At 36.2% G+C, this 126653-nt stretch overlaps 5 protein-coding genes and 2 pseudogenes across 5 annotated transcripts; 3 read left to right on the forward strand and 4 right to left on the reverse strand.

The window, feature by feature from the left end:
* Positions 1-754: 754 nt before the first annotated feature.
* LOC128238697 (uncharacterized) lies at positions 755-21696 on the reverse strand. Its single transcript, XM_052954854.1, has 5 exons — positions 21605-21696; positions 5978-6096; positions 3949-4338; positions 1910-2577; positions 755-1252 (listed from the first exon to the last, which is right to left on the reverse strand). The coding sequence occupies exons 2-5, from the start codon at positions 6078-6080 to the stop codon at positions 1229-1231; spliced, it is 1185 nt and encodes a 394-aa protein (XP_052810814.1). The 5' UTR covers positions 6081-6096; positions 21605-21696; the 3' UTR covers positions 755-1228.
* A 7910-nt stretch (positions 21697-29606) lies between these two features.
* Positions 29607-46101, reverse strand: LOC128238974 (superoxide dismutase [Cu-Zn]-like). The gene is made up of 5 exons (XM_052955349.1): positions 45913-46101; positions 39596-39692; positions 35743-35812; positions 32756-32873; positions 29607-30577 (listed from the first exon to the last, which is right to left on the reverse strand). The coding sequence occupies exons 1-5, from the start codon at positions 45982-45984 to the stop codon at positions 30467-30469; spliced, it is 468 nt and encodes a 155-aa protein (XP_052811309.1). The 5' UTR covers positions 45985-46101; the 3' UTR covers positions 29607-30466.
* A 1249-nt stretch (positions 46102-47350) lies between these two features.
* Positions 47351-50402, reverse strand: LOC128237046 (uncharacterized; annotated as a pseudogene).
* A 2658-nt stretch (positions 50403-53060) lies between these two features.
* Positions 53061-60174, forward strand: LOC128236818 (probable 28S ribosomal protein S6, mitochondrial). Its single transcript, XM_052951933.1, has 3 exons — positions 53061-53158; positions 59000-59139; positions 59846-60174. Exons 1-3 carry the CDS (start codon positions 53111-53113, stop codon positions 60072-60074), a joined length of 417 nt encoding a protein of 138 aa, XP_052807893.1. The 5' UTR covers positions 53061-53110; the 3' UTR covers positions 60075-60174.
* Positions 60175-70129: 9955 nt separating this feature from the next.
* On the reverse strand, positions 70130-81303 carry LOC128238255 (heterogeneous nuclear ribonucleoprotein R-like). The gene is made up of 13 exons (XM_052953962.1): positions 81177-81303; positions 80358-80472; positions 79674-79897; positions 79358-79468; positions 78870-79046; positions 78416-78551; positions 77755-77963; positions 77431-77604; positions 74130-74230; positions 73453-73553; positions 73117-73238; positions 70808-72706; positions 70130-70273 (listed from the first exon to the last, which is right to left on the reverse strand). The coding sequence occupies exons 2-12, from the start codon at positions 80470-80472 to the stop codon at positions 72359-72361; spliced, it is 1818 nt and encodes a 605-aa protein (XP_052809922.1). The 5' UTR covers positions 81177-81303; the 3' UTR covers positions 70130-70273; positions 70808-72358.
* Positions 81304-93649: 12346 nt separating this feature from the next.
* On the forward strand, positions 93650-94634 carry LOC128237050 (uncharacterized; annotated as a pseudogene).
* A 10939-nt stretch (positions 94635-105573) lies between these two features.
* LOC128238587 (adhesion G protein-coupled receptor L3-like) lies at positions 105574-120550 on the forward strand (the record flags this gene model as incomplete). The annotated part of the gene is given in 16 exon segments (XM_052954658.1): positions 105574-105834; positions 108574-108660; positions 109677-109824; positions 109931-110103; positions 110496-110618; positions 114553-114711; positions 114835-114915; positions 115624-115704; positions 115886-115984; positions 116278-116366; positions 118217-118399; positions 118515-118586; positions 119225-119336; positions 119614-119706; positions 120131-120212; positions 120454-120550. Coding segments are annotated over 16 exon segments (1773 nt in total), but the record flags the coding sequence as incomplete, so codon positions are not given.
* Between the last annotated feature and the right edge of the window lie 6103 nt (positions 120551-126653).

Here is a 126653-nt window from a genome sequence, read left to right on the forward strand (position 1 = left end):
AGTAACTTTTTCTACACATTCCTTAAGAAGAGGAATGCCTACTTTGATTGTTGAGCTTGGTTTCAGAGCCTTAGCCTTCAGACATTACACACCTCACGCGGGATTGGCATTCAGATGCATATAAATCTTATTTGCAATACTCAATTAGTGATAAAGTAAAAGTCTCGAAGTTTATTGTACAGGAGTTGAAAAACTCAGAATTTACAGAGTTTAAAGTATGATTGGCGGATATGATTTTCTCTAAAAAAAAATTACTTTCAGGTACAAATTAACAGGCTCTCATTTAATTCAGTAGTGAAATAGTTTGATTGTGTTTGCAAAAGCTAAGCGTATAAAATTGTGTGGTATATTTGTGTTTTCTTTGTGTAAGCTTATATTTGTTTGATGTATTTGTATTGCTATGTTTGGGCGTTTTGTTGGATGTTTGCTTGTTTTTGTGGATCATGAATAGTCTACTTAAATTAATTGCTTGTTTGTTTATTTGTCGTTAATTTATTTGCAACTCGACTACGTTCAAAGTATCAATACATTATTAACTACGATCTTGTGTTTGTGTTGTCTGTTTAGTGTGTGTTTTTTTCTGGAATATTATATATAGGTTCAGAGTTATGGTCAACTGGTAACAAAGATTAAGTTTAATGAGCACGTTCTGGTAGCCACTTAATATCTCAGCTGAAAAAAACACACATCGGGGCAGGCAGATTAGTTCAAGTGATGAGACAGCTTTAACATTACAAATGTTCAAAACTAAACAAAACGGGGGAAACATTTTATTTTCATTCTGGATTTCAAGACGAGTACACACTACTCACAACGAAGGAATTCAGAGTTGTTTCACAAAACAGAACGATTCCTTGACAATTTGTGTAATACCGTGTCAACATTAAAGGACAATAAATAGTTTGTTAATTGAAAATATGAATGTCTTCACCTTACACACAAGGAACAAATAAATTATGTTTCGAAAACTTTTAAAAGTTTAAAATGTTAATTCCACTCAGAAGTTTGTCACAATTCGCTTCAAACTGCTTTATTCTGTGATAGTGTATACATTAAGTGATGTGATGCATTAAAAATAGCAAGATGAATAGGGAAAATATTTACCTCATATCACAATTCACAATATATATATTTGTGTATGTATCCACGTAATTGCAAGACAGTATCATGAAAACAAAAATAGCAATTTCTTGGTCTTGCCATGTTCCATAAGCGTCTTTCTTCGCCCTCATTTTCTGCGCCTTAAGAAATCCTGAAAATAAAGATGTACCTTGTTGAGTCTGAATTCTTAATTTTTAACGACACATAAACGCCCATATCGGAACGGTAACATGTAGTATGGACAAAACCGTTCTATAAATAGCATGCGGAGAAATTACAACTCAGGTCACTTATGCCGCTCGCTGTTTATTGGACGTTAGCTTTGAAAACATTGTACAAAACAGATACACCGTCCACAGCCCTCGTGACTCGAATAACATTTTTCTGGTCGTTTTATCAATGGGGTCATGGTCCTTCGAATTACGAAAAAACCGACACTAAATTTTATGTCCTTTTTAACAACAATTATTGAGTAATTGCTAGAAATATGACTTCTACAAAACCACATATAAAGTAAGGTATTGACCACACAATGGGGAAAATGATGGAAATTTCATGCTTTTCAGAATGGTGAATTTTGCTATTCTTTTAGTGAAAAAAAAACATGTTGTGAACTTTGCTAGATTTAAGACCCCTTTCAGATTGAGAAATATAATTATGACTATAATACTGCATTCTTTATACTAATTTAACTATTCCAAATATGCGGGGGACATTTAATAATATACCAATATATTAGATGTTTAAAGCAATCTTTGTTTTGCTTGAGAAATTTAACATTTATTTAGGTAAAAGGTCGACCACTTACTTCATAAGTGTACTCTTCTGGGTAGTAGCTTTTCTGACGACGAAGCGCAGCTGCTAGCTCCATGACTCGTTGATAGGCGTCACCATAGTCCTCCAATGCTCGTTTTTCAGGGATAAACGCCTGGTAGTGCGTCCAAGGCTCACGGAAACTTGGGTAAAAGTCCCGGCTACGCTTGATGCCAGGTACATAGGACGGGCCAACTTGGCGCTTCAATGGCGCGGTAAACCATGGTCCGTTCTCCACCTCTTGTTCGTATCCCTCGTATGGGCTCCCGTAGTACCCATCGTATGGGTTCACATAGTTTAACTTATCATCATCTTCCTCCTCATACAATCGTGGTCCTTCGAGAGATTCAATCATTTCATTAATATCATAATTATCGACGGGATAGTTCTTGTATGGAATATAGCTGTCTTCGTACGGGTAATATTCGTTAGATAAGGCATCCAATGGATAGTAAAGATCTCGTTTGGTTCGGTGACTACGTTTGAGGCTGTTTGTTCTCACTCCAGGAGCACCAATGAAGCGTCCTAGCTGGCTGCGACGGAAACGATAGTTTGGGTACGAATCATACAGGTCGCCGAATTTCTGGTACGGTGGATAAGGCTGCGGCTCAGACAACAGTTTGGAGAACATGTAGGCAGTGTTTGCGATTTTCATCTTATCGTCTGAAATTGAAGAAAAACCTTTTGCTATAATGTTTCATATGCTGTATTAACCCACATACGCTGGTCTTCTGAATAATTAATACGTCATGTTAACAGTTCTAAAACAAAAGCAGGGATCTATTTCAGTCTATACTCTGCTGTACGACAGAACAATAGATACCATTAAAATATCTGGTTTAAAACAAATTAGATCTTGTAAAAAACAAGGTGGCCTTTGTAGAAATAAACTTAAAACAGACGTGAAATGGCATCTGAACTATAACAAACAGAAATGGATTAGAAGAAAAAAACATGAGAAACTTAAATGGAATCTATTTTTGTACAACTGTTGTGTCTAAAAGAAGAGAACAATTAGAGAGAATTTGTGATCAATTTACAGAACTCCTGTTTTTATACTTTCATTTCATTTCGAAAAGACAACAACAATTAGTTATAGCTTGCTTGTTAAGTGATGTTGATGAATTCTATATTTGGTAACATTTAAAGTTCAAGGTACATATGACTACACATTTGTTTCTGTGAAGACAAATGTGCAAAAAACGATAATCACAAAAGAAATAAAACAGGTTGAAGGTATCGATTACATGTATCCATGGGAATTAGTACTTCATATCTCAAGCCAATATGCCGAGAGGTCATGCAATTTGGGGAATTTCTAATCAGGTTTATTTTTATTTCTATAGTAATAACCGTTTCAGCAACTTTCTCTGTAAATACAAATACCAAACATCCTGGCAAAACCCATCAACCCATGAGTGTTTTCGCCCCTAGATGTGTGTTGATTATAATTTAAATTATAAAGTATTGACTATTTAATTCACAAAATATTTACAGGAATTAAAACAAACAACAAAATCAGACTTTTTGACAAGAAGTGTCGGGTATCCTTAGATACAGGTATCGTTTTAGCCTTAATGAAAATGGCGGATGTTTGTTTTTTTTATTTACAGAGAAAGTTGCTAACGGTTATTCCTATAGAAGTAAAAAAAGACCCCCAAATCACGCAGTCGCGGTCCATAAAGAAACATTCCATTATGTATAAATACAGCTACTCACAAAATAATACAGCTACTCAGCAAATATATCTCCGATAAAAACCGAATTCCGAAGCCTTATGTGCTAAATTGCATTAGGATGCATTGCTAACCGAAATCGTTCTATTTATTCTTGTAAAGAATTAGTTGTATTTTAAAATAATATATATTAAGAATTTGTTGTTAGTAAATCACAAGAACAATACATTTCATAGTACCATAAAGGTTGCTCTGAAAAGCATTTTACAGAAACATTCCACATTTCTTACATTGCATCAGGAGTTGTTGTCTGTTATATGAGTTAACTTGTTGTCCATTAACTTCTAAATTGATTTACCATTGAAAAGGTCCTGGTAGTTTTGGTAGGCGTCCAGTCCATCCTCTTCGGACTCCTCTCCGACTGGTCCCAATGCAGTACTTTCCTCCTCCACACCATAGCGTCCATCGCCGCCCGCTTCATCTGGCCCTGGTAGATCCTCATTCATTTCACCGTTACCATTTTCTCCATCATCAGCAAACTCATCACCTATCGGTGCTTCATTGCTGAAACCTTCTTCGTTGCTTTCGATAGACTCTGCTTCCTGGTTCTCAATGTTTACAGGTGGCTTGGCATACACTTCGCCTTCGCTGTCAACAAGGTTGTCCATGGAAGGATCGACACGTTTTGCCATTTCTTTAGCACCATTCTGTTGGTTTCCAAACATCATCTCTTCTTTTGCACGCTTCACTGAAAATGGCAAATGTATGGCAGATTTGGATCCTGGTGTTTCCAAGGATCAAATACTACATAATTACGAAAAGATCATTCAAAACTAGCTACTACAACTATCAAAGCATGGCATTGACATGATCGCCAAAAGAAAGAGCACTATTGCTTTGCTGCATTATGATCCTTCAGCCATTTTGAATGGAGGCGTTATATTGACTTATATTGACTACTGGTTTGTCCATTATTAAAATAGTTAGACACATACATTAAAACTCATTTTATTGCACTCATTTCTAAACTGGCTTGCATGCAAACATTTATTTCGCTTGCATTGTTTGGTTTTCTGCAAGAAAAACATGAAAATGTTTTCTACAAATTGTTATTGATTGTATCAAAGACGAAAAATAATGAAATGTACACAACCGTTTAAGCTTGAGTAGGATGCATTAAGATCTTGAAATATCTTCCACGCATAAAACAACACGTATTTGGAATGTATATTTCATCCTTCCGTGCTCCATTTCCCCATCAATCTGTCTCTGTTAAAACCCCCACCCCATTCTTCAACAAATGTTTTTAAAAGACAAACTCACATTTCTTCCACAAGTAATTAAACGAGATTTCCCTAGTGCGTAATGTTGTTCAAGTAAATGGAAGTTTATCTTACCAGTCAATAAAGTTATTTTTAAAATTTACGACCATGAGGAAGACAAAGGAAATTGGAAGTCTGTCTGCTCTGATATAACGAGCAAAATCTCATTTGCAAAGAGAGCGTTGTATTTGTTATAAAGTATATGATGAGAATGGCTGGGTATCTGCAATTGTCATTACCAGTATGTATATATACCACCTGATAATTTTCGTCATAAATGCTACGTCGGAAGGCAACATTTTGCTCGAATAATGACTTAAAAAACAAAGATAACTTTTCTTTTTCTTCACCATGCCGCTTATGCAGCACCGCCTTCGTTTCATTACCGGAGTTTGTTTAGGTGATTAGTTTCCTTAAACACTTTCCAAAATAATTTTTGACAGTGCTCAATCAGGCGATGGTTTTGTGTAAAGGTTTTGTGAAGTGTTTTAAGAAACTAAACTCTCAATCAAACTCTAAAAAAAGACCGGATGCGAGACTACATAAGCGGCGTAGACTGCGCCATGTTTCATTTGATGTAAAGTTAACTTTGTTTAAAGTCTTCATTTGGCAATATGTTTCTTACCACAGTGATTTGGAAACATTTCAGTGTTATGTTTATTTAACAATTACTATCTTTTAAGCATGACTGAAGTCACGATTTAACATTATCAACACAATAAAGCTATCATTGTGTTAAAAAAGTGCAATCAAGACAGGTTTGTATAACCCCATATAATAAATAAGAAAAACGAACATTTCATTTGAAAAATAATTCATGGTTCTTTAGGGTAATGATGCGCTGGGGTTTCAAACCAGTTAAAAATATGAACCACCAATTGTAATACATGTACTTTTGATTTCAAAATCAATATCACAGTGTTTTTCCATAAAATGTTATAATAGCAAGTGTTGACAACGACGGACAATAAACGATCTTAGCAGCAGGACAAGTTTAGATCTTGTATAAATAAACGAAAATATAATCTACTTTCCTCGTGTATTATATTAACTTAATAAATATACCTCTGAGTTCATTTTCGCTCACGTCATCGACCGCGGCCTGCTGGTCGACAACAGGAGCACAGAAACCGACGGCTAGAAGCCCCAGGATTACTGCTACACGCATTACCCCGGCTGCTTTTCTGAAATAGAGTTACACATACATAATAAACCATTCTTTCATCACTGTTACACCCATTACCCCGGCTATTTGCATACTTTCATTAATGTTACCCGCATTACCCCGGCTGCTTTCTGAAATAGAGATACACATACATAATAAAGCATACTTTCATTACTGTTACACGCATTACCCCGGCTGCTTTTCTTAAATAAAGATACACATACATAATAAAGCATATTTTCATTACTGTTACACGCATTATCCCGGCTGCTTTTCTGAAATACAGATACACATACATAATAAAGCGTACTTTCATTACTGTTACACGCATTACCCCGGCTGCTTTTCTGAAATAAAGATACACATACATAATAAAGCGTATTTTCATTTCTGTTACACACATTACACCGGCTGCTTTTCTGAAATAGAGATACACATACATAATAAAGCCTATTTTCATTACCGTTACACGCATTACCCAGGCTGCCTTTCTAAAATAGAGATACACATACATAATAAAGCATACTTTCATTACTGTTACACGCATTACCCCGGCTGCTTTTCTGAAATACAGATACACATACATAATAAAGCATACTTTCATTAATGTTACCCGCATTACCCCGGCTGCTTTTCTGAAATAGAGATACACATACATAATAAAGCATACTTTCATTACTGTTACACGCATTACTCCCGCCTATTTTTCTGAAATGGAGTTACACATACATAATAAAGCATACTTTCATCACTGTTACACGCATTACTCCCGCCTATTTTTCTGAAATGGAGTTACACATACATAATAAAGCATACTTTCATCACTGTTACACGCATTACTCCCGCCTATTTTTCTGAAATGGAGTTACACATACATAATAAAGCATACTTTCATCACTGTTACACGCATTACCCCGGCTACTTTTCTGAAATAAATTAAAGCGCACGTTGACCCGATTTCCCGATGCATCTACCTTTAATGCAACACCTTTATCCATCTGATCTGATATTATCTCATAATTACTCTCTTGATTTATCCACCTCTAAAGCAAAGTGATCACAATGCATAACATAGCACACACATTTTCTAAACATATCATAATTATATCGCTGAAGTATATAGCTTTTGATGACCTTGTTTTCTATTTGGGTAAATTAAGGAAGAAGTACCCGTCAGACGCTCTTTAAGTTAAAAAGAAAAGAAACTAGTGTTATGTGTATTATATTTTAGAAAGATAAGAAACACGTATTTTTTTCTTAAAAAATATGCAACCATTATAATCCATTACCTTGTTTATAATTCTTTCAAGAAATACTGATGCACGTCTTTCTGCTCTCAACAGAAGATGCATAAAGCATTGCAGTTTAAGAGTGGCATATTACTCTTCAACCGCGAAGTGACTATCTTTTAGATGACACTCTTACCGCGACGTGACTATTTAGAATCAGGTCCTAGTTGCTTTTTCATATCGCACTGTCTGAGATATACTGCTTAGTGCCTTTATCATCAACCAAGGACAGACACCTCTGTCGTTTTAAGAAAATGACTAGTAAGACTTTAACGATGCTCTAAACAAAGTGGCATATACAAAGTGGGGTTAAAACAAAGTGATTTCCTTTTATTGCTGTATTTATTGTTTTATTTATCATATCCCACTCTTAAATTGCAATGTTAGCTTGTGTTACACCGTCTTCAAACTTGGAATGAATTTCTGGCGTTAAAAGTTTTTCTCGGCTCATTGAAATGCATGTCAACTTTCGGAGCTGAATATCTGTTAGCGAATTCCTAACCGAGAAAGAACAGAACAGAACAGAACAGAACATTCATTAACCTGAAGGTCATAGATACATATGGCCCGGTATTGTACAAATGGCGTCAAATACAAACAGTCATATATTTTTAAAATCGAAATCGCATACATAATATATACATTATGTTAATATAATGTAGAATAAATAAATGATCAATGACATTTTTTTAGTGACCCGTTGGTGTTATTACGTTAAGAAATTTATATACCGATATGTTTGAGTAAAACAATGCTATCAAGGGTATATTCAAATCAGAGGAAAACAAATGAATGAGTTATGTTCTGGAAATCAAAATTAGGAGCATAAGTTTTAAAACGTAAATATAATATTTAACAGCTGTTGTTTTTTTTACTAAACATACATTTTAAGAGGCCGAAATAAAGTATTTAAATTTATGTTGCTTCATCTATGTACATATAATTATTGAGTTGTCTGATTAATTAATTAAACGTGATAATTTGAAGTTTAGTCGTATTCGTTTACTTTTTTAAATGTCTACACACTTCACATATACTTGGAGTGTAACGAATATGTTTGGAACTGTAATTAAGTTTAGACATAGACATGCATGAGAGGTCAACCGAACGCATGAACTAAACAACAACATACAAAAAAAACCCCATTATATTAACCGTTCAATTTTAGTTCTGAAAGCAAAATGCCAAACATATTTACCATGCCTGCATTTCATTCGTGGACAAATTAAATATCAATCCTTTGACGTCAGGACAGATTATAGAATCTCCTTGAATGATTGTCAACTTATAGTGAGTTTTGAAGCATGACCTTTCCTTATCGCATTTTATTTAGAGGATCCAAACAGCCTTTATTTTTCACAGAGAGTCCGTTTTGGGAAAACCACTGTTAAGTGAAAGCTTCCTACGTCAACAGTCTGAGAGGTGTGTGTTAAATTAATGATAAAAACCGGTACTTCTTCAGATTTTTAGATTCGAAAAATGTTCAGATATTCAATTATTGGAACTTCCAGAGTCCCTTATGAAATTTATTCCTATGATCTTAAACTGGATCTTTTTTATATCTGTAAATCAAAGCATTTTCTATGGATATTTCTAATGAATGACATTTTCGAGTCGTAACTTACTTTCAAAATGAAATTTAGACAGTAAACATTTGTTGAGAAATGGTTCTTGGGGGAGTAAATGTCAAAGGACCTTTTAAGGCGGCAAATAAAACATTCATACATTTCTATAATCGAAATCACATACAAAATATACAAACTAAATAAGTAGACAATAATGTGTTCCATGTGTCCCTTAGGTATTGTTATGTTAAACACTAAAACATATCTTTTGAGTATATGCAATTGTAATAACTACGTTGGTACCTAGTCTTTTTTATAAAAGATGATTAAAAAAGTATGAGTTATGAAGTTAAACGTCAATAATTATAAAACGTTAATATGTATTACACTTAACAACAGTTTCAATTTACTGTTTGTTTTTCGGTGAACAATTTTTTTATTTAAATGTCTGATTATGTCATAAAATTGCATGTTAAAACAAGACAAAAACCGTTATATTAACCGTTTCGTATAAGTCCTTAATTATATTGCTAGACATATTTACTATACTGTGCATTTTATACGTGGACAAGATATGGATTTATTCTTCTTTCTACGTCTGAAAAGGACTCTATAAATTATCTCCTTGAAACATTCAATGCCATAAAAAGGGGGCGTTTGAAGCATGATCTGTCCTTATGGCATTTTATTTAGAGATCCAAATAATCACGACCAATCACAGAGAGCCCGTTTAGGGAATATCGCTGAACAGAAAATGCTTCCTACAGATTTTAGTCAGCGAGGTCTGTTAAAATAAAAAACCGATCCCACTTTAGATCTTTTAGAGTCGAACAATCTTGAGTTGTTTTTTTCTATTCATGTCGTTGCCAGACTCCCTAGTCAATTTAATTCTTAAGGTCTAAAATTGGTTCTATATTCGTATCAGGAACGCAATGCATTTTCTATAGATGTCCCAAGCGTATGACATTTTCGAGTCATAACTAATTCAAATTATAATTTAAATAGTAAACAAAAGTTTCTTGGGGGAGTGATTGTCAGAGGACCAAAGGTACTGGTAAGATGTTTGCACCACCCAATGTAAGGATCAGAGGACTAGAGGTACTGGTACGATAATGTTTACACTACGTAATATAAGGATTAGAGTACCAAAGGCACTGGTACGATAATGTTGCACTACGTAATGTAAGGATCAGAGGACCAAAGGTACTGGCACGATAATGTTTGCACTACGTAATTTACTGTTCAGATGACCAAAGGTACCGGTACGATAATGTTTGCACTACGTAATGTGAGGTTCAGAGGACCAAAGGTACTGGTATGATAATGTTTGCACTACGTAATATGAGGTTCAGAGGAACAAAGGTACTGGTACGGTAATGTTTGCACTACGTAATGTTATGGGCATGTTTGTACCTCGTAATGTTATGGCCAGAGGAACAAAGGCACTGGTACGATCATGTTTGCACTACGTAATGTTAGGGTCATGTTTGCACCACGTAATGTAAGAATCAGAGGACCAAAGGCACTGGTACGATAATGTTTGCACCATCCAATGTTAGAATCAGAGGAACAAAGGCACTGGTACGATAATGTTTGCACTACTGAATGTGAGGTTCAGAGTACCAAAGGCACTGGTAGGATAATGTTTGCACCATCCAATGTTAGAATCAGAGGAACAAAGGTACTGGTACGATAATGTTTGCACTACGTAATGTGAGGTTCAGAGTACCAAAGGTACTGGTATGATAATGTTTGCACTACGTAATGTGAGGTTCAGAGGAACAAAGGTACTGGTACGGTAATGTTTGCACTACGTAATGTTATGGGCATGTGTGAACCTCGTAATGTTATGGCCAGAGGAACAAAGGCACTGGTACTATCATGTTTGCACTACGTAATGTTAGGGTCATGTTTGCACCACGTAATGTAAGAATCAGAGGACCAAAGGCACTGGTACGATAATGTTTGCACCATCCAATGTTAGAATCAGAGGAACAAAGGCACTGGTACGATAATGTTTGTACTACTGAATGTGAGGTTCAGAGTACCAAAGGCACTGGTAGGATAATGTTTGCACCATCCAATGTTAGAATCAGAGGAACAAAGGTACTGGTACGATAATGTTTGCACTACGTAATGTGAGGTTCAGAGTATCAAAGGTACTGGTACGATAATGTTTGCACCACGTAATGTTATGGTCATGTTTGCACGACGTAATGTTATGGTCAGAGGAACAAAGGTACTGGTACGATAATGTTTGCACTACGTAATGTGAGGTTCAGAGTATCAAAGGTACTGGTACGATAATGTTTGCACCACGTAATGTTATGGTCATGTTTGCACGACGTAATGTTATGGTCAGAGGAACAAAGGCACTGGTACGATCATGTTTGCACTACGTAATGTTAAGGTCATGTTTGCACCACGTAATGTAAGAAACAGAGGACCAAAGGCACTGGTACGATAATGTTTGCACCACGTAATGTTATGGTCATGTTTGCACGACGTAATGTTATGGTCAGAGGAACAAAGGCACTGGTACGATCATGTTTGCACTACGTAATGTTAAGGTCATGTTTGCACCACCCAGTGTAAGAATCAGATGACCAAAGGTACTGGTACGATAATGTTTGCACCACCCAATGTAAGGATCAGATGACCTAAGGTGCTGGTACGATAATGTTTGCACCACCCAATGTAAGGATCAGATGACCTAAGGTGCTGGTACGATCATGTTTGCACTACGTAATGTTAAGGTGATGTTTGCACCACCCAGTGTAAGAATCAGATGACCAAAGGTACTGGTACGATAATGTTTGCACAACCCAATGTAAGGATCAGATGACCAAAGGTACTGGTACGATAATGTTTGCACAACCCAATGTAAGGATCAGATGACCAAAGGTACTGGTACGATAATGTTTGCACAACCCAATGTAAGGATCAGATGACCAAAGGTACTGGTACGATAATGTTTGCACAACCCAATGTAAGGATCAGATGACCAAAGGTACTGGTACGATAATGTTTGCACAACCCAATGTAAGGATCAGATGACCAAAGGTACTGGTACGATAATGTTTGCACAACCCAATGTAAGGATCAGATGACCAAAGGTACTGGTACGATAATGTTTGCACAACCCAATGTAAGGATCAGATGACCAAAGGTACTGGTACGATAATGTTTGCACAACCCAATGTAAGGATCAGATGACCAAAGGTACTGGTACGATAATGTTTGCACAACCCAATGTAAGGATCAGATGACCAAAGGTGCTGGTACGATCATGTTTGCACTACGTAATGTTAAGGTGATGTTTGCACCACCCAGTGTAAGAATCAGAGGACCAAAGGTACTGGTACGATAATGTTTGCACAACCCAATGTAAGGATCAGATGACCTAAGGTGCTGGTACGATAATGTTTGCACCACCCAATGTAAGGTTGAATGTGGAATAAATTTTAGAGCAAGTAATATAAAAACACACAACGCTGCCTGTTCTTTTAGTATTCGTAAACAACCAATGCAGTAAATGTTGCTGCTGATAACAATTATATTACATATACATGAATCTACCAGAGAATTTTATTTCTAGAATTGAACCATCCCATATCTGCCCCATTAAGATAGAAATACCTAAGTCACATTTCAATTATAATCTCAACTCATTTAACCACATAACATCAACAGTTATTAAAAATCTTATATGTTTGTTTCTCGTTTTAGAAGCGCATTAATTCACAGAATATGTTAATTTAAATCTTTGGTCATGAAAAAAAATAATGCAGCACAACGGAAGGTTTTTATCAACATAATTATTCGATAAGAAAATAGATTTTGAATTGTGGCTATCTAAGTTGAGATTGAGATTTGACTGGAACAATTTCGGCTAGTAGGGCCTTGTATGGTACATGTATATAAAGGACTAGACTGGTTATAAAGGACTAGACTGGTTATAAAGGACTGGACTGGTTATAAAGGACTAGACTGGTTGAAATGAATCACGAGAACCTCTTTACACATGGCAAGAATATGGGTTACAATCAAAGTTTTCTTACTTAACATATATGACTTTTGTGTTATATGTCAAACTGTATTTGTTATTCGTGAATGTATATGTATGCCTTAGCAGAAAGGGTTTTGAGAGTGTTAATCGTATCCTTAAATGTTTTAATATTACAGCCAAATTGAAAATAGCGCTTGAGTTAGAGTTGGAATACATAATCAAAGCACTGAAAGGACCCACTGAGGGGACAAAATATTCAAATACAATCCATTGAACGTTACCTCTTTGTTACAACTTTATTTAATACGGCAAGGCAACATAGGTTTATCTTTTATCGTCAATATAGTAATACTCCTACCAGTCAAGTGGTGATATTCCATCTCCAAACAACGTAATGCTTTTTATCACGATAATTGCGGAAGAAACGCCGGGCTAAAACATGAAAGTAAATGGACGACTGTACATATGAGTGGTGTTTATGTCTTACACTGGAGATCTAGATATCTCTCATTTCTCATTGTTAATTAAGCAGCCGTCATGAAGTTTGGTCAAACCTACATGTTTTTTCACGCTAAACGATAATCAACACTCTTCCCCCCCCCCCACCACCTCTTATATCAATGTTTAATTACATGTCTATAAGCAAGATTATGTGCATGTTAACAGGGAATGTTTTATCATTGTAGCCTTCGCGTCCATATGCATTGTATGTACTAAATGATACCGGTACTATAAACGTATTTCTTTATCATGCAGCGTCATATCAACATTTTTTTTAATAGAAGTGTCTAAGCAGTAAGTATAGAAGAGTCCAATAAGAGTGGTCAAGCTCGGGAGTGTTTACCATTAAACCAGCTCCAGCCATTACGTCGACTAGTCTAATTTAAGAGTGGTCAAGCTCGGGAGTGTTTACCATTAAACCAGCTCCAGCCATTACGTCCATTAGTCTAAATTAAGAGTGGTCAAGCTCGGGAGTGTTTACCATTAAACCAACTCAAGCCATTACGTCGACTAGTCTAATTTAAGAGTGGTCAAGCTCGGGAGTGTTTACCATTAAACCAGCTCCAGCCATTGCATCGACTAGTCTAATTTAAAGCTTTTGTTGAATGACCAAGTTACTGTCGATGATGTCTACAAATTATTTCGAAATACTAAAAGCATGGCCGCATTATGACGAATACTGATATGTCATGTAAAACACCCCCTCCTTTGAAACATCGGACAATTCCCTTTAAGCCAGGACAGTAAATCAAGGGTTATTTGTTTAATTCTCACTATCCGGCATCATTTAGTTGCAATTCAGTCATAAAATTGTTGGTTATGGGATGCGCTTCTACTGTCTGGCGTGAGAGGATGTTCAGTGATTGAAATAATTCCGGCCTCATTGTCCTGGTTAATGGGAATATAATTCCGGCCTTCTCATTGTCCTGGTAACCGGGAATAGAATTGCGGCGTCATTGTACTGGTAAACGGAAATAGAATTCCGGCCTCATTGTCCTGGTTAACGGGAATTGAATTCCGGCCTCATTGTCCTGTTAACGGGAATTGAATTCCGGCCTTATTGTCCTGGTTAACGGGAATAGAATTGCGGCGTCATTGTCTTGGTAAACGGGAATTTTATTCCCATGTTATTGCCCTGGTTAAACTGAATACAATCTCAGCTGCAATGCCCTTGTTAAAGGGATTAGGATTCCCGTTCATTACACGAATTAAACTAAATGGAATTCCTGATTCACTGCTTTGGTTAAAGGAAATATGATGCCCTCTTCATTGCCATGGTTAATGGGAATATAATTCCCTCTCTTGTCATTTCATTGGCCAGTTTAATTTAATGACTTTATTGAATGACTTGATACATCGATGTTCGATTGCTTCGAGCTGCATTCACTTGGTTCAAACACGCTTTGGTTACATTTCAATTGTCCCATCAATGGATCACAATTGATGCCATGTAAAACACACAATCCTTTGGAACATCGGTCGATATCATTTACTCCGAGCCCATAAATCATGGGTTATTTGTTTAATTCTCATTATCCTACAACATTTAAGTGCCATTCTGTCATGAAATTGTTGATTATACCATACATTAAATCCACAAGGAGCGCTGTAAATGTTCCGAATACAGAATGGGACGAGAGGATGAAGTGACTGAATTGCATAATGCAATGTTAATGGCAATTCTGATTTGATTTTATGACTTAATTAAAATTCCCTTGCTGTGTATGTACATGGAAGCGTTGTTTTTGAGCGATTACTACTCGAAAACAATCTCGGATGTATTTGGACGGTATACGTACTCAAAAAGTTGTACGTTTAAGTGCGCTGCATGTAGATTGCGTAGAAATTTTATTTCGCAGTTAAACTGTATGACTTAACTCTTGGAAATCTTTATTATGTTTGCAATAATACACATCAATGGCAAGCAATTTAAACTTAGATCAATAAATACAGCTCTAAAACATTACATTTAATTATTGATATAATTCAAAAATTATGAACTACTTCAACTGATGTACCGGCATATTTCTGTGGTTATTTTCGATAAAAATGTCGGAGGAGTTCCGAATGCGATCACTAGTCAAAATTAGTTTATTTTGTTGAAGTTTAGTCCAAGGTCCTGATTACGGAGCGCCGTTATGGCCATCGCCTACGAATGTGTTGCGATACTCGATGGTACGGTTTTGAAAACGCGTAATCACGAAACTACGATGGTGAAAACGCGACAGAACGATGATAAAACGCGACATTACGATAACGAAAACGCGATAATACGACAGTTCGATGATGTTAACTACTTACTAAATAATGCATTTATGGAAAATATGAATTACTGATAACAAGATTGTAAACGTATTTTAATAGCTGAAAACGCATGACATCAACTGATTGGTGAGTGCTTAAAGATTTACTGTGATTTAATATCGTCTGATCAGGTAGAAATACCGTGTTTTCTGCACCTTTCTTTCTCAGTATCCTAAGGAAGAACCATTGTTTTCAACATTTCTTCATACTTTTTTGTATATTAAAACAACTGAATTAATTGTATAAAATCTTATTTGGGAGTAAGAGTGCATCTTTAAAGACATACAGAGGAACGCCTGTAAAATAATACCAGTTAGACTCCACCTAAGAACTCTCACGCCACAATCGGGCAGACTGACTTCCTTCGTGCTCTTCCCCAGTAAAACTACTTAAGATAACTGAATAAAGAACCTAAGGAGAGTGTAATGCATCGTCATGTCATAATAAACCGTTTGCGTGCCGTATTGGAAAATCTTCTATTGGAAAAGGCTATCATGTATCATGTCGATCTTCTGGACAATCGATTTTAATTTAGATCAATAAATACAAGATGAAACTCTACATTTAATTAATGATAATGTAATTCAAAAATATACGAACTACCTCTACTGATGTACCGGCATACATCCGAGGTTGTTTTCGAGAAAAAATGGCCGAGCAGTTCCGAATGGTCGATCTTGCATGATAATTAGAATTATATTATACTATGTTTTAATAGAATTTAATGCTACGATGCAATCTTCAGACTGGAAACAAATGTCATTCCTAGCGAACACTACAACCATACATTTCCTTATAATACAGTCTGATGTCCCCATATTAATTTGGTATCTTTTGAAAAGCTGCAATGTGCAGATAATATAAATGTAGGCATTAAACAGATAATAAAATAACAAGCCAGATTTTTTTCATTGAAAGAAATGCAAAAACATTCACAAATGGTCATTTCACGCCCGATTTTAGTTGAAATTAAGAACAAAACTACAATAACTGTACATGTAATTCAACTTTAGTCGTTTATTTTACATATAAGTAATCAGTAAACAATACCCTTGCAGATAATACAAAAATTACATGAGGTCAGCAGGCATCAAAATTCAACATAAATGCTAATGGAGCGGTGTGCGAACTTATTTCATATTCATATAAGATCATATTCTTCCCACCTGAGAAAAAACCCCATCATATTCCTTACAGCTTTGAAAAATAGGATCTTATTTGTCACACATTTCGAACATACATGTCACTGCTCCTGGGAAATTTGTGATCGAAGCTGTTTTTTATGTACTATGAAATCACATTTCTCACAGGTCAAACAGTGCATATATTTTTACAACTGAGTCACATTTTTTTTACAAATTGATATTGTCAGTATATATTTTGTTGATATACATGTATGTGTTTTTATTTTTGTAATAAAGACTCTCGTGGATTATGTTTATGCTGTTTTCGTTGTTGTTGTTGTTGTTGCTGCTGCTGTTGCTGTTAGTTCTTGACTTGGCTGCAGTTGTAAGCGCAGTGACGGTTGTTATAGAGATAGTTGTTTTAATTTGTTCTTTGGTTTTTTTTTATGTGGTTGCTAAAAGGGTATTTTGGTAAAAGCGGGAATGGCATTTTTTCTTAGTGGCACCGTACTATTAGGTCTGTGCGTAGTGTTGGTAGATGGCGGTGTGGTTGTTGTTGAATGGTGGTTGATGCAGACGCAGACAAGTTAGTTGTTTGCTTGTTCGATTGTTATTTAAGGCGTTTTTGTGTGAAGTTTATAGTCTATACCATTTGAATTAGCTCACTTTCAAGAAAGCTGGCTTCTTTTATCACTCTCGAGCCTGCTTACTGGGTTAAAAAGACCCGTACTGAGTGCCGATGGGGAAGGTTCTACGAGAACGTTCACCGAGGATCGAACCCAGGACCTCTACCTCAGCGCGGCTGTTACTGTCTGAATAATTGCTGTTGATATTTTTTAGATGTGGTAAATGTATAAGTATGGTTGTTGTTGTTTTGTTGTTGGAGGTGATATGGGTTCTGATGTAGACGCTGTACTACGAGGTGGCACGAGTGGTTATTGTACGTGTAGGCGTAACAGTGATAGTTGTTGTTGTTGTTGTTGTTGTTGTTTGGTGTGTGACCACTAAATTGATTTCCGCTCACCTGAGCGGGAAATGCTCTAAGTGGAATATTGTGATGACCGTATGTCCGATGTGCAATGATAGTCTGGTTCTCAGGAGTGTGTAAAATCTGGCCACCACCACCGCCTGCTGCTGATCCTCCTCCTCGTACAACTAATACCACCATTTATTCCCATTGTTGCTCTTGTTGTTATTGTTATTATTAATTTGGGTATCCTCATATTTTTTTCTTTATTATTACATTTTTCTTATCAAATTTATCAAACAGCAATGCCATCGACAAATCTGTGAAGAATAGTTATGATTCTCTTGTTAACCACCACTTTGGTCGAGCATATGTGACCATTTAAAATTGAAGAATAGGATATTTTTTTCCTAGACCTGTGAAGAATATGGCCTGGAAATATTAAATAAGGTCTTTCACAGCTAATATATGTTTCAAGTTCCTTAAGGAATTCCATTTGACAGTCTGTGACAACGAGTTCATTTCAAAGCATTTTGTTCAATCAATTGTATCTTTGATTTCGATATGTCATCATAAAAGTGCTTTCGTTCTAGTAATGTTGCAAAGGTTTTGTAAATAGGCTTTTGATTGAAGGATTGTGACTATAAATTACTAGTACGTGCCATAGAAAAACACTTCCAGTCAAGATATTTTCCATTCAACATGGTCGATAAATCATTAAATATTTGCTGAAACATCAATTAAATGTCAATCCGGCATGATATGTTCCGATTACGCAGTGGAGTCGGTCCTCGGGGAGCGCTGCAAATGTTCCCAATAAAGATATGACATGAGAGTATGAAGTGATTTAATTGAACACTTTATTTGTAATGACAATCCTATAATGATGCCCCCTGATGTGTATTCACATCTAAGGCTCCTCGACTGAGCGATAATATTTCAGAATTTTGCGTGGGCCAAAATAATCTGCATTAATGGTTGTGCGTTTTTTTTTTCATCCCAAACCACGGGGATCTTCTTTATTTTGATTCAATTAGGTTTCATTATCCATTAAAAAAGCAAGGTATTTGTATTATACCGTTTTTAACGTATCTATTACCTCTATGATAAATCAAAGCACTGACAGTGCTAAATGGCTTGAGCGATGATTCCTTCTATGTGAAGATTCAACTAAACTTGTATACTAGTGTGTAATTCTATTATGCCTATCAACACTTTTAAGAGAATGTGACCACAACTGCAGTCTACAAAATACTCCTTCAATTCCGATTATTGCTTAATTAAAGAATACAAATATTTACAAACGTACATACTTAGACCAATTATCCGTAACAGTACTATATGGAAATAAGAATCATTACATAGTTCATAAGCAAATGACTAACATATGCAGGGTTTGGATTTTTTTAACTTGTGCATAAATGCATAGCCATACAGAGGAAAAAAATCCAGCTTACCAAGAAGTTGGATTATGAACGCTAAGACAAATTTGCAATCTCTGAGGTATATATTAATGGATAATGATAAAGGATATATGTTCTTCCATCTAACATACAATGCTACTTGGTATATTACGACCATTTAACGAATTTTACTGCTAGAGCAGTGTAGGCATAAGGGAGAAAAAACTCTCTGAATTAATCATTGTATATTTAAATTCCCTCCCATGAAGTATCTTATTCATAGAATTGTTATGCCATATTGTTCCAATGAGATCAAACTTAGTACTGCACGGAGTTTTCTAGTGTATAGGAGTTCTCCCTTTCATAGCCGTGTTTTATACGTGTTTTACTGCTAATATACGCATACACATACTCTTACATGAACTTATTTTGTAAAACATACATTATTCCACGTAGGTTTCAGAGACTGTATTTCATTGAAATTTGGTTATGATGTTGAACTCCACATGGACTCAGTTGATTTTTTCTGGTCTATTGAAAAAGTCACGAGGTAAAGCTCAAGCCTAATTTTTCATTATTCCATTGCTGTTTAGTATCAAACATATTAATTGTTATTGAAATTAAATCACATAGTGTATACAACTATATAAACAACGAAGAATGCATACATTGTTGTGATGCCAGCTTGAATGGTTAGGGGAAGTCATCATTTCAGGGTTAAATGTCAGTCTGTGATAATTTAACTGACTGTTTTAGGCCTGATAATTGCGTGAACAGAATGCTCATTCACACATTGTTAACGCTTAACATGCTGTTGCTGTGGAAACTCATCATCTAGATGACGTCGACATTGTACTTTAAAGCTTGATATTTAAATTAACTAGCCAAAAGAGTGTAAATAACGTGGGGTTCGTAAAAAGCTAGGCTTTTACTAGACCTTCACATCGAAACACAATGCATTGCATTTGGCCTTTTGTGGGAGATCTTCAATTAATAACCCTATAACCTTGTAGATGGCTGCTATTCTTGTTGCTGTTGCTGCTGTTGCTACGACTTCAACTATGACAACTAGGCTAATTCTTCTACTACCAGAAAAACAACAACACACATTTAAAACGGTAACAACTAATGAATTCGATGAAATATGATCATGTAATGGGTGGCTTGATAGTGACAACATAGAGATACTGGTGTCATAATTCATTTGAAAATTATGATATATATTGAAGCTAGCTATTATATTTTGGAGAAGTGCCCAAGTTGATATGTTTTATTTATGTTTTTCAGCTGAAATAATCGTACGTGATGGTCACTTTGTTTGAGATTGTAAAACTGTGGTTATATAACGGACATATACAAGATCTGATAATTGAGTGAAACCATGGTAATATTGACAAATTGGGTACGTTATTAGAATATATCGCCTAAGTGACGTCCACTGTGTACTTTAGATCTAATCAGACCAAATTGATTTCCACAAAAGGCACCAATAATGGACTGTGAGTGTGTGACAAGTGTAAGAATAACAAGAGGAGTGTCGTAAAGGGCAACGCTTTTAGTTGTCTAAAAGTTTAAAACATTGAGCACATGATGCATTACGATTTGTCTGTTGTGTCTTTAATTGTGTACGCTGTAAAATTGCCTATAACGGAATTTAAAGTAACATACATTAACTAAACCGTGGGAGGCCTTCAACGCCAAGCTTCTTCTTACGGCTTCCACTGTTCTGTTCTTACATTTTGTAAGTGAAATAAAAACATGATTAACAACATGTTATATCATCCTCATTTCTTCTAAACGATGATATATTTTGTTCGAAAATAAAATGATTATTTTCAACAGTAATGCTCACTTTTAACCCGAGTTGTTACTAAGGACCAAACATGAAATGACTGCGCCGTATATCACCCGCGCGCGTGTGTGGGTATGTGTGCGTGAGCGTGTGCGTTGTTTATTTTAAGCTATTTTCATTTAACAAATATTTCGGGAAAGAATCTGCTCTTATTATGAAGGGTATCATTTAAAAATTGATATTGATAATTAAAGTAGATTCTTTGACTAAAATTAGTGTATTTTAAAGCAAAGCTTGTTTCGTTTTTATGTAATATATCTGGCTAAAGTCGTTCTATATAATGTTTTCTTTTCAACATATCATCTGAAAGTAAGCCATACAAGTACATAGCGTTAGATACAAAAATATTGTGTTGTAACACGAAATAACATCACAATAGTTTCAGCTGCATTTCTGCTATCTACGGAAATCTGTGAAGTATTACATCGAACATATCATAATTTCACTAATATTGGGCACATTGGGACACATAATTCACCTAACAATATAACCGAAAATAGTAAAAATACATACCAGATGGCGATTTAAGTCCGAGTAAATATATGATTCGACGTCACAGTGATAGTCCAGTATTGAATCTCCCAGTCGCAAACCATAGCCCGTCGTTCTGGGAGACAGATCAATAACCAGGAAGGAGTAGCTCTCTGTGATGCTGCTGGCACTGATATCGGCTAAAGCCAAATCAATTAAAAACAATGAGAAGCAGAGAGAATCTGTCAACGTGTAATTGGAGATCGCGAATCTTATCACATGAGCATAATCAAAATTTGCATCTAAGCAGTAAGATAACAGCAAAAACGATGTTTCTTTGTTTTTTTTAATTAGCTCATAAAAATAGCAAACTAATTTTCTGAAATGTTTTGTTTGTTTCCAGCACTTGTGTACAAGGAAAGAGAAGTGATGCTGTATTTTTTCACAGTACTGGAACGTGAAGGGGAAAATATTCTTCACCATGATTTCAGTACATGAAATAACAGACCAAGATAAACGTTATTAGAACACAACCTATATTTACAGCAAACGAAATTGCAGATAGGCAATCATTAAATACTAGGCTTAATTATTAAGAATTTCAACTTTCACGGGAGTTTGAAGGTCCGTCTACTGCTACTCATCCGATAAACAATCCCTGTGTCAGATTTTGCACTGCTTAAAAAGATCAAATGGCAGTTTATAGGCTGTATACCGCCATGCCTGCAGATTTTTATAACCGTAAATCGTTTTTTTTCTACGGCTGCACAGGGTGTCCACCCACTCGGAGAGAATCATTTAGTAAGCGCTGGTATTTACAAGAAAATAATCACGCCTATAGCTCTTTATGGTTGTGATTTATGGTGCTGCGCATAACATGTATACTGTTGACACATTTCAGCACTTTATTGTTAAAAAATACAGGGTTTTCATATTTCGACAAGATCAGCTATGTGTGAAGCAATGGTTGGACTGCAAAAGCTTACCTGCGATGTGATTATTAGGAAACTTGTGTTATTACACAAGCTATTAAGCCTTGATTGTAAAAGTACATGTCGAAATATTTTTATACGCAGATACCTGTCATTCATATCTTGTACCAGTACCATTATGTACGATTTTATTCCATATATTTGTAACACGTGACACTGTAAATACGATCTTCATTCTGTTATTAACACTGTCTTAGTAGATCCGACAACATTGCCGAGTAAGTATGTATGGAAAAGAACTGTCAAGCAATTAGTATATACATGTACACTAGACAGAAATGTGGAGATACAGAATTATGACAGACTCTGACTTTGCTCGCTTCAGAATTTTACAACGAACTATCTCTCCGTCAATTGTGTACAGGACGTGTTGTCGTGATGCTCAGAGAAACATTATGCACGAGGTTGCAAAACTATGGTGTTGCAGCTGTCGACTTGACTCCTTTAACACTTTGTCAAAACTTTAATGTCCAACTAACGGACAAAATTGTTCACCTAGTCAGTGAATGTGCAGCAACAACTGAATTGCGGAGTAAATATGTGTGCGCTATTTCATGTTTCGGCATTGAGTTTGTATCAGAAGTACTTCAATTGGACGAATCCATATTTACTATGCAACTGATGGGTGCACCTTTAGCACCACTGTTTGACAATAATGACAATAAGGACTTTCTCCTGATATCGTTCTAATTTATAAGTGACTGTCTGTCATGTGTGTAAATTGTTACGAACATACTATACTGCTGTATGATGACTATGCACACTAATTGGGATTATGTATGGTCACACGTTATTTGTAAATTTTATTATAATTATTATTATTTATTTTTTTAAATTACAAATTGCTGACATGTTTCCTTGAAATGCTTAAGAAATTAGATATGTATATGTCTAGTCATCAATCAATCAATCAATCAATCAATCAATCAATCAATCAATCAATCAATCAAATCTTTATTTCCTCCTATACAGAAGATATGCAAATATATTTACAACGTGTAAGGTGCTCTAACATTGAGCAATATAAAACAAGTTAACACAATAAACAGGGAAAACGTATCTAACATAACTATATATAATATGTATACATTTAGTTACACATATGTACATTGGATGCTTTTGTTCTTAGGTGTTGTATTCTTTTTTTTTTTCATCTTATAACAGGTCCACATTGTTATTTGAGCTAGCGATTTAATTAGTGATTATAAACATAGCTGTGATGAGTATAATAACAGGTATGTATAAGAAAACGATGCGTGCATTGTATACAAGTATTGCTGTGTAATCACACTAACGAAACAGAACAAGAGGCTTTTACGGAACATGTTTCTATACTGTTCGGTTTAACTGTGTACGTAGATAAATTGAGGTAAAAGTGATTATGGTTATAATCGGTAGTTGATTAGCAACCAAGCTACGGTTATTATGATAAGCGCTATTAAATGTCGCTATAGCAAACTCTAGTCAAAGTATGCACGTATACACCGTAATGTATAATTGTATGAATATTGCAGAAGTAGAGCGTTGTTGTCTGTGCCTATAAAAGGTTCTAAAGGTGCTCCGAGAAGTCGCAGAGTCCATTGTATTTGTTCTAAGTTATTTAAGCTTTCATAGTCATGTCCATTCAAAATAGTATTCATTTGGGTAGTTGCCAATTGCCAATGTGTGGTAACACTCCTTAATATATGTACAAGCTCTTCCTGAAAGGTTAAGTTACACTTAGAACAACGTGTGTTTCGTAAAATCGAAGGTCTGCACCACAATTTTACTATAATCCTTGATGTGTGCCGAAAACTACCTTTTCTTGAAATAGTATACATAATAGCAGGTTGTAAACATGGATGAAGAATACGAAATTACATAAAATCGCAATCATTGGAAGTACGAATATCCCAGCATAACTTGCATTTAAGAATAACAGCATTGTTAACCATGCGTTTCCAAGTTTGTTTATCTGGGGTGGCTCTTTCTATGGAGAAGTAGCTATTTAGCACAAATTGCATGTTGTATTTGGTCAGCAGCTTACATATATCTGGTATAAATCCTCGTTTAATTGAGTTGTTATCAAGAATGTAAGAAATGTATTTTCTCACAAAAAATTGTTTACTTATACATTTGTTTGGAAGCATTAACAACTTGTGTAAGAACATCAGGCTTTTTTTTCGACGTAGGTATCTAACTTATTTAATCCTAGAATAGATTCCGGCATATCCGATCTGGTAGAGATAGGCAGTCCTGGTATCTTTTTGGCTACGAAGTGTTGGAGACTGTTGATGGTTAAAGTGTCAACGTTAGTCATTGAGTTCCAGAGTTCGGAGCCGTAGAGAGCAATGGGAATTACAAGTTTTGTAAAGACCTGTGGATACTAAGGGGTTCACGTCGAGAGGGTGGACACCCTGACCCACCATTGAAAAAAAAAGCATTTCTAGCTTTCTGTAAGCGTTCTGAAATGCGTGTACGTATTTTAAGGCTGCCCTCTTGGGAAATGCCAAGGTGCGTTATTGATGTAACCTGTTTTATTTCTTGGTCCCCATAGATGATGCATACTTGTGGGACTCGGCGGGCTTGAGTAAATACGACTACATTAGATTTATCGACATTGATATCAACGTGCCAACGTTTACAGTAACTATACACAATATCCACCATGCATACCTCCTTTTAGGAGGAAATAAAGATTTTGATTGATTGAGTATGTCGGTACTTCGATTCAGAGGTATTGTGTGCGAGTATCCTGTCATTGTAGAAAGAGACCTTTAACATAAACTTTATTAACATGTCCAATGCATGTTGTTGGAGACATTTGGTTTAGCGGACATACTCTGGTAGTAAATTAAATACCACTCGGTCATGTTTAAGTAGATTTTACTAACAAAAATGCCTAAATGCTTTATCTGTGGCAGTGCATTGTTTATGTTACAAACGTTCCAGATAATGTTTCGTATGCAATTGAATATTACTCCATACTTTTGTAATTATTTGGGTTTTCCATATAATTATTCCATGTGGCTGATGCTCCATGGTTTGGGTTTAATTGAGTATCAACATTAAAATCACGGAATTCATGAGCATGCATATGGTATCTATAGATGTTTATGTTAATTAGTTGAACAATTACCTGACTATACTCACAAAAAGTAACAGGCCGAAACCCTTTCAACGCTTTAAGCTCTATGATTAATATTATAGTTAGAAAATTGATGTTTTATGGCTAACAGCGTTACAGACGCTTTCAGAAAAAATGATTATTTCGGCAGTTGTCCAAACAATTGAGATCTGTGATATTGTGAGCTATCTTATATGATTGAATAGAAAGCATTGATGGGAAAATCAGCGGATTCTGAGACAAAAATGAGAAAAAGTTGTCAAATCGGTCAGTCTGAATACTACTATAATGCAAAAACAAGCGTAGGCTTAGTCGTGAGTTCCTTCCCCTAACGCTATCGTTCTGTATGGAATATTAGTAAGCAGGGAACCAGACAAGCGTGGGCTTAGTCGTGAGTTCCTTTCCCTTACGCTATCGTACTGTATGGAATATAAGTAAGCAGGGAGCCAGACAAGCGTGGGCTTAGTCGTGAGTTCCTTCCCCTTACGCTATCGTTCTGTATGGAATATTAGTAAGCAGGGAACCAGACAAGCGTGGGCTTAGTCGTGAGTTCCTTTCCCTTACGCTATCGTACTGTATGGAATATAAGTAAGCAGGGAGCCAGACAAGCGTGGGCTTAGTCGTGAGTTCCTTCCTCTTACGCTATCGTTCTGTATGGACTATTAGTAAGCAGGGAACCAGGGCGTTGGTAAAGACCTGTTGATGCTAAAAACAGATTTTTACAGTGGAGCGAAATACATATCGTGTGATAAAATTGATATTTCAACATGATGTTTGCTATAGTTTATGATATATTTGACATATAATTAAACATTTTTCTTACAAATCATACAGGGACGCAAATTAACGTACATTGAAAAACAACGGTAGTGCAATGTTAATACAGTCAAACCATTGGCTCGAACTCGCTTTGCTCAATCTCCTCGTTGGCTCGAACTAGATGTAAAGGACCGATATATAGTTCTGTTCTGCTTGGCTCGAATTTCCCGAGGCTCGAGGTATTTTCGCCGGTCCCTAGAAGTTCGAGCCAACGGGGTTCGACTGTAATTACATTATTATACAACTATAGGCCAACGGTGTTAATTGATATGTCATTCATGACTGCACCAAGGTCGCATACAAGACGAAACAAACACCACGCCGTTCCTTTCTTTTCCAGACTTCCATTCTTGGTGTCCATTTGGTGATCAAATTTCCTGACTCTTCGTTAAGAGAACAGCTATAACCGATGCTAGTGTAATAGTGGGCCTTGACGTCCTCATTGCTGTCAATGAAGTTTCAAGTCAAGCTAAAACTGCTGTTTTCGTACAATGAACAGTTTCAAGTCAAGCTGAAACCGCTGCTTTCGTACTACGAACAGTTTCAAGTCAAGCTGAAACTGCTGCTTTCGTACTATGAACAGTTTCAAGTCAAGCTGAAACTGCTGCTTTCGTACTATGAACAGTTTCAAGTCAAGCTGAAACTGCTGCTTTCGTACAATGAACAGTTTCAAGTCAAGCTGAAACTGCTGCTTTCGTACTACGAACAGTTTCAAGTCAAGCTGAGACTGCTCCTTAAATACCTTGGATGTATTTTGTGTTTCCAGATCTCTTTTTAGGAACATGTCGCTCCTGTTAACCATCTTTTTGAGAACATATCGATCCTTTTAAGACATGTCTCTGGCGTTTCAGGGGAGAAAATTAAGAATATTTGTGTTCGTCTCCACTATGGCCATGGATATTTAGTATGTAAATAACATAGTCAAGTGGCCAGAGGTTCTCTATCAATTAACTAGATTTGTCAAAGTTTTCGTCCTCTACTGCCAAGCAACAAAAGAAACACCGTTTGTTGGGAATTTGTCCCCCAAAAATGAAAATACTTGGCAATTGTAGGGTAGTAGTTCAAATTGGCTGTTTCAGAGCATATAGGATTGTTACCAGGATAAAGTGTTACGTAAACATGTACACAAATACACGCTTCACATGAATAGTGTTCTAGAAGAAAACCTTTAAGGTATTCGGCAACATTGGTCCCTAAAACTACCTGCTCCCATATGGAAATGTAACATTATAACAATATATGTAAACATGTCAACAAATAAAGATTGAGTTGCAACTTCACGTATTTCTTAATGAGGCTGAGCCTATTCGAGTGTTAATTAGTAACCTAATAATAGAAAAAACATAAAAAATAATTTGTTTAACGACAAATATCGCTTAGCCTAAAGTCAGCATACGCAAACGAAGGTAAAAAGTCGCCTAATAATTAATTTTATCACATGACATATATATATCCTGTTTCCAAATTAATGTAACCAACACGTATTTTTCTGTGTAAAACTAACGTCATTGTTTTTCAATTAATCAGGAAATGACGTCTTGAACATATTTAGTTTAAACGTAATATATAATACAATGATTGTGAAGAAAGTAATGATAACTTATCCTAAGTCACTCTCGTTGGCACGATGTTGCGCGAGAGTGTGGTCTTGTGTTGTTGGGGAAACCGGAGTACCCGAAGAAAACCCACTTGTCCGGTTTGGTAACCACTAACCAAACTCACTTGCAACCAGGCCGGGAATCGAGCCCGGGTCGCCTTGGTTTAAAGCGAGTGCGCATACCATTTCGCTAACCGGATAACCGTATATGCACATGCAACATACTCGTCCATGACATACGCAAGTGAGCTCGGGGGTTATGTCTTGGCAATTAATAAAGCTAAAGTTATAGGCACTGATGCGCATGTGTGTAGCGTCACTAATAACATATGTATATCGTTGCATGTGCATAAAAGGTTTCTTAAGGTATTTCCAAGGACAAATGTTTTTGCACTACGCCAACGACAAAAAAGCTACGACAGTTACTTGCCCCCCCCCCACCCCCCCTTAAAAATGGATATTCACGAATAAAATGTGTTACTAGTCAGCAGCGTCCAAAGTTGTAGAATTTAATACCCATTTTGACGACATTTACCGTTGACCTAAACAATTCAATAAAGGTCATACAAAGGTAAAGGTAAGCATTTCCGCTTGGATCGAATTACCGGAGGCTCGAGATATTTTCGCCAGTCTCTTGGACTTCGAGAAAACGGGGTTCACCCGTTCGTTTGAGAACCTTTGAATTAAGTATCTCGGACAATCTGACTAAAGTGCACGATCATTACCATATGATTTAAATCAGACAGGTGTTTTTGATACGTAGCTCGAAAACCGTCGTTATAGAAAAGGTCACCATGTCCTTTGACACCAAAAGCGATAAGATTCATATACCGACCAAGAAATATGTGAAGACTCAAAAGCATTTCATTCACAAGTTAGTGATCTACGTGATGCCATCTACTGACCATCACCAGTGTGCATACAAAGTTGGCGGACTCTACAGGAAGTAATTCACAAGCTATTAATCAGAAACTGTTATTTCCATTTAAGTTTACCATGACCTTGATCCCTAGTCTACTGAAACCAAAAACAATAAGGGTCATCTACTGACTATGACTTATGTGCACACAAGTTTTGAGGACTTTACAAAGTCTTTCACAAGTTATTGATGGAAACCGATTTTCTTATCGAGGCCAGCACATCATTAAACTTCAACCAACTGACCCACAAAATGAAATAAATAGGGGTCAACTACCGACCATGACCTATGTGCATATAAAGTCTGAAGACTTTACATCATGTCATTCACATGTTTCTGATCTGAAACATGATTTGTAAAGGTAACCGCAATCATGCCCTGCAATCATGCCCTTTGTCTGAATGTCCTCAACATTTTTAATAATGGCTGTAAACTACTAATTATGATTAATATGCAAACAAAGTTACTAAGTCCACTAAGTCATCAATATGCAATGGTCGGAAACAAAATGTGCGACACCGATGACGCCAGTCAAAATGTCTGAATTCACCAATGAAGGTTCTCAAGAATCTGAGAAATCAACCTTCCTGTGATAAGAAAATCAGCAATAATTCAGCTTATATATTTTATTTCACAAAAGTATCAATCTGACACAACAATTGTAACAATCTTAAATAAAGTCACAAGTTCTTTTTACAAGTTTTAGCACTTAAAGCCATAACAACAATCAGGATTTGTTTTTACATGATTTAGTTTTGTTTTCTATATTTTAACAACTTTACACATACATACTAAAACTGCATTGAAAGCATTGCTTGTATTGCATTGAAGCATTGCTAAGGTTGTAAACAATAAAGCAATCCTAAATTAAAAGTATATATGAATACCTGTAATTAATTATGGCAATATTGAGTCAGCAACAAACATACAATATAAAACAGTCATTATTTCACAGAAATCCTTTAAAAACCAATGATATCTGTGCTCTTTTTAAGTCCATCCCGAATAGTTTTCATCTTAATATTTGGCCATTCACTTACAAACTATAAATTAACTCAAATTATCATTCATACGAAATAAGAAACAAAGGTTGAGGAAAATAATTGATGAAACATTTAATTTCTACTTCAAAGTTTGTGTCATTAAGTCAAAAATGTCCATCCACATGGTGTATGTAAAATCTTATTAAACATAGGTGTTTATACTAATATATGAATAATAAAGGAATGTTTACACTGTGCAAATATAAACAAACTGCAGATTGCTAAATCTGTGAATTATCAAGGACAATTTTTTAAATTGAAATGTGCATATTAATTATAATATTCCCATTGTTGTTCTTTTTCTGAAATATATCTTACAACAACAAAATCAACCATCAAAACACCAGAAATAGAGAAAATAAGACCTGGAATAGAGAGATAACAACAAACATTCAATGCGACATTGTGGCAGGTTACTGCTATGGAGCCTATGATTTTGCGATGCCAATGACTCCGCATGCTTGGCGCCCACCAGCGTTGCCTGTTGTCTTGGAGAGTTCATGACCTCCTTTGCCAAGGTCATCAACATCAGCATGCACCTGGTCACAATGAGACTTATTATAGATATTCAATCCATCTACCATTGGCTTTAATCATGATAATATAAAAAAATATATGTAACTACAAATAGCTTCAATAGCTTTAACTTATGATAAAAACAAGCTCAGTGGAGCTAAAAACCTGAACATCAGTAAGATCTATCACAGTCATGTGACCAATGGTTAATTGGGCCTTGTAGATTCCAGCCATTATCAGAGCACAAGTGATGTTTGTTAAACATTTATGACCCCTGAGTGGTAGCCAAAATGTCATTCAACATTAAATGTTGATGAGATCATTTAAGGATTATTCCTACAAGTTTGGGGATAGTAGGGCCTAAAAAATAAAATTGTTTGGTTAGGGTTACATCCTTTTCAAAAATAGGTAGGGTAGGTAGGCTTTTAAAAAAAAAAAAAATTATTAGGCTTTATATAAGAATGTCATTTTCATCATTGGAGAACGGTGTTAAAGGTTTTAAACTCAATATCTAAAAACCAAAAAAATAAAAAATAAAAAATTTTTTTTTTTTTTTAAAGTTTTTTTTTTTTTTTTTTCAAACTGACTATAAAAACGGTAGGGTCGGCAGCTATTCCGTAGGTAGGGTCGGGTAACCCGAACCAAATGTATTTTTTTTTTAGGCCAAGGTATAGTTATTGACCAGTTCTAAATATCATTATAGGAGTTGATAGGTAACAGTTTAGAGAAAAACATATATATGTATATCCATACAACTGACAGCCGTGAAATGTACATTGTAAGTGGATAATATAAAGTTAAGAATATGAGCAATGCAAATTATACAGACATACATGTAGCTGCCTTAATGTCAAATGAAATGGTAACCAGTATGTTTTTAACAAGTTTGAGAACTGAAGGTCCAAGGGATCTTTATCTATTTATAATCAGACAAGTTTTGGGGTTAAATGTCATTGTGACCTTGCCCTCTTGACCTCAAAATCTATTGGGATCTCGAGCTGGTACTGACCAACATCCCTATGAAGTTTCAGCATTGTAAGCCCAAGCATATTCTAGTTATCAAGAATGTTTTTGTATTCACTGTTCAAGGTCACCATGACATTGACCTAATAACCTCAAGATCAGTAGATGTCATCTGCAGTCATGACCAATAATCTTACCAAGTTTAAATACCATAGGCTTAACCATACTCTAGTTATCTATCAAACAATTTCTTTGCATACAAGGTGACTATTGCGGTAACCTTTAACCTATTGACCTCATAATCTCAAAAGGGTCAGTCGCCGGTTATGAACAACCTCCCAGTGATGTTTGAGGATTGTAGGGCCAAATATTCTCCAGCTATTAATCGGGCAAGCTTTTTGTGTCTCAGGTAATTGCAACTGTGACCTTTGACATACTGTCCTCAAAATCAATAGGGGTCATCTGCTGTACATAACCAACCTTCCTACCTAGTTTGAGGACCGCTATCAATAAGTCAAGCTTTTTGTGTTCAAGGTCACAGTGATCCTGACATCAGGGGTCATACCCGGTATTTATATACCATCTCATTTCCTGACATGAGTCTTCCTAGTCACATTTAAATATTACATTTAAGTATGGTCTGTTTTTTAATTAAGTTGCTGGATATATTGTATTCCAGAAATTATTATGTTTTTAGTCATATGACCAATGAGATACTTAAACTAGGAAAGTGACCTAAGAGTCCTTATGAATACCTCATTGGAGCTCAAAATCAAGAGAGTCATGCTGGTTATGACCAACCTCATGACCAAGTTTAAAGACCTTATGCCCAAGCATACCATACAAAGCAGGACAAGAGTATTCTGACTATTTAGTTTGAATTACTGATGTCAAAATCAAAAGTGGTCTTCTGCTGGTCATAACCAACTTCCCTACCAGGTTTGAGTACCTTAGACCTAAGCATTCTCACGTTTTTGTAAATGGGCCAGGAACATCATTACATGTACCTTATAATGGTAAAAATAGTAATGGTGTTTGAATGTATCTGTATATAAAGTTGGAAGTCAATACCTCAATGACTTTAAAACTCCAGACAAATGCATATGGCCTTGCAGCAAAGGATAAAAATATCACTGCCAGCCTTTTATCTAAATTTATATGGGGAAATGCCTGCATCTCAATTTACATGGGGAAGCAAGTGCCTTCCACTATCTATATTAATATGTAGAAATGCATACCACAACTGTTCTGCCGATAATGGATTTGGGTCCGGTCAGGGATATTTGGCTGTCCTGAATATCCACCTTGGCCACATTATCGGCGCCTGCTTCAACATTGCCAAGGTCACCTGCATGTCTAAAATACAATAATAATACTCTAGTTTTACATCAATATCCATGCAACTTATTTGTTATAGTTTACCAGTAGCCATTACAACATTAGACTCAGTATTCAAATCATAAAATAGAATTCCTATAAAATTAATTGATCAGTCACAACGTCATAATTACCCTGATTCGTATAAGGCCAGCATCTTTACAAGAAAATTTACAGCCAAATATTTAACGTAAAAAGACAGACACCCCAGGCTAGCTACAGGGAAGGCTAAAGCCCAGACTAGCTACAGGGTAGGCTAAAGCCCAGACTAGCTACAGGGTAGGCTAAAGCCCAGACTAGCTACAGGGTAGGCTAAAGCCCAGACTAGCTACAGGGTAGGCTAAAGCCCAGACTAGCTACAGGGTAGGCTAAAGCCCAGACTAGCTACAGGGTAGGCTAAAGCCCAGGCTAGCTGCAGGGTAGGCTAAAGCCCAGGCTAGCTGCAGTGTAGACTACAGGTCAGGGCTTTTTCTGCCCATGAAAAAAAAAACCCGGACAAAGTGGGATCATTTGTGACATAAAATTTACAGATTTCAGGCCATTTTGTCAATTTGGGATAATACTTGCAAAAGTTGAGTCTTTTTAAGTTGTATAATACTTGGCAATACTGGGAATAAAATTATTCAAGAAAATCATTGTTATGGGCAATAGTTCACTGTGAAATTAGTGTATATAACTATAAATGTCACCCAAAACTGCTTTTAAATGCATTTGTTTTGAAAAAAAAATATTCCCACACTAAAAGCCTCGCCGAAGGGCAATTCCTGAAGGCAGGTTTTTCAATCTCTTTTTAGATTTCTTTCTTAAAAAAAATCGATATATTTGGCATTGGGAATGAATCAGATATTTTGACCTGTGGACAGAAAAAGGCCTGCAGGTTAGCCTAATGCCAAGGTTAGCTGCAGGGGAGACTAAAGCCCAGGCTAGCTGCAAGGTAGGCTACAGCACAGGTTAGCTGCAGGGAAGGCTAAAGCCAAGGTTAGCTGCAAGGTGGGGTAAAGCACAGGTGAGCTGCAGGGTGGGCTAAAGCCCAAGGTAGCTGCAGGGAAGGCTAAAGCCGAGGTTAGCTGCAGGGTATGCTAAAGCCCAGGTTTAGCTGCAGGGTAGGATAAAGCACAGGTTAGCTGCAGGGTGGGCTAAAGCCCAGGCCAGCTGTAAGGTAGGCTAGAACACAGGTTAGCTGCAGGGTATGCTAAAGCCCAGGTTTAGCTGCAGGGTAGGATAAAGCACAGGTTAGCTGCAGGGTAGGATAAAGCACAGGTTAGCTGCAGGGTAGGATAAAGCACAGGTTAGCTGCAGGGTAGGATAAAGCACAGGTTAGCTGCAGGGTAGGATAAAGCACAGGTTAGCTGCAGGGTAGGATAAAGCACAGGTTAGCTGCAGGGTAGGATAAAGCACAGGTTAGCTGCAGGGTAGGATAAAGCACAGGTGAGCTGCAGGGTAGGATAAAGCACAGGTTAGCTGCAGGGTAGGATAAAGCACAGGTTAGCTGCAGGGTAGGATAAAGCACAGGTTAGCTGCAGGGTAGGATAAAGCACAGGTTAGCTGCAGGGTAGGATAAAGCACAGGTTAGCTGCAGGGTAGGATAAAGCACAGGTTAGCTGCAGGGTAGGATAAAGCACAGGTGAGCTGCAGGGTAGGATAAAGCACAGGTTAGCTGCAGGGTAGGATAAAGCACAGGTTAGCTGCAGGGTAGGATAAAGCACAGGTTAGCTGCAGGGTAGGATAAAGCACAGGTGAGCTGCAGGGTAGGATAAAGCACAGGTTAGCTGCAGGGTAGGATAAAGCACAGGTGAACTGCAGGGTAGGCTAAAGCCCAGGCTAGCTGCAGGGTAGGCTAGAACACAGGTTAGCTGCAGGGAAGGCCAAATCCCAGGTAATCTGCAGGGTAGGCTAAAACCCAGGCCAGCTGCAGGCAAGGCTAAAACCCAGACTAGCTGCAGGGTAGGCTAAAACCCAGGCCAGCTGCAGGCAAGGCTTAAGCCCAACCTAGCTGCAGAGAAGGCTAAAACCCAGGCCAGCTGTAGGCAAGGCTAAAGCCCAGGTTAGCTGCAGAATATGCTAAAGCCCAGGTTGGCTGCAGGGAAGGCTAGAGCACAGGCTAGCTGCAAGGTAGGCTAAAGCACAGGCTAGCTGCAGAGGAGACTAAAGCCGTGGTTAGCTGCAGGGTAGGCTCAAGCCCAGGTCAGCTTTAGGGTAGGCTTAAGCCTTGTATAGCCTTAGGGTAGGCTAAAGCACAGGCTAGCCTTAGGGTAGGCTAAAGCACAGGCTAGCTGCAAGGAATGCTTAAATTAAGCCCAGGCTAGCTTTAATGTAGGCTTAAGCACAGGCTAGCTGCAGGGTAGGCCAAGACCAGGTTTCCTGCAGGGTAGGTTTAATCACAGGCTAGCTACAGGGAAGGCTAAAGCCCAGGCTAGCTGCAGGTTAGGCTAAAGCCAAGACTAGCTGCAGGGAAGGCTAAACCCCAGGCTAGCTGCAGGGAAGGCTAAAGCCTAGACAAGCAGCAGGGAAGGCTAAGGCCCTAAGGCTAGCTGCTGGGTAGGCTAAAGCACAGGCTAGCTGTAGGGTAGGCTAAATCACAGGTTAAATGCAGGGTAGGCTAAAACCGAGGCTAGCTGCATGGTAGGCTAAAGCCAAGACTAGCTGCAGGGTAGGCTAAAGCCCATGCTAGCTGCAGGGTAGGCTTAAGACCAGGCTAGCTGTTGGCTAAAAAATAGCTTTCCTGTTACCTTTATTATATAACTTCACATGCAAGGAGTCCTCATATTCACTTTGATTATTCCTTGTGCTTTATTACTTGGAAAATATCCTGTTATATTACTCTTAAAGTTTCATATGTATATATCACCTGATTGCGTCAGTTGGCCCACCATGATCCTTGTCATCAGGATTGAAGTGAGGTCCTGCACTAGTGCAGCCTGTTAAAAAATACAAAAATTATCTATTTTATACATGTAATGATGTATTAGTATCTTATCTGTATCACCTTATCGCCAGTGGTCAAAACTAGCACAAGCCCTACAAAGGTCAAATGCTTTTCGTGCAAGCTCAAAAAACTTCCAAACTAACACAAAGAAAACAATGTCAATTTATGAAAAATTCAGAGAGACACCTGACTCCATAAAGGGACACTATTTTATTAAAGTCTTGCTTTCAACTGCCCTTCTGGATTACCAACCTCTCCCCCGCACACACATTTTTTATGTCCAGTAATAGAGACCTTGACCAGTGGTCAACACAGGCACACTGTTGTACATGCAGATTACAGAGAGAGGAATCATGTGACTTCAAAGGAGTTCTTACATAGGTCACTAAGGAACACAACCAAGGATAGGAGCAGAAAAAAAGCATAGTCTTTAATAGGCTAAAGAATATTTCATATCTTTTCTTTGAAGTCATTTAGAAATTAACATCACTTATGCATGATCCATGGTGACACCCATGTGAGAATCCCTTTGATGTCACATGATTTCTCACCCTGAATATCTTTGTGAAGGTTTCTGACTTTCAAACCTAAATACTTATTTTGATATAAGTGTTACACTAAAAATCATGCTCTATATCCTTTAAGTCTGTCAAGGGCAATAAATTATGAACAATCCTCTAAAATCGCATGACTATGGGTGCTATCATATACTTACCAAGATAAACATGACTGCATGCTGTAAAGTCTATACATGTATTGCATATCTTCACAGAGCTAAGGCCCATGCACATACTGGGCATGGCACCATATATCACCAAACGTGTATAACTTGACATGCTGACATTTTGCCAGAAAAAGATAATTTTGAATAAACATACATATCATTCTGAACAAAATTAAGTGGAAAGTGGACTGTTATTGCATATATACACAATTACATTAAAGTAAGTATGAATTGGATTCTAGGGACTGCATATTGCATCAAGTTTTTTATCATATTTTCCTACATAAACATGACAACCTAAAGAGCAACTCAGCAACCAAGTTTTGGGAAAATATATACCTTAGGATGGGGAATGGAAATACCTTAGGATTGGGAATGGGACTGAATTTCCATAAAAAAACATATTGCGATATATATGTCTCATTATATGGGCTTCCTGTGGTTCAATATCTTCAGCAAGTTTACAGGTTTTTAGTATGTCCCAGCTCTAGTTCAAATGATTGTATGTTGACAGATTTTTTTTAGATTTTTGACATGGCAAATCCTTCACGTACAAATTGTTTAGTATCAAAAGTGGGTAGTTGTTCCGATCAGGATTCCGGGTTAAAGCATATAGTGTCTATAAAATATCATAAAAACAAGAATATTACCAGATAATGTTATTTTATATTAGTTCCGTACACAAAAAATAAATATCCAACTTATAATTATGAGTTTGACTTTTCTTCATTTCATTCTGTCAAAACATAACGATATATACATGAAGGGCACCTGCAAGACTTCAGGGCACAGTTTTAAAGCGCTCGGAACATTTCGACCATGGCCGAGTTGTTACGATTGTATAACGAGGTCTATATCTCGAAGCTTTGTCGGAGGAGGCCGAGCTATTACGATTGTATCGAGTTGTTCCCCTTCGCATAATTGTTGTCTATGTCAGTCAACTTTCGTTTTATTGGAAAGGTAAACAACTTGTTTTAATGCATTAAATGCTTGTTTAGTGCAAAATAGCATTTCACTAACATGGTAAAATATGAATATAACTCTTTATGATCAATTTCAGCCATAAAATACTTCACTTAATACAATTTCAATATTTTTAAAACACACCCGTTTTTTGCACATTCCCGTTTAGACGTTAGGGATTGGAAGAATCCCGTATAACACGTCTATTATTTTAGACTAGTCCCAGCCCTAACTGTCAACCTGTTTTAAGACTATCCTATCAAAGGGCGACTTGAACCAATTTCAATTCGGAAGTGACTACTCAGTGCAACATGCCTTATTTATAAACAAGAGCTGCCACAGAGACAGCGCGCTTGACTATTCCGTCGCTTTTTAGTGTAAGGATTGAAAAGTTTTGGCAAAACATGCATGGATCACTGTTAGAATAGATTTCAATGCAATACATTATGTGCTGAGATATTAGCATAAATGTATTTATATGGAACATTTTAAACAGATTTTTTTAGTCTAATTATAAAGGGCCATTATTGGCAAAATACAGTAATCTAACTTGGTTATTCAATTACATTGGGTGGTTGAATACCATTGTATAAAGTCTCAATGCAATACATCAAGTAATTGCTGAGATATTATCCTATGTGTGCTAACATGCAAGACCTTAACCAGAATTTAGTCGCATAATAAAGAGGCAAAAATTATATAATATGAAAGATAGAGTTATCTTACTTGATAAAAAGGGAGCATGTGTGTAAAGTTTCAATGCAATACATGATGTATTCGCTGAGGTATTGACTTAAAAGTGGTAACAAGCAAAACCTTAACCCGAATTTCTATGTCTAAAAAAGGGGCCATTTTTTTTAATATAATGCAAACTAGAGTTATCTAACTTGGTTAATTAAGTAGGTTGGATGGTTGAGTACCATTGTATAAAGTCTTAATGCATACCTCAAGTAGTTGTTGAGATATTAACCTTTGTGTGCTTGCACGCAAAACCTTAACCAGAATATCTTAGTTGAATAGTAAAGAGCAATTATTTACATTAAATGCAAACTAGAGTTATCTTACTTGGTTAATTAAGTAGGTTGGATGGTTGAGTACCATTGTATCAAGTTTCAATGCAATACCTCAAGAAGTTGCTGAGATATTAACCTAAGAGTGCTTGCACGCAAAACCTTAACCAGACTTTCTAAGTCGAATAATAAAGGCCTATTTTTTGCATTAAATGCAAACAAGAGTTATCTTACTTGTTTAATTAAGTAGGTTGGATGGTTGAGTGCCACTGTATAAAGTCTCAGTGCAATACCTCAAGTAGTTGCTGAGATATAAACCTATGTGTGCTTGCACGCAAAACCTTAACCAGGATTTCTAAGTTGAATAATAAAGGGCAATTATTTGCATTTAATGCAAACAAGAGTTATCTTACTTGGTTAATTAAGTAGGTTGGACGGTTGAGTACCACTGTATAAAGTCTCAATGCAATACCTCAAGTAGTTGCTGAGATATTAACCTATGTGTGCTTTCATGCAAAACCTTAACCAAGGTGTGACGCCAACGCCGACGGTGACGCCGACGCTTGGGTGAGTAGTATAGCTCTCCATATTCTTCGAATAGTCAAGCTAAAAATGAGGCCATCATATTCTTTGAAAGGTGTTGTGTCAATTTTAGCATGTATACTCTAGTATTCCATTTCAGCCCTCTTTTAAGCTGATAGTTTATCTTGAGTTAGACCTAAAATTTCATAGAATTACTTGAAATGAGAGAGTAGTTAGACAGAAACCAAATCACCAAATCTTGTTTCAAAAAATGGCAGCCTCCAAGGAAAAACGCAGTGAGTGTCTTTGAAATTTACTTTCTTATAAGAAACATAACTTGTTTCAAGCTAGCTGGCTGTATATATGTTTGGTGTTTCTGGCTGTTACAGTGTATATACATGCATGGTGTTGGAGAGCGTGAAACGCTAGAGATTGGAGTACTTGTTTCAGTTTGCAAACTTGATGTTCTTATTATAAAACAGATGGGGATTTTATTTAGTAGTGTTTAAGCTTAATAAAACATTTACTACATATTCTTAAATATCAGCAAGCTTACCACTTGTGTTGTCTCCAAATTGATGAATATGGAAGCCATGTTTGCCTGGAGCCAGTCCTCGCAGTTCCCCAGTCACAGTTACTGGCTTGCCCTCACCCTGTAATACATTTATTTTTTCATATATAATGTCGGATCAGTCTTTTGGAAAGTTCAACTACTGTTACAGAACAAAAGAGCCTTAAACGTTATTTTTGAATGCTGAAGTAACTCTGACTGATTCCATCAATTATATTTTGTTTTTAGAATAAAACATTTTGAGTTGAATACACCCTGACAATTAATACATGCAATATTACATAATATTTCAGGTCTTTTGAAAGGGAAAAGAAACAAATTCCAGACATCGTGAAAACCTTCGGTCCGACGGTCCTGACAAAATTGTGATGGGGTTGGTCCGTCTGACCAACAGTTTTAACGGCCAGATGCAAAAAATAATGAAGATTTAATCTTTATCAATTATCAAACACCACTTAAAAGTAAGAATAATTTATTTTGTTTTATCAGCACGTTTTTATCAATGATATTGTCAAATAACCATTTTTTTGCGAATCCGATGTCTTTTTCCGGTATTGTAGATGTCGGAATGCGTACCACACTAAGTCAAACAACATGCAGCATTTGCCTCCCTAAATGCAATACATTACCAAATAATGTTTACGCTGTGTATATATCGCGCAATGTTTTGAAACGCTAAAATGATAAACTTTTGTCATGAACATTGGAATGTTTTAAATGATAGTTCCAAACAATAATCTTATCCTTTGGAACATGTTATTCGATTACAAAACAGGTACCAGTACTGTCCGAAAAATACAAATTGCCAACAAATTGACCAATCAGAATTTTAATTAAGATTAAGTGCGAGTGTCAAAAAATGGTTACCTTAAAATTGGTTTAATAATATTTTGTCAAATAAAGCTCTGTGAACTGTATTTGTGTTCAAGTTTAACTGGTTTATATCTTAATATGTTTTTATTTCTTGTCAATGTAAAATTAGCAACAAAGGCGTATACCCATAAATTGCAGTTCACTAAAACTGACTCCCTTATAGTAATCGTATACCCATAAATTGCAGTTCACCAAAACTGACTCCCTTAAATAGTAATTGTATACCCATAAATTGCAGTTCACCAAAACTGACTCCCATATAGTAATTGTATACCCATAAATTGCAGTTCACCAAAACTGACTCCCATATAGTAATTGTATACCCATAAATTGCAGTTCACTAAAACTGACTCCCTTATAGTAATCGTATACCCATAAATTGCAGTTCACCAAAACTGACTCCCTTAAATAGTAATTGTATACCCATAAATTGCAGTTCACCAAAACTGACTCCCATATAGTAATTGTATACCCATAAATTGCAGTTCACCAAAACTGACTCCCATATAGTAATTGTATACCCATAAATTGCAGTTCACCAAAACTGACTCCCTTATAGTAATTGTATATCCATAAATTGCAGTTAACCAAAACTGACTCCCTTATTGTAATTGTATACCCATAAATTGCAGTTCACCAAAACTGACTCCCTTATAGTAATTGTATACCCATAAATTGCAGTTCACCAAAACTGACTCCCTTATTGTAATCGTATACCCATAAATTGCAGTTCACCAAAACTGACTCCCTTATAGTAATTGTATACCCATAAATTGCAGTTCACCAAAACTGACTCCCTTATAGTAATTGTATACCCATAAATTGCAGTTCACCAAAACTGACTCCCTTATAGTAATTGTATACCCATAAATTGCAGTTCACCAAAACTGACTCCCTTATAGTAATTGTATACCCATAAATTGCACTTAACCAAAACTGACTCCCATATAGTAATTGTATACCCATAAATTGCAGTTAACCAAAACTGACTCCCTTATAGTAATTGTATACCCATAAATTGCAGTTCACCAAAACTGACTCCCATATAGTAATTGTATACCCATAAATTGCAGTTCACCAAAACTGACTCCCTTATAGTAATTGTATACCCATAAATTGCAGTTCACCAAAACTGACTCCCTTATAGTAATTGTATACCCATAAATTGCAGTTAACCAAAACTGACTCCCTTATAGTAATTGTATACCCATAAATTGCAGTTCACCAAAACTGACTCCCTTATAGTAATTGTATACCCATAAATTGCAGTTCACCAAAACTGACTCCCATATAGTAATTGTATACCCATAAATTGCAGTTCACCAAAACTGACTCCCATATAGTAATTGTATACCCATAAATTGCAGTTCACCAAAACTGACTCCCTTATAGTAATTGTATACCCATAAATTGCACTTAACCAAAACTGACTCCCTTATAGTAATTGTATACCCATAAATTGCAGTTAACCAAAACTGACTCCCTTAAATAGTAATTGTATACCCATAAATTGCAGTTAACCAAAACTGACTCCCTTATAGTAATTGTATACCCATAAATTGCAGTTCACCAAAACTGACTCCCTTATAGTAATTGTATACCCATAAATTGCAGTTCACCAAAACTGACTCCCTTATAGTAATTGTATACCCATAAATTGCAGTTAACCAAAACTGACTCCCTTATAGTAATTGTATACCCATAAATTGCAGTTCACCAAAACTGACTCCCATATAGTAATTGTATACCCATAAATTGCAGTTCACCAAAACTGACTCCCATATAGTAATTGTATACCCATAAATTGCAGTTCACCAAAACTGACTCCCATATAGTAATTGTATACCCATAAATTGCAGTTCACCAAAACTGACTCCCATATAGTAATTGTATACCCATAAATTGCAGTTAACCAAAACTGACTCCTATATAGTAATTGTATACCCATAAATTGCAGTTTACCAAAACTGACTCCCTTATAGTAATTGTATACCCATAAATTGCAGTTTACCAAAACTGACTCCCATATAGTAATTGTATACCCATAAATTGCAGTTAACCAAAACTGACTCCTATATAGTAATTGTATACCCATAAATTGCAGTTAACCAAAACTGACTCCCATATAGTAATTGTATACCCATAAATTGCAGTTAACCAAAACTGACTCCCATATAGTAATTGTATACCCATAAATTGCAGTTAACCAAAACTGACTCCCATATAGTAATTGTATACCCATAAATTGCAGTTAACCAAAACTGACTCCTATATAGTAATTGTACACCCATAAATTGCAGTTAACCAAAACTGACTCCTATATAGTAATTGTATACCCATAAATTGCAGTTAACCAAAACTGACTCCTATATAGTAATTGTATACCCATAAATTGCAGTTCACCAAAACTGACTCCCATATAGTAATTGTATACCCATAAATTGCAGTTCACCAAAACTGACTCCCTTATAGTAATTGTATACCCATAAATTACAGTTAACCAAAACTGACTCCCTTATAGTAATTGTATACCCATAAATTGCACTTAACCAAAACTGACTCCCATATAGTAATTGTATACCCATAAATTGCACTTAACCAAAACTGACTCCCATATAGTAATTGTATACCCATAAATTGCAGTTCACCAAAACTGACTCCCTTATAGTAATTGTATATCCATAAATTGCAGTTAACCAAAACTGACTCCCTTATAGTAATTGTATACCCATAAATTGCAGTTCACCAAAACTGACTCCCATATAGTAATTGTATACCCATAAATTGCAGTTAACCAAAACTGACTCCCATATAGGCAGCTGATTCAGCTGTTCATTCTAAGGTGTTTTCAATGCCTAGCCTACAGTTAAGATGCCAAAACTTGATCCCATATAGTAATTGTATACCCATAAATTGCAGTTCACCAAAACTGACTCCCTTATAGTAATTGTATACCCATAAATTGCAGTTCACCAAAACTGACTCCCTTATAGTAATTGTATACCCATAAATTGCAGTTAACCAAAACTGACTCCCATATAGGCAGCTGATTCAGCTGTTCATTCTAAGGTGTTTTCAATGCCTAGCCTACAGTTAAGATGCCAAAACTTGATCCCATATAGTAATTGTATACCCATAAATTGCATTTAACAAACACTGAATCCTTTTAATCGACTGTCTTATGTTATATGATTATATATTCGTTTGAGTTACCAAAACAGGATCCCATATAGTAAGGATTTTCTTTTTTACCAAAACTGACTCCCATATAGTCCAAATAATTGTACGTTGACGGCTTTTTTTTTAGATTTTTGATATGGCAAATCCTTCACGTACAAATTGTTTAGTATCAAAAGTGGGTAGTTGTTCCGATCAGGATTCAGGGTTAAAGCATATAGCGTCTATAAAATATCATAAAAACAAGAAATATTACCAGATAACAGGGCTCTCGCGAGGGGGCGACTTGGGCGAAGTGGTCGCCTAAAATTCCCAGACTTCGCTCATTTGTATCATCAAAGCGACATTGATTTCGCCGAAAAAATTAGCACATTGTAAATCTGTCAATCAGCGAGTATTTGGCCACTGTCCCATTAGTCAAAACACCGCAATTAGCCATTCATAAAATTAGGTAATCTCATAATCCGATAATTGTGCCGTGTCATCCAATTACCAAAACATCGCCAGTAGGCGGAGCTATTGATGGTCAACCAATCAGAATGTACATTGAGAAGTCCCTGATCAAATGATATAAGTTCGTTTTAATCAGATTGAAAAGGCGACATAATTATGAAAAATCTTGTCAAGCATTAAAGAAGTTAAAAAGTAATTGATATATGTATTGAACAAACAATGCAAGACATTTTAAACATTGTTGCTTTTGAAGCAGACGGTCATAGCCATCTCGGGCCATCGGCAAGGTGGCGCTAAGAAAATCAATAACATGACGTATCGACGAATATTTGATTGGTTTTAGTGACATGTTAAAATGAAATGATAAAAAATGATTTGTAAACACAAAAATATCTTCTTTTTATTTATGTTAGTGTTTACTTACAGTATTTTTCTCCTGTTTATGACTTTAAAAAATCGGCGAGATCGCCATTTTGTCAGAACAATTTTCCGAGTTAATTTCTCAACCTCCCATTATGTATTGGTGAAATTTTCATCAAGAACAGTGATTTAAATGTCATTTTATTCTTAAATGTCAGCATATTGAATATAATTTAGCCAGAGACAAATATATAACAGCATAGCTGAATGTGACATTCGTACCCATCCCGAACGTACCAAAATAAGATTCGTCCCCCTACTATATTGACATTTCATTTTTAAGGTCATTTTGATTGTTTCAAATCCTTAGCTGTCTTGGATTTTGATTCATTTTAGATGCTATTTGGAGATAAACTATGTGACAGTGACAAATACACTTTTGCTGAGCCAAAAATTATACATTATTTGTGAACATTTTAGATAGTTATAGCAATTAATTTGAATGTGAATATAAACTTAGGTGTGTGTTATGGCATAGTTTTTGTATCAAGTGTTACGAAAAGTATCACTTCCCCCTAAAGTCTCCCCACTTCTCCCTAAATTGACTGAAGGGAGAAGTCACTTCTCCCAAAAATTTCAGCCTAGTGAGAGCCCTGGATAATGTTATTTTATATTAGTTCCGTACACAAAAAAAATAAATATCCAACTTATAATTATGAGTTTGACGGCTTTTCTTCATTTCATTCTGTCAAAACATAACTAAATATATACATGAAGGGCACCTGCAAGGCTTTAGGGCACAGTTTTAAAGCGCTCGGAACATTTCGGCCATGGCCGAGTTGTTACGATTGTATAACGAGGTCTATCTCGAAGCTTTGTCGGAGGAGGCCGAGCTATTACGATTGTATCGAGTTGTTCCCCTTCGCATAATTGTTGTCTGTGTCAGTCAACTTTTGTTTTATTGGAAAGGTAAACAACTTGTTTTAATGCATTATATGCTTGTTTAGTGCAAAATTACATTTCACTTACCTGGTAAAATATGAATATAACTCTTTATGATCAATTTCAACCATAAAATACTTCACTTAAAACAATTTCAATATTTTTAAAAAAAACCCGTTTTTTGCACATTCCCGTTTAGACGTTAGGGATTGGAAGAATCCCGTATAACACGTCTATTATTTTAGACTAACTCCCATTTAGTCAACACTTCGTTTCAATATAGTAATCATATTAGTAATCACGGCCAAGATATATCAAAACTGCTTCCCATATAGTTATCTTATACCCATAGACAGCTTTGAACCATTATGTAGCAAATAAGTCATTTTACGACATTATCCATTTTTGAATCCCGTCTATCATTGAATAATGAGAAAACGTCTCCCATAACCTCCACCACCAATCCCAATTAGGCCAATGTCAAGAACAAATATTACCTCTTGCGAAAAAATAACAGTTCCGGTCACATCGCTGTCGCCTTTAAGTACACAAACTGCCTTGATAGACATATTTAATAATTGTTTAGTAATGACAGTATATAAATTACGATATTTTGCTATTACAAAACCCGGTGTTCGTTGAGAAGGTACGAATATTTTGCACACGGTACACAGCAATGTGGAGCAGTCAACAATTATTGACGCATGTGTCTCAAGCGGTAGCACTCGTTACATGTAACGGGTAATTCTATATTTTAAGTGATTTTCTCAAATTTTATTTACAAATTTAAAGAAATAAAATTCCACACTAAAAGAAAGAAAGTTTGCTTCCATTAACTATTCTGAATATTGAAGTATTTGTTGCAGAGCACACTTTTGACCATTAGTGCTAAAATGGAGGTGGAAAATATATGACGACCGGACAAAATGTCATTACCGCAACATATTTCAAAGTACGAAATATTCCCAGATTTTGAAATAAAATGTCCATTTTTTCTTATTGTTATGAAGCTAATGAGCGTGATTTGTTGTACCCAATGACGAATATGTCCAATAGTGACATAAACATGCTTTGATAATTAACTCAGTTGCGATTATTCATAAACAAACAAATTTGATGTATGAAAGTAGTCGATATTAATGATTTGCTGAACATATGTCATTTGATCGTTCAGTTATAATCGTCTTTTCATATGAATAACGTGTTTGCTAATATAATAAGTTTAAAACAGTTTTCATTTTGAAGGTAAATAATAAAAAACACACTGTTTCGGTAATGACTCAATGTTGCGGTAATGACGTCACTAGTTGCGGTAATGACAAACTAGATTTGTATACAACTCATTTTATTAGAATGACGTATTCTTTGATAATAATGCATTATAAGGACGTCCATATTCATGTTATAAGTTTATACATTTCTTATCTATATAAACAATCCCATAAAGGTTGGTTTTGATACCAATCAACACGCACACACATAACTCGTAAATGGTACATCTAACAATATTTCATTAACAAGAGCGCCGCAAAACGCCAACGCCTGTCCATTTATTTAAGTCGAAACAGACATAACTAAATCATTTTTAAAGTCTTAGTTACGCCTTTGCTGAACACATGCAAATTGTCTCCTACAACATGTATTCCAAGTTCCATTTTGATATCGTAATTGTATTAATTATGGCTGTCGGTTTAAGATTTTGCATGAGGACGAGCTACCGCCGCCGAGAGTATCAAAATTCCTCGAAAAAAAAAACAGATGGGGAAAATCAGTTAAATCACCTATAACAATAACGATTTGCCCCTCTAGCTCTACATGCAGTATATACAATAAAGTAAGTCATTGTGTGACAAATATTGCATTAAAACAATTATAAAGCATGAATAGAACAGCAAATTAATAACTAGTTTACAGTTCAACCAATGGGATAACACGTTATAAAGCCTTCATTCCCGCTTCATCAAGCCCCATTTTCTCGAGGATGCGTTTCCACATACAAGAGTCAATGTGGCGGTGTCGCTTTGTGACCAATGCCGTTTTCTCTTCAAGTAGGGTTATAAGCTTTTCCTTGCCGTACCACAGGCGGTCTTCGACGAGTGGCCAAAAGAAACGATTAGGACCTATTCTACACATGGCCGTGACCTCTACTGTGTCTTCGTCGACATCCATAATGAGGCCTGGATATGGAAGCCCCTCATAATCAACCACACAGTAGGAACCAATCAACGAATCACTTAATACTAGTGGCCGGAACGGATCGTTCGTACTCTATAATGAATTTGATATACATGATATACATTTTCAAGCCATACAAGAAAACGATAGCCATATAAATCACCGTTAGGATATCATTGTTTGCCTGTAATGGTTTTACACATTGAAACTGCCAGATGAAACAGCATCAACATTGCGAGAATAATTCGTTCAAAATCGTAAAATAGTCAGAACTGTTAAGACAGGAACTTTACATGTATGCATATTATGATAAATTATTTTGCTGCGTTAAAATATACATTCGTTTAGCCGATGTAAAGCGTTGATATATTAAGCTACACTACAAATTATAATCAAACCTGGTTGAAATCGTCGGCAACAACATCGGCAGAACTGCCACCGCTGGAGCCCCCAGGATTCTCCTGAAATTGATATTCACTAAATTATTACTTGATTATTTCTTTCATTTTATATATATCGTAACAAACTTTAGGGTAAAACGTGTGACACTTACATGAGACACGTTCTTGCTCATACAAGTCAGAACTGGCGAGTAGCATACGCAGTTTTTGAAGCAGAAGCAGCTCAGCGGTCTGGAACTAATCAGCCCTCTATTGACAACCGTAGCCTGTGGAAAGTAATGTGCAGCATAGTAATGACAGTATATTTTTGCCAATTTAAGTCGATTTATTACTTAATGTATCCGACGCGCAAATTACGTTGTTCTTTTGTTTGGCCATTGTCCGTAATGTTAAATTTTGATGCATGGTGATCCCATATCATTATTTATGTATACATGTAGATAAACCTTTATCATTTTATGTACCTGGTGCATTTTCATAGTTTCAGGCACTGCTGGTATTGTCACATTGGCGATTTGCCTTTCGTAGTTTGCCACTGCCTCTTCCTTTATCTCGAACATTAGTATCGATGTAATATCTTTCAGGCCATCCATAAGGTCCGCAGCGCACATGACGTCCATTCCTTTACTATTGACGAGCTGGTCAGCATGGCGTTTAATTGTTGCCCCTACGCCGTCAGGGGCCCCCTTACCGTGACCGGCTTCTAGAAAGTTCCACGTGCTATATTTAAATCCCAGGTCGATTATTTCAGTCGAAAAAAGAAAGAAGCTCGACCTAGATCAATACTGAGTGGTTGGGCCATCGCTTACGAAATGCACAGAGTCAACTGGCGATTTTGTTTTCATGTGTTGTAACACTGGATTTAAATGTGCCCATATGGCAGGCGGGGAATGTTTCAGGCAGTCTGATATAGTACTAAAGGCTGTTGCAGTCCCTTGCAAATATGCGACGCCTGTATGGATCGATATCTGGCGCTGTGACGCTCCAAAATGCATTGACTGTATTTCTTTCCCATATTTGCAATTGAAATTCTCCGAAAAATCTACGTGTATTATCATGCTTTTTTCATTTAATGTTTGCCGTAGCTGTCTAATTTCTCTGTACTGGTGCGTTATATTAAAGATATGACGGGTTATTCCATTCAAATCTTTCGTAAATTCCTGTACTAACGTTTCGATTGTCCCTTGTTGATTGGATTTCACTGTAACAGATTGTTTTTTTCACTTCAATATTACCCGCTTCTCTGACCTTTTCCTTTTGTATGGTAACATTTCTCCATTCTTTCCAACTAACTTGCCTTCCACTTTCCAAATTGGTTGCAACCGTTCTTTCTTTGCATGCCTGACATTCTCTATACATGCATTCTTTTATGCCCTTGTTGCAAACAATTTCTAAAATCAGTTCGTCAACACATCGACTTTTAATGATTTTTTTGAGAATAATCTATTTATTTTGTAATTTGTGTTTTCGTGTATTTTGCATAGACAAGTTTCTCTATCCTTCTCTGTTGCTTTAAGCACCCAGAATGGTTTCAGTTTACAGAATAGGCTATAGGAAACCTTGCTTTTTTGTTCGCATAGAAATTTTGAATGGAGATTTTTAAGGTATCATTTAAAAGTCGTATTTGTTTCTTATCGCCCGACCGACTGATTGTAGACTTTTTCCCGCCTTAACTCGCGAATTGTCGTCTCTGTCTAAGAAATTTACAACAATGATTTTCAAAAGAGACGGTCGTTTCTTGGTTTTTGTTTTGCTATTAGAGGATATACCAAATATGTGCTTCGCATACTTGTTTAGTCTGTACTTTTTCAAAATAGACTTTTTCAGAGCGGCTCTCCTTATTTGTCTTTTCTCCTGCTTAGTTTTGGCGTCTTTATATGATTCCTGAATGTTTCTTACCGTGAAGTGTTAAATGTTTTCTCAACTCTTTACTTTCCATTGTTATTTTAACCCTTCTTTCAAATTCTGTTTCATTTGTTTGTTTTAAGCGATAGGCTCGTTTACGGTACTTTTCTTTTAGCCGTCTTTCATGGTCTAAATCTACTTTCAACCTAAATATCTCCCTATATGCTCTAGCCCTATCCCGCCTAGTTACCTTTCTACCTTTCTGTTTTCTTGTAATTTGGTCGGCGTCGTTGACTATTTGTTTTGGCTCAGGAGTTTGAGGGGGGCTCAGGGTATTTTCAATGTTTCCTAAAATCATTTGGTTTATTTTTGGTGTTTTTCTTCCAGTTGCGCCTAGTTTTCCTTTTCTCCCTCGCATTCATATCTTTTACAGATTTAATATGGCCGTTTTCTTTTCTTTTTAAGTAGCGCTCTTTTTCTTTTTCTTTATATTGTTGATGTAAGTTAGGATTTTCCCGTTGTCTCTTCCTCCAGAGCGCAGACCTTTCTCCGCATGTCATACCCATGATTTAATTGAAGCAGGTATAACCTTCTTTCGTCTTTTAAATTTGAAATGGAGTCGCGCAAATCACAGATACAGTATGTTGCGAATAAATGATGAATTCCTCGTTGTGTTTTGTTTTCAACAAATGGTACAGAATGCGCTCAATTTACCAATATTGATGTCTAAAGCATTGAGTTTTATCTTTAAACCTACAAATAAAATAATATCATTATAGATCTACATGCTTATGCAATTTTTATTCATCAGTTTTGTTTATATTACAAAACAATGTACTAAACTCAAATTATACGCTGCGTGTTGACAAAGTTTAAATCGTTTTCGATTTTATCGAATGCAAAATTAAGTAACACATTTAAAGAAGATATCGCGTGGTCTATTTATTATATCACAATGTTTGACTATAATCGACGAGAAAAAACATTATTAAATGGCTTGGTCTACCAATATTGTCATTACCGAAACATCTGTGTCATTACCGAAACAAAATATAAAGTGCTAGTTAAACGTAATGTCATAAACCAATGTATTCGGTAATGACAGACAAAAAATGTACGTTTTAACTGAGTATCGACATCGGCCATATCGATCCGGTTTAAATTTTCGCGCCTTACAAACTATCTGATGACGTAAGCGCGTTACTGCTACGAAGCGTCATATATCGACTAATTGGATTATAATAAGCCTGTTGCGGTAATGACAAATGTTTGGGACAACCCTTTTAATTTATTTTTTATCATAGAAAACAGTGTTATTGAGTTAATTAAGCATGTCTTGATTTAAATATAAGGTATTTTTAATTAATCAGATAAAAAATGATTTAGTTCAGGAACATCTTTGGTCTTTTTTTCAAATTCAAACATTACGCTAAACAATGGGACATACATTTTCTTATGATTTTCCTGAAGGTGGCAAGTGAAAATAAATTTTTATGAGGCCTAAGCCAAATATAAGAGACGTACATATAGATTGATTGTATTTTATAATGGCTCAAATTTTACAGAAGGTCAGAAAATAGTAAAACAAATGTAAAAACGCCGTATCATTTAGAAGAAAATTTTATGGGACATGAAAATCTCTTAAAATATAGAATTGTATTCGTACATGTATTGTTAATATTTTCCGCCACTGGTCACTTAATTGTTTTTTGAAGCAATAGTTCAATTAGAACAGTAATCACCGTCTACTAGATACTGTGTACAAGTATAGACACTTGACGAGACATATGACAATAGCCACATATGAGTTTTTGATTATATCTGGGAGTAAGATTACATTATTGGTCCAAGGTTATATAATATTAATTTTGTTATCAAAAAGTTGAAGAACGGTTTAGTGGAAATCCCGCTTATATATGCCCACCGTCAATACATATACAGCATATGTTAATTTTCGTTATATATAATACGTTTAGGCGTTCACTTTAATAGGGAATCTCCTAACCATATAAAAATGCCTCACTCATGCAGCTATAGTTTGGTGTTAGACGTGCTTTTTAAATTAAGATTGCGTTTGGATGTTAAATGATATTGCACAAGTAATTCGACATCCATCAATGAGTCAAACAACTGTTGTAACTGACCACAACCAGACAAGCGGCCAGTAAACGGTCATAGCTAGATTAATATTGATTATTTAACCGAAGTCATTGGAGTTCCGTGACCTCCGGGACCTGTACATAATGCATACAATTGAATAGACATGTGTGGTCAGATTGACAATGGTATATCAGAGGTAATGAATAATGATGACCGTCTGGAGTTACAGCTTATAAATTTAGCATTCGGATTTTTGTTGTTTATATCAAGGTGAATTCAATGAATACAAAACTTAAAAAATCATTATTGAACCATAACTGGAAAAACAAAACATGTTGTCAATTGCAATATAGTTGAAATACGTACATTGTGATTGCCTGCAGTGTCGTTATTTCAACGAAAACCTGCTTGAACAGATAAGACGTACTGAGATGGGGGGGGGGGATTTAAGTAGCACAGCAATAGACAACGATTGCCAATTTTTCTGGTTAAATCCAACCTCTGGAGCAGGGAAATTTGTAACTTTGTCAAAATCCTTGTGATACTTACACACCAAGCATTCTTTGGGAAAATAAATCCTGCGCAATATCATTTTCTTGGATGGCAGTCTCTTCGGACATGATGTCAAAGGAATCATAATCCTATTCTCAACACTTAAACATTTTAGATGCAAAAGTTATTTGACACATTGATTTTGTGCTGTAAAATGAATTTAGTATGAACAAGATACGAGATACAAGAATCTTTATTTAAAGTCGGGTGCTAACAAGAACCATTAGTTCAATGAGCTATTTTCCGACATGAATAAAATACATCCATAACATATCAAATGAAAATAACAATGAGTTACAACAATGAGTAACAATGAAACACAACAACGTTTATTGTATTTATATAGATCTAAAACATGTCTATAAATATGACATTTATTTCAATGGGAAAAATCATATTTAATGATCTCGAATAAGGCAGATTATGAACTGGTTTCTATATTATCGACGGTAATATGGACCCCCCCCCCCACAAATTTATGACAATTTTTGATTTCAATCATTAAATTATGGTATTAATTTTCTTCCTCTTTAACACATCAGCTGTGTGTAATTCACATTCTTTTTTGTTGGCTGCTACCCATTTTAGTTAACATAGGGTTCCAAAACAAATAAACAACAGAATGCCTCCATATGAAATGGCTTTAGTTTTAAGAAATGCAGCTAATATGGTATTTAAATGAAGATGATATGTTCTTCTTTGAATAAATTATATATATTCTATATATCGTTATAACTACGTGTCGTTTATAGCTTTGTTAAAATAAGAAATAAACATATGTAATACATTTTCGCGATATTGACATTGAAGGTTACGCATAACTATTCAAAAACAATTTGTATAGTCAAATCATATGCTAAAACAGCGATATGGCCAGACACAAACGAAATTACACAAATAGGATTATTACATTATGTACCAGTCAATTGTAACCACGGCCCCCCCCCCCCCAACAGGTCCGGGGGTATACCTGGGAAAAGGGCCGTGTTTTTACTTTCCAGGTGGCCCCTCAGGGCCGGGTGACCGCGGTGGTTTTGTCTTAGCGCCAAATTTAGTGGAGATTGGGCCTTATATAGAGTCTCTGGGGGGCGGGGGCATTTGACCAGGATTTTACAATCAGTTCGTCCCCGCAGGGCGCAGATTTTACCAGGGGTTGGCTGGAACGAAAGTCAAAGTCCCCACTATTCCCCTGACCTGGAGGGGCCGTGGTTACAATTGACTGTTGCTTTAACAATAAAATAAAGATAAAGATAGAAGGTATAGGTAAAACTAGTCTGATATAATGGCTACCAGACAAATCGGCCCCTTACCAAATCGGCCCCTAGCTCAAACGGTTACCTTTTCGGCCCCTTACCAAATCGTCCCCATCCCGTAGACGTTTCGGCCCCTGATTACCGAGACATTTCGGCCCTTATTTTTATTTTATTTTTTATATCTAAATACATTGTTTAAGTAAAAAACATGTAATTTCATTTTATTTTTTTTAATAGACAAAGCTTTATGCATACAAAGGTATAGATAAAAATAGATTTAAAGAAAATATCTGTACACTTGAAAACATATTTTTATTTTATTTCTAAATATAAGTAAAAAACATGTAATTTCATTTTTTTTTATTTTAAGAGACAAAGCTATATACATGCATACAAAGATATAGATAAAAATAGATTTAAAGAAAATATCTGTACACTTGAAAACATGTAAAGATTTATTCACGAGATATTTTTATAAGACGAAATAGAGTTGAAGAAGAAATTTTTAAACTTAATTTTTTTTTTAAATAATCTTTAAATATTATACATGACTATGTTGCTAATATTATGTATAATGACATGTCCATTGTCTAACATCAGTCTTGACCAAACACCTATCGCCCGCCGTAGATGGCACCAACATTTTTCAGGAACTCCTCGCAGGTGACCTTATGCGAATTGTATGAGTCCCACTCATCCATGATCCTGGCGTTGATGTCCCTGTAACGCTCTCGATATAAGTTATAAATTTTATGAAATTCAGTTATTTATATTCAAATCAGGTATATATAAGGATGAAAAAAAACTATCCGTGTTTAAATATCACCAACTATTAAACTCTGTTAATAGATTTGAGCTTATTAAGCTCTGTAAATACGTTAAGGAATCACTATGTATCCGTAACTCTATTCTAAACAATGATACATAATTCTGTTCATCCTCTTTTATAGCCTATTTATGAAGCTGTTATACTACTGCGTTTACATATTTATACCTTATAGTAGTTAATAATAATTGCATAACGCTCCTGTAACACAAATATTTGTTCAACTATTAAACTTACCTTGTACAAACACATGACATATTTAAGTGAATTATTATATGTGATGAGACAATGTACGTTAGTATAAGTCTTAATAAAATGTCTGTTCTGTTCTGTTCTATAAATACGTCTACAAGGTTTGTTCCGACTTTCCCAACCGCTAATTCTCACACTTAAAGATTAATACCAATTATCTCTTCGCACCTCAAACAGAATATTATTTCACTTTTTTATTACGTATATATTGTTTTACTCTTGTTAAAATGCATTTGAACTATCAAGTTGTATCTTGTTTGCAATTCATATCAATAAAACAAACATTATTTCCTAATCATGTTTAGATAAAACACTAATTGTCAAAAATAATAATTAATAATTATTCTGGAGCAATAGTATACCACATAGATAACAAATTAATGGTTGAAATGTAAAGGCATTTTTAAAAAACGCAACACGTTTAAAACAAATGGTACCCACTTTTAGAAACGATTTAATATATATAATTACGTTGTTTATATTACTCAAATCTTCTTCAATCAACTCTAAATAACATTAACAAATTAAAGACAATTATTCATTCACACGTCTTTGAATGTCTTTTTCACACCCACAACACTCACAGTTTGCCTTGCAAAAAAGAACGCATGGTTTAAAGACAAATTTTCTTTGAAGTCTTTAATGATCAATTAATAATTAACAGTTATTACAAATAAAATTTCTTAGATTTTCTAGCATTTTATATTAAAAATCAGGGTTAATAGTTATTTAGATTTTAATCATATTTTTATATCAGTCATATCAATGTTTTTCATGCATATCTGTCTATTTTTAAATTTAAAGATTTTATTTACAACTTGTTTACAGATCTCATTGACATTTATAAGACGACCTACAATGTTTTTCTTTATACTCTAGATAAAAAATAAAATAAAATTAAGGGGCCGAAATGTCTCTATTGAAAATCACTAAGGGGCCGAAACGTCTTGAGTCATTTTAATTAAGGGGACGAAATGGCAGGGCCGAAACGTCTTAGGGGCCGATTTGGTAGTAGGCCGATTTGGTAAGGGGCCGATTTGTCTTGCTCCCGATATAATAGACGTGTTATACGGGATTCTTCTAATCCCTAACATCTCTCCCTTGCAGATGCCCTTCATGTATATATCGATATGTTTTTACAGAATGAAATTGGGAAAACCCCATCAAACTCATAATTATTCGTTGGATATTTACATGTACGGAACTAATATAAGATAACATTACCGTAATTCACCTAAGAGTTTGGACACTCTATATATTTGGATACCCATTATTATTTTCCTAAATAATTGATTTTGCGTACCTAATTTTCGGACACCAAAAGGACATCAATCATAACTTTCACAGTTACCAAGTTTCACAGACGAAGATTATTAATTTTTATCTTAACAATGCCTGGCTAGATTACCTAACTGTATGTATACACCTCTGTGACAAGTTAATTAGTTACTACCAAACAAACAACAAGGGCAATCAAGGGATTAAGAAAATGTTTGTAAAACAATCTGCCAATAAACTTTCAAACTTGTACCACACTTATAGACTGTATGAAGCAATAATCGTACAGTTATACATTAATAATGCATAGCAATGTCCATGCTCTCCACGAGATCCTTGTGGGTATAACTGTAAGTTATGTGACGTCACACAGTGTGACTCTTTGATCTGAAGCCGATATAATGTGTTTATTAAGTTCAATGCATGTATAAAATGGTGTTTTAATTAACTTGATGAAGGATTTACACTTATAGGCGTAATGAATAAGTTTCTGACCATTGATTACTACAGATAAATTAATAAGTGGTAAAATACAAACATGAAGAAAAAAGGCAGGTTAAACAAACATGTAAATAAAATGTAAAAATGGTAATTTTCTATGTATTCGGACAGTGAAAAAAATAATTAATTTAAGGTGTCCGAACTCTTAGGTGAATTACGGTACCTAGTAATATTTGTTGTTTTTATGATATTTTATGGAAACAATATGCTTTAACCTGGAATCCAGATCGCAATAACTACCCACTTTTGGTACAAAACAATTTGTATGTGAAGGATTTACCGTATCAAAATTTTAAAAAAAGAATCTGTCAACGTACAATTATTTGGACTATAGCTAAAACATGACAAGGGCTTTTAACTATATGTAAGTCCTAAAAAAGAGGTTGTTTCTGGTCACCCAACTGAATATACTCTACCTTTTTTGCATTGTGGAAGGTTGGGTATTAAAGCCTGGCAGGACCGAACCAATTCCACACACTCAAAAATTTCCATACCGGTCCAGAAATCTTTCGGAAGTCTTCAGAATTTCGATTGGGTATTTAGACTGGCCGGGCCGGACCATTTCCATATCCATCATAATAATAATAACGAACAACAATTAACAGCTTATTACATATTAGTATTAAATATATATATATATAATACTTAAAGTACACATAATACTTGATAGACACCATGTGAACAATATACTCATTAAAAAAAAACATACACAGAAAGGTGCATCAAAACTAGCTCAAATTAATCAGGGACCAATAACAAACTTTCTCTAAAATTAAATTTATATTTAAAAAATAAGCAATTAAACTTTTGACGCAAATGACTTGACTATATTTCACGGAACCACGCCATTAAAAATAATAATAATCGTTTTAATTTGTCACTTTTGTACATTATTAAATATCAATAATCATCATCTGAAACCGATGTTTAATCAATTGTAATTAGTAACCATGAAACGGATGACATTTAATTGCTGAACAATGTTAGAGCATTTTGTTTACAAATTGTATTGAAATTAAAAATGCACATCACAAAACACTGAATCAATTTTATTTAATGTTCAAATTGATCAGTATATACCAATAGAATATAAAGGAAAATTATTCAGTGGTGTATAATCTATTGTTTTAGGACTTGGAATGCCCAGAAACATAACACGGTATGTTAAAAAGAGGTATAAGTTGGTCAAAAGTGTACACTACTTTTTAGGAGTCATCATAATTAAACATATTAACTTTCAAGGCTGGGAGACTGTTCCATGAAAAACCAACGTCATTGATGATTTAAACGACTGTAGTAGTCAATTTGTAGCTTGTACACATCATGTACCAGGTACATCTGTGGATAAACGATAATTCTACGATTTGTTTCCATGAATTTCTGGGTTTTGTAAAGCTGGCATATTTTCCAAATTTTATGTTTTCATAATCATGTACTTAACTTTTCAGGATAATGCAAAATTAATGTTTGTTTTTAAAATGAACCTTTTTCTGTAATACCAATTGTAAAGTTAGAAAAATAAAGCTTTTCAAAGACAAGTTGATCTTTTTACAACTTGGTTCTGATTGATCTAACATTGTCACCTAAATTTTTTGTATATTTAACAGTATCTTCTGGTCTCTTTAACATTGCTTGAGTATGCTTAATTTAACATTAGTGTTTGCCCTACATTGTCATTGATTTTAAAAATGTTTCGCTTCTTATTTATTAAGAATCTACTTAGTTCTGGTAACGACTCATGATTAAGTAAATTGCTATTATTGCGCATGTGCATATAGCCATGCCTACTGTTTGCATATGCAAAGGCACAATTTCAGTGTCAAAGCTGGATTAAATGACGTCACAATATATTGAATTGATTGACAAGTCATTTTGACAGTGTAAAGCTGATGCAATTTGGGAGGGGCTAACAACACTAAGTCAGTTAGAATTTATTAAGTTGCGCTCCGCGTCCTTAGGTTACTTATTCAAGAATAAATTACTTAATAAACTCTAACCTATACTATTGTTATCTAGGTTCAGGTCAATTTAATATTGTTCAGAATGCTAGATTTTTATCTATTTCTCATTGTCACTTAAATTCTGGACAATTTAACATTGTCAGCTACATATATAGGAATGCAACTTTTAAAAAATAAATAAAATTTGGCAAATTTGAATCCATGAATTGAACAAACTACATGGAAGTTTCCCATACTATTTAAGATGGTAGTAAAAGTATCTATCTTTTCTTTTTCCATCAGCGTTTGTTTAGATAAAAACTGATCTTATGTAAAAATTAAACAAAAGATGTAACTAGTCTTTTTAAAATATAAGTTTTTGGAATTACTGATGATCCTTGAATAAAGTTGTTCTATTCGTTTATTTTGTGTTGAATTTACTCATTATGTTTTTTTTTCAGAAATTGCTGAAGGAGAGTTTGAAGGGTGCCTGCAAACAAATATGGGAACAAGGAGGTCTAATAAAGAAAGTTGAGAATCTAGGGAAGAGAGAATTGCCCCACCCCACCAAGTCACATCGTAACAGACTCACGCATGGACAGTGAGTGTCTTGACTTCTTTCAAGCAGTTTTTTGTTTCGTCTTCAAAGGAAGGAAGAAGCAAAGGGATTACTTTTGCCACCGTAGTTGTATGGCAAGCGTTGTTCCTGGGGTCAGACTTTCTTTTCCGATCCAAAATTTTTGAATGACTTAAGTAGCCTTTACTTTGGTTATAGTCAGAAAATCATCCCTTTTGATTTCAATGTGATCTTGACTAGAATAATTATGGACACACCAGTCAGGTTATTAGAATTCTAATTATTTTATGTAACGGGAACCTTTATTGTAGCCTTACCTTTTCCATATTATGACCAGAATTAAACATTTTGTTGTGTGCAATGTCGCTGTGTTAATAGGTACCCCTATTGAAGACAATATTACATATTATACAGTTTGGATTTATATAACCGTTAATCATGTTGAGAACTACATTGTTTGTATATGAAACCCAAACTTCCAAATCTTCATTCTTTTCTTCCACTATTTGTTTTTGGTTGTAAAATACTTGCAGTAGTTCTCATTGATGTCAGTTAACAACACCACAGGCCCCATTTCTAGCATTTCATTTCCAGTGATCTAGTTTGTTTCAGTATTATCACCATTCAGTGGGCCTTCCCCATATGCTCGCCATTTCATGAGGAATTAAAAGTACCTACTTAACTATTAAAAAGGTCGAAAAATACACTCAAGTGTTGCTTTCTCTTCCAGCTACTTCTGTATTCAGTTTGACAATTCAGTGGATGGCATGAGACAAGTGGAGCATAAACTCAGGAACGCTGATGAAGTAGTCAAGTTTGGCATAATTGGACGGCGGGAAGAGAATCAGAGACCATGTCAGATAGGCCAGTGCTTGTTTGGTGAACTTCCCCATCCAGAACATGAACGACATGCTTATAAGAAACGTGTACTTAAGAAATTTAAGGCAAAACTTGTGTAAACAGTTGCTTTAGTAAACATTTTGTGGTTTCAATTTTTTGTTATATTATTTGTGTTCTTCAATTAGTCGATTTTTAATAAATGTACATTGGAATTGATAAGGTTTTAATTTACATTGTATACTGCTTCTTTGACTCCGCAATGTGACTAGTGTGGGTCATATCTCTGAAATTTGTAAGTTGATTTTTCATAAACTTAGCGCTAAATATGTGTAAACTATTTCTATGAGAATAAGGAAGAGCAAGGCTTAAATAAAATTGCATGCGCCATTGGAGGGGATTAAAACTGCATTCTTTAAACATTTGAAAATGTTATCTAAAATGTATTATGAATATGGCCTATGGACCCTCATCTTTGACTTGGTGGTTGGGTGTGACCTTATTGATTTTTAGGTCAATGGTCATGTCTAATTGATCTTGAACGTGATTATAAGTATCTTCTGTGGCCGAGAGTGTAAGATAGGTTCATTTCGACCCGAGCGTAGGGTCGGTAAACCTCGTTTCCGCAAAACACCTTGCGCGAGGGTCGGGATGAACTTATCTTACCCGAGCGGCTATGGTAGATGCTTTTTCTCCCACCTCAGTTAGGCAAAATAAAGTAAATATGTATTTTTGCTGGAACTCTTTTGTGCTTAGTGAAAATAATTGCGTATGGATATGTGATAATTCGTGGTTGTCATGGATATGCGCGAAGTGATTCAGACTATGCTAATAGTCAAATCGGTCTTTAAATAGTTCTAAGGAGAGTGAATCATTATTTCTTGAAATGAGAGTGAAAACTGTTTTATGGTGACATTTGAAGCGAGAAAAAAATAATTAGCGTCCTAAATATTGCCACAAGACACGATTTCCATGATGTTACAGATGACAGTCTTTAACAAGTGAGGTAATTACAATGTGGTGACCGTGAGCAAGATAAAATTTTCTAGCATGGTTAAATTATTGGATCTACTTATCTGAGGTGGGAGAACAGCTTGTCCGAGTGATGGGCCCTGAAACTTGCCTTTGAGGTTGGTTTGACCAGTAGATGACCCCTTAATATTTTGAGGTTATCGGGTCAATGTCACAGTGACTTTGAAAGCGAAGAGCGTGTCCGAGTGATAACTGGACAATGCCTGGACCTATAGTCCTAACACTTGACTTTGGAGTTTAGCATGACCAGTAGATATCCCCTATTGATTATAAGGTCATTGGGTAGATAGTTAGTGACCTTAAAGCGAAAAGCTTGTCTGTGTGATGCCTGACAACGCCTGGACCTATGGTCCTAAAACTTGACTTGGAGGTCAAGCATGACCAGTCTATAACCCCTTGATTTTAGGGTCAGCAGGGCCAAAAGTGAAGGTCACTGACTGTAATTGCAAAAACTTGTCCAATTGATAACAAGAAAATGCTGTACATGGAGGTTGGGCGTAATCTGCAGATGACCACTGTTGATTTTGGGGTCATCAGGTCCTAAGGTCACACTGACCGTGAATGGGAAAAACTTGATGTCAAGTGTGGAGTAGTGATGCAGTAAGAAGAAAGGACATGGGTCTTGCACCTGACATATCTATAATTATGTACTGAACAAATGCGCAAATTTATTTTATAATCACTTCATGCATGACAAAGTTACAGCCCGGACACGACTATTCTTTATATGCGTATATACAGCATACTCCTAAGTTTGACCTTAAACCTGTTTGGTCTTGACCTTTCAGGTGGTGACGAGGGTGCATATAGTATGTGCAGCATTTCACAATGATCAAATTGTAAACTTTAACTTCGTGTGTCTTGCACACGACACATTGTCTTCATGTATTGAACACATTAAAATGGCCAATTTATTTTAAAATCCCTCTGTGCATGACTAGGTTACAGCTCGGACACGAACAACTACTGTATATGCATATAAGCAGCCCATCGTAATGATTAAATTTCCAAGTGTTACCTTAAACTTTGAGGTAGGATCAAGGGTCTTGCATGCGACATATCTTCTTAATTAACCGAATATATATGCTCATTTATTTTAAAATCCATATGCATGACAAAGTTTCAGCCCAGACACGACCAACTTTACTGTAAATTCAGATAAGAAGCATTCTATAAAAAGCTGTGTTTGACATTGACTTTTGAGGTAGGGGCATAGGTCTTGCACGCAGCACATCGTCTTTATGTACTTAAACACATGTGTCAAGTGATTTCAAGTGATCCTCCTGCATTTTACAACCCGCACATAAAACCGGTTGGATGATAGTCCTTCGTGGACATAAAAACACAACACAATGTATTCATGTTATTAGCAAATTGAAAAAAAGATTAAAGCAGTATTCATAACACAATTTTGTACGTTTTGATCTATTTTGTTTTCCTTAAATGTCATTTCTAAGGCAATTGACATTTATTCACTTTAATATGTAACCCTAAACTTATTCATCTTTATAATACTAATTTAAAGGGGTATGTTAAAATGGGTAACCCTGCACAACACAACTATATGTATTAACACAACTATATGTATCCAAGTGCACAAGCTGTTACAGTAATTGACGAATACCCGCGAGTTGCCATCCATTTCAATGAATTATACAATTTCTAACTTTTTTTTACCTGAAGTCACAAGCATAAGACATGTACCTGACATTTTGGTTCAGTTGTCCACTTCCCATAACACTCAACTGGCTATGATCAAATGCCTGTGTATGAACAGTCTACACTGTGGGATGTTTGATTTATAACAGTGAACAACATATCGATTATCATGCTTGCAAATGTTTATTGTAAAAGTGTTAATTATTCAATTTTAAGTATCAAATAAAGAGTATTTATTCTATTTTCTGCACATTTGATGAGAATATAATGTTATTAATTATTATATATATTATTCCAAGTAATATCCAAACGGGACTTAAATGCTTTGGCAGCGTAGCCGTTGTGGACATGGTGGACATTGACGTATTCTGGTCCCTAAGCCAGATTTTTTCCCCTCATGGTGTTACATGAGTCCAGTAGCACTAAAACTAAACACATATTTATGTTTTGTTTTTTTGTGATCCATTGTATGCTTTTGATACAAGCTTAACTGTTTAATACTTAATCTGAATTTGATTAAGTAAACTGAATGTTTATGTTATAATTGGGACTGAAATATGTTTGCTAATGTGACAAAAGTACTCTTCCCCTAATGTTACAGGACAGAAGCAGAGTTTGACATCAACAAGAGAGAATGCTTGATATGAAAGTCAATATTTGTATGCTCATTTTGTGATTCATTGTGTTTCTTATTTGACAAATCTTATTTTTGACACATACTTGTGTTATATATTGTATCTTTACCTTATTTTAGTCACCTGAATGCTAGTGTTACATTTTGGACAGAACAATGTGTGCTATTGCATGACAATAGGACATCTCCCTTGGTGTTACTTTTGGATTCCTGTTTGACCCCCCTTAGAGTATATAAAAGTTGAAGAACATTGTTTCTGTGCTTCTAAAACTGTTCAACCTAGTGACTGTTTTTTATTCAATTTCAAACTGTCCCAGATAAAATTAACTGGATGCCTATATATATATATATATATATATATATATATATATATATTTATATACATTAAAAAAATTAGTTAACGGCCTAGTTTAGGTCCATTTACATAATAAAACATTGAAAACTGCACAGCAGGTCTTATCAGATTGGTGATCTGATAAGACTATTTTCCCTGAACCCCACCCCTGGAGATCTGATAAGACTTTTCTATTTTCCCTGAACCCCACCCCTGGACCTAGGGTGTGTGGTTACAATTGACTGGTGCATTATGACCAGTGGTATTGTGGCGCAAGTTGACGAACTAAATGTTGTTCCATGTGGAAGGAGTCTGATGAATAGATTTACAGATAATAAATTGACGTTGTATTGTTGTAGTATTTCAAACAAAACGTTTTTTGAATGTAGCGAAACAATAAGAAGTGTTAGTAAAAGTAGTATCTAAAATGTGCTAAAAATTTAAAATGTTTGAATTTATGGAATTTACGTTCTAGTGTTTTGTTTTAGTTTGTAAGATTGTGAAGACAGCTCTGTGAATTTAATCTCTCAAATCTGCTCCCTTGGTAGAAAACATAACGTATTGTGTTAGTTTTGTGAGGCAATGAGAAAGTACCCCTGGTGGGGATCAAACCAAACCCACGACTTCTTGTGTTATATATAAGTTAAAACACTCTCATATCTCAACAGGAAGTATGTAATAATTTAATTTCTTTTTCAGAACCATACCCTTGAAGACAAGAAGATGATGTGTAAATCGTCTGAATTGTTTGACAGTTGCAATTTACTTACATTAAACATTATTTTATAAGAATTGTCTTTCGCTGTGTCAGGTTGGATTATATGCAAGGTTATTGCAGGTGGGGTGGTTATTGTTACAGGTTTTAAAGTTCTGGATGTATGTTTGCCTTTTTTATGATAAGATCTTTTGATCAGTGTCCATGTCACTGTGTAGGCATATACAGATCCGGGCAAAGATTTCTGATCAATCTCTTCTTATGACACTGTGTATTTGTACAAAACCTCTGTAAATTGATCTTAATCTAATGCACCAGTCAATTGTAACCACGCCCCCCCCCAGGTCCAGGGAATAGCGGGGACTTTGACTTTTAGTCCAGCAAACCCCGGGTAAAATCCCCGCCCTGTGGGGACGAACTGTTGGTAAAACCCCGGCCAAATGCCCCCCGCACCGCAGAGACTCTCTATAAGTCAATATCTCTGCTAAATTTGACACTAAGACAAAACCACCGCACTCACACGGCCATGCGGGGCCACCTGGAAAGTAAAAACAATTGATTGGTGCATAATTGCCTAATTGTCTTATCAGATCTCCGATCTGAGTATCCTGCTGTGCAGTATGGGATATTTTAAGATAGAAATGGACCCTTAATGGCCCCGAGCCGATAAACCTACCGGTAAACACACGAAAATGGCCCCTACTGTCAAACCAGTGTGATAAGAAGAAGATGCACAGCAGTGGATTATCATGCCGAATATTCCTTAAATCAGGCCTTAAAAGGGGGAGGGTCACTTTTAAAAGGCTTAAACTAGGCCTTTAAGACACACAACAGTCTGATCTTTAGTTCTATTGTTGGTTTTTCGTATTGGAAGTTATTCTATCCAGATTGGTATTTTTTTTTACGAGATTGTTTAATCAAACTGCTGCGGGAACAGTGTTTCCAGGATTCGTCATTCAGTCTGACACCATATAAACTTAGGTCAACAGTGTATTTATAAATCAACATGAACAAAACTAGTAGGAACTATATGAGAAGCAATAGAATTATATCGTAACAACAGGTTATTAAAATGAGTAAAACATTATAACAACATTTAAACTAAATGAAGAGTCAAAGAAACTATTTTCAACTGTAGAAGCTCATAAAATGTGTACGTCGTCACACTGCATCTTCGTCAATCTTGTATGATTTTTATGTGATTATCAATTGACTGTGTTTATCAATCATTTATATAGTTTGTTTTATACTGTATCAAGCTCAAAGAGTCTGTGGTAGGTCTGTATTTTATTTTGTTGTGAAACATTCTGTCCAACTGCTAATGTGACATACTGCTAATGTTACTCATTCTGTCTTGTGGTAACACTAGCACATACTCGCAATTAGCAATTTATAATATATATGTTTAATATCAAAGGTAATGATAGTTGCACCATACTAGAGACATTTATATCACCACAACAAAAACATTTATGTTTATAGCTTATCTGATCTGATATAAAAAGAAAACCTATGTTTGCAGAAAATATTTTCTGTCTTGTTGTCCAATTTGGGTTTGTTTCAATAAATTTATTTGAGAAAAACAAAACAATCTTTAATTTTTGTCTGTACAATCTGTTTTATAGATAAATGAATCATTTAGTGCAAGACAAAATACTTCTTTGGATCAAAATATTTATAAAAAACAAGTTTTTACCGGCAATATTGTAACACTAGCACAATTGGTATGGTGATACAAAATTCTTTTTTTTTATAAAAACACATGAATAAATCATTGCAAATGTTCTAAAATATGATAGATAAGAAATTGCCGTAAAAGATTATGTTAAAATCACAAATCTGCAATAAATTTTAAAAATCAATATTCGCCGGGAACTTTTTGGTCACCAAAACGTGAAATCTGCCATGTGCAAAGTAATTTTGACAACCTATCTCTGCCTATGTACGTTATATAGAAACATTTCGTAATGATTAAACTCCAGGTATGACCTTGATCAAATTTAGTTGTGGGTCTTGCACCCTACACATCATCTTTATATGCCGGACATGTGCCTGTAAATTTTAAAATACCTCCGTGCATGAAAAAGATACAGTCCAGACACAACAAACTATAATGTACATGCATCATTCAAGATAAACCTGTAAGTGTGGCCTTGACCATTGAGCTAGGGTAGAGGGTCTTGCACGAGACATGTATAAAACACATGCCAATTTATTTAAAAATACACCAGTGCATGACAAAGTTATAGCCTAACAAGACCAACTAATCCATCTATGAAGCATTCCATAATGATAAACCACAAGTGTGGCCTTGACCTTCTGAGGCAGGAAAATGGGCCTTACATGCAACAAGTATGGTACAATTGTCCATTTATTTTAAAACCCCTCAGTTTGACACCATTACAGCCCACACGACCGTATATGCATAATAATAAGCAGGTTTCTACGATTAAATTAAGTGAGACCTTTGAGGTGGAGTCGTGGGTTTTGTGCACAACACGTATATCTATGTATCGAACACTGAACGGCCATGTATGGGGCGCCCTTGGGGTCAAAAGCGCACTGCTGTAGAAGAAACAAGAGGCACATCAGTGCCTGTGCTCCACTGGCCAAAAGGTTCAAGCAAAGACCACCTAACGAACATTTTCGTCAAGTTTCATAGAAATACAATCATCAATTTTTGAGGAGAAGTTATTTAATTTTTTTTTTTACTTTAATAGCTCTGGCTGCCATGTTGTGCAGTGGACCGAAATGATTTGGGCAATTTGAGTAAAGGAGCACCAAACAAACATTTCTGTAAAGTTTTATCGAAAAAAGGTCATCGGTTTCTACGACAAGTCGTATAAAGTTTTTTGTTTTTTTAGCTCTGGCAGCCATGGTGTGCAGTGGACTGGAACCATTTAACAAATTTTGGTTAATGACCATCCAAGGAACATTTCTGTTAAGTTTCATCAAAATCTGATCATCGGTTTCTGAGAAGATGTTCTTTAAAGGTTTTTCTATTTTTTTGCCCTGTCAGCCATGTTGTGCAGCGGACCGGAACCATTTGAGCAATTTTGGTTAAGGACCACCCAAGGAACAATTCTGTCAAGTTTCATCAAAATCTGCCTATCCGTTTCAGAGGAGATGTCGTTTAAAGATTTTGCTATTTTTAGCTCTGGCGGCCATATTGTGCAATGGACCGGAACCATTTGAGCAATTTTGGTAAAGGACCATCCAAGGAACATTTCTGTTAAGTTTCATCAAAATCTGATCATCGGTTTCTGAGAAGATGTTCTTAAAAGGTTTTTCTATTTTTTTGCCCTGGCAGCCATGTTGTGCAGCGGACCGGAACCATTTGAGCAATTTTGGTTAAGGACCACCCAAGGAACAATTCTGTCAAGTTTCATCAAAATCTGCCTATCCGTTTCAGAGGAGATGTCGTTTAAAGATTTTGCTATTTTCAGCTGTGGCGGCCATATTGTGCAATGGACAAGAACCATTTGAGCAATTTTAATAAAGGACCACCCAAGGAACATTACTGTCAAGTTTCATCAAAATCTGCCGAACCGTTTCAGAGGAGATGTCGTTTAAAGATTTTGCTATTTTTAGCTCTGGCGGCCATATTGTGCAATGGACCGGAACCATTTGAGCAATTTTGGTAAAGGACCACCAAAGGAACATTCCTGTGAAGTTTTGTCAAAATCCGCTCATCAGTTTCAGAGGAGATGTCGTTTAAAGTAAAAGTTTACGCACGCACGCACGCACTCACGACGGACAATCTGTGACGACATAAGCTCCATGGCCTTCGGCCAGTGGAGCTAAAAATGGCTTTTAGAAGCTCTTTTAAGGGCTCACCCGACTTTAAATTGAAGCAAACTTGAATATTAACTTAAACATCTGAAAGCAACCGCGGACAAATAACATCCCTGAATTTATATCATGCAAGTGTGACCTTGACTTTGGGGTAGGGACGTGCGTTGTTTTTGGGACAGACGGGACAGGACCAACGATACTGTGTATGCTACATTCCAATATCCATGATGTGATTGACCTGGCAGCTGGAGGGCTGAAACATTTTCGGCCATGGGTTTATGGGGCGCTCTTGGGGTCAAAAGCGCACTGCTATAAGAAACTAGAAATGTGTCCATAGGACACGGATGCCCCCACTTCGATTTTTTGTCACAGAAAATAAGCCATAATGATTATTCAGGATAATCTGCACATATAGGATAAGTTGAGTTGAGTTGGGTTTTACGGCATCGCAAGACTGTATAGGTTATATGGCGCCATTCAGGCAGGAAAAAACTTGTTGGATCCACATTGGACACATACTTTTCAAGAATTAGATTGGAAACATATATTTTTGAAGTATTTTTGGCAAAAAAGGGCCGTAACTCCTTAATGACTAAAGCGATTTCCATGACTATCGAACTTGATCAAGATATTATGGTCACAAACATGTGTTTAAAGTTTGGTGAGGATTGGACAAACAGTTTTCAAGAATTAGATTGGAAACATATATTTTTGAAGTATTTTTGGCAAAAAAGGGCCGTAACTCCTTAATGACTAAAGCGATTTCCATGACTATCGAACTTGATCAAGATATTATGGTCACAAACATGTGTTTAAAGTTTGGTGAGGATTGGACAAACGGTTTTCAAGAATTAGATCGGAAACAATCTTCGGGACGTACGTACGTACAGACAGACAGACAGACGTACGTACGGACAAGGGCAACCCTATATGCCGCCACTTTGTGAGGGCATAAAAATGGCTTTTAGAAGCTCTTTTGAGGGCTCACCCGACTTTAAATTGAAGCAAACTTGAATATTAACTTAAACATCTGAAAGCAACCGCGGACAAATAACATACCTGAATTTATATCATGCAAGTGTGACCTTGACTTTGGGGTAGGGACGTGCGTTGTTTATGGGACAAAACAATAGGATGAATCCTTACCCTACTACCCATAGTGAAAACGGCAGTTTGTTTCTAAGTATGTTTACGGCATCCATAGCTATTTGAGTAAATATGCAAATGTTTCACAACCATCGTAATCATGTTAACACATTCCACTAAAAGTAAGAGTTTTGTTTTATTGCTGGATGATACGCCTTTTACGGAAGACCAATAATCTGGCTTCCCACGGGATTGACTGTTTACCCAAAACCCTTGATGTTGTGTCACTTATAAAATGATACTTGTGGTATGTGCTATTTGGTAATGGCCTAGACACAATATGAACTACAGATTGCTTTTTTGGAAAAGCGTGTCTCTATTGTTTGGTCGTAGCTGAGAAAAAATAAATGATGAACATAAAATATGTAATTATGGACTGGAGACGAACCAACAGTGAAGTTTATTCACCCGTATTAAAGTGAAAATCTACTGCCTAAGATCCTGGGTGCAGGCGTTCTTTAGTAACTGAGCGGTAACCGTTCCTTCACCTCAAGGTCACAGTGAACTTTATCTTTGACCTACTGATCTCAAAATCAATAGGTCATCTACTAGTCATGACCAACTAGCATACCAAGTATGAAGTTCCTGGGTGCAAGCGTTCTTTAGTTATTGAGTGGAAACCTTTCTTCTCCTCAAGGTCACGGTGATCTTGACCTTTGATCTCAAAATCAATGGGAGTTATAGTTACTGGTCATGATCGACTAGCATACAAGTATGAAACTCCTGCACATATGCACGTCAACCATTTCCAGGGTGCTCTACAGGGAGACCCGTATCGAGCAGCATTGACCTTTAGTGTGACCTTGACCATGTTTTTCCCCAAATTCTATTAAATCTTACAACTTTTTCAAAAATAAAGAAGTGCTTTTCAAATTTTATTTTTGCATAGCATACACATTCCTTTGGCAATGCCACAGTTGCAACACTTGTGTTTTGTCCATATGTACAAGTTTAATGCCAGTGTGTATTATGTCATTCCCGTCTCCTCCCAATGACCAAGCCATACCTGCAAAAAACGTGGAAATACTGGGTAAACATATAGATGTATCATGTTTTTCATGTTATTTGATATAAACGTTTCCAGTTGAATTGTCATGCAGTATCGAGACATTTGCTCTAAATAAAGTATGGTTTTGAATATCTGTCCATTTAAAGAAATAATTCAAAATTTAGAATGATTAATTTAGAATACATTACCTTTCACCAAATATTAAGTAAACATGGAATACAATGCCCCAATTTTGTTGTCTAGAATTTAAATCCAGCAGATAGTTTTAGAGGGGAATCCAAACTGAAACATGCATCTCGTTTTAACAATTTCACAGCAATCTTCTTTGTAGTTCCAAACACTAAGAATCCAAGTATTCCACAAATTGTGTTTGTTTATTCCAACAGTTTGATATGAACAAAATTTCCTTTGCCCTTTTTGTCATCATTAACCATGTCAACGAAACACACTAAGCAGTAGTATTCTTTTTTTCAGCACAGTTGGAGGCAAAACAGACTTATTACTGGCATTGCAAACCCGTATTTGTTTTACCTTGTTTGTTAAACAGCCTCTTTCGTGACGTCTGTCTGGTTACTCTGCCGTAACCCATTTTGTATGCCATGATGTTAAATATAAGATCTTCGAGGAAATGAAGATCTATCGTATTTACATATTCCAAAACTAAACTGCTCACTCAATTCGAGCAAAGCACAACTACAATATCTTTTACAGAAATAATTGATAAACGTACAAAAATATACTAAACCATTTTTAAACAGAACATACATCTGAAAAGAAACATACAGATCTACTGATAAATTAAATATCAATTTGAGATCTTTTTCTTCAATGAAATAATTTGTACATATTTTTTTAAAAATGCTTGATTTCTTTTGACAAGCTTGGATCATTTTAAATGTGTGATAAATACAAAATTTTGTTATGAGAAATACATAATTTTGTTGTTTTAGATATGGCAACAGATGGTTTGTTTGCCGGTAGAAGCCTTATCCTTCCTCAGTTTCTAGTGAGAAAGAGAGAAAGAAACAACAATTGAATATGGTAAAATAAGAACAATAACATAGTAATGAGGGGCATGTATTCATCATGGTGATTCAAAAGTTTAGCTTGAATGTTGCAATACTGATACTCGTATCTACATATTTTAAGCTTTCTAAAATCTGAGTTTGTTTAATTTCCACTCTTGTAACAGAAATGTACATAACAAATCTTTAATTTCACCTCTCCACAAAATATACTGCAAAAAACAATACATCTTTAGTTTTTGTCTTCCCTTTTTTTGCTATTGCCAAATGAAAACGACAAATTTTAGAAGGTTTTTAGTCAACCATGATTTATTACCACTGATTTACAATGTGTTTTCACAATCTACTAGTGATTCATAAAAGGACAACATGATGAATGACAAGAGTCAAAAACAATATTTTACAATATACTACTACACTATTTTTTTCATGATGTAATTGATACGAACAAAGACAAAAAAGAAGAACCAAGTCTTCAGTGCCTATAATCAAGTGCCATCAAATTTTAGCATAATTATATTCAACAAAAAAGTTTAATCAAGTTCTACAAATTATGTGCTTCGATACTTTTCGAAATTACTATTTACATATCAGCAAAAATAATTTCTGAAAACAGAAATCAAAGTTTAAAATGCTGCTGCTAAATGGGGGTAAGAAAGAACTGCCAAAGAATAGTACTCATTTGATTCTTTAACATTTAAAACCGAGGGATTGAACATTACTGTCTTATGCTCCAAATCATGTTAAATTCGTATTCTGCAAAACATTGGTAGACTCCAGCAGATGGACAATGTATTTATAAAAAAAATATGACCAAAATAAAAATTAGCCAAATATCCAATTCGATTAAAACACACTTAACAACGTGGACTTGAGAACTCAAAACCACCAGTCTTAACCAAATCATACACAAGACGATGCTCACACAGACTGTTTAAAAATTTCCTATAGGTATGGCTATTTACAGATGGTGCTGCTCTCTGGACTCAGTGACGGGAAGTGTTTTACTCTCCTGACAGTACCTTTATTGGGTTGAAAACCTATATTGGCTACCGTTTCAGCCCCAATTTTGACCGTAGGAGTCCTGGTACCACTGAGCATCTCCTTCACCACTGTAACCAGCACCATACCCACTTTGACCCAGAGGTTGCTGGGCTATTGGCTGGGCTCCCCACTCGCTAGCGGTAGCCCTACGTTTAGCCTGTGCGCCTGCGGTAGCAGGAGCTGCTTCCGGAGCCTTTCTCTTGCCACCTCTTGGAGTCTGCTGGCCTCTACCTGCAACTGGTGCTCCCCTCCCTCGCATCATGGCCCCCCTGGCCCTGGCAGCTCCCCGCATGCCCCTTGCAGCAGCCGGACCCCCTCTAGGTCCACCGCGGGGAGGCCCCCCTCCTCGACCGCGACCGGGCTGGCAAAAGCAAAACACAGAAATTGTGAAATTAAAGCGTAGTTTATAAACACACGGCAAACAAAGCACAGCAAGAACAAACAAGCAAATTATCACGTAAGCAAAAGTATTTTACAAATAAAGCAATGCTTAGCATAATGATTAAATGTTAAAAGATTAAAAACAACAAACTATAAATGAGGTAGAATAAAACATCATCAGATCACTATTCCATTTACATAATTCATAATCAAAGAACATGTATGTAACAGTATGACATTATATATGATATAAAGCCAGATATATACATTAAGCTTAATCTGGAAAAACATGAAAACAAAAGAAATTGAGAACAAAACAGTTTACAAATTGGTTATGACAAGAAACATTTGATAGAAAACAAGGAGCTGGTTGCTATTAGAGATACTTACTGGGGGCATGAAAGGTGCGCCTCTTCCACCTCTACCTCCCCTCATTGGCGGTCCACCGTAGCCACCAAAGTACTCGTCACCACCACCTCCATAATAATCGTAGTAGTCATCATAGAAATAGTCTGCAACGGATAAACAGGTTCAAATGTAAAAAGCTATTTACTAGGGATGAAACGATAATCAGTACTGTAGAAATCTGGTTAATTACAACTGAGGATGCCAAATCTTTAATTAAAAAATAAAGACCTATTGCTTCTACAATTTTGGGTCTATTAAGACTGTAAGTATGCCCAGTTCAGGTGAAAGAAACTTTGGGGTCGTAGATATGGCACAAACCTGGTGGGGGTGGGGGTCCACGTCTGAAGCCACCACCTCGACCACCCATCAATGGAGGGGGAGCCATCCTTGCAGGTGGTCCATAGGAAAAATCATCAAAACTGAAAAAACATCAACATCTTGACAGTTATAAATGAATTCTTACATCTGGAATGAATTACACATGGTTTGATACCTGTATATTATCTTGTACCTTATTCAAATCATTCTTGGTTAACTAGGCACATACCTAGATTAATTTTGCCACACATACATACACATTTTATGGTTTGTGCACTGCTTACAACAAGGTTGTGTAGAAATTAGCTTGTTTGCCACAAAACACATATTTATGTCTTGTTAACGCTCTTACATTATTTAGTATGTGGACATTTTGTAATATAAACCTGGTTGATGATGTCACTGTCCTATCAACTTGAATAAAAAATGGAAGAAAAGAACGTTGGTTAGACAACACCATTGGAGCGTATTACAAGGTGCTCTTTTTTAGTTTATAAGAACTTATTCCTCAAATATCACGTGACCAACCGACTTGAGATTAAAATCATATGACCAACCAACCTAATAAACCAAAGTTCATAAGGCACTATGTTACCAGGTCAATTTGTATGCAACGCCAAGTGAAGGGATAAAACAGAAAATTCTCCAGATTTGATTATGAAAATGATGTACAATACCCTGGTCCTCTCATCTTCATCATTTGTGTTCGGCGATCTTTCTTCTTGTTTTCTGATGGTGGTTTTGCCAAAGAAACTTCAATACACAATTTCCCCACGGTCTGAAATATACCAGAATCAGAATTCTATAGATAACACCAAACAAGGGATCTATTTCCCTAAAATGTATTTAGGGTGTGCGTGTCGTGTACAATACAAGTAATGGTCATAGCTCCACAGTGAGCGATGATGGTAAGATGTATTGACATTTCTCTACACAATATAGCAGCCTGGATAGTTGAACCACTACACAGGACCTGGATTGTGAGGGTCAAGGCTCTGAGCTTGATATATTCACAAGTAAGAACTATAATGTTATAATTTAAAACTTTGATTTTGTTAGATTTATCAAAGCTTAAAAATAGTTGTTTCACTGCAAGAACTTAGAGGATGTTTGTATTTTGTGTAACTTTTTCCTATAATATATGTTACAAATGCTACAAAATGCCTTGTCAGACAGAGGGACATTTAAATAAATTCATGTTGTTATTATAAATTCATGTTATTATTTCATCAAGCAAAATAATAATGCAAAAAATGCACGTTCTGAATCTTCAACATCAATTACCTGGTAAAACATACATTACTCGTGTAGTTAAGAGAATAGTTACTTTCAATACATTAACACTGTTTCTAACATCCATTTTGCCAAGTCTATGTAGTAGCATACATTAAAATGGGTAAAGATACCAATGTACAATACGAGTAATGGTCATAGCTCCACAGTGAGCGATGATGGTAAGATGTATTGACATTTCTCTACACAATATAGCAGCCTGGATAACTGTACCGCTATACAGGACCTGGATTGTGAGTGCCCGCCTCTGTGATCAAAACTATTTAAAATAAACATATCTGTTACACAATTTATTATCAAAACCAAATGATATTGTTTGACTTTGGCATTTCGGTAAATAATCTGACCTTTTTCTGTATAAAGAAAGATCTAACACAACAAACATTATAGTCATATCTGTCTTTTTTCTGTATTTCAAAGAGTGAATCCCAAATTAAAATAAAACAAAAAACTACAATTTCACAAAAGGGTCAGCGAAATTCATAGTTAAGAAATATTTATCACCATAATTTTGTCAATGGACTGTTGTGAATTTCTTAATAATAAATGTACAAGTCCCATTTCTAGCACTTACAATAATCTTGCTTTTTCAGGAATTATTGTTGCTATTTTCACACTTGGAAGGGCCTGGACCATTTCACAAAAAGGATAAAAGCACTGCACGTGGTTTATGCTACCAAACAGAATTATGGCCATTAGCACACTGTTTAGTACATTAAGTCACATAAAAATGGTCAAATACATAACTAAATAGTATAGGGAGGGTTATGCATTTACAGTCAACACGCATTACCAATCGTAAATAATAATTCAAGGTTGAAGGCAGCGGTCAAAATTAGCACCAAGTCCACAAGTTTGAAATAGTTGATGCCATGAACATATGCCACTACTTAGTGTATGAACTAAGGCTTGTCCTTTCAACAAGTCTTATTTCAATCAAAGTGAAGGCATTAACTATTTTAGTCAAGGAAAACACTTGACCTCTTCAGAATCCTTGTTTTGAATTGAAAATGAACATTTGCCAGAACAAGTGTAGCCATTTGGTCTAATTATACCACACAGAAAACAACAACTAGTGATGAATACCATTTTAACAGTTAGCTTGTAAGTGTACAATACGAGTAATGGTCATAGCTCCACAATGAGCGATGATGGTAAGATGTATTGACATTTCTCTACACAATATAGCAGCCTGGATAGTTGAACCACTGCACAGGACCTGGATTGTGAGGATCAAGACCTGGTGATCTGTATATAATGCATATAGCCAAAAAATCAATGTTTTTTTTGGTAATCTGACCATTTTTTCTTAAAGATGCCAACTGTTGAACCCTTCTGGGTTTTTTCCCATTTCCGAGGTAATAATTTTCATTAGTTAGTGAATAAAGTTTCAAAGCTGAATAAATCTAAATGGTTGACTTCAAAGTTCAATGAAATCAATAGCGCCTGGAGGATATAGAGCAACCAAGATCACATATATAAAGACATAATTTTATTGGCAGACTGTGAAAATAACTCCTCAAATCAAAATAGCAAATTAACTTCAAATACCGTAAATGACTTGGTATTAGACGCATTTCCCCCCCTTAGATTTTGATGTAAAAAATGCCTGCGTATAATACCCAGTAACAAGCTTTTAAACTTTTTTCTGAGGTCGATTTCAGGCAGAGAGTTTGTTTAGATTTATGTAGAAAGGGAAGTTACTCGCGTCATATCGATTGAGTATCTACGGGTTAAAATGGCAGTTGAAGATCGGGATACGGTATATTTTTGTCAGTTGTACGATAAGGTGTGAAAAATTCGCACTGCCTTTAGACCTGTTTAACATACCAATACTACAAACTGATGCAATAATGGTCATGATTTTTCGCACTTTTCCATGTTCTTTATTCTTTTCTGTAGGTGTTGACACTTTAAGAACAAGCCTGTACAATATAAAGTTTTTGCATACAATAACTTCCCTATTCATTCTCGACAGGTTATCGTTTACGATATACTGTCGGAAAGAAATCTTACAAATAGTAAAAAAGGTACATTTCAGTGCCATCCAGAAATAAATTGTCACACTTAAGTAATTTTCAGTGCCTATCCAAACATGAAACGAATAAAAATGAAACATATTTTGCACTATCATTGTATGGTTTTAAAGATAACCATCGCCATTTTCACAAAAAAAATTCCCCGTCACTGTCAACCAACATGGTGGCCAAGTTTGGTAGACGATTTTGACATATTTTCTATGCATCCTTTAACCCAAAACTTAGATTTAATGTTTTTTTCTTAATTTTTTTTGCCTGCGTCTAATACCCCCCATCGTCTTATACCCAGTCATTTACGGTAATCCTACCTACCTTAGAAACCTTAGGGATGTTACTAATGTTTTGCATACCAATGCTAACAATATATCAATTGCCAATTACTTGTGGTTGAATTCAACATTTACATTAAACAATGTTTTCAAACAACGATTTTGCAAGGTCTACGTATAAACATACACTATAATATGAGTAAATATGGGTGTACAATACGAGTAATGGTCATAGCCTCACAGTGAGCGATGATGGTAAGATGTATTGACATTTCTCTACACAATATAGCAGCCTGTGCAGCTGAAGCACTACACAGGACCTGGATTGTGAGGGTTGGTTCATACCAAAATTCTATGACTAATCAAGTGTAATTTACCTGTCCATTGAGAGCTTCACATGCAGCCAGTGCATGTTCCCTCTCCTCAAAGTGGACAAAGCCATAATCCTTGATCTTCTTTACTCTCTCAACTGTTCCATACTTCTCGAATACTTCCTTCAACGACTCCTCTGTAACATCAGTCGTCAAGTTCTTCACATACAAGACTTTCACCTGAAATGGATATATTTTTTAATCTTCAGTAAGGCATTTGTGTTACATGACAAACTCATAATACACATGATATTACAAATATGAATCAAGAGTTCTAGAATCTGTTTCATAATTTAAAAAATTGCAGGAAATTCCCCATTTAATTCTTACCTTGGACATTGTTGCATCATCGGGTTCTTCCACAGGGTCAGCCCAATCCACAATGATGTCACAGTTCCAGACCTTGACCCGCCCGGAAGCCAGTTTTCGTCGAGCAGTTGAAGCACTCTTGTGAGAATCATAGTCCAGGAACGCGAACCCTCGGTTCTTCTGGTTTTCTTTCTCAACAGATCTGTAGATGATCACCCTGTCAAGGCCCTCTGAATTTTTTTTTCCAAATGGTTAAAATCGGCTCTATGGCAGTGCCAAGCATTAACTCAACCATTAACAAGAGCTGTCACAGAGACAAGAATAGCAGTTTGGTAAAACATGTATGGCTAACTTTAAAATTAGACTACATGCAAAACCAACCAGAATTTCCAAGTCCAAAATTTTAAGGGGCAAAATCTAAAATCTTCATTATATGCATAATAAAGTTATGATACTTGATTTTATAGTTTCAATACGATACACCAAGTAGTTGCCGCGTCATGTGTGCTGACATGAAAGCCCGTAATCAGAATTTCTAAATTGAATAATAAAGCGGCAAAATTCATATTAAATACAAGATAAGAGTAATCTATCTTTATTAATTAAAACAGTTGGATGGTAGAGCACTGTTAGAAAGTTTTTCAATGTATTTTTAAAAATGACAGTAAAAAAGAGGATGAACCTGTTCTTTTGGAGAATTCTTCCTTTATTTCTTCTTCTGCTTTGCTCTTTGGAATGTTCCCTACAAAGAGTCTTTGGTTGGCAATGGATACATTTGCCTTTAAAGTCTTTCCTTTCTTAATTTCATAACCTTCCAGCTGCAAAAGAAAAATTAAATTACACATGAGCTATCCACACACTTTTAATTGGAATACCTTTATTCTCTACATTTATTTAAGACATCTGATGCTTGACAATTAACAGTCAGACTGTTTATAAAAGATTTTCAATAATTTCTCTCACATCTGTCTCTGGCTCTATCAAGCATTGCTGAAATATGCTAATATGTACAATTGACAAATCGGGTAAAGTTCAAACATCTTAGTTTGCTAAGGTAGGTTACTACGTACAAATTATAAATTAAAATTCAACAGCTAAAATATGGAAGTTTAAAGTTCACCGAAAATGCATATCACCTTTTCTACACAAGTTTTGGCATCTTTTTTATCCACATATGTACAGAAGGCATATCCCCTGTTGAAGCCAGTCATGGGATCCATCATGAGTCGAAGATCCCAAACCCGCCCACACTCCTCAACCAGTGGAATCAATTCATCCTCAAACACATCCTTTGGGATCTTACCGATAAATACCTGATAAATAACAATGAACATTTTATGAAATATTTTCATGTAAACATCAGACAGAAGTTACTTAAAGAGAACACTTCATGCCAAAATTACTATATCATTGACAAGTTTTGATAGCAAAGTTAGTCCCAAACACTCTATAATCGAGGAAGTTATTTGGTAAAACTGAATGCTTTCCAGGCTTGTCCAAGTTCAGGATTTAATATAGCAGTGATTGTTCAAAGTTGATGCCCAGCAATAGGATAACAATATTGATTTATCATCCAAAAGACTAATCACGAAAAGTAACTCCTAGAATAGCTTTTAAGTTGTACCTCATGGCCAGGCCCAGGCTGTGGACCATCGCCCCAGTCTGGAGGAGGACCGCCATATTTTCTCTGACCAGTTGTAACATCTAATGTGTAGCCAGATTTGTCAAGAATCTCCTGAAATCACAAATGAATTTAATACAAGCCTTTAACAATCCATTTTAAAGCAGGCTTACAGGCATGAAAGAGACAAAACTCCGCTATGACAACAAATTAAGTGACAAATTATTTTTTGCTACCTGAACCTTGTTTTATTGAAAACTTCTAACTCTGTAATCATAATAACTTGATATTGAATGATCTAAGTTAAAGCTCATTGTACCTTTATTTTGTCTGGATCTGGTCCCTTAGGGGCAGCATTAGCACCGCCACTCTTGCTTTTTTGTCTGTAAGTTTTCATTTGACCGCACAAAAAAGCACTTTTATTTGTAACATGTTCCAAACTGGCTTCATTGAACTGTTCCAATACTTTGATGGCATCATCCGGATTGAATTCTTTTAAAGCATCAAGGGCTCTTTCATCAAGTTCTGAATGTGATAGTTTTCCTGCAAAGACAATTTACATCAATTTAATATTGTTTTAATCAACAAAGTCAGAACTATAGTGAATTGCATATATGTTAAACAACAACACACACAAAAGAACAAATAAATAATATTAAGTAATAATTGCATGGTTCTCAATTAGATTATGTTGATATGTCTCGAAAGAATGAGAACCAGCAAGCTTATGGGTCTTAGGCATGACCTACTTTTTTTGAAAATTGTGAGCGTCATTCACTGCATTCTGATGGCACTTAAGAACACAGGTTGAAATTAACTGCATGTTAAAATTGCACCTTAATATCACATTATATAAATGATAATTACAAGAATTCCTGTCAATCTTTCTCTTCTCCAGTTGTTAGTCATCTTCGCTGCAAACGAGGCTCAGCTTATTCGCAAGTTCAGGGCATATACTAATTAAGCATAAAAATGACATTCTGTGGTCAATGTAGCACTTTACCTGTTGTGTAGATCTTTTCAAGTTCACCTGCAACAAGTTTAGAAATTCCATATTCAACTAGAAAGTTAAATTCGTCGCTGTGAGCTGTGTCGTCCATTTCACTCCCGTTTTGCATCTGAAATGAGAAGTTAAGTTGTCATTTCATTTTATTTTAAGAATCATCAGACTGATATTTAGCCTGTACAACTGGAGCCTTAATACAATAGACAAAATAGTATTTATCAGTCATTTTTTAATAGAAATTATGCCTTTTTACAAATATACTATCGAGATAAAAATTCAGCCTACAATAATGTGGAGTGTCAAAGACCGTTAGTATGTACTCAACTGAAACCGAATTTCACGGTAGAGTAAGTTTGGAGTTACATACCTCGTTTCTTTTTTGTATATGAAAGACACTTAATATCTTCAGATGTGTTGTTTATCTCATTGTATGTACCCAAAATGGTTTTAAACAACATTTAAGTGACAAACAATGATCCAGATGCCTGTGCAATCAACTTGTGCCAAGAAACTACGAAAACCCGTTTTTTTTTCTCACCTCACATTCAACAATATTTGAGTGCTTCCTCGCAAAAACGTATTCTGCCATTACTTGTACAACTGTAACTGTTACTTTTAACGGGAAGTATTCGAAGATATTTTTTTGTTTTTATGCCTCAACATAACAATGGCGGCCATTTTTAACATTTTTTCGGTAGGACCGTCCGATTTCTTGCAATGAAATACGAAAAAACATCCTATAAATATGTTACAATATTTAGCAGAATAACTTAATTAGCATCAATATATCAATTTAGCAACAATAATACGCCTTACCGTTTTGATACCAGGATATAATTGCAATTTTAGTTGTTGTTTTGTATATTTTCTTTCATCGACCAATGATTATCAAACAAAAAGGCACGCGCTGGAACGGGGTTTTCAAATTTTACCGCACGGATCCTTAAGAAGTCGTTAAATAAAAGAAACAAAATCAGAAACATATTTATGATTAAAATCATACATAATGAATTGTTTTAAATATTTTTATTAATGTTGATTGATATTTCAATTTTAGATTGTGGCGTTACATTTTTTTTAAATTTGTTTGGAGACTAAATTGTATTTTGTCAAAAAGGCTTCATATGAAATGGTAAGTGCAGCCTTTTTGCTATACCGCTGGTTTCAAACGCTGGGGTGCTCATGAACTTTATTACGGTATTAATAAATAATCTGTTAGCTTTTGTCATATTGATTGCGTATGAAAGTACTGTTGACTATACTGAGTCATATCCTAACATTAAGGGGTCCTTTCCTTGACTCTGCCATTTTCCACTCCTTATAAATGATTTGTGGAGTCTTTTCGGCCTTACGCAAATTTCAGGCAGACATTTCGACACCTGTTGTGTATGATAAGAACATAAAGTAACAGACCCCTGTGTATGAAAATGGAGTAAGTCAGACCCGAATCGGGATTTGTATTATAGGTTTATTCTGTACAACACGGTTTGACAACAACTAACCATGATTATTGGAATACATGTATATAATGCGTGAATGCAATTCGCTGACTACTTAGCTGGTAGGCGGAACTTATCAGATCACGCAGAGCATATCAGAGACCACTACATAAAGCAATTCCAGTTACTATGGCTTCAAAACAAATAAATATCATTAGTCCGGCAGCGGAAGTCGAGTACCTTGCATCGGAGGGTATAGAACATGTTTTGGGTTCTTCAAGTAGCCTTGATCCTCCAGTTAAGGAATCCGTTTGATGGCCTCGCGCCTCCCTTGGGTAAATCGAGATATTCAAGATGGCGTCCAAGATGGCCGCCAAATTTAACCCAAATTAACAATTGACTCTTAATTTGTTTTAACGATTAAATTCCTGTCAAATTAAGCATAAATCAACACAGACTAATTAAATATACAACGGGCACAATCGTTTACAAGTGTTTAAAAACAATGTTAATTTTCTTTATTCAAAATTACAGTGTAGTATGTATTAAAAGCTTTAGAACAATTACTACATCAGTTCTAACTTAAATAGAGAAGTTAGTTTGTTAATTCAAAGATTTATATATTCGTTTTGTTTGCTTTTTGTATCAATTTTCTTATGCTTTACATTTTCTAAATGATTGAACATGACATACATGTATGCGCATTGTTGCAATGGCAGCAAGAGTGTTGCATTGAGTATTTGACTCACATGAACATTTTATCATTTTAAGCACATCATATGAGGCTACTGGAATTTGTTTTGGTAACATTATTGGGACCAAAGATCGCGTGTCCTTTTTTCCCAACCATATTTATAGACGGGTCCAGGTTTGGTTGGACTGATTTAACTGCACAATATCAAACACACGTTTAAAAATGTGCTCGCCTGACATTGTCATTAAATGCCTCTGTTGATGGGGGTAGAGAAGCAAGCTTTGGTGCACACGATGTCGCTTTCCTAACCTTCTGTAGAACCTGTGGCATGTCGTCGTCAACAACTGCCATGTTGTAACATTGCGAAATGAAACGAGTTGATCCTCGGTTGACTGTCGAGAAGTCAGATGTTTCATCTCAAACACACACGAGTGATACTTGCTTTGGTTTCAGTACCTTTAATAATATGCCTTCACCTATGCCGTAGCAGCAAGTAGTAGTGTCTAGTCCTGATAGTGCGTGTGCTGCAAGTAAATCTGGAACTAAACGTTTGTATTTGTTGAATGTGGCTGATGTATCTATCAATAATCTGTCTCTCATAGGTGATTCCACAATAACTTTATTTGTGATGTTTTGTTCCAGGAAATGGTGATTCAGAAGGAGAAGTACAAACATCGGTATCGTCTGAAATTACTAAAATGCCTCCATCGTTTTCCTTTGCTATACCAACAACTTGATGGGCATCAATGTTGTCAGCTTCTTTATGTGTGTTGCACATATCATGACGTGTAATTATTACAGTCGTTTAACTTCAATTGATGATTCTTTATCTCCAATAACAATAAGCACTTGCATGTCTAGGGAATGAAATGTTGTTACCGACATGATCTCTTTCTGAGGAGAAATTCGCATTGCAGTTAGGCCCAAAAAAATACCCGTGTTTCCGGTAACCCGACCGACCCTATTTTTTCCTCGCCGACCCTAATCTTTTTTTAGACATAAAAGTAAAAAAAATTTTTTTTAAATTCTATAGTAAAAAATAATATTTCTTTAAATATATTGTTATTATTTTCGTTGTTTGTCTTTCAATGTCCCCGGAGAATAAACATTCATTCCTGATTATGTATTACCTTGACGGAAACAAAATGGGCGAGGGCGGCGAACCCTGTCCGATATCTTCAAATTGGCAAACGCATGTTTACGGTCCAAACACGTGGTTGATCACCGGAGGTATATTTTGCTGTCTTTTTAATGAAAATATTTTGAATTTTAGTTCCCGGTGTTATTTATCCATATCCATGTTCAAAATAAAACTTACTTTTTTACGATTAGTCTATGCGAATTCTTGCAGGCTAACTGCCAGGTTCCAGTACGCATTTCATTAATCGTTATATTAATTTATCCGCATTTATCAATGGTTCTTTATTTCGCCTTATTAAAGTCCCATCAACTGAAATCCAAACAAAACACTGCGAGAGTTAACAACACATTTATTGGAATATGTCGGCTGCAGATCATACGGTACAATTTGTGACGTCAGAGCACGAGCGGTGATAAGAGGCGCGTGGCTATGGTTTGTATCTAATTCGGTCAGTCAGATACCATATGATCCCATTTGATTGTCAGGATTTCGCCTAGGCTGGTACGAAAATACCATACGATCGAAATAATAATAATCAATAATCGTCGTCTGTGAATCTTAAAAAAACACCAGATTTCATGGGCAAAATTGGCGGGAAAATACGGTAGTCGAAGGTAAGGAAATGATTTCAGACATTAAACAAAGCTGTTTTATCAGACTTTATGTAAATTAGGAAACGCTTAGATATAACATAATTGACCTGTTGCAACAGAAAATTGCATGATATGGAAAGTGTAAAAAATAAATAAAAAAATTCCGACCTACCGACCCTATTTTTTTCGCCATGTTACCGGAAACACAGGTTGTTTTTTTTTGGCCTTAATAACTGATGTACACGCTAAGCATGTGATCCTCTGTTTTCCCGTGTTTCAGCATCTTTGCTGTATTGCCTGTATCTGGCGAAGATAAGTAGCCGTCTATAATTATCGATGTTACTTGCTTTGTTGCAGAACGTGCTGACACCTGAATTTGCAAAGACTTTTTCAGCACAGATTTAAATTCGGCAAGTCACATTCAAAAGATCGCTGTTGGAACATGTGACAACTTATAGGTCAGCACCCTTTCACTGCAAAGTCACGTGAGCTCGCTTGAAGGCCGATCACTCTTGTGAAAATTAATTATGTCTTAAAGACCTTCGTATCACGAGCTCGTTTGCCCTTTCGTGTTTCAGCTTGTGTTCTGGGTCCGTAATCACTCACGTCCTGAGACTGTTAGTTAGAGACTCAGGCTCAGAAAAGCGAACATTTAATGTTGTTATAAAAATGCTATTACATGAGTATATATTGTCAAAAGTGCTGTATCTGTTACAAATAATCTGTTCTACAATCAGGCCCACATCTTTTGTCAAAATTAGTTATATCATAGATATTTTCAAACTTTTAAGAATCCATTTTTTTGAGCCTGAGTCTCAAAATCAGACTCAACACGTAAGTGACTTATCTTGACTTTGAAACTCCATGGCCAACCATTTTCAAATCCCTTCATTTGTCCGATTGCAATTTCAACAGCTTGATCAACATTTACAGTTTCTGGTGCTATTGGACCTGTAACTAAGTTGATGATTTCATCAGAGTAATTCGACGGGTACAATGGATTTATACAGTCATTGATCGCTCTCTGCAGTGATCTATGATCGTTGCAGTCACTCAATATTCTTGCCTTCATTTCCTCTGTGGGTTTATCATTATATGGCTTAACATACTCGCTATTTGCAAAGCTTAAGATATCTGACCTCAAGCTGCTACAAATGTATAGACCAAGAGACCATATCTTGGGTGTGTCGGATTTCAATGTTATACCAATTATGCCTTGTTTTCCATACCAGTATCTCATAAATGTTGTCTCAATGAACATATCACTCGAAATGCCGTCCCAAACTCCAAGAATGTGACGCATCACAAGCTCACCTTTCCGAAATATTTACCTACATGAACCGGGCATTGACTCCATAGATCGTAAAAAGGAGCGGTTGAATATCAATCGTAATGTACGTGTCCTGCTTCAAAGAAGTAGGGGATCATAGATTTAATAGCTACCAATTGGAGACCCTAGTCAGTTTCTTTTTCAGCTATGATGTGAAGCATCATGATCAGCACTGGTTTTATAACACAGTTATCCATAGCTTTCATGTTCTACTTCTAGATCTACAGCTCTGCAAGAATTTCCTTGAGGTCACCCATGCTGTCTATTATTCCACTTACAAATGTTTTACTCAGTAATTCTTCAGAAGTAAATTAGAATAAATAAAATGTCATTGTTTTTATACATGCTTATCTTGGAGGCCATATTGGACGCCATCTTGGTTAATATGTAATTATATAACGTCATGTGTGATACCTATATTGCATATATGCATTGCAATGTAAAAACGAGATGCATGTGTTTAACAATTGATGATATTTTAAAAAGAAACTAACTCAATTGTCAATTTTCTTTGTTTTGGCGGCCATTTTGGGCGCCATGATGGCCTTATTATGATATAAAATATTTTGGAATGGATCGGTTTGCAATAAAAATACATAATGGCATACATTTACACAGGAATTAATGGATTAATACAAATATACTAGTCAATTGTTGATTTTGGTAAAAGGCCATCTTGGACGCCATCTTGAATATCTCGATTTCCCTAAGGGTGGTGTGAGGCCATCAAATGGATTCCTTAACTAGGGGGCCTAAACTACTTAAAAAGCTATAAACATTTTCTAAACACTCCGATGCAAGGTTCATCCAAAATATCCCATTTGGCTGCCGGACTACATTGGTTTAAAGGTGTCACGTGATGAGATGCAGTAACATGATTGATTTCGCTTTTATGGTTTGTATGAACATTGAAGGCTTAAGAGTTTTTATGTATCGTTTGAATGCATTCGGTATCCAAGGGCTCATGCGTATGATATTTGTTCTGTGACGCCTAACACTATTGTTTGTGCTAATGCAGAAGCTGTGTAAGTGTTGAAGTATGTCGTTTTGTGATTTGAACGTGTTTTTAACCATTTTTTTGGCACTTGCAACATTCGATGACAGAAGTTCTACCATGCAAAAGAAACCAAAAAAATGCTATGAGGAAAATAAATTGGAACAAACAATTAAACTAGTAATTATCCTAGAAAAGGTGTGATGTTGCTACGTAAAGATTACTCACATCTTTATGTAGCAGAGATTGACATGTATCTCGAGAGGTGTTTAGCTTACGACCATAACGTATCATACGTTGAATTTGTTTTATGTTTAAACGTTTTGCTACTGTGCTTGTTTCTGCAGCTTTTTCATAAATATTGAAATGAATCACATGGGTCTCAGTGACCTTGCGGCTTGTGATGACTTAAAAATGGCTACTTATGGTAGATGGAGCTAAGCACATTGTATGAAGGTGAGCAATGATATCGGAAACAGTTGACTTGTTGCTGGAAGACTGGATCTCAGCACGCCTATTTTTTGAAACAAAACTGTTATGGCGTGTCCAAAACGAGTGTACATTTTGTGTGTGACAGGGGCAAGTGATTTTTTTTTTCTGGGGTACCAGAAGTGGCAAAGGAAAGAAATCGTGAGGAATTGGAATAATTTTGACAACATAATAGTGTCTCAGTTTGGTAAAGGGAAATAGCCCGAAGATGGCAAATTTTCACGTATGTTTGCCAAGACGTTTGACTCTGAGCAAGATTTTGGATCAGTGTCATGGAACAGAAAATTTAAGGAGCCTCATGAGGACATTTGTACGTGTAAATGTCTGCATACAGTTGAAAGGCACGAGCCCAAGCGAGAAATTTCGTTATTGGAATGGTTGAAGACTTCTAAATTTCGGTATATGTCTTTTCTTTGGTTGTAGTTTGTGTTTGATGTCTATTGACCTTATACATTCGTGTTAAGGTTACAAACTGTAGGGCGCACATGTGAAAACAAACAACAACAAAAAAGTTTGAAAAAACACCTAGATTAACTGGTGAACTGGTAAGTTGTTCTGGTTCACTGACTGAACCCGCATCAGAAAAGTCTGAAATGACCTGGGGCCCCCAATATCTGACTTCGCAGATGGTGTATTAGTACAATTGTTCATACTGGATGTAGATGAAATTTTCAGTACCGACAAGACGCCGATTTTTCCTAGGCCTGGTTGGCTGATCATTTTCCGGGGATGATAGCAGGGTGGGGATTTCCTTCAGAACCTCAGTGTCCTTGGCTACGGCACATGCAAGAAGGTTGGTCAAACGACTAGCACTGGCTCACCATGACCTGCAGCGCGTTTACTTTTACCACAACAATATGTTGACCTTATTAACACCCTGAAATGAAAGGCACATATAAACAAGCAAGCATAACAATATGGTATATATATATGATGCAGAACTCAAAGTAATTATGTTCACTCAGGCTAGGTTGTGTGTGTGTGTCAACACCGCCAACACCACTTCACATTCATATTCGAGTACCTTGGAATGCAGTGCTCCACAAGGATATGCATTGGTCCCTCACTTTATCTCACGTATGCTGGAACATTAATCGATGCTATCCCATTATCCATATCGGGTCTATGAATAAGTAGGTGACCACCATGCAAAGGAACGTTTTTGGCCAACTTTAGTTACCAATGAACTAAATGCGATCAAAGAACTTGAACAATATGCAAAAATTAACACATCAAAAACTGAATTTATATGTTTGGCAGTAGAGCACAGTTAAACTAATGTTGGACTAACGAGATAGACATAGCTGGGGACAAAGTGCAAATGCAGGAACACAATGCTAAACTATCTGAGAATTAAAGGTATTCGTATACTGCTTACTTTAGATGCAACAAAAATCTTTGTAGTGTCATTAATCATTTCGCACTTAAATTACTGCAATTCTATACTGCGTGGCATAGCAGAATGTATCTATACAAAATGCAACGTATTCAAAATGTGTACAAAACTAGTTTTAAACCGTAGCAACAAAAGTTCTAAACAACCTCTATATGAACTACACTTGCTACCTATCAAGGCCAGAATTAACTTCACATTACTGTGTTTCGTGTACCAATGTTCTGTTAATGATAGACCCGCCTACCTCACGGGACTATATTGTCTAAACACACCCAAACGAGATCAGGGTGAAGGTATTCAGATTCAACAGAGTTGCAGTTTGAGATCCCTTAAGAAAAAGACAAAAAAAAACACAGGTGTTAGTACAGTTGGCCCTAGGCTCTGGAACAAACTAAAACGCACTTTTTTAGAGACTGTTATGCGTTGTTTGGATATAGTGGTCAATAACAGTAAAAAATTAATAATATCGCTATATAAGAGACTTTTCGATAATATTATTAAATAATTGTTATACATAACTGAGATATGTGCTGTTTTTTGGTTTTATTGGAACATAGGTATTGTTTAAATGTGTCGTTAAAATGTGTCATTAATTTTCAGTTTTTATGTATTTTTGTTTAAGGCATTCAGTGTACCTTTTTGTTGTGTTTTCAGCTATTTGTATGGTTCATGGTTCATACTGATATGCAATGCCATTGAATGTGATTTAGTACAAAAATAGGCGTATAATGAAATAAACAGTTTCAGTTTCTAGGCTCAACAAGCCATAGCATATATTTATTATTACATGTGGGCATACAGATGTTTTAACATGCATGATTTTGCTGCATTAAGGATGCATGATCGGTCAAATGTGCAGTGCTAACGAAAATAGCCGATCATATCGTAATTGGTGGCTTAGACAGAGAATGTAACACCAGTGATAATACCGCATACACGTATCCAAATACAATTACCAAACATATAATAATTGGTGGCTAACGACACTGTTATGATAGTTGGTAGATTGTGTGTAGATTTATATGTAATACATAATTTACACTTATGATATCCGACCATTTGGAACTCATCTCTTGAAATGGAATCGTAAAAGTTTCCCATTTCTTCTCATTGTCTAGTTTTATTCTTACCCTTTTACCTTCATTCGATAATGGCAATGTACGTGCAGAATATCTCTTTTTGTAGAAATGTTCGTAAGTTTTTTTATGAAATTATAAATTAATTGTTATGTTTTTTGTATTGTGTATTTTGTTTATCTCAGTTTAAATTGATTGTCACTGAATTATTTTATGTGCTAACAACAGACTGCATTGCATGAAAAGTAAAGGCATCATAAAATGCCAATAATATAATAATTGGTGGCTTAAAAGATTGTACTGCTAGTGTTGGCTAACAACAGACTGCATTGCATGAAGTAAAATCATTATAAAAAGGCAAACCATATAATAATTTCTGGCTTAAACGACTCGAATGCACGTGATAAAGCTCATGTCAAGTTTGGTTTTCGGTTCGAGTCGATATGTGAGTACATTTGTAACACCTTTATCAACTTTTGCCGAATAGGCTCATGACGTTTTTAAACCCCTTTTGATTACCACTACAGCTCGCTCTCCCAGACCATTGCTCGCTCGCAACTGGAATGGGCTTTGTGCCACTCTCTTTCACGAACTCGTCAAATTCTGAACTATTGACTGCACTGCATTGTCTGTGACCAGTTGCTGGCATATTTCATATTAAGCAAATGTCATTTGCAATAGTTGCCAATGCTGAAGTCGCTTTGTTCGTATCGAATGCTTCGATCCACTTTGAATTTAGATCGATTATGACCAAAAACATTTTCCCAGTGAATGGACCTGAAGAGTCGATATATGTCTCGATAAATGTCGTTGCGGCCATTCACACGGATGCAATATCGCTTCTGCGGGTATGTCACTGTTTGTCTGAAATAATTGACAGTGTTTCCCATGATTTTCACTTTCAGTGTCCATTAAATGTAACCAACCATACAATATGGCTAAGGAGTTCATCCTGGTTGCGCTTAGATGTCCTTCATACAACGTGTCCAACGTTGTTTCACGTCCACGTGGAGGTATAATTACACGATTTACCGGAATAGTCCATCCATCATGTATGGTGAAATCATTTTATATTTGCGCTCTCACATCCGAAGTTCATTTATGGGACAGAAAATACTAACACCCAATTGGATTGAAAAGGGCTGATACATATTGCATCAGCCGGAATTTATTTTGAAAAGGACTGGTGCATTTGCAACCCAGTTCGCATAACTTGTATGATTACATAATAATGTAAGTAATGTGTAAAAGTCCCATAAAGTTGGGCGTAAAAGAAAGTCCCAAACCAAGTCCAACCAAAGGAAGGGAGAACGCAAAGTTATTTGACTAGAGTAAGTTGACCTAAGGTCTAAAACGAAATGCCAAACAATTAACATATATATAGAATTACAACAATGTTCATGTAATATTGAAGTGTCATATAAAATATGACCCCATAACAAGTTGACACAATGATAAATAACAAGCAAAGGTGAAGGAAATATGTGTAACATTAATGTAAATATGTAAAAGATACAAACAATGAACACTTCAAGGTAGGTGTACAAAAGATGTTAAAATGTTTAGCAATGCTGTATATAATAACAATAGCAAATAAATGGAATAAAAAAGAATTCCACTGCTGACTAGAAAAACTATTTCAATTGCATAGGAAATACTGATGCACTTCAAACATCAACACAGTATTATAGTATAGGCAAGTGATACGAATATGTTTTAGAGATACACAACCAACATCTTTATAAACTAAAAGGTATAATGGAGGGCAAATCCTGTTCATTCTGATGCACGATCAACATCAGTAGTATAAGGATGAAATGTTTTGAAATTCTAAAAGCCTTAGATTTTCATCTTCTTAAAAACAGCTTGTTCAGATTTTCCTGATATAACTGCTTGCGTGAAAGCTCCAATCCGAATACTGGGAAATTTGTAGTTATTAGGTGACAGGTTGACAAAGTGTAAAAGTTTCACGGAAAGTGTTTTGAATTTCTCCAGTGTTAAGGAGGAATTGTTTGCCAATATGAAAACAAGGACCCTGACTATTCCCTCTCAAACTGAGGTAGCTTTTTAAGGAAGTGACAGGGCTAAAAGATTTAGAAGAGGGGATGATTATTGTGCATATTTTCTTAGTTTTTTTGTCGATGCAGTCATATGTGAACAGATTTCTGCTTAAATTCCACGTTTTATTTGAACGACTTGCTGGTCTTTGTTGCGTTTTGAAGGGAGAACTTCGCCCATTCGAAAGAATCCATGAAAGGATATCAAAAAAATCTCTTGTCATAACTTTCTTAAAAAGGGATTTGTTGCAAATACGAATGCATTGGCTTTGCAAAGTGTCTTAATGTCCTCATGCAGAAGAGGTTTTCGGCAGTCAGGTTCTGAGTTGGATGAGAACCATGCGGCGAATGATGAAGAAATTGCACGGATCAGGATTAGTTGTAGATGTTGATACGTTATTGCCTAAAGGTGACTGCTTATGGTAGATAGAGAGTATTTTAGTAAATGTAGGTTGGCCACAAATGAGGCAACGGTGTCAGGTGTTGCTGGTAAGTAACTTCTTGATTTTGGCGTATTTGAAACAAAAATAGTAAACATTGACCAAAATCTTTTATATGAGAGCCTTGTTGACAGTGCAAGAGATGCAGTTATAAGATGGGTTTTCACTGGAGCAATGTTCGTGGGCTCATCTGAGTGGTAATGGTAGAGGTGTTTTGTTCAGATATGGTGCTAAGGCCAGTGCTTCTTGGACCTGTAACCGAGAAGGGTCACAACTTATATTTTTCTTGGTGCTAAGGTGTTTGACCTGGAAACAGAAAGTGTTTTCCAATGCGGAGAGAACGATATTCCTAATGAGCTTATCATGATTTTGTCCTTTGATGACTGTTTGTTTAGGCAGTACACAACTGGTATATTGTCACAGATGAAACAAATGTTATTGTTCTGCCAAAGATGTCCAAACATAGTAACCCCAAGTGTAATGGGGTACAGTTCAAGAATGTTGATATGATGTTGTTTGACTTTTTAGGAAAATGCACCGAAGGACCAAGATGACCCATGGGTAAATGCGAAACCTTTTTTACTCTGCCGCATCGGTGAACAACTTGAGATTTATCGAAGTGGAAAATATATCCACTGTTAAAAATGTACAGCCAATGTAATCATTGAGAAACGTGTGCCATAACGCTGTCAGCCCTAGTTTAGCTCGTAAGTCGGATGATTGGGTTTTGAATACCCCATGGTTAAGTCATAGAGGCGGCGCAAGAAACACCTTCCCGGTTTGATAACCTTACAGGCAAAGTTGAGGTGACTCCAAGAGGGATTGCAATTGTTTAAGGGTATTGTTTTGGTAAATTGAATGGTTTTGAGCAGCGTGAAGCACCATGGGGTCCTTCATAGTTGTTACAATGGTGGGCGACAGTGCACTTTGGCTTTCTGCAGTGCCCAGACTGTTGGTATTCCCAACAGTAACCTTTTCGGTATATAATTTAGTTGGACAGGAAATAGGCACACAACCAATGCCCGAAAATCCATCTATAAACTAATGTCACATTAATTAATAAGTAGGATAGGAAATAGGCACACAACCAATGCCCGAAAATCCGTCCCAACAAATTAAATATTCTATTGCTGCATGTATCTGCCGTAAGATAACCTGTTAACGTTCGCGTATAGTTTCGTGTTAACCACTTATTTTTCGCGATATTTATCTAGCTATCAAGTTAATATTCGCGAAACCTTTTCGGTAAGATAAAGATCATAAGTCTATATACTGGCTTAAAAATGCCCAGAACTGCTTATTGTTTTAGCTGTGCTACATTAACAGGTTAACTAGTAATGTTTTGCGAATTTCGCTTAATAAGTAACATAATGGCGATTAGGTCGTGTACCGTAATCGCGTTTATTTTCGCATGGGAACATCCGCCATTTTCATAATCGGGGACGAACCGGTTGGTTCGAACCATTGGGTTGCGAATGCAGTTACGAGTTTTCTCCCTTTCACTTCCGGTTTCAAAATTTTCTAGATTTAGTTTCGTTCTCTAGCAAAAAAGGTTTTTTAATCGAATTTAATCTTCAACAATCTTCAACAATCTTCTACATTTAATATAGTTTTCAAATTAGTTTTGCAAGATTTTCAAAATGCCAGGCAGGGGTAAAGGACGGACACGGGTTAAATCTAACCCTGAGCCCGCTCCAAAGAAAACAAGGACAAGGGAAGGCGCGGTGGCGGAGGTGGTGCGTTCGGTACCGGACGCGGACGAAGGGGAAACGGAGGCCGAAGGTGATAGTATTGGTCGTTTTATTGATTTTGAGAAAGCTTTTAGGGCTGATACATTTGAGCCATTTGGTGCTCTGCCAGAACTGTCAAGGTGTGGTGGGGATGGACTTTCTGCACATATACCTGTTCAGATTTGTAATAAGATCTGGAATAATGAATACGTTAATCTTGCTGTTTTGTTAAAGGGCTCAATTGAGCTCACAGCTATGTACAATGAGGGTGGTGTCATTCGGTTGAATGAGCAGGGGGTCCTGGAGACCAAAGCGCGGTCATGCACAGACAAAGTGACCAGCATAGAAAAGTGGACAGACGCCTTTGTAGTTTTCATGGACATCTTCCTGTGCAAGGCCCCCAATAAAGCACGGGAACTGTTGGGGTACATGAACACTATAAGGGAATGTGCTGCACGCCTTTGCATGGCGTACCTATGATGATCAGTTCCGTCTGCGGCAAGCTATGTCTCCACAGCCATGGAATAAGATAAACCCTGATTTGTGGTTGAGGATCATGTCAATGCCTCAGCCCCTGCAAACATATAGACCACAATCTAATCCTACTTTGGGCAATGCTAAAATGCCTTCTTGCCTCGATTTCAACAGGGGGTACTGTCAGTGGAACCCCTGTAGATTTGCCCACAAATGTTCAATATGCATGTCGCCACGTCATGGCAAGTCAGGTTGTTCCCTCGCCAACAGTACCACTGGTGCCAGGCCAGATAATTTTGACCAGATGGGAAACATGAACAGTAATAATTTTCGTTGCCAATACAGGATTAGGGGCCAGCAATGCAGGAGAACCTTTGGACGAGTGTATGGCCAGCGAGGGTCTTACAACCGTCAGCAGTAATCATTCGTATATTCCAGGTATTTTGTTCTTAGCGCCCTCCCCAATTCACATACAACAATTACAAATCGAACTGCATCCAAGCGATCAGGCTAAAGTCATACTTGATGGTTTTACATTTGGTTTTCCTTTGTATTACAGCGGTCCTAGGCAATCCTCATTTGCAACTAACCTTAAGTCTGCAAACTTAAATCGAGGCATAATTTTAGAAAAAAATGCGAAAGAAGTTGCTGCAGGTCGTTTAGCAGGCCCATTTGTTTCAAGTCCAATTTCGAATCTTCGCTTGTCACCTATTGGACTGGTTCCCAAGAAGACCCAGGAGACTTCAGGATGATACATCATCTGTCTTATCCAGTTGGTAATTCTGTTAACGATTTTATTGACCCAGCCCTTTGCTCGGTCCACTACACAAATTTTGACAAGGCCGTTGAAATGATACAGGGTCTGGGACAAGGGGCAATGCTTTTCAAAATGAATATTAAGAGTGCATTTAGACTTTTGCCGGTTCATCCAAATGACTTTGATTTGCTTGGGTTCCATTTTGGGGGTTCATTTTATTTTGATTTCTTGCAGAACCTTGCAGTTTGCCATTTCTTTTAGAATTTTGTGTGCATAGAAAAGCATCGAGTGAGAATTTATTACATTACCTTGTTGATTTTCTGGGTGGGGGCAGATGTGATACTACCGAATGTCAGCATCTGATGTCTGTATTTGTTAAGTGTATGGCAAATTTGGGGGTACCATTGGCAGACGAGAAAACAGAGGGTCCAGTAACTGTTCTTTGTTTTCTGGGTTTAGAGCTTGATTCAGACGAACTTGTTGTACGCATGCCTCTGGAGAAAATTAAGGACATTGTTAAAAAATTAGAGTCTGTTGTAGCAAAATCGAGGGTAAAGTTGCGGGAAATGCAGTCGCTCATTGGTGCTTTGAATTTCGCCTGTAGAGCAATTCTTCCTGGTCGTCCTTTTTGCCGTAAGCTCATCAATTCCATATGTGGATTACAAAGCCGCATCATCATCTCCGGGTTACAAGGGCAATCAAGGCCGATCTGGAAATGTTGTTGATTTTCTTCAGCAAGTATAACGGAATTTCTATGTTTCATGATCTTTTTTGGTGCTGTTATGCAGACGTTGAACTTTTCACGGACAGTGCAGGTGGCAAAAGCTTGGGCTTTGGTGTGTATTTTGAGGGCAACTGGTGCTGTGATGCGTGGCCTGATAGCTGGCACGAGAAGGAGTTAACAAAAGACATTACGCTTTTAGAAACATTCCCAATGCTGGTGGCAATAAGGTTATGGGGCGCCCAGCTGCAAAGCAAGAAAATTCAATTCAATTGTGATAATCAATATGTAGTGGCGGTCATAAACATTATGACCTCCAAAAATGATCATGTAATGGTGGTTTTAAGAAGTATTACACTTGAGTGTTTGGCACATAATATCGTGATCAGAGCTGTGCAACTCCCTGGTACAAAAAACTTATAATGTGACTCTTTATCTCGTTTACAGATCAGGCGGTTCAAAGAGTTGGCTCCAAGGGCCAATCCAGAACCAGAGCCGGTCCCAGCTCAAAAATGGAGCATATTCACCACACAGCAACACAATTAATAGCTGCTAGTATTTCATGCAACACGAAAGGCGTCTATCGACGATCAGTTGCTGCATTGACAAAGTTTCGGCTGGAATGTGAATTGCCTTCTCTCTGGCCAACACCTATTAATCATATAGTTCTTTTCATTGCCAGATGTTTTGAGCAACATTATGCCTCTTCGACAATTTCTGTATATCTTGCCGGTCTTAGCTTTTATCATAAGTTACATGGTTGGGCAGACCAATGTAGCGCATTTGTAGTTAGGAAGATGTTAGAGGGTTGTCGTCGGTCATGCAAAAGGCCCGACACCAGGGCCCCAATCACGCAGTCCATATTGTCAAAGATACACACCGCTTTGGGCAGTGTTTGTTATTCGCATTTTGAGACAACCTTATTTAGGGCAGCGTATGTCTTGGCTTATTTTGGTTTATTTAGAGTAAGCGAGCTGGCGTTATCGGGTACGTCACCAGATCCACTTCGCAGGAGCGATCTCGTATTCGAAGGCGACAACAGAGCCTTATTGGTTACGGTCTGGACATGCAAAACTAGCAGGACACCTATGACCATGAGGATCCCGAAGGAGGGGGATTTCGGTACGCCCAGGTGGTGATGGTTTCTTGTTCCTCCATCAGAACGGGCGGCCACTAACTAGGGCTGAATTCTCAGGGGTCCTCACCAAAACCATCACGAAAGTGCATTTATCGTATGCTTATTACAAATCGCATAGTTTCCGCATTGGTCGAGCCACACAGTTAGCGTTGGATGGTGTTTCCGATAGTGAGATACAACGGATGGGGAGGTTGACTTCCGACTCTTATAAAACATATATCCGTACAGCGAACTTACCTAATTAAATGATGTTCTTACAGATATTTGGATAATTGGCGACTCACTGGTGGCTAGCGCGGGTCAGGCCAAAGTGGGTCAGGTGGAGGCTGTCTGAAGGTCGATGGCTTTAATATAAAGTGGCTGGGGTCCCCTGGGATGCGATGGAAAGATTTGTTGCCGAAATTTCAACTTAAGACCATGTCAAGGAAGGCACCGCGCATTATTGTGATCAATTTGGGCGGCAATGATCTGTCATCTATGGAGCTAGGTGAATTCAAAGCGCATGTCTTTTCAGATTTAAAGCATATACGTAGCGTTTTCCCTACTGCATTATTAGCTTCGTTTGATATCCTCCTAAGGTTGCATTGGAGGGGGGTGGATGATGCATCTGCGAAACCAATGGATTTAAAGAGAAAACGTGCAAATCGTTTGGGTCGACAGGCTGTTTGTAGCAGAAATAGTGGTCGGATAGTTGTCTCAAATATTGATCGCAGAACGCCTGGTTTCTACTCTTCTGACGGTGTCCACCTGCCCCAAGTTGGTTATCGGATGTACCTTGTCACATTGCAGGCAGCTTTAATCAAGTTCCTCAATGATCCTTCTGCAGTCAAATATGTTGAAATTTAGATAAGAATTTTGGGGGACAAATTTGTTTAGAAGTGCTCACACAATTTTGCTGTGGCGGAAAATTCTAGGCGGCATGCTTCTGACTTGTGTTGCTATTCATATGATGGTCTAATCTATGGATAAACCTAGCAAGAACAATCATTCTAGTAATTTATTTAAGGATTTATCTCCCTTGACCATGGAGTTGAACCTGGGTTGGGAGGATGGATCGTGCAGGTTATTGGCGGAATATATCCATCAAATGCTGTTGGTTACAATTGCAAAAATTGGAATGTAATTAGGGGCCAGGGTTAATCCCGAATAGTGTAACACTAGGTTTCCCCCGTGTATCCCCTAATTTTTGGCTATTAGGAATTTGCGGAATTTGAAGCTTGCGGAAATTGGGAAGGATATGGATTAAGGATATAATTACGTAAAACATTATCGTAACCACAGCATGGTAAATGCGCGACATTTAAATTAATTTTTCATGATTTGCATCATTTATTTAAAATCAACTGATAATTGTCCTGCTGCATTGCTCGACAATAATGGTAACCCAGAGACGATAGAGTTAAATAAATAGGACATTTGCCGGGTCACTTGATATAACCTCCTCCTTCGAAAATCAAACTAATACATTTTCATCTGTTTAAATAAACACTTTAATATTATCACATGATGTTTTCCAGCCAAATTTAATTGATACTTTCTGCTTGGCCTCTGGAACCACACCTAGACACATATAATGTCAGACCGAGAATGTCATGGTCATAGAGACTCAACAAAATGTATATTAACTTATCATGAAAACTACTCAAAAACAAAACTTGTACCAAGCGAAGTTGAAATGTTAGAAATTGAAATAAGTACGTAAAAAAGTGAAAATGAGCCCAAACATTGAAGACCTTAGTGAAATACTAACTGATTATGAGTCAAATAGATGTGGACTGAACAAAACATGTGATGATTAAAGTGCAAGGCTTTTTACACAGGTTTTCCAGTATTGATTCATTCAATGCCTGTTACTATTTCATAGGAAAGAAGTGTAATGTAGGAAATATTTAAAAAATCCAAGTGATCATGAAGAAGCCCACACATCTAGCACAAATAAGTCGGGATGAAAGCGTTCAATATCCCATCAGGAAGATGCCGTTTGACATATCCGAACGTTTTGGAAATTTCAAAGGGTCACTTCAGTAAAATATTTATAATTGGATACATTTTCTGTCACATGAACTTCTTTCATTATTCCCATCTGAAGCCAAAGGATTATTCGCAAAAATATCCCTTAAGAATTCAGAAACTAACCGACTACAAGAATCATAATCTATTGCATCGAAATTTTGAGGGTTCATCAACCATGTCAACACAGTGAACGACCTGGTCAAGCTACAAACACAACAACACTTGTAAGTTCATTGTCCTAATGGAACTTTAACCTACATAATAAGACACTGATGCTTTCATTTACCATGTACCAGTATAGTGTAACTGTTTACATTGTGTGTCATTAAAATTTCATTCATAAAACAATATGTGGTTACTGCCATCATCTAAATTTTCAACAACACCAGATTTGAACAAACATGTATTCCTTTCCAGTGCATTATATAACCAGTTTCAATAGTAATCTACGAAGTGTAAATACCAAGAACCCCATTTAAGTATTTGAGCTTTAATGGGCCATCAAAGATTATTTCACATTTCACTTTAAACAAGTTAGCAAATATATTTTCTAGAATTATTATTATGTAAACCATAATGAACAGTTCGTGGTTTTCATTTTGAACAAATTTGCATTAATGTATTTAGCATTAAAAATTGAGATACCGGGTACAGGTTCACCATACACTGAGTACTGGTTTGAAAGACACCGAGTTATGGTTCACCATACACTGTGTACTGGTTTGAAAGACACCGAGTTATCGTTCACTATACACTGTGTACTGGTTTGAAAGACACCGAGTTATGGTTCATTATACATTGTGTACTGGTTGTAAAGACACCGAATTATGGTTCATCATGCACTATGTACTGGTTGTAAAGACACCGAGTTCTGGGTCACCATCCACTATGTACTGGTTTGAAAGACACCGAATTATCGTTCACCATGCACAGTGAACTGGTTTGAAAGACACCGAGTTATGGTTCACCATACACTGAGTTCTGGTTTGAAAGAACCCGAGTTATGGTTCACCATACACTGTGTACTGGTTTGAAAGACACCGAGTTATGGTTCAACATGCACTATGTACTGGTTTGAAAAACACCGAGTTATGGTTCACCATACACTGTGTACTGGTTTGAAAGACACCGAATTATGGTTTACCCATGCACTGTGTACTTGTTTGAAATACACCGAGTTATGGTTCACCATGCACTGTGTACTGGTTTGAAAGAAACCGAGTTATGGTTCACCATACACTGTGTACTGGTTTGAAAGACACCGAGTTATGGTTCAACATGCACTATGTACTGGTTTGAAAGACACCGAGTTATGGTTCACCATACACTGTGTACTGGTTTGAAAGACACCGAATTATGGTTTACCCATGCACTGTGTACTTGTTTGAAATACACCGATTTATGGTTCACCATGCACTGTGTACTGGTTTAAAAGACACCGAGTTCTGGGTCACCATCCACTATGTACTGGTTTGAAAGACACCGAGTTATCGTTCACCATGCACAGTGAACTGGTTTGAAAGGCACCGAGTTATGGTTCACCGTACACTGAGTTCTTGTTTGAAAGACACCGAGTTATGGTTCATCATACACTGTGTACTGGTTTGAAAGACATCGAGTTATGGTTCACCATGCACTATGTACTGGTTTCAAAGACATCGAGTTATTGTTCACCATACACTGTGTACTGGTTTGAAAGACACCGAATTATGGTTTACCCATACACTGTGAACTGGTTTGAGTTATGGTTTACCATGCACTGTGTACTGGTTTTAAAGACACCGAGGTATGGTTCACCATGCACTGTGTACTGGTTTGAAAGACACCGAGTTCTTGGTCACCATACACTGTGTACTGGTTTGAAAGACACACCGAGATATCGTTCACCATACACTGTGTACTGGGTTGAAAGACACCGATTTATGTTTAATCATTCACTGTGTACTGGTTGTAAAGACACCGAGTTATGGTTCACCATGCACTATGTACTGGTTTGAAAGACACCGAGTTATCGTTCACCATGCACTGTATTCTGGTTTGAAAGACACCGAGTTATTGTTCACCATGCACTATGTACTGGTTTTAAAGACATCGAGTTATGGTTCACCATAAACTGTGTACTGGTTTTAAAGACACCGAGTTATGGTTCACCATGCACTATGTACTGGTTTGAAAGACAACGAGTTATGGTTCACCATGCACTATGTTCTGGTTTGAAAGACACCGAGTTCTTGGTCACCATACACTGAGTACTTGGTTATAAGACACCTAGTTGTTAGTCACCATACAATGAGTACTTGGTTATAAGACTCCGAGTTCTGGTTCACCATACACTAAGTACTGGTTTTAAAGACCCCGACGTCTGGTGCACCACATACTGAGTACTTGGTTTATAGACACCGAGTTATGGTGCACCACACACTGAGTACTTGGTTTAAAGACACCGAGTTCTGGTTCACCGTGCACGAAGATTGCTATTCTTAAAATGGTTATTACATAATTGGGACAAAATGCAACAATGAGCGCTTAGGTAATACTGTTATAAGAGACTAAGGTAGTTTCGAGAATTCAGCACTCTATTCGCTATTCTTTTAAATACATTTGTTCATGCAGCGTTACTTTAATCGTAAGAAGAAGACAAGACGTTTAATCTTAATATCATGAAAGGAAGTAGCCAAAATCGAATGAAAAAGGTCATTGGTTGGCAATAAAAGAGCATAATTTATTTAATTAATCAACAAAAATAATAACTTAGACAAGTAACGCTAGACAAAGTATGTGTACATGTATGATGTCTTTATTTATCTGACGCGTGACATAATACATTGTAAATGTGTTGTATCAGTTTTCGAGTCTTCTGACAGTGTACACATAACAGTATGCAACATATGATGCCCGGATTGCTGGTACCACCCCATGCTTCACTCTCTTTGAAAGCAGCTTCAGGCACAAACGCTGTTTCAAGAAGTGTTCCAAAGCCGGCAAAGTGTTTTTGGGCAATGCATCGATGTCAATTGAAACTCTTTTAACATGGGCATGTTTATATAACAGCCATGATAAAAATTCTGCCCAGGATAGTCCTTAAACAACAAACGTTGATTCATATAAGTGTTTCAATGCCGGCAAAGTCTTTTGGTGTAAGCATCAAATTCAAATGAAACTCTTTCAACTTGGATATGTTCATTTGAAAGCCATGTCAAAAAGGCTGCCCGAGAAAGTCCTAGAACAAGCACATGTATTTGGATTTGATAGTAGTAGGCTTTCCAAGATACCGTTATATCTACTTAAGTCCTTCACTAAGCAGACTAATTATTGTCGCAAGCTTCTGCAATGGACATGTCATTTCTGTTTTTTTTTGGAATTTAAATTTACGGCTTTCACTTGAATCTGAAGTCAAGTCATTGCCGAATCCATTTACACTCCTGTCAATGCCTTTATAGTCTTTGCACACTACGAGGTCAATTTTCTCCGCAACAACATCATTTCCTTTATTTCTCATGAATCGATTCGAAGCATTTATGGAATTGTCTTCGGGTTTATACCCAAATGGCAACATTACATACATCAGAATAAATCATATGCTTTAAAATTGTAACAGGTGAACGATTGCACTCAGCAGCCTTTCCAAATTTAAGCAAAGACTGTTTATCTTCCATAGTTTTTTCCAGCTCATCAGGAACGTGAATTTGTCTCGCACCGAACCATCCAGACAATATGAAATAGCAAATGCAACACACCACCCTAGAACAAAACGATCATCTGTCAAATTAATGTCAAATTAATGGAATCTTTCTCAAGTAAGGCTTGTAGTTCATGAGAAAAGAAAAATCTTTGCATGCAGTCTTCAAGCTCTTTCTGATGGTTGTGGAAGGCTGTGTGGTCCATGAAACGTGGAGCACGCGGATCATAGGAAGTGACCGTGAGTCTACCACCTGTCTGTTTGTCCGCCCGAGCTCTGTTGATTTTTAGTCTTACCAATGGTGCAGATGGAAGCTGTTGGTCACGAGGCACATTCCAGATGCTCAGCTTAGAATAGCGGACCATGGTATTTGGATGCTGATAATTCGGGGCAAATATTAAGAAAGGAGAATTGCCTTGTTCCGTATGTTGAAAAGGTGAAACTGTCCGTAGTATAGATGTGAACTGTAATTTTTGAGAAATCTGGACACTTATTAAATGTTGTGCTTATATTGATAATACCAAGTACTCAAAAGTATGCATATCCAGTAAACCCTCTTTTTACCTGTCGCAAGTGAACTTTTACTTTGAACAATGTAAGATTGCATAACATTTTACAACCTATTTTACTTCCATACCCTTAACGTTTGTTGAAAAGTTGACTCTGTAACATTTAGACTGCACACTATCAGAGGAGAATACATTTAAAAAGAACTGTTTAAGCTGAAGTTTTCAAAAATCACGGGATAAGATAACACTCAAGCACGTTTTTTTTAGAAGGCACTGCACCTTTCCAAAGATACATATACCATATCTGGTAAACAGTTTAATCACTAGTAACATTGTACCTTGTGAACTCAAAAAGGCGTAAGTTAAACCATTGTTTAACAAATAAATAGCTTTGTTGTAGCATACCATCGACCTGTAAGCATACTATGTATAGTTTTTTTGGGTATCGTTTCTTGTCAAACAAGGAGTACTTAAATGTACGAATTTCAAAGTGGTTTAAGACGTAAACTTTCAACTAACTCCTGCGTCATTCATCTGACGGACCATATTAACCCAAAATTCCAAATGTTTGTATACATGAATGATTATGTTGGATCTGCAAAGGACGTTTGATACCGTAGATTACATGATTCTATGTCAGAAGTTAACAGAAATGTGTGTGAATTCAATTGAGTAGTATCCGCCGTATTTATCTGGTCGTAAACAAGCTATCAAGGTTAATACTACAGTGTCTGACTTTATAAACATCTCATGAGGCGTTTATCAAGGAAGCATAGTCGGACCTCTGCTTTGTTATGATAGTGTTGTCATTTCCTCACACAAAAAAACCTTATCTTATAATTAATATACTTGGTAAAGAACATGAAAACAGTATTAAGTGGAGAGTAACAAAAGTTGTAACATGTACATTGCAATGGTCAAATACTATAACTTCAGAACATGTGTATTATTAGTATGCTGGGCAATGAACTATCTGTGTACATCTATTGTTGACACTATTCTCAGTAAAGTAATTTCTAGATTGCAATGTTCGTATTGACTAAACCGCTTTTAGATATAAAGCTTAAAATTGTTAAAGCGACACTCTTATTCAAAATAATACATACACATGTATAACAAACATCAATGTGACTGAGAAACCTTTAACAACTTACAAAATGGTGAATTTATGAAAAATATCAATTACTGATAACAAGATTTTACCCGTGTATTTAATAGCATAAAGTGCAAAAATATTAAATGATAGGTGAATGCTAAAAGATTTACTGTGGTCTACTATAGTGTCATAAGGTAAAAATACCGTGTTTTTTGCTCATTACTTTCAAATTAAAATCGGTATCCTTCTTAAGAATCATTATTTTCGACATTTATTCATCCTCTTTGGAATATTAAAACATTATTATTAATTGTGGTACATCTTATCTTGGAGTAAGAGTGCATCTTTGAGTAATTCCTTAATACAATGTCATTTCGACTATGTATCTTCATCTTGGTAATGTGGTAACTCAAAACAGTAAAGGAATAGCTTACAGGTCACTCAGAACAAAGTTGTTAGATTAATATATGGCTATGGTTGTAGAAATCTCCTTTTAAGTCTCGATTTTAGTAATATTGGATGACTTAAATTAAAGAATAGGATTAAACAATCAAGATATTTTTTTGATACTAAATGACCATCATACTAACATGGCAACAGTTGACATAATGCTGGCAATTTTAAGGTGCTGCAGGCTGACCTTATTTTTTAAATACTTTCTTTTATCAAGCAACCCGGGACTAGAACAGCTTTTCAATACAGTTAAAAAAGTAAAGAAGAGTATACTTTAAAAAAAGTGAAATCACATCTCATTGTTAGTATGAAATGTGTGGTATTGGCAGATCTTATATTGTATTAATGGTGATTCGGTTTATTTGATTTTTAGCTTGCATAGTATTTCTCAGATGTTATCTCATATATAGTGCCAGACGTTTTTACCAGGTATTTCTTTCTTCGTCGTTGTGATTAAGTATATATTTTACCTCTAATTCTTTGTTAAACAGACTTTAATATAACTGCATGTGATATTTTGTTTGTAAATGTGAACTATATATGCATGAACAAATCTATCTATCTATCTATCTATAATTATACAGTTGAAGAAAATTATGGAGTTAAGTATTTCAAAATAGAAAACCATTCCCAAATGTCAAAACGATTCTCGTTTATTAAACTCTGTCTCTATGTATTCTGCGTAAAATACTGGCCCTTTTTTGTGTTTCCTTACATTAAACATGCGTGAAAATAATGTTGCATTTTAACCGCTTACACTTTCATTGTTAGTTCTCAACAGTTCTTTTAGTTGCTAACAAGTGAGGTTATGTAAAGTTTCTAAATCAAATTGTAGGTAGTTCTCCGTCTTCAAAATGGCGTTTTTAATAATGAGTAATTGATAATTTGTTTTTTACAAGTAGATTCTTGTTTTCGTTTCAAGTGAGTCAGTCTGTTCTAAAAATAGTACACTTGTATGTCGATGCTAACTATTTACATGTGTGGCATGATTTTTCGCTAGAGTGCCTGTTGTCTTTACAAGCTCTTACACTTAACATAAAATGCTAAAGTGTAGATCAAATGAAATGAAATTGAAGTGCTAAAAAATAGCTTTTAAAATTATTTCCTTATTGTTAGTCGCTTGACACTGCTATGAAATGAGTCACACGGAAAGTTGATTCAATGTCTGTCGCTGTTGTTTTCACGAATATGTTTTATACGAGCACAATTTTGGTATTCGTTATAACGGACTTTTTGATTTCTTCTTCGATTATTGGTAAGACTTTTGCATATTATTTCACAATTGTATGCACATTTTATATCGCTTAACGTTTAAATATGTTTACAGTGATACGAGTACATTGCTAAGTGATAAAATTTCCTCAAATTGTAAAAAAAATCAATGACAGTTCAAACGAAATTTGAGACGGTGTGAATAACTGTTTATAACTGTTTACGCATGATCGCTAATAGTTGATAAGGGCATTTGATAATTATGAGAAGTTGATGACGCGAAGTTAATTGTGAGAAATGTAAATGAGTAAAAAAAAACTTTACCATTTATTCATTTTTTTTTTCATTTTTCCATTTAGCATACGACAGCATTTAAACATATGAGTGATTTCCACAATGCAATACATAATCGGTGTCGAAAGAAACATTCGGATTGACGAATTCAAAATTAAAATACACGGAAAGACATTTCATAACAAACTTGGAAATTGAAACGTAGGTCGTTTGAAACATTGGTTCCCTTGAGGTTTTAGCTCGGACCACGGCGTCCTTGAGAGATCGCAGTTTTACTGTATTTGTAAATTTTAATGTCACACAGTGTGAATGGAAACATAACACGTAATTTGTACAATAATGCAAAAACGAAGTGCAATTGCAATAGCTTAAATATGTTTACAGTGATACGAGTATGCGGGGTTGGGGATGTTGACCCTTCAATGCCCTTGCACACTGTAACAAATATAAGAAATACTATCATTTTTTAAGAGATATTGTCCTTACCTTTACTTTTATACCAATTACATACAGTCGAACCCCGATGGCTCGAATTCGCTTTGCTCGATCTCCTCGTTGGCTCGATCTAGATGTAAAAGACCGATTTCTTAAGGAAATCAATCCCGCTTGGCTCGAATTTTACGAGGCTCGAGGTATTTCGCCTCTCCCTGGGAGCTCGAGTCAATGGGGTTCGAATGAGTAAAAACTGCGGTCGTTCGAACAGGCGGACGTTGGAGAACTGGCGTTCCCTCTAGATCAAAGCTTAGTTTCGAACATTTTTCCTTCTATTTTCATATAAAATATACTGACGCTGCATCGAAACCTTAATAAGTCGAGGAGGCGATCACAATAGCCGGTCCAAAATACACAAATCATGCAAAAAAACTTATGACTCCCTCGAGGTCATAATTTCAAACTTTTCCAAAACGCGTGTTCCAAAATAAGCAAAACATTGCTAGGTGGTAAAATTTCCACAAATAGTAAAAAACTCAATGACAGTTCAAACGAAATTTGAGACGGTGTGAATAACTGTTTATAACTGTTTACGCATGATCGCTAATAGTTGATAAGGGCATTTGATAATTATGAGAAGTTGATGACGCGAAGTTAATTGTGAGAAATGTAAATGAGTAAAAAATAAACTTTACCATTTATTCATTTTTTTTAATTTTTCCATTTAGCATACGGCAGCATTTAAACATATGAGTGATTTCCACAATGCAATACATAATCGGTGTCGAAAGAAACATTCGGATTGACGAATTCAAACTTAAAATACACGGAAAGACATTTCATAACAGACTTGGAAATTGAAACGTAGGTCGTTTGATACATTGGTTCCCTTGAGGTTTTAGCTCGGACCACGGCGTCCTTGAGAGATCGCAGTTTTACTGTATTTGTAAATTTTAATGTCACACAGTGTGAATGGAAACATAACACGTAATTTGTACAATAATGCAAAAACGAAGTGCAATTGCAACGTACCGTGCTGGCTTCAGCACTAAAAAGAGCATTATGTTTTCATTGAGGACATATTGGAGCTTCAATTATAGAACAATTAATGATGCTCAAAGTATGGATGAGTTTATATTTAAAACGGCGCGAAAATTTGTCGAGAAGAGCGAGTCCAGAGAGCAACTTAGCAGTAACTACATGTATAAGTGTTGATGAGAAAGGGAATTCCATTGCATAAACTGTTCGCTTATAAGGAGCTCATTGAGATAATTTCTGCCATTTCCGGTGCAATTTAGAAGTTTAGTATCAAAATAAAACCGTTTAAATATAATTGACACCGGGTCAACTTATTTACAAATTAGGACAGACAAACTATAGTTCAAATTGTTTTTGTAATGAACTAGGTCCTTTGTAATACGTTCAATGTTGGTGAAATATTAAATCTAAGTTTATAAGTTTCATAAAAGGTTAGCCGCGCTAAACATCGCTAATCAAATTGTGTCGCATATAGTAACCATTCAGAAAATGTTTAGATTAAAGAGGCAATGCGCTACATTAAATTATTTAAATCAAAGCAGCTAATTAAAAAGCAAATAAATGTTTACATGTATAATGAAATATGCGCCATTCATTGTAAAACTCACAATTATGTCATGATGTTCTTTTTTCGATATTAAGTTATCTCTATTGTTCTCCCATGTTTGCAATTGTTTCTTTATAACAGTTAAAATAAATAAGTGCAAGTGTTCGAGTATCCAAATTGAATAGGTTTGATAACATTACACACGGAACATCGTCCTAAACCATAGTATGTTATTCCAAGTTCCAAGTTATTCAATTCACTGAGAGTGTATCGATAATTCCCTTCAATTTTGCTGGAGTGATTAAAAATGATATTGTATTCTATTTAAGCTATTACGGTCAAACATTCAACCTGTAAGGTATCATTTAACCTGTCGTATTGTATTTGCTGTCAGATTCATAGTTTGTCCAAGAGTTAAAAAACTGAGCGAAGCATATACATTTGTACAAAAAAGCTTATTTGTGAATACAGGGATATCAGTCGCATTAGGGCAAGATGGAAATGACGAAGTTGATCGTTCTGGAGATTCTATGTCAACTTTAGAGCCAAAATTATCAGGTACATCGGTTAAATAATGTTGTCATTGCATGTGTTTTAGGTATGTTGGTAGTGAGTACTTTGAAATTGTAGTCATTATCCCTTCCAAAACAATCATGTAATATTATTCTACTATTGTGTTTTTTCACTAATGCCGATTTCAGGATGTATGCATTGTGAACAAAACTTACAACGGATTCGTTTTTTTTATCGTTACACATCTCTAAAAGTTGCAATGTTGCATTATCCAGTCACGGCTAGAGGTAATGTTGTCTAATATGAATGATATCAAACATCAAGATGAAACAAAGTAGATTAAACCCAATAGGTTAAGAACGTTAGAAAAACCTTCAAAACGATTTCCGATGGTCAACCATTATTTATTTTGCGATACACACCATCTTTTGGAGTAAGGTCTGTAGTAAGTAAACAAGTCGATGGACATGGATCTGCAACTAAGATTGAACTTAAAATTAAGATAAGAAACAGGGCCAGTATTCAATACTGGTCTTATCCTTGTCCTTAGACATGCCTCAGTGATTTCCAGTCCGCCTATTGGTCAGCAAATATACAGGCAAATTAAAACACTAAGTTTCTAATCTCTAATATTTTAGTTCAATATTACTTGCTTATTGAATACGGCCCCCGGTCTTATAAACGTTCTTATTTTATTACAAAGGCCAAATAAGGTTTGTTTCTTTTTAAGGCCTTTGACAAAACAAAGCGTGCGGGGAAAGAATAAAATCGTTTTAAAATTTCATTTCTTTCTTCTAGCTTTGAGAAACAATCTGAATGGCACAAAAATAAGTCATTTACAAAGTGATTTGGTCCAACAAGTATTCATTTAAGATACTTTTCGGATTTTTCACTGAATAGACTTGGTGAAAACGAGGCAGATTACACAAAAGTTTTGGAATGGCGGTGATTTCATTCTCTTTTTTATTTTATAATTGAATTGTTTTTAAGAACTTTAATGAGTCGATATCGAATTATCGGTATTTAGTAAATATATGCACTTACATTATACATATCTTCAGAGGATACGAAAGTGCGGCTTATTGATGGACGCACAACTGATGAAGGTCGTGTCGAAGTGTACGTAAATGGACGCTGGGGAACAATATGTGATGACTCCTTCGACACAAATGCCGCATCGGTTGTGTGCAGAATGCTGCACATAAATGTGTAAGAATCTTTAATTGATCGATTACATACTTTTATATCTAAAGTGCAAATATTTTTAATATGGTTATATTTACGGACATGTACAGTTTTATATTCTTTGTTTTAGAACTGATGCTATTGTTATATCGGGAGGTTATTACGGGGAAGGCAATGGACCCATCTGGTTAGACGATGTTCGCTGCCTAGGACATGAGTCAAACATTGCTGATTGTGCTCATGATAAATTGGGGCGTACCAACTGTGAACACTATGAGGATGTAGGAGTTCTGTGTGCTACAGGTGGTTCTCCTTTCTGGTGATTCCCAATACTTCAATTCTCATCAAATGTCGTACATTTCATTGAATTGAATTGATCGTAGATACCTCATATTTTACATGAATTGATATTTACACACGTATAATGCTTAATGCAGCAATATTATATTTTGTTTGAATATAATATTCAGGCATTATTTCAAAAATGTCTGCTGAAGAATATACTAAAAGGAAAAGAATAATAAGGGCCATTTGTGATGGTAAATAATGTTGTACGTACTTTTGAATACAACATTAGCCATTTAAAGCATGCGTGAAACAACCTGTTCCCATTATCAATTGTTTAATTGAACGACTCTTTTTAACGCGAAACGCATAATCGCTGTTCAATAAACACTTTTATTCTGGTTTTTAAGATGCCATCTGTCGTGATGCTGATTGGAGAGATTATGTTGGTGTGAAAGGAAATAGATCTCGGCGGCAGTACGCGTGTCTTTTAGGCCATCCGGAATGCAACGAAGACAATTTGTTGGATTTAGGTAGGTACTTTTCACGTATATTTGTTTTCACAAAACGTCTTTAGTTGTAATGTATTCAATATATATTATGTCATTGTCGATCTGAGAAGCGTTGAATATCAAGAGCATTTAAATTTGATAATGTGATTGCGAAAAGAGGATATTTTTTTGTTACAATGGAATATCAATTTGATTTCATCATGGTAACACTGTTTGAAATCATTCATTGTTTGGAACTGTGACTGTTGCGACTTTAAGCATACAAATGATCAATATCAAAACATAAATCAAAATGGGATGCGGGTCACTCGATGGTAGAGTAAAGGGTTACCATGTTTGTACTAAGTAGCTGCTTAGAACTGCGAACAGTGTTTGTGGTTGTAAAATATCGTAAATATATCTGTTAAGTATATGCTTGAAAAGGACACTGCATAACTATCACATGCCGATGATTGAAATGGAAAAGTATGGTTTAACTGTTGTAGTTTACGATATTGCTAACAAGTTAACATATAAGTTCAGTAGGTGGAGTAGCTATCTTATTATTGTTTAAACCGACTGTCGTTGAAAGAGCCCTGCACCTGGCGCATATTACATTATAGGTTCTGTTTGTATATGACTACCAACTAGTAACGTTTTAAAGCAGGTTTATGAACACATGAATTATTGTCATAGTCTTCGGGCTAATTCTCCAATATTATTTTAGCTATACATTGTGTTTTTCATCACGGCAACTAAAACTAAGCTCCACCACTTAACGGTAGTGCAAAGAAAAAGAGCTGTCGACATTTCCGTGGTGCAGCTGTGCCTTGTGCTTATGAACAAGATAATCATTTTAACGTGACCATGATTGATATTTAATTTGATAATTTTATTAAACGGACATATATTGAAAATCGGAGAATGTGGTTCTGTTTGAGAACACTTTCAATGCAGGTTGGCTACAATTTCGTTTCAATATTGGCCGCACTGTCACAGTGATACCATAAGCTTTTCCCCTGAATCGGACTTGTGCATAACTTAAAATCTGCTAGCATAAAGAGTTTGACTTTTAACGCGTATCTTTTGTTAGAATAGTATTTATTTGAGCTGTATGCTGTAGCGAAGGACATGCACCGATAACTGCCCGTAGCATTTGTGGAATGCCACCAAGTTCATTAAAATATATTATTTTTCTAATATGGCTACCTATCCTATAATGAAAAAGCACACACTCGTCTTTGAATGCCTGTCAAGATTTCTTCAATGCACTGTATTGCCAAGTGATCAAGTTTAGTATCTGAAAATGAAAGCAAAATGTCAACACCGTACATATAACGCCTTTTAACTGTATTTACATTACAAATGGGGATTTTCAGAGGTAGAAAAAAATGCCCTTTTCTATTAAACAGAAAAAAGGAAAACAGTTTCAAGACCTTTTCTCTGACTGACCAAACAATATAAAGCACGCCCTGGAAGCCACACATGTATATCATAATGCAAAACACTACATTTAAGAAAAATCCTGACAATTTAATGAATCTGACAGCATGCCAGAAATGCAACGGGCATAAATAGGTGCATGACTTTCACTAAGACAAACAGCTCCTATGAACACGTTTTAAATATAATTGTTACCAGTCTAAACCTTTGAGTTACTTCGGGCAAAATAACAGGGCCTACACTACTCGATATCGTCATCACTAGAGTAACAGCACCACCACTTTTATTATAACTATGTGCTTATATCCTTTTTTAAGAAGTGCTTGTTAGTTTTGTTGTGATCCGGCGTAAGTATCTTTCATAACAGTTATATTTGCAGGCGCGAGAATGTTACGGTTTGTGTAAGCAACGAAGTGTTCTTGAAATGCCAGCAGATCTCAAAATGAACAAGTCCGATTTGGGCACCACAGTTCGCAAAATATTGAAACGAAATCGTAGCCGGTTTCCAATAAAAGGGTTCTTACACAGTACCATTCCGATTTTTGAAATCTGTCCGTTTAATGGCCGTGTTCTTTCTTTGAAAAACAGAAATGAAGCTTAAATAACGATTAAAATGCAGTACTTCCCCTAGAGGTATAAGTGTGCATTTTTTTGTCCAGAGAGTTTGTTGGTATATTTGTGTCGGGAATGTCTAAAGTTTATTTTAAGCGAGGATGGACAGCTGGCACCATGCAGGCTACCAATGGTAATCAAGACTAAAGCCAAAATTGCCTCCATTTTTAGAGCCCATGACTAGTCTTACTATTTGTATTATAACTATCTAACACAGACATGCATACTGACTCAATGTCTGTAGTAATTATGTACAGATGTCAATCATTCTAATATATTGCACACAAAGGTCAAGATTATTTCAAGGTCGGCATGTGAATTTGTTATTTTTTCACAATTGTTTTTAAACATTTACAAAATAATGCAGTACTCAATGAAAAAAAGCATAATTCAATGACCTAAACCAACAAAGGGTCTAGCAATTTATCACGTGGTATACACACACTGTTCAAACTCATATCCAATGTCCATAACAGTCCATCTGTCTGCACCCATATTACATGTTAATATGATGATATTCCACCTATTTTTCATTTCCAATGAGCTTTGCCAAATCCGGCGGGGGATATCAATTCAACGAATTTGCCTGTTTTTAATTAGTTTGCTTACATAAGCTGTAGAAAACAATCAAAGCTTTTATGAAAGCAACTAGGAGAAATCCCAGTGATTCAAATACTTGTTACTAAAGGCGGTTGTCAAAACAATCTGTTCACATAGTAACTGTTTAATTTTAAAATATGTATCTCATTTTATAATGATATACAACACGAAGCAAACCAAAATGAAGTTCAAAATAATAAATAAATAATAATAAATAAAAATAAAAAAATTAATCCAAAATTAAAATTTAACCAATATCGACTGTGATATATATTACTTTATTATGTTTGACTGGATTTCATTTAAAAAGGTCATAACATTTTTAAAATCACAGAACAGTTTCAGTCGTTCTTCTCTTCTTATCCCATAAAAAAAATCCAGTTACCAATACTTAAGCTCATATAGTACTTAGCCAAAATACATATATACCATCTCTTTGAATTCCATGTATACACATTCAGCGGAAAGCTAATAACTGTATCGAGTGTAAGTCTGTAGAAGTCTAACGATTGCTTCTCCGAGATTGTGTGTAATGTTTTAGTAAAGATAAACTTGACGGCCTTTTGGCCCAGGTTTAATGTACAGTGTTTCTACCTAAGCCTAGCGAGTGCCTTGTGTGAGCCCAATCAATGGAATACTATCTCTTTAAGACGCAGGAGGTTCACAACAATCCTCTATATTATTGGAATAAAGCCCATTACATACATTTATTATTACAGAGAGGATTTCAAGAGCTCAATACTCCTAATTGGTGTTTCCGTCAAGCCCACTCATTATGCAAAAACAACAACAAACCCAGACAGGTTCTACCAGGGCAAACTCTGAGCTTTTACAAACACATTTTGTCTACAACCAACCCTAGTCTGCCAAGCCTTCCTTGTATTTAATAAACATTTGGTTATCCTGTTTGATGTCTAACATACGATTAAGGGGCTCTATGAAAACTTATGTGAATAATTACAGAAACAAGCCCAGTAGCCAAAAGGAAGCCAAACGTTGTATTCTGGCATGCTTTTAGATGTATGTAGTAGTAATTTTCCCAGTAATTATTTTTTAATCTTATAAATTAGAAAACCCCCGGGATGTTTCAAGTTTCTGGTTGATATCACACAAAGGCACACTATATTTAAAACTTACATAGCAACAATTTCATGATTCGTTTAAATTCTCGGTAACATACTGTTTTCATTACCATAAAACTGTCAACACCTATTCTACTGCTAGATTTCGCAGCAACGATGTACCTGAATGTGCCGTTGGGTATATTTTGATATCTTTGCATTAATCAATATTAATAACTGCATTTTTCATCTGTTCACAGCGTGTGGTCCTGACAACTTCTTTAACATAATGAATGGAAACTACTTAGGCTGTGGTGAATATGCAGTTGTTACTTGTGAAAACGGGTTTGTTGCTAGTTCTATGGTATTGGATTGTCTTGATGACGATGCCTGGGAAAATGTCACTTGCACTTATGAAGGTACGTTCATTCAATCATATTTTATTATAAGGCGCGTTTCATTTTTGTATATATATTTTAATAATCAATAATGTCGATGTTAACTTAACAGAATTGTGTTACTTTGTTTCTTTAATTCGCAAGGTAACGAAGAAGAAAACGGTTCAGTGAACGTTACAAATGGTAATGAAGAACTAACCACGGACACAACGCCACCTCAAACAGGTTAATAATTTTGTATGCACATACTATAACTCAATTGATAGCGTTTCTGCCGACGATATGTTGTTCGTAGTCACACACCCAAAACCAACGCCATGTTTAATATATATGCAAAAAGCTACAGAAACATGCTCAGTTGCAAAACGTTTAAACATTAACCTGGTTTAGTGGCAATGGGCAAACGCCAAAGACATAGAACACAAATTCACAAACAAGAAACATAGAACAGCACACAACTCTACAAACAGTACAGTGCATAAATACTATATATATATATATAATACATATATACATAATTGGTAGGTATATCAAGAATTGTTAGGTACCGCCTTGGAACGGGCAGTAAAATGTAAATTTGCTGGGGGTTTAAACCAGTTTATGTGCGCAAACCTCACTCTTATCCCAACAATTCTTAATAAAGATAAAACGCAAAAGATAAATCTTATCAACGCAATGATAGTGTTGTTTCCGATATGTTGTTCGTAGTTGCAAATTCAAAACCAGCTCCATGTTTAAACCAAACCTGCACCTGAATGTTATTTGTTTTATACGAAAAAATGACATGTTGTTGTTTTGGTCGGTTTTTGAAATTAAATATTCTTTTCATTTGGTCTTTTAATTTTAGCTTCCTGTCTAAGAGTTTTTGGCAAGTGAATGAAAAAGTGTGCCCCTATTGAACTAACTTTGCACAGTCTTTCTTTAATTTGCAAGGTAACGAAGAAGACAGCGCTTCAGTAAATGTTACAGTTGATAATGGAGAACATACCACGGATAAAGCGCCCCCTGAAGCAGGTTAACGTTTCTGCATGCTCACATTGTAACTCGGTTGATAGTGTTTTGCCGATATGTTATACATAGTTGCAATTTAGAAACCAGTGCCATGTTTAAACCAAACCTGCGCTTGAATATTTTAGACAAGCTTATCTATAATCGTCATCAATAAATCATGAACTTCTTTTAATGATTTATTCAGGGCCAATCACATGCACTGCAGTCACAGAAAATGGCGTGGTATGGCCAGAAGCTCTTGATGGGAAGATATCTCGACATAGATGCCCTGAAAAATACCAAGGTACAGTTTCATTTTAGAATAAGTGATAGGGTTTGCTTTAAGTTTAAATCGGCTCTAAACTCTCGTCTTGATTTTGTATCATTGATTGTAATGTATTTTAACAGATGTACTTTTTGGAAGACATCGGTTGGTCATGAACCGTCGACTGACCATTATCATTTTCTTGAGTTTTTTTTAAGTCAATCAGAAAACAAACGCTTAAGTTGTTTTACAAAGAGTATTGCATGCATATCTAAACATCTTGGGTGTTTCTACTTCACGTTACAATAAGAAAAATAATATTTGTATTCCAGGCGATATATATCGTCGTTGCCAAACAGGCAAATATCTTAACCCCGTTAACAATTGCACAAGGAGGGCGATACAGGATTTACATTCTCAGGTACATCGGACTATTCTTTATAGAATTTTAATATTTTTTTATGTATTTATTTAGAGAAACGTACAAGTACCCGTTAAAATGCTATGATTTCGACCATATGATTAGGGTACGAGTCAGTTAAAAATATCAAATAATACAACAGAAGTTCGTCAAATACGGATTCAGTTGACATAATTGGTAGTTGAATATGTTTTAGATAGATATTGTCATCTGAAAGTTTTAACGGTTTATTGCAAGGAGGGAATCGTTGACATGCACCATGCTGATAAAAACGGAACGACGCATTCAACTCCAATCAAACAAAATTAATATACATAGGAGGGCAGAATATTTCTTTAAACATAATGTCAGTACAAACTATACAGCACAAAATGGCTGTTTTATGGGAAATGTTGCCAAGCACTAGCGGTCGGAGTTACAAAATTGCATTTATTGACAGTTTTTAAATTAAGATCCGATTGCGTGTGCACGTCGCAAAGACAGCATGAGGCTCTCTTGGATAACGATTTAACTATGTAATCGGTAGCTGATTAAGCCTCGGCCAGGACAGGCGGCGTGACTCTACAGAACGAAGCCTTTTATTCTTTATAAGATATCGGCGCTGTCGGACAATCATAATCTCATTTATCGCGGCTCTCAAAACAGTAAAGTACCTTTTTGGCTTTTTAACCTAACCATCCGGTGCGTGTAAATTCCTTCTTTGTCATCGAAAAATCAACTTTTTTGAAAAACAATACAATGGAAACTACTTAGCCAAACCCTAAAGTCAACACAACACATTTAAACCATGTTTAGAGGCCAAGCATAAGGATGAAAACGACACTTAATGAGAGACACAAACATACCACACACTCATTAAAATAGCTTATAAAGAAGGATGGAAGAACCGCTTTGGACCGGTAAGTGAAACACGAGTTCACTGGTACACGATTTCACTCGGAGTTTATATGCACACATAACATCATACGTGTCCAATAATTTATCAATAATAACAAAATTAAAACTATAAGCCTCACCGGAACCAGCATCAACTCAAAAACAAAAAAGACTAAAGTAAAACTTATATATAAAGGACTATTGCAGCCAGATAGGCGCGGGCAGACCATTGTCAACAAAGAAAGAATTAGACAGAATTAGAAGCTATAGTCTTTCATAATAAAGCTTTTGATAGGTCCAACACAGTCGAACTTGTGTCTTGTTTGTGATTTTGTGATCTATATCTTTGGCGTTTGCCCATTGCCACTAAACCGGGTTTATGTTTAAACTTCTTGCTACTGAGCATGTTTCTGTAGCTTTTTGCATAAATATTGAATGAAAAAGACGTTGCGTTTGGGTAAGAGATCCATTTTGTTCATGAATGAAGACAATATCTGCCGTTTAATTTAATTGCAGGTGACTGGTTTGGGTCCCAAACTTGTATTGAGAATATTATAAGTGGACATAAAAACTGCTGATAAACAACTTTTGTGTTTTGGTTCCTGTCAAACAAGTATCGAATTTGACCACATGGATTATTTTTACATTTTCTATTCGCAGTGAATAAAACATGTTACATAAATGAAACACATGTACAGTTCGTACAAAAAGTATTCTTCATTATGCGATTCTGTCTTTCTGAGATAAGTCAGTTTGCAAAAAAACGACGTGTATGAGTAAATTGTTCAGACGTGTTAGGTTACATTTGTGTAAACCACATCAAAGTATTCGTGAGTTTAAAGGTTTAAAGAGACATAGTACCCAACGGTAAAACAGCATATACCTCGACCAAAACATTCACACTGCTTTGTCCTAATAAGCTAATTGAGCTGTGATTTATTGTATTTATGCCTACTGTACTTTTTAATTTGTAGGTGTTTAATGGCTCCCTCAATTCTACAGAGGCATTGTCGAAGTTAAAGCAGGAAACGAATAGCTTGACAATTGGTAGCGAGAATTTACCAACAGCGGGCGATCTACAGAATGTTAACCAGATCCTTGATAAAGTCATTGAAGACATCGAAATCAATTCTGCTACAATCGAAAACGACACTGACGTATGTGCTTTTCATTGTTAGTGAAATATAAACCAACATGAACTTCATTATTACCTCGAAACAATCACAAATTTGTGTGTTTGTACCCTTTTCGATCATATTTTCTCTATTTCAGAGTTTCTTCGAAGTTGCGAATAATTTACTGAATGGAAATTCGACATCATCATGGAAAAGTTTAATTAATGACGTATGTATGTTTTATTTATGTTAGAAATTGTATCTGAGAAATGTTATTTTTATACCGATTTCTTTCTTTCTCTTTTTTCATTGTTTCACAATGATGGCATTTTATAAAGTTACACACTGATGTTCATTAATTCCTTTATTTACTCAAAATAAATAATGGCCAATGTGACAATTTCCACAAGCTTCCTTTGGACTGTATTAAAGGTAACCCTCTGCTTAGAAATCTTACTGCGAGAGATGTAAAATGGTCAACATATAATATTTCAACATTTGTCCTGAATTACTGAATAACTTAATATATATATATCAATAGAAAGAAAACAGTAAAGATGTAAAGAAAGATTTCGCTTATAGTGGGGTTTGGACCAATATCGGTCGGTGTATTAGCTGGATGCGATACTAACTGAGCTAACTTGTCAGAATGTTAAAGCTTATACTTAATATGTATATCTATATTTACAATTTTACAACGACGAAAAATGTTATCTAATTTCTGATACGCACCTCACCTTAAGTAATGATCATTCTCTATAGTTATAGTAATATAATATATAAAGCTTGACTGATATATGAATACGTATTGCCATTGTGTTGCAAATATAACTTACGGTTCGTGTTCGAATTATTTCTGAACAACAGAAAGGAGTTGGTGCCGACGCAGTAATAAACACAATCGACCGGTTTATAACGAAAGTTGTGAACTCAAACTCTAGCGGAGATCTGAACAAGACGTTCGACAAGCCGAACATGTGTAAGTGTTTGTTAAGTATTTAGGAATTGTGTTATAATTAAATAAAACATAGGCATTTTTTGTTTACAAAATCAAAACAATGGACCAGAAACAGTAAAAAAGAAATACAGAAATATATCATAAAAATAGCTTGAATGATCGTTATTATGTTTCTAAATTTCCAATCAGAATTAGTGTAAGAGTGTTTTCCTTAGTTCTGTTAGTTTTTTTGAACACATCTCTTTTGCACACATGTAAGCTTGTTAAACCTTATCATTTTATATCTCAAATATTTTAGTTATAGAAATAGGGCATGTTGACAAATGTGTGAACATAAGTTTTCCCTCTGCTGCCGGTACGACTGATCAGATCGTCGTCGGCTGTGGGCAAGGTAATCGTGCTTAGTAACATAATTATAAGTAAGACGTAAAACTGATAGAATCAGTGCATTAGAAATTAATTTTAAATTTAATTTTAGAAAGGTTTATGACTCTGTAAAAGATTTATGGTTATTCCTTTGAAAAATGTTAATTTGATTACATGCTCGTACATTCTGTTTACTATTAAAACGAAACACTGTTGTCTTAAGGTCATACCGTTCATTTTTGATAAGTGTAATTTAATTGCAACTCGGATATATTTTCTGAAAATTGTCAACATATAATATATTATGTGATATCGAACGAATTTTGTTTTTCTGTAATTATCGATTCTGATGTTTTCTGTTGTTAAGTTTAAATGGTTCAGCCCGATTTTTTGTTATGAATGTCGTTGCAAATGTTCAAGTTCTGAAAAGAATATTTTTTGTTAAACAGAAAAAGGTAAAAAAGTATTTAGCGGAGGCTTGTTTAAAAACATGTCAGGAATGTTGCCTACCACTTCAAAAAATATCGACTCGTACGTATAATTTCTGTTCTCTTAACGTTCTGTTCGCATAATGTACGTATCAACAAAATGTACAACATAATCAAAGAAATGGTATTTAGCATTGAGTGATATCAATACGTAGCTATATTTTAAGAAGAAAATGTTTAGCAAATAAAATGTGCACAACGACAAAACTGAGCAATTTTCCTGCATGATTTAGAATATAACATTCACCGAATTATTAAAAGTTCTTGGTTGTTTTGATTGCCAGGTTAGACAGTTCAATCAACGGTCCAGTCTTGTCCTTTAGTTTTCACGGACATCAAAACAAGAATGAGAACGTCAGGATAATCTTCCATGTATTTGATGTATGTAACTGTTTAAATACATATCTGACATTCGATTTTTCATACTTCTGTGATCTCTGTCCGTTTATTTCTTCTGTTGTGTGTTCTTGTGGTGTTTTGTTTAACACCTTTGCGCCTTTTAATAATTATATAGCTATGCTCATTTTTACTTAGTTGTTAAGTTCTTGTAGTTGCCTTATCACTTTATACAATTTGCTTTAGTCTATATGCCCAAAGAGTTCGTGTTTTACCGACAGTTCAAAGGCGGTTACCTTAGCAATCATTGATACAAGTTCTTTATGCGTATGAAGTTAGTTTATGTTGTGTGTACGTTTATGTCTCTCGTCCAGTGTCTCTATGCCCTAGCCGTTTGCCGTTAAACATGGGGTTTTTCTGTAATACAACTGGGCGTGTCCCTGTAGCTTTTTACACTGACCTTTCCAAGGCAGCCCAACGTATATTTAGAATGATATTTTGATATCTGTGTAAGAGTTTGTTTAATTGGGATGTGCTGCCCCTTTATAAGACGGTGCTTTGTCGATTATATTGGGCACTAAGTATAAACCCACACATCCAAGCTTGTTATCGATTCTTTATTCTAAGTTGTGCATATGATGGTAAAAGACTGAAAAGAGACAATGAAAATACCATAATAATTCTAGAATAACATGCCTGTGTAACAAAAGATATAGATCTATTAATATGTATGACACAGATCTAGATCTATACTTTAATACTCGATTCTATTTTAAATAGATCTATATATAAGATCTAAATCTACACTTTACTGTTAGAAAGTATATAAGCTGATGGAAACTGTAATCACGTTACATTTCTTATAAACTGAGTACAATTAAACCTTAATTTTCTAAGTCAATACTGTATTTCTCTACATATTAAACCTTATAAATCTTTAAATATGACACAATACTCTGTAAGACAGTCTTAGCTGAAGAAAACATATTCGAGCATGTGGTATTTCTACAGTAAACATTGCTAAAATAACACGATGTGCTTATAAACAAATGAGTACGAAGTGATGCGAGTGCGAGAACACTCGGGAATTCGACGATAACGTTATTATGCTCGTGTTACAAGATACATTCTAAACATGATATAGATAAAACTATGACAAAGTGAAGTGCCAGGAAAAGTACTTACACTGTGTGCAGGACAGATAATATTTACTTAAATTGGCGAGAAGGAGCTTCTCTCAACGTTTGCGGGAACCGCAAGGCTAAATACTATCTCTAATGGAGGTACGGAACTGAAGTCCGGCTCATTCTATGAAATGTTATAATGACAAACTTAAACTGGGAACCAGTGGAACATGTGCTTTTATGAAGAGAATCGTCAAAAATGAGCGAAAGTATAAAACTAACGAAATTACTATAGTATAACACTACGCTCTTTCATACAGATCCATGACACTCCCCGTCCGATGTTATAGAAATATGGCATCGCTATAATAAAGCGCAACTATTCACTGCACAAACATTAAGCGCAATAGTAGAAACATTACGCTACACAAACATTAAAATGAAATGTTACTGTCAAATACAGTATAACAGTTAAACATTCAGTAGAATTAAGCAAGTTTTCAACTTTAGGCGTAAACACAAAATTGAAAACTAAGCCCACGCTCACTGAATTTCATAAATGAGGAAGCTAAAGATTTACTCATCTCGAGTTACTTGTTGAAAGATGTTCCAAAATGCAAACCTTATCTTACATATATCTTCCAAAGTCTACAAGGATTTAAAAAACTATTGCAAACATACATGTTAACATACAAAATATGACTAGAGAATATGACTAGTTGTTCACTATGTACACTTATCCCCACTCTAACCCGACAAACCATCAACTACTCGCTTAAAAGCAGCACGAGTTCTGTAATAGGTCGAACAAACAAACTCGACTTTCCATCACTTACAGACCTCACTTGAACGGTTCGGACTTTTTCATCAGTGCTAAAGTATACCTCAACAACTACTGCCAAAGGCCACTGATTTCTAGTGGTTGAACTGTCTTTGAGCAAAACTCAACCTTGAGATTTGGTTTGAAGTGACCCACTTTTGCCTGTTCTGAAGCATATTCAGAAATTCTTATTTCCATCTAGCCCAGAATTGGTCTGCAAGTACCTGGACCCTTTTCCACTCGGCTTGGTAAATGTCTTTGATGGACAAGATTTCATTGAAAGAGATAGGCGAGGATGACTTTTGGGTCAACAGCATGGAAGGACTCAGAATTTCCGGTGCTTCTGCATCATGTGACACAGGCACTAGTGGTCGTGCATTAACAATAGCACACACCTCGGCCATTAAAGTAGCAAGTACATCTGAGTGAGGTTTTGAAGCTTATGGCCAGTGAGTATGGAATCTAGGGCTCTTCTCACTACACCAATCATACGCTCCCAGACACCTCCCATGTGGGAAGCATGTGGATGATTGAAGACCCAAGTTGTGCCTTTCTCCTCTAGGAGACCCTTTACACGCTGATCTTCTATGTTGACAGCGCCAACCCCTAAATCAGATGTGGCACCCACAAAATTGGTGCCCCGGTCAGACCTGAATTGTAAAACATTCCCACGAATAGAGATGAAGCGTCTCAATGCATTGATGAATGCGGAAGAAGACATTTCTTCCACCAATTCAACATGCACAGCTCTCATCGTGAGACATGTGAATAAAACTGCCCACCGTTTATTGGTGGACTGACCACCTCTTGTTTCCTTGTGACCACATTCCAGGGACCAAATACATCTACTCCTACATACGTGAAAGGAGGGGCTGGAGTGAGGTGAACAGCGGGCAAATCCGCCATGAGCTGAGTTTGACTTTTTGATTCGAGTTTGCGACAGAGAACACAACTATAGATATAGAAAGAAACCTGTTTCTTGCCACCTGTGACCCAAAATCCACCTTCCCTAACAGCGCCTTCTGTGAAATGTCTACCTTGGTGCATAACTTTTTCATGAAAGTGACGAATCAAGAGCAAGGCTAGATAACTTCTACCATGGACGATGATAGGGTTTCTTTCTGGGGTTGGCAATTTTGAGTTTCTTAGCCTTCCCCCCACTCTAAGAACACCCTTATCATCTAAGTAGGGATTTAGAGACAGAAGAGGACTACTTGCAGGAATGGGAATGCCTTCTTTCAGACAGTCTATCTCCTTAGGGTATGATTCCTTCTGGAAAGTTCGGAATATCAAACACTGGGCGCTCTCAACATTTTCTGCTGAAGAGGCTTCTGGACAGAGATGCCAACCAACACACTCGCACGATTTGTTTAACGACTTGAAGACATGTTGCAAGTTGCTTACAGTCTTGGTCAGACGTCTGAAAGAGGAAAACTTTTGGAGATACTTGGGATCCAAACTAGAGTGTCTCTCCATAGACCTCGTGGCCAAACATGTGACATCTGGACGTACTTCTTTGTCTTGATCTGGGTTATGCAAGCAGAAATGCTCACTAGACTGATTCATTTTTACAAAGATCTTTTCGGGAGGTCCCTTCAAACACATACAGTCAGACATCTGACTTGGAGACGCACCTCTGGTGCCAATATCCGCATGATTGTGTTTTGTGTCAATGTAATACCACTGAGAGGAATTTGAAGAATTGAGAATTCTTTCTACTCTGTTAGCTACGTAGGTGTAAAACCTTCTTTTCCTGTTATAAATGTAACCTAGAACCACTTTACTGTCCGTAAAGTACCTAACTTCGTTGACATGAATTTGTTCTGCAATCTCGGCGGAGAGAACCGCAGCACACAACTCCAGTCTTGGAATTGTGTGACCTTTTGTGGGAGCCACCTTTGTTTTACCCATAACAAACCCAATTTGAGTCTTACTGTTCTCAACAGTCTCACTGACCAAATAAGCAACTGAAGCAATTGCTTTCTCTGAAGCATCCGAGAACAAAAGCAAAGTGTTGTTTGAGGCCTGGCTTAAAGAATGACCAAAATAACCACGAGATATCGATACATCTTTCAGAGACTTTCAGAGAATCAGTCCAATCAAGCCACTTCTGAAAATATTCATCAGGCAATGGTTCGTCCCAACTACAGTTTCCTAACGTCATTGACCTGAGCAGCAATTTACCCACAATGGTGACTGGAGCGACAAAGCCTAGAGGATCATACAAACTATTCACCACAGAAAGCACTCCTCGTTGTGTGAAAGGCCTTTCAACATCAGGGACAGAGAATGTGAAACAATCTGACTTGAGAACCCAAAGTAGACCTAATTTTCTTTGAGTGGGCAAGTCGTCTTTGGACAGGTCCAGACAAGAAAGATCTTTAGTAAGGTCTTCTGGCGGGAAAGCTTTGAGAACCCTTTCATCACTAGACGCTATTTTGTGTAGGCGCAAATTTCCATTCTGTAAAAGAGCGGCCTGTGTTCGCTTCATTAGGTCTACTGTTTGCTCGACAGTGGGTAATAAAACGAGACCATCGTCAACATAGAAATTCTGGGAAATGAATTCCTGAACATCCTTACCAAACTCCGTCTCGCTAATGGCGGCTGTTTTCTGCAAGCCAAAATTAGCAACAGAAGGAGAAGGCTTGTTCCCAAAAACATGAACCCGCATTCTATACCTATAATTTCTTTGTTGGGATCTTTTCCTTGTACCAGAAGAATCTGAGGAAGTCACGATCTTCCTCTTTCACCAGAAAGCTATAAAACATTTGCTGAATGTCTGCGCAGATGGCTATCTTGTCTTTTCGAAAACGTAGCAAACTGTTGATCAGATCAGGGCCTTGAAGGAGAACACATTGAGGGACAAGTTTTCAAACTTGGCAGATGTATCAAAGACCCCCCTTATCTGGTCTGGCTTTTTGGGGTGATAAACACCGAAGAGAGGTAGGTACCAACATTATTGATCGTTTGCTATGGGAGGGGCAATTTCTGAATGACCTTTACTGATAATCCCATCCATGAAATCCAAGAAATGACCAAGTTTCTGAGGATTTTTCCTTAAAGATGTGTGGAGCATGTGAGCTCTTTTGAGTGCAAGTGACCTATCGTTGGGCAGTTTAGGTCTGTCCGAAGCAAATGGAAGAGGGGTTACCCAGTTACCACTTGGATCTTTCACCATCTTGTTACTCATAATGTCAACAAACTCTCTATCTTCTACTGACATACTTATTTGGTTATCTTGTTTTGTTTTAACAAAAACATCATCGGCTAAAGAAGGTGTTCTCTCCGTCACCTTGAAATTGTTGCTGCATGGAGGAAATAGAGATTCTCGTCCATTTGGCAACAAGTACGTTTTCATACAATTCACCTTGTCCTGGTGAATTTGTCCCAGACAAACTTGTCCAACAATCACCCATCCCAAGCCGAGTCTTTGTGCAAAAGGTTCGTTCTTGGGACCTGTAATTTGTTCATGGACATGATGCGCAGCAATGAGATCCCGACCTATGAGTAGCAGAATTTCAGCTTTCTCGTCTAAAGGTGGAATCTTTGAAGCGATTCCCTTTAAATGACCAAATTGTGTTGCTATTTGTGATGTTGGGATCTCATCTCTGGCATTTGAAATTTACTGCATTCCAAGAGAGGAGGTAACAAGTACTTACAAGAGCCATCAATTGTTTCTATCATGCAATTCGACACTTTTCGACCTTGTACATTTGACATGCCTAAACAAGAGTTCAGAGAATAATCAGTTTGTTCTCCACTTAAACCTGTTTTTCAAAAAGAGCTGGACTAGCTAGCGAACTATTACTCTGTTCATCTATACTGGCGTATATCCTCAGGCGTTGACAGGGTTGGGTTTTCTCATATACATTAACCAGAACAATTTTTGCACATGATTTTCCATGTGAAGTGAACCCGCCACAAACCTGGGTACACTGAGTCTGGACGGAGTCCTGAGAACCTAATGGTCTTACGTTAAACTGTGAATGACCACCCCTCTCCCCGCCATGAGGATATGCACCTGAAGTGTCGTTTTTCTGCTTTCATGCATCAAAGTTAAATGTCTGTGACTGCCACAGTCGGAACATTTAACTTCTACTTTGCAATCTGCAGCTCTGTGGGTAACCGAGGCCAAACACCTTACTGTATTTTTTTTTTTTTTTTTTGTATGCGATTTTTGACGATTGTTTTCGTTCAAAGACAG

The sequence above is a fragment of the Mya arenaria genome, chromosome 6, assembly GCF_026914265.1.
Source record: "Mya arenaria isolate MELC-2E11 chromosome 6, ASM2691426v1".
In the NCBI taxonomy this organism is placed as follows: Eukaryota; Metazoa; Mollusca; class Bivalvia; order Myida; family Myidae; genus Mya; species Mya arenaria.

Bases quoted from the DNA above. Each gene is read 5' to 3' on its own strand.
- LOC128238697 (XM_052954854.1), bottom strand. From the start codon at position 6,080: ATGCGTGTAGCAGTAATCCTGGGGCTTCTAGCCGTCGGTTTCTGTGCT. The intron at 4,339-5,977 runs GTATATTTATTA...TGCCATTTTCAG, and splicing joins GAGCGAAAATGAACTCAGAG to TGAAGCGTGCAAAAGAAGAG. The intron at 2,578-3,948 runs GTAAATCAATTT...CTTCAATTTCAG, and splicing joins CTACCAGGACCTTTTCAATG to ACGATAAGATGAAAATCGCA.
- LOC128238974 (XM_052955349.1), bottom strand. From the start codon at position 45,984: ATGTCTATCAAGGCAGTTTGTGTACTTAAAGGCGACAGCGATGTGACC. The intron at 39,693-45,912 runs GTAATATTTGTT...AATGTATTACAG, and splicing joins CTGTTATTTTTTCGCAAGAG to GGTGAGGGCAAGCCAGTAAC. The intron at 35,813-39,595 runs GTAAGCTTGCTG...ATTTTTTAACAG, and splicing joins ATTTGGAGACAACACAAGTG to GCTGCACTAGTGCAGGACCT.
- LOC128236818 (XM_052951933.1), top strand. From the start codon at position 53,111: ATGCCTCCATATGAAATGGCTTTAGTTTTAAGAAATGCAGCTAATATG. The intron at 53,159-58,999 runs GTATTTAAATGA...TTTTTTTTTCAG, and splicing joins TAAGAAATGCAGCTAATATG to AAATTGCTGAAGGAGAGTTT. The intron at 59,140-59,845 runs GTGAGTGTCTTG...TTTCTCTTCCAG, and splicing joins AACAGACTCACGCATGGACA to CTACTTCTGTATTCAGTTTG.
- LOC128238255 (XM_052953962.1), bottom strand. From the start codon at position 80,472: ATGCAAAACGGGAGTGAAATGGACGACACAGCTCACAGCGACGAATTT. The intron at 79,047-79,357 runs GTACAACTTAAA...GTTATTTATCAG, and splicing joins AGCCTGGGCCTGGCCATGAG to GTATTTATCGGTAAGATCCC. The intron at 74,231-77,430 runs GTAAATTACACT...GGTATATTTCAG, and splicing joins GTGAAGCTCTCAATGGACAG to ACCGTGGGGAAATTGTGTAT.